At 39.3% G+C, this 144,179-nt stretch overlaps 2 protein-coding genes across 4 annotated transcripts; one reads left to right on the top strand and one right to left on the bottom strand.

Moving 5' to 3' along the window:
* Positions 1–31,600: 31,600 nt before the first annotated feature.
* Positions 31,601–34,444, top strand: LOC109040544 (trypsin). The gene has a single exon (XM_019056525.2). The coding sequence runs from the start codon at positions 32,207–32,209 to the stop codon at positions 33,092–33,094; it is 888 nt and encodes a 295-aa protein (XP_018912070.2). The 5' UTR covers positions 31,601–32,206; the 3' UTR covers positions 33,095–34,444.
* A 1,352-nt stretch (positions 34,445–35,796) lies between these two features.
* Positions 35,797–124,099, bottom strand: LOC109042504 (uncharacterized). 3 transcript variants are annotated; one of them, XM_072301899.1, is made up of 5 exons: positions 123,342–124,099; positions 84,425–84,503; positions 47,163–47,300; positions 39,729–41,647; positions 35,797–39,555 (listed from the first exon to the last, which is right to left on the bottom strand). In XM_072301899.1, exons 3-4 carry the CDS (start codon positions 47,285–47,287, stop codon positions 39,964–39,966), a joined length of 1,809 nt encoding a protein of 602 aa, XP_072158000.1. In that variant the 5' UTR covers positions 47,288–47,300; positions 84,425–84,503; positions 123,342–124,099; the 3' UTR covers positions 35,797–39,555; positions 39,729–39,963. The 3 variants fall into 3 exon arrangements, with proteins under 3 accessions (XP_072158000.1, XP_072157999.1, XP_072157998.1); XM_072301898.1 differs by lacking the exons at positions 84,425–84,503; positions 123,342–124,099 and adding an exon at positions 54,235–54,628; XM_072301897.1 differs by lacking the exons at positions 84,425–84,503; positions 123,342–124,099 and adding an exon at positions 48,395–48,607.
* Positions 124,100–144,179: the final 20,080 nt, after the last annotated feature.

Genomic DNA, 144,179 nt, shown 5'->3' with positions numbered 1-144,179 from the left:
CGAGCGTTTCATACACATAATTTACTGGGATTTCTTGTAATTAATTCTTGATTTATTTTCCTTTTATTTAGTTGTATTTTTCACGGCCTATTTATTGTTAGTTCTTCAGTAAAACTTATTTAAAACAATCCTAGCTTAGGCACACTTAAACCATGCGTTCAAAACTGAAAAAGCGACAAAGGAAAACCGACAGGTAGAGGCGAGCGTGGAGGCTACTTCAAAATTAATCTTCGATCGCATTGCTGAGGCGCAGTGATACAACTCTACGTGCTCTCCGGAATGTGTAAGGTATCACGGCACAATTGAAGGCGGTTTTGGAAACGGCAAACTTTCCATACGGGGATTCTCGCGTCGCATAAAATTCGGAGCATGAGATAAATGGAATGACTGATCATACGAGCTAGTGCGACGGTTACTCAGTGCGCACACCTCCTCGTTTTAATTTATTATTTATGAGGATCTTTCTGTCTTATTAATGATCAGTGTGTAATTTTCTCGGATGTGTTTCCTTTCAATTCGAGCGTTTCATACACATAATTTACTGGGATTTCTTGTAATTAATTCTTGATTTATTTTCCTTTTATTTAGTTGTATTTTTCACGGCCTATTTATTGTTAGTTCTTCAGTAAAACTTATTTAAAACAATCCTAGCTTAGGCACACTTAAACCATGCGTTCAAAACTGAAAAAGCGACAAAGGAAAACCGACAGGTAGAGGCGAGCGTGGAGGCTACTTCAAAATTAATCTTCGATCGCATTGCTCAGGCGCAGTGATACAACTCTACGTGCTCTCCGGAATGCGTAAGGTATCACGGCACAATTGAAGGCGGTTTTGGAAACGGCAAACTTTCCATACGGGGATTCTCGCGTCGCATAAAATTCGGAGCATGAGATAAATGGAATGACTGATCATACGAGCTAGTGCGACGGTTACTCAGTGCGCACACCTCCTCGTTTTAATTTATTATTTATGAGGATCTTTCTGTCTTATTAATGATCAGTGTGTAATTTTCTCGGATGTGTTTCCTTTCAATTCGAGCGTTTCATACACATAATTTACTGGGATTTCTTGTAATTAATTCTTGATTTATTTTCCTTTTATTTAGTTGTATTTTTCACGGCCTATTTATTGTTAGTTCTTCAGTAAAACTTATTTAAAACAATCCTAGCTTAGGCACACTTAAACCATGCGTTCAAAACTGAAAAAGCGACAAAGGAAAACCGACAGGTAGAGGCGAGCGTGGAGGCTACTTCAATATTAATCTTCGATCGCATTGCTCAGGCGCAGTGATACAACTCTACGTGCTCTCCGGAATGCGTAAGGTATCACGGCACAATTGAAGGCGTTTTTGGAAACGGCAAACTTTCCATATACGGGGATTCTCGCGTCGCATAAAATTCGGAGCATGAGATAAATGGAATGACTGATCATACGAGCTAGTGCGACGGTTACTCAGTGCGCACACCTCCTCGTTTTAATTTATTATTTATGAGGATCTTTCTGTCTTATTAATGATCAGTGTGTAATTTTCTCGGATGTGTTTCCTTTCAATTCGAGCGTTTCATACACATAATTTACTGGGATTTCTTGTAATTAATTCTTGATTTATTTTCCTTTTATTTAGTTGTATTTTTCACGGCCTATTTATTGTTAGTTCTTCAGTAAAACTTATTTAAAACAATCCTAGCTTAGGCACACTTAAACCATGCGTTCAAAACTGAAAAAGCGACAAAGGAAAACCGACAGGTAGAGGCGAGCGTGGAGGCTACTTCAAAATTAATCTTCGATCGCATTGCTCAGGCGCAGTGATACAACTCTACGTGCTCTCCGGAATGCGTAAGGTATCACGGCACAATTGAAGGCGTTTTTGGAAACGGCAAACTTTCCATACGGGGATTCTCGCGTCGCATAAAATTCGGAGCATGAGATAAATGGAATGACTGATCATACGAGCTAGTGCGACGGTTACTCAGTGCGCACACCTCCTCGTTTTAATTTATTATTAATGAGGATCTTTCTGTCTTATTAATGATCAGTGTGTAATTTTCTCGGATGTGTTCCTTTCAATTCGAGCGTTTCATACACATAATTTACTGGGATTTCTTGTAATTAATTCTTGATTTATGTTTCCTTTCATTTAGTTGTATTTTTCACAGCTTATTTATTGTTAGTTCTTCAGTAAAACTTATTTAAAACAATCCTAGCTTAGGCACACTTAAACCATGCGTTGAAAACTGCAATAGCGGCAAAGGAAAAACGACAGGTAGAGGCCAGCGTGGAGGCTACTTCAAAATTAATCTTCGATCGCATTGCTCAGGCGCAGTGATACAACTCTACGTGCTCTCCGGAATGCGTAAGGTATCACGGCACAATTGAAGGCGTTTTTGGAAACGGCAAACTTTCCATACGGGGATTCTCGCGTCGCATATAAACTTTGCCGTCGAAACTGGCAATACTTGTGAAGGAGAACCGACAATGCCTGCGTGAAGGCTACGTCAATGTGAATCCTCGATCGCATTACTTAGGCGCAACGATACAACTATTCGTACTCTCTTGATTGCGTATGGTATCATGAGGAAATTGAAGGCGCTTCTGGAAACTGCAAAGTTTCAATATGGGGATTCGATATAAATGGAATGACAGATTTTACAAGCTGGTGCAACAGTAACGCGCACATATCCTTTGTTTAATTATTTGTTTATAACTTTTGCTCTGGTTGATGATAAGTGTGTAATTTTTTCGGGTGTGGTTTCGTTCCATTCAAGTTTTTCATGGTCTTTTTTAACGATGCTTTCTTGTACTATATTGTTGATTCGAGTTCCTTTGATTTGGTCATATTTCTTACCACTTGTTTATTTTTAATTCTTCTATAAAAAATTATCTTTTCACTTGATTCAATCCTACCTTGAAAGAACTTAAACTTTGCGGTCAAAACTGTAATAGCGGCAAAAGAAAACCGACGGTGCCAGCGTGGAGGCTACTTCAATATTAATCTTCGATCTCATTGTTCAGGTGCAATGATACAACTATTCGTACTCTCCGGAATGCGTGAGGTATCACGCCACAATTGAAGGCGTTTTTGAAACTGCTAACTTTCCATATCGGGAATCTTGCGTCGCATAAATTGTCTATTAAAACTGGCTGGCAAATATTCAGTACCCTTTACAGTACTTATTCAGTACCCTTCCAAAAAATTCAGTACATCATCAACAGAGAAATTCAGTGCTTTTTGATACGTTTAAGAGACGAAATTCGAAAATTGTCGAAATTCACGCGCAAATTGCAAGAAAAATGACGTGGCCAGGAAATTCGAAGCTCATTGGCGGCCTGAGAAACAGCTGGCTTTACACGGTGGGTAATTACCAAAAAAGGGCAAATAGTGGCAAATCGTGATACAGTTTAGCGGCTTTCAGGGATCAAACTAGATGACATTTGAAGAGTTTTGAGTCGAAGAGGCATTTTCAAAATGGTGGCAGATCCAAGATGGCGGCCATTCAAAATGGCGGCCGGCGCGTACTTTGAGCCGCTATAGATCGAGATCCACTGAACCGATTTTATTTCTCTTTTTTTTGTTTGATAGATAATTGAAAGGTAAATAGAACAAAATCACAAACTTTTTGATTTTGACAATATACAGGGTGTTTTTTCCACAAAACCCGGTTTTTGTGCATTGATAAAAAAGCTTTTAGCCCATATATCTTTTAAAATCGCATTATTAAGGCCCCTTTAAATACTCGCCATGTAAAAGAGCGTCTTTTGAGCTTTCCAACGATATATTATATGATGGGTCTATAATTTAAGGTTTTTGCACCACTGCGATCCGCGCGACGGCGGCACAGCGCGGGCCTGCATAAATTAATCCAGGGGCATATGTTGAAAAGAAGCCTCCCGTGGAATAGTGAATGGAGCAAGTGTGAAAAGTGGCCTCATCTCTTCTTTTCGACGTGCAGAAAAATAATTTAGATGTTGTCTAGCTCAATTTTGCGTCCAACCCCTCCAATTCAAGATGGCGGCCAAAATGGGGGCTCGGGGGTTGAAGATGTTGGAATTTGTTTTTGATGCCGTGTAAGGGGTCTATCATTATGTAACTTTGGTCGTAGAGTCCGAATTTGAGGTCCAAAATTGTCTCCGGCTCAAAGGGATGCCCAAAATCCAATATGGCCGCCAAAATTTCCACGATAGGGTCAAATCTCCGAAAGTTGCGTAAAACTGCCAAGTAGTATATCTTTCATAGGGTTTTCTGGGTCGTAAATTTCACCGATGAGGTCAGAATTTCACTACAGGTTTATTGAAGCCCAGAAATTTCAAAATGGTGGCCAACATGGCTGCCGCTCAGATAGTGAGAACGGTAGAGAAGTTACCATGCATACAATGATGAATTTTCGTGCATGTTATGTACCCCGCTGATTCTGTATGTAGTCATCAAGTACATCGGAGTGGTAGTGATAGTTGTCTGTAGTACATCTAGGACATGTTCAAGAACGTATTTCCTGATTTTTCCTAAGAAGATACTTTTCTCGCTTGAAGGACAAAATACACAATTCTGAATACAAAGGTCACCCTTGGGAGTTCAGCGGACAAAGGGGGATTCCAACTTTGGAGAGCGGGATTCTCACCACGATTTTAATTTTTTTTTTTTTTTTTTTTTTTTTTTTTAAATAAAATCAGATAGTAAGCTGAGATTTAAGATAAATCGATACCAAAAATTCCACCATCAGCCAATCCCGCAATGACAGAAAGGTAACTTCTCTACCGTTCTCATTATCTGAGCGGCAGCCATGTTGGCCACCATCTTGGTTCTTAGAGAACATTTATCGGCCTGTTTCGGTATTTGGACCTCATTTGTGGAATTTGCGACCCAAAAATCCAATGCAGGGGCACCTCACTCGAGGATACGAGCCTCAACAAAATATTTCACTCCGCAACGGCAGCCATATTGGCCGCCATTTTGAAATTTCTGGGCTTCAATAAACCTGTAGTGAAATTCTGACCTCATCGGTGAAATTTACGACCCAGAAAACCCTATGAAAGATATACTACTTGGCAGTTTTACGCAACTTTCGGAGATTTGACCCTATCGTGGAAATTTTGGCGGCCATATTGGATTTTGGGCATCCCTTTGAGCCGGAGACAATTTTGGACCTCAAATTCGGACTCTACGACCAAAGTTACATAGTTATAGACCCCTTACACGGCATCAAAAACAAATTCCAACATCTTCAACCCCCGAGCCCCCATTTTGGCCGCCATCTTGAATTGGAGGGGTTGGACGCAAAATTGAGCTAGACAACATCTAAATTATTTTTCTGCACATCGAAAAGAAGAGATTAGGCCACTTTTCACACTTGCTCCATTCACTATTCCACGGGAGGCTTCTTTTCAACATATGCCCCTGGATTAATTTATGCAGGCCCGCGCTGTGCCGCCGTCGCGCGGATCGCAGTGGTGCGAAAACCTTAAATTATAGACCCATCATGTAATATATCGTTGGAAAGCTCAAAAGACGCTCTTTTACATGGCGAGTATTTAAAGGGGCCTTAATAATGCGATTTTAAAAGATATATGGGTTAAAAGCTTTTTTATCAATGCACAAAAACCGGGTTTTGTGGAAAAAACACCCTGTATATTGTCAAAATCAAAAAGTTTGTGATTTTGTTGTATTTACCTTTCAATTATCTATCAAACAAAAAAAAGAGAAATAAAATCGGTTCAGTGGATCTCGATCTATAGCGGCTCAAAGTACGCGCCGGCCGCCATTTTGAATGGCCGCCATCTTGGATCTGCCACCATTTTGAAAATGCCTCTTCGACTCAAAACTCTTCAAATGTCATCTTGTTTGACCTCCTAAAGTGGTATAACACGATTTGCAGCATTTTGCCCTTTTTTTGGCACTAAGCCAACGTACTAGAAGGAAAAAACACTGAATAGCACAAAAATAGACATTTTCTATATTGAATAAAAAAGGAGTCGGGGGCTCAGACCCTCCTTAGCTATCTTCAAATTTCTCCGTTGATACTCCTTCCGAACAAAACAAAAAAATCTGAAATCAGTTCAGTAGAAGCGGAACTAGAGCGATATGGCGTATGCGCTACACTGCTATTTCGGAGGTCCATCGCGTGCCGCCGCCGCGCGGATTAAGATATTACGCAAACTGTTAATTACAGACCCATAGTGTAATATACCGTTGGAAAGCTAAAAACAAGCACTTTCAGAATAAACACATCTTAAATTGCTGGTACGCCCATCCTGAAAAGTTATTTAAATGTAAACGATTTTTGGGTTTCTGAAAAACCGGTTTTTGTGGAAAAAACACCCTGTATATAGTCAAAATCAAAAATTTTGTAATTTTTTTATATTTACCTTTAAATTATCTTTTAAACAAAAAAAAGAAAAATTAAATCGGTTCAGTGGATCTCGATCTATAGCGGCTCAAAGTACGCGCCCGGGCGCCATTTTGAATGGCCGCCATCTTGGATCTGCCACCAAATTCGAAATGCCTCTTCGACTCAAAACTCTTCAAATGTCATCTACTTTGACCCCTGAAAACCGCTAAACTGTATCACGATTTGCCACTAAGTTGCAACTACCCACCGTACATCTCGACCTAACGGGAAAATACTGCACTGAGAATCATTGCGCAACGGATTGCATGTTTTCCAGGCTGTTTCAAAAACACCCGTTGCATGAAACAAGAAATTCCCGACTTTCAAAGGGAATTTCTATACTCTTTCAGTATTTCTACACCGCCCTTAATAAATCAGTACTATTTCCGGATTTTACGGACAAGTAGACACCTTGTGACGCGTCATCATTGGACGAATTTATGCCAAAAGGAACTATGTCTCACAAAATCCCTATGCACAATCCCGCCCTTGACAATCTTTGGGATTTCGCGCGTACGAATATATTTTTAATCATTAATAAGTTAAGGAGACCAATGATGGAATGAAATAAATTTTTCCCAAGGAGGTTTAAAATGGATATTGTTCTCTGTTTTTGGCAGACTTTTTTGAAAACCCCTTTTCTTAACCCTAAAAAATCTTATAAGGTAGGTACGTACGCTCAGAATCCATGCGATATCGCACTGAGCATTGATTCTAGCTTCATGCTTTCAACAATGACCATCGAGGAGTTTCACGTGGAGACCATCATGTGGTTGTCAGTGGGTTCATTTGAATCTACAATGAGAGTGCAATTAAGTTTTTGCAAAATGACATAACGATGAAATATTTGACCAAAATGTAAAGATATTTCACTGAAATTGCGCTAAAATAGAAATAGTTCCTCGAATTTTCACATTTTTTAAAAGTACTGGAAAAAATAACAAAATCTTTTTTGCAAGAAATTCAGATTCTCCCTCAGTGATTGAGACTGACATACTTTTTTCATGCATGACGTGAAAGTTAGAGAAAGGACATTTAAAAACCCAATACCATACATTCATTTTTAATTTTCTCTTATTTTGTACCAATATCGACTTTTTTTGAATTTACAGAACTAATGCGTGTGAAAATTTACCTCATTAGCACGTGGAAAAACAAAAATCTGATAGGTACCCTTTCATTTGTAAGCTCCTTTAGTTGCATGTTGCAACAAGCAGTCGTTATGAACAAAATTGAAATTAACTGAACGTTGTGAAAATTCAAAAATTGCGAGTAAATCTAATCAATGAATGAAATTAACTTTTTCACCTTTCTTGTCCGTGTATAGGAGTAGCACATACGAGAAGGTTCAATAACTAGCAAATTCTGTCCGTCAGAGGAAGGTCCATAGGAGTTTTGAAGCTGGAGGTTTGAGGAGTGACCATGGATTACTCAAGATGCGGATTGCCTATGTGAGCGAGTGCAGGCGCTCCGCCTGGCCTGCAAATACGAAACTGTGATTGACAATCGCAAGCTCCTCTTGCATTTTCATCTCAGTCCATTGTGAATAACAGTAGGAGAAGACAACTGCCGTGCTAAGGAAAAAAGCCGTTTGAACATTCGAGAATTGCCAAATTTTCCCGGACACGACAGACAAAACACGTATTTTTTTAGGATAGTTACGCATATTTGTCCTTGAAATTTTCAGATATTTTAGATTAAATCTCAAGCCGAATCACCTAAAAAATTTGAAGAGAAACACTCACAATTTTCCCAATGAATTCGTTTTTAGTTGAAGAATGTAAGCATTTTCATTTTTATTTGTAAGGAGCTTACAAATGAGAGGGTACCTAAGATTTTTGTTTTTCCTCGTACTAATGAGGTTTTTCACACGCATGGCAACTTTTAGTTCTGTAAATTCAAAAAAAGTTGATATTGGTACAAAATAAAGAGAAAATTAAAAATGAACGTATGGTATTTGGTTTTTATATGTTCTTTCTCTAACTTTCACTTCATGTTATGAAAAAAGTATGTCAGTCTTGATCACTGAGGGAGAATCTGAATTTCTTGCAAAAAAGATTTTATTTTTTCCAGTACTTTTAAAAAAATTGAAAATTCGAGGAATTATTTCTATTTCAGCGCAATTTCAGTGAAATATCCTTACATTTTGGAGAAATATTTCATCGTTATGTCATGAAATATGGCAACGCCTGAAGGCTCATTCGGCTTTCTTCCTCAGCACGGCAGAAAACCTCTATACTCGTTTGCCAGGAATCTTCACCATATTCTCTCGCGAGATTTTTCTATAAATAAACGACATTGATTTTGATTTCGATCGCCAACGAGTAGGTATTATAGTTATCGACCGAAGCGACCCAAATGGTAACTGACCGCCCGGGGGGGGGGGGGGGGAGTGGTTGGCTGGAGACCGATCCTCTGCCCACACATTTCTCCCGCAGCCGTTTTACCTTCTGATGGTTCAAGGCTTCGCCCGCGCATTTTGAGGCCTTTTGTGCTTTTTTTTCTCGGTTTCGTTTGGACGCCGATCGCGGAAGAGCCCCAGATCTGATTGCTACGGGAGACAGCAGTAAGTACGCGTTTCAGCGTGAGCCGCGGCAAGCACGCGTCTTTACGAGTTTGAGGGTTCTCAGCGAGGTGTACTTACTGTCGACTCCCGTAGGATGGCGGTCTGGGCTCACTGTGCGGGCGGCGCGGCGGCGTGTCAACGAGTCGATAAAAATTCAATCGATTTGAACGAAGAACGAGGAGCGTGTTGGCCGCACTACCGTACTAAGGAGGAACGCAGTATGAACATTCCAGAGTTGCCAGATTTCCTCGAATAAAATGCTTACTTTCAAGGAAAGTTCGAATATATTTCTTTGAAATTTTCAGGAACTTTGGGTGAAAATGCCAACAAAATTAGCTGAAAAATCAGGAGAAAAATATTCATAAGTTTGGCGGGAAATATAGAATTTGCAGGTGTCTAAAATTTGACGAGTTTCTTGTTTAAGTGGAAACTACTCATTGAACTGAGCTCGAGGATACCCTTGGTTCATGAATTGAACAATTATTGGAGAAGATATGACAAAATGATCTAATCTGCTAAAATACTCGTGTTTAAATGGGGAATGCCGCCAGATGACGTCACTAGGCGGTGCATTTTCTCACTTTTAAACCTATTTCTATACTATTTCCCATATCAGAAAAAAATTATAAAAAATAATGTGAAATCAGCTCTTTAGGCACTTTCAGATGAAGTAATACAAAAATTGTATGCAAATTCTCCATTCTTGGTTTACCAAAGGAAATTTGGCAACGCCAGAGGGTTCATACGGCGTTTTTCCTTGTCACGGCAGCGCACTGGTGCATGGCTCAGAGACAATGCGTTGTTTTACTGTTGGGCGCTTGGCTGATGAATGGACCGCGAATCAGGAAGTTGGAGACAGACTTCTGTCGCCTAATTAAAGCTCGATGAAAGGTTAACATCGATCGGGTCACGCCTCTGTTCAGGGTAATTAAAGTTCCACTGACCATATGGACATCGTAAGATAGCTAGCTCAAACACAATGGGGCACCAGGCAAGAAGTCAAATTTGGTATTTAGTAGGTGGGTAAAATGATATGCTATCAATTTTATTAAATTTGGATTATTAAGATTTTTATTTCTATCATCTTATCTTATTCTATTTATTTTTTATTAAAATTTTAAGTTAAATTAAAACTAATAATTTTCAAAATTATAATTAAATTTGCTAATTTAAATTTTAATAAAGAAGAATAAACTTATAATTAAATTTACAATTTAACCCTTTTATCAGGCACTTTATTTATTTATTAAGATATGGGGAGGGATAAATCAATTCTAAAATTGCAGTTTAGCGTTATATCTCTTTAACTATTAATAATTATGAAAGTTTGAGCTTTTTCGACTAACCACTCTGTAATGTGTTTTCTCCTCAAAATTTTACGGGAAAATCAATTTACGCGACTGAAAGCCCGAAATTCAATTTTTGAGGTGGATTGAGAATGTTTAATTGGACCGCGTTAAGCAGAATAAAGGAACCAAACCACATCAGCTATTGTCAAATTTAATTGGGCAATTTATTGTCTTGCAAGAGAACGTTCAAGCGGATTCGTTTGAAAATTCTCTGGAATTTGTTTCGTACTTTGCAGAAAATTCACACAAATTTGCACCAAAATCCACACAACCGTTTTTATGTAAAAAATTGAATTGCCCAATTAAATTTGGAAATAGCTAATGTGGCTTGGTTCCTTTCTGCTAAACGCGGTCCGATTGACGTCGGTTAAAGGGCAAAAGTACTAAAGACGGCATTTTTATGATTTGTGTTTTTGATCGGTGGTAAGAAGTGTGCGTGACAATTTTTCTCTTGCGAGAGTTGATTTTCAAACTTTCAGTTGCAAGATGTTACTGTCTAATCAGTGCGGATGATATAAGTATTCATAATTGAAATTACTTAAATGACAAAAACATGAATGAGGTCATGTGTATGATTCGTGATCAATTTGATTGATGTTATACGTATTATGAATTCATACTGCGGTTAGCATTTAATTTCCAAATTTGATGTTGTGTGAATAGCGCAAGCACCTCGTGAAATTTTAATGAGGTATAACACGTGGTTTGTTTGGTATCTTATTCCTCATATGGGCCATTAGATACAAGCTATTCTAGTGTGTCATCAGTTGATTTTGACGTGTTTTTATGAAATAAGCACTTCCGTGTTCATTATTTTTCTACCAAAGTTGAGGAGCACCGTGTACAAGATTGTAATTTTGTGAGGATCCATCTTCTAGTTACTTTCGAACATTCGGAGTTTTCAGAGGTTGATATTTTGATATGAGTTGGATTTGGTTGATTCGTTTGAAATATTCTAATCCTTTTGTAAAATAATAGTGCTAATTCTCCAGTTATGACTGTTGAACATTTCGAGGGTGAAACTCCCAAACTACGTATCTCGTTTACGATATTTACAAATCTCTGCTCCTAATTTATTTTTACACCGGAGAGCAAATCAACAGCATTCCTTGAAGTTTTCTCAGAAGGTGCTTAGGACAGCGAGAAGAAAAATCTTGGAAGTTTTTAAAAATTGACGTTGAGTAGTTCTCCATCTCAATGATAAAGTATGACAGGAAGTCTACAACGTCGCAAACCGAGATACGTGGTTTAGGAGTTTCACCATCGATTTTCAATATTTTCAACGTGTTCTTTGAGGCAGTTTTATGAGGCTACATGTGCTGCGATGCTTTATTTTTACCTTGCTCACTGACCCATTCTAAAGTTTGGCTATGCTTGGTGATCACGATTGTAGGTGGTAGGTAGCGAGGAAAGGTAAAACCGCGAATGAACCCAAACCGGGTTGGAAAACTCAACTAGAATCATAGGTGTAGAACTCCAACATACCAGAAACATAGGTGTAGGAAAAAAGATACTGCAAGGCCTGCCACTCTCAAGGATGAAAAAAAAATTAAGCCACACCAATATATTTGACCATACTCTCCAAATATTCATATTCTCGTGAAAAAGTGAAAAATACACGGCTCCACGCCTCTGCCCACGCTTGAAAAGATTAGGAAGGCTGTAATCCTATAAGAGGAAAAAAGAAAAATCGGCAAAATTATGAACGACACTTGTGTTAGGCAATTTTTTTTCAGAAGCTGAAGTGATTTAACGGGCAGTTTCAATTTACTGTTTTGCAAAGAGCATTAAGAAAGTAATTTCAATGAAAATTGGCATATCAATTCTCCAGACCTCAGATTTGAAAAAAATATATTGTTGTCAATGATATGTTTCAAAATGTGCGGAAAGTTCTAGAACCCATTTTCAGAAAATTATTTTCCGAGCAGTTGAGGAAAGACATTAAACCGACGAGGCGCAACAGCTGATGAGTCTGATCACGCCTCCCAGACAGAAACATTTATTTTGAAACTTTTCATTAAAAAAATCCCATCTCTCACGTCTTTTTTGCAGGAGTCACATCAGTGGCGTGGCGTGAATAATCGATTATCGATATCTCGCCATTTGAAACTATGGTAAAGAATCGATTGCTAAGGTGTTCGCTGCGAACACCCCGATAATCGATCTTTTATCATAGGTTTAAATGGCGTAACAATCGATATATCGCAATTCACGCCACGCCACTGAGTCACATATGAAACTTCACTAATAAATATTGGTCTTTGTGCTCCTCAGCAAGTATAAAGGATGAACAGAGAAAATTACTATTTTGATGGCGTTTCATTAATGTTGTGGGCAAATGCTCTAACTGGGTGTTTGAAAAGTGCCTAGGCAAATCAGGTAGTTCAATATTTACAATTTTACCGAATGACTTGCTATTTTGGCGCTTTTGCAAAGAAAATGGTCCTAAATATAGAAATAGACAACTTCGGTAAATTATGAGCCGAGATAAGATTGTTCAAAGCAAACTTTTACAAGCTTACGATGAGGTATCCTTAATTTTTCAGACTCGTTAAAATGTAATGTAACTCATTTTTTGATGCTTAAAAATTAGATTTTGGTATTAAGTCTTCCACAGATATCTCAATTTTTTCAAAAACTGCACTTATGCGCTTCGTTCTCCAAGTCTCTCACGTCTCGAACATTTTCCTGATTTGGACTGCATTTTGCAATTTGGAACTATAAATTCTGGCTCATATGAAAAAACACGTATGTGCATAGGGAAACTAATGGCACATACGTTGTTTTTAAACCGGGCCAGAATTTATAGTTCCAAATTGCAAAATGCAATCCATTTTTCTTCTCTATGTGAACAATATTCTGTAAAAATCTCAAGTACTGGTGACGGTTTTTTCTAGCTCCAGTGATAAAATGAAATGGGGGCTGATATTTTGAAATACCACTTAGATGTGTCAATGCAGTTTCCCCGTCGATTTATCTAATGCGGTCATAGTAGTGCAATGTGAGTGAATGCTTTCCCAATTACAAGTATTTGGAAAATATTTGAAAGCAGGTCAAGAGCATGGCAAAAAAGAAGAAGAACAGAGAAAACTGAATTAGAATCTAATTTTTTATTTAAACTTAATGGAGCTAATCCATAAACATATTCTATAATATTCGTCAAACGGATGCAAAACTTAAATGTCAGTGTTTGTTGTCCGAGAATGCCTGAGCATTTATTTTGGTCACTCTTGAAATCGCGCGTCCACGTCCGGGGTCTATTTATAAGCAGAATTTGGACGTATTTCTGCCAAACAGAACTATGTGCAATAAGATATGAGCCCTGAGACCCATAAGAATATATGCATAACAGGGCTCACGTCATAATGCACACAGTTCCGTTCGGCAGAAATACGTCCATTTCACCTTTCTTTTCCTAGTAAATCTTGTCCCAATGGATGGACGAATAATTACTCTACGTGCCTACTCGAGAACACAAAGTAATGACAGTGAGTACATAAATAGTTCAAGGGGAGGAATTAACTTTTCATGACGGAAACCTCTTGATATGTCGGCAACCGCTGAAACAAGACATTGAAGTTTTAATTTCTCGCCTACGTTGGATACATTATATTGCTCTCAGAGTTATATGCTTGTTTGAAAATTTGCAGAAATTATGAGCTCGACAATGGACACGCTTTAATACAATATTATTTTGGGACATTCTGTCACTGAGTATACTCCCGCATGTGTGACTTAAAATACTTGTTGCAGGGAAAAAGAGGGGGAAGATTCCGCAGTAAAATTATCGAGCTTTTTTACAAGTAGAATATTCTAGCAGAGTCATTGTTGACTTACGCTGTGTACCGTTTTTTAAAACGATTAATCGATGACCAAGCACATTTTAATTAAAGTAAATAACAGGGGCTTGCAAAGCGGGCCTAACATGGCACGAAGCGCTCTTTGGGTGTTACCGGGCCCCGTGGTGGCCAGGAGGCACAGCCCTCTACATAAAACCTATAACCCAAGCATTCATTAACAAAAAATGCGTGATTTTCTTTCAGTTTCATACGAAAAGTCTAAAATATACCTGATAAAATATATCAGATAATATCTCCCCCAAATATTCAGAATTAAATATGATCTGGAAAGCGAACTTGGCTCATGCCATGGTATAATTTACGTTGTGTAAGTCAAATAAAAAAAAAAAAAAAAAAAAAAAAAACCAAGATCTTCCAGTTTAGCAGGTGTTTGTTTTGGTGAGTTGCAATGAAAAATTGATTCCGTTTCCGAACTGATTGGTCATTGTCAATCATTCATTAAACATCTTTTAAACTAACGAACCAAGGTGATTTAATTCGGTTACATTCAGAATTTTTTCCACAGTGGGCGGCTATTCTTACTTTTTAATTAGCAGCTGCTATTGGTTTTTGGTCGTCGAACATGAATCTTGTCAAAGTTTAAATCGGAAGTATTGTAAAAATTGGTCAGGGCTCAAGCAGTCTCTCAAAATGTACTCTGGCTTGTGGGTAGAACTCGAATCTATACCTCTCACTTTTTTCCCATTTTGAATGGAGTTTTGTCACGATACACCCGATCTTAAAATAGAGTGCAGAGGTGTTATACAAATGGACTGAATGTTTGATCTGACAATTACTAGTATCTTCAATTTACGCTTATGTTTATACATAAACTATGAATGCGCGTAAAGGACAGCCATAAAGTTTTATGTAGTTTTACCAGGGCAAAGGCCTCAAAGAAAAACGAGTCCCTCAATTTATAACGATCAAATATGTCTAGTGCAATTCCAACGTTTCAATGTTCTTTATATACTCTGAGTTTGAAAATGCAACTTAATGCACAAATACGTGTTTATATTTTCTCCAACTTACCTGCTCTAATTAAAAATTACTAAACGATGTGTAGAGGGTCTCATAAAAATTCAGATTCCAGGAATAGCGTTCTGTTTGAAATTTTAAAAATTATTTTATCTATCATTGAAATGACCGTTCAATAATGACAATGTGAGCTGCCGGTGCCGAAGCACAGACTAAATTTTAGACATTTTTAGAAGATATGCGAGGGTTTCTCATTAAAAATAGTTCTTTCCTTTTTTCAGAAATGTTTCAAGCAGTTTATCAGTGCAATTATTATCAGTACCCTACGCCGGCCGATACGCGTAGAAGCTGGATTGTCAGTTTTTAACAGTGCACTTAGAAATTATGTTTATGCTTTGGTAGTTTCGCTGAAAAAAGTAGGGAAACTTATTTTCTGAAGGATATATCCTTACATCGTAATGTAAAAAACAAAATCAAGATATTTTTGAGAATAAAGTTAGTAAGGTCCAATGCCAAAACGCGGCACTATGGTCTGGGGGCGCCGAATTGTGGCCATAAATCAGGAAATGATCAGAATATCATGAAATTTGGTGTACTTATGTTTTTTGGGTCGCTGAATTCAAATTTGACCTTAGTTTTACAAAATTCTTAAATCCAAGATGGCGGCAGGCCCTTGAAACCAAAAAATTAGAAGAAAAGCCAAAATATGATTAGAATACCAAATTGAATGTCAGTTTAATGTTTTGAAGGTTGTCTCACTATAATATGAAATCTATTTTTCAATGATCAAGAGGTTATCAAGGCAGAAGCCCCAAAAATACGTATTTAATCCAGAAAAATAAGAGGAGAAGAAATGATTGAAATTGAATCAAGTCAGTACTATGTTTTTCGGTCTATTGATCCTGACTGGAGCGTAAGTTAAAAAAATTGCACATTCAATATGGTGATATTCGTGTTAGCAAGACATATGGCATTAGCCCTTTAGGGCGCCCCCTCCCCGAACCAAAAATTGTCCCTAAAAATTTTCATTTCAAGCGATTTTTTAAAAATAATTTACTCTTTGATCATCAAACCCTGCTAGCAAAATTTTCTAGATATACTCAATACTACTTAGACCTAAATAGCTTTGACATTCTTATACTCAATGGAGGCTGTCAACCATTCTGCGCTGATTTTCATGGTTAGAATTATTATAAAGATTCTAGGCCTAATGAATCGTGGCCAAAAATCCGATTTTTGAAAGTACGAAAATCTGGCAATCGAGCATATAATCCTTACCTACATCCTTTAGTAGGTGTGAAATGACCTATCAAATCTTATGTAATTGTTTTTATGATCAGATATATGGTGGCGAACTTCACATCCTCCGAGGTAAGTAAAGAAACGTGAGAATTTAAAGTGCACGTTATCGTGTATTGCCTTGTGTCGTTTTGTTGGCGTAGATCCCCGATCAAATATGGAAAAGAAAGGTGAAAGTAAGTACTTTTTGATGGTTTAATCGTTTTTAGTATTAAGATTAATTTTATGACCACCATGAGACTCCAAAGTTTTGTCCTAATTTAGGCAAAAAATTGCCTTCACCTTAAGTTTTAGTTATCACTAACACGAGCTAACACGTTCTTATCAGTGCAAGAATGTAGCTCATATGTTCCTCTAACAGGATATCATAGGTTTTTTTGCATCTTTTTGCCTCTGGGGCCTTCAGACCCAGACCCAGATCAGACCCTAAAACCTTGCGGATTACCATTCTCGGGTTGCCTAGCCATGGAATTGAACTCGGAACCTCTTGATCTTATAGCCAGCACTCCAACCACTACGCACCACAGCGGGCCGAGTTAATAAATTTGTATTATGTATACAGGCTGAAGAATAAAAAAAAATACCCAAGTTTTATCCACCATTTGTCGTTTTTCCGGAGAAAATATTATTTTGCTTAAAAATGAGGTTTTTTGCAAAAAAACTTTATTTTCCGGAAATCTGGCAAGTGCTGGAAAAAAACTGATATCATTTTCGGATTCAGCAGCCAAAAATACATATGAATCACCCTATATCAAACGTTGACCTTGTCTCATCTCTCTTATCTCCTTCTGCAATGAAATCAGATTGCGCAGAAAATCGTATAAGTCCCTCACTAAAATGACCAAAAAAGGCCCCAGAGGCAAAAAGCGGCAAAAAGCGGCAAAAAAACCGATGATATCCTGTTAGAGGAACATATGAGCTACATTCTTGCACTGATAAGAACGTGTTAGCTCGTGTTAGTGATAACTAAAACTTAAGATGAAGGCAATTTTTTGCCTAAATCAGGACAAAACTTTGGAGTCTCATGGTGGTCATAAAATTAATCTTAATACTAAAAACGATTAAACCATCAGAAAGTACTTACTTTCACCTTTCTTTTCCATATTTGATCGGGGATCTACGCCAACTTATCACAAAGCGACACAAGGCAATACACGATGACGTGCACTTTAAATTCTCACGTTTGTTTACTTACCTCGGAGGATGTGAAGTTCGCCACCATGTATCTGATCGTAAAAACAATTACAGAAGATTTGATGGGTCATTTCACACCTACTAAAGGATGTAGATAAGGATTATATGCTCGATTGCCAGATTTTCGTACTTTCAAAAATCGGATTTTTGGCCACAATTCGGCGCCCCCAGACCATAGTGCGCGGAGGGCTCCACAAAACGCGTAAAATTGGCAGATTTCCGGACTAATCTGCGGATCTTTCAAAATGTGAAGCTTCTGCGGAGATTGTAGGAGATAGAGTCCCTTTATACTGTGAGAGTCAAGACAATTCGGCTCATGGATGTCACAAACGGGAATAAAGATTACAGAAATTGAACGTTTTTCGTAATCTTTGATCGGCCCATTCTCAAATGCCTTTCTCCGTTCCTCCTCTCATTCCGTTTGTTCCTTGCCGAACCCGTAATTCCCTGGTCCATTCCAGATTATAATCTTTGCAATCGGTGAAACTGTAATCTTTATTCCCGTTTGTGACACTGTGGAGGCCTAAAATACGGGAACCAATCAGAAATGGATTCAAATTGTCTTGACTCTCAGTATAAAGGGACTCTAGTAGGAGAATGCAGCTGTCTCCTGCGGAGAAACTCCTGCGCAGTTTTTAGGAAATTGCAGACCTTTACACACGTTATCCTCACTTTGAGAACTCATGTACTCAATTTTACGGATAATCATCATACACAACTGGACTGTGTTTGAAATTGAGTACTATATCGAGTATCACCTCGAAATGAAGACTCACTGCGGATATTCCTGAAAACCACGGATCTTTAGTGCATTTTGTGGTATTGATAGTGCGGATGGTTTTGCAGACTTTCCGATTTTTCGGACTATTTGCTCGGATCTTCGGGTGTTCTTTTTGCGCATCTTTTGGAAATTTCAAACGGCAGCGCCGCGCCGGCTAGATTGCCTATGCGAGCTAGGAAATAATCCAAAGCTCATCGAAATGTCCTTTCTCTCCTCTTTAGGTACGCAAATTGCTCTCCCTCTCCCCTCCCCCATCTCCAGCAACCAACGCGCATCTCGAGCTCATACTGTAAACCATGTATTAGTAACCATGAATATCCGGTGAAAGTAATCAGAACCAGGCTCCCAGCTGATTTGTTCCTTTTAAGTTTTGTATTCAGATTTTCTACGCTACGCAATAACATCGTATGTACTTTTAGACGTTGCCAAAATCCTTATATTAGAATACGATGTTTTTAAAAACAAAAACAAATCTGTGAATTTCATTCTCTGGATTTTGGGGAGCATTCTTTTCACAACAAAATCCATCGAATCTGAAAATTTCAAGGAGATATACGAAATTAAGGTTTTTGTTAAAAATTATTTTCTTTTTTTGGGGGAAGTTTTGCAGCATTTGAATAACCATACAACATTTTTCCTCAGTACGTATAAATATTATTACTGAAGAAAGGTGGTAGCACGATTTGACACGGCTGCCACAAGTGCCACAGGATCAGCTCTGGAGGCTGGCACTAAACAGCGGATGGCTGAGTGGCTAACTGCCTTAAGTCCCACGCTCATTGCGTATGTTGCGAAACACGAATCTGGTAACGTAAAATTGGTCATCTCTGGCTATGGTTCACTCTCTGCATTGTTAGATTGAACGAAAAATACAGATTTAAGGCACGATATGTGCTATTTAAAAAAGAAAAAACAAAAGTTCAGTATCTTCAAATCGAATTCCTCAATTTGAAGACGTGCTTACAGGCAATTCTAAAAACATTCCCACTCTTTTTTCCTCTCCTCTTTCTTTAGAGAAAATAAATACTTTTCATTAAAACTCTCTGGGATTTTTTTGTGTTGGATTTTCCTTTCTTTTTTGATATTATCAACTGAGTTCAGTTGGAAAAAATCGAGCAAATTGTAAAAGGGTATGAACATCCAACTCATGCCTCATTCTGCAAAAAAATTGAAACTTCACGGGAAAATTTTATACACAAAATAGTATTCTTCATTCTTTAGCTTTTCCCCTGCTTTCATTATGTCATTATTTTTATTACAAACTTCAAGGTTTCACTTTCTTTAGTGATAGATAAGATCGCACAGTTCTCGCAGCATTGCGATTTAGTCGGCTTTTCCCACGACAGACTTAGATCAAATTAACCATTTCGATACACCTTAATCGAAACATAATTTTTTCAGATATTCTCGATGAGCTCCTACCCTAAATTAAGTGATTTTTTTCCCTAGTAAAATTTGGAAGCGAAAACTTGCCGCCCAGTGCTTTAATTCATACCTTGTCTAGAGGCCCACTATGTTTATTTATTTTTTTTTTTTAAAAAAAAAAATCTTCGACTTAAATTGCATTCTAACTTCTAAGAAAGTGAAAATTTTAATGATATATGGCGGGTCTTTTGTAATTGTACCATTCTGAATGTACTTCTCAATTAAAATTTGGGGCATCACAAATTTATGAAAGTTAGAGCCGCCTAATCTTTGCGCCCTTAGCTTTACTCGCTATTAGGTGCAATGTCTATTATTTGTAGCAAATAGTCTGTAGAAAAGAAATTTCGATCGTCTAAAATAATGGATTTTGTCAAGAAATCCGGCACCACGTCGGAGCATGCGGTGATCAGTAAGCCCACATGGACAGTGTCCCGTCATCTGCGTAGGGGGGCCAACGGACCTGGCAGTCTCAGACCCACGTCTCCAATTTTATCCAAACTATAGATAGACATCTCCCCAGCCTCCCGTGCAGCATGTCTATCAGAAAGGAAGCGGATAATCACCCGGCGATCGGCGGGGGAGGTGCGTGCAAGCTTCCGAGCGTCTCATCTCCAGATTCGGCGGGTGACTGATCTTGACCCAACTCCGGTGAACTTTCACCGGTGTACTTTGGCGCGCGACAGAGCCGTCACGGTCAGGGCTCGCTGCCTTGGCTTATTTGGTCGATTATCGGAAACTCCTCGTCAGCAGGGGCGGCGTTACATGGAAGATTCGTCCGCGTAAATCAATTAAATCGACCGGACAAATGGGGCAGGACGGGGGACACCTTGGTCGAATTTGGACTCGAGCGCACGCAACACCGATGGTCATAGGTTTTGAGAAAATTGATGCGTGTTGTATAAAATAAAAAAAAAAATATCAAAATTTAATGACATCTCCACAGAGAGTTTGCATACACAGAGCCCAGGCTGTTTATAAGTTAAAAACAAGCAGGAAGCTCCAACGCATTGGCGTCGGAGAGCGGCTCTGGGGGCAGTAGTTGTAGTCAAGAATGAGGGCCTAGACACATTTTGTCATTGATGTACAATCCGACAACTGTCGATTCATGTTTTGTAACTTAGCAGATTTACGTAGCCGGTGAATAAATGTGTATTGGGCTTTGATATGGCGAATACATGGCATTATCACTTGTTGTATACTTTTAATTTTGAAAGCTCTTTGGAGGTCCGCTTCCTAAAAAATCTCTGGTTGATAAGTCGTTTAGCGAGGCTGCAAAAAATTTGCATTTTTATATCTGAAAGTGTAGGTATTGGTTTTTTGTATAATTGTTTTTTTGGATTGCTGGAAAAGTAACGCATACTTCTATAATTTAGGACTGAGTCAGGGAAATATAAGGTTCGTTAAATAGTAAATATTCCTAGTACCGTGTGACACTATTGTTAACGAAAAGTTTTTGCAACTTGTCAAAGAGGTTGTTGAATGATCTTCGAATAACTTTTGATGAGCTAGAGGTAATGGTTCTATCTGCAGCTCGTGGACTTCTGTACGATATTGTCCAGAATCATCTAAATTTTCAAAAAGTGTCCGCTTGTTCGATACCCAATTTGCTCATTCATGCATACAAGGAGAAGCGCATGAAAGCTTTAGCAGACATTTTGGAGATGAATCAAGAATTAGATGAAGAATTTATGACTTAAATCACGGCACCTTAATCACGGGATGACCTTAATTACGGCAACTATTTATTGTCCATGAGATGCAGATGGTTCCATTTCCCTAGCTCATCAAAAGGTATTCGAAGATCAATTTCATCAGCCACCCGTACGAACCACGTTTCTAGTGACCCGTACTTGCTTCGCACGTATGAAACATACAATCAGAGAAAACAGAATTCATCTTACAATAATCAATAATCAGTAGGACATGAATCGTTGCGATGTATAATACGACATTATAATGCGGCATTACTATTGTAATTCATTTTAATGGATTAGGGGCATTATAAATCATTATTGCCACGTCGGAATGAAATGTTGTAGACTGAATTGAAAAGCATGTTGGCAAAATTTATTATAAAAATAGTATAACATGTAGGTACATAATTTGATAGTTGATAGTTGATAGTTTGAGAGTTGAAAATTTGGTTATTTTATTTAGTTAAGGTGATTCGATAGACGCCATATTTTGTGTCAGAATGGCATGCGACATATCCCATCAATTGGTTCCATTTTTTCATTTACTCATCATTTTTCTCCAATTTTAAGTTTCGCAATTCTGTTTTCAGGAGACTAAAGCACTCACTTATCAATTTGTATATTTATATTGAGTTAAGGGTAGAGACGTATTCCTCACCGGAATTGAGGAATGGAGGTGTTACAGTAAGTCCGGCATTAGGTTCCATTTCGACATCAGCGACGATCAACGCTACGATACTGGAAGCCAGTCTTCCGATATTAAATCCCTAGCGGGGAAGAAAAAAAATGCCTAGATTTCGCTAAAAATCCCTAAATCCCCAGATTTGCTCAAAATATACTTAAAAAATCCCTAGATTTTGCAAAAAGCGCCATTTTTAACGAAGAATCATGATGTCATTCGATGTAGCGATTTGCAATATTTAAATCTGATTGGCTCGTTTGAATTTTGGCGCTCTCTGAAAGCAGTGCTAATCCAGACCAATAAAATGAAAGAATATTAGTTGATTTCTTATTATTAACAGGTTGAATGCAGTTGAATGTCAAGTACATCGAAGGACGCAATCGTTTTAATTTCCGGCTTATTTGCGGGGAAAATAGTGTTGCCAAAAAGGCCTACAAAATATAGATGAAAAAATGTTTTCGATTGTCGAAGCTAGAATTGAGGTTAAAAAGTTGATTTTTGGTAACTTTACCTCATCAAAAAAAAATCCCTAGATTTCCTGAAAAATCCCTAAATCCCTGGAAATTCCGGAAAATCCCTAAATCTAGGGATAAACCCTTAGACATCGGATGGCTGTTGGAAGCATTAGAGTCAACATTTGAAACGCTGCTGCAGAATTTGCCGGGAGTATAATCGAGTGTTGAAAGTCAGTAGAATTGAACAATGTAATAATTGCTTTCCGAAATAAGCGTTATAATAAAAAAACCACGAATCTGAACTGTTAATACTGGAACACACCTTCTGTAAATGTACCTTGCGAGAGATAAGTAAAAAAATAGATGTACTGGAGGAGAAGTGCTTCTCCACAGAGTTTGAAGAAGGAAAAAAAATGCCCAAATTTACTTACTTCAGCATTTTCGGCAAAATCACTGCAATTTCCGAACCTTTTTCTGGCCAGGGGCCAAAATTAAATGATTATGAAGGGTCACTTAGAGGGGGTTAAAAAATTCCCATGAGCCGAGTGCCGTAGGTTAAGCAAAAACTAATCGGAACTGTATGAATGAATTGCTCCTTTTAAAAATCAAAACAATATCGAATTGCGATATATTACACAGTTAAGATAGGGCTATGTCCTGTCGTAAGCGGCGACATACAGTCGATATCATTTCAATAATCGCCCCAATGGCCACGATAGTTGTTAGACGTTTACGGTTTCCCTGGTAACCTTTGTTTGCTATCAGCTGATATCAAGTAATATGACTAGGAAGCTCCAACCCAGTGGTTAAAGCTTCCTTAACCGCGAAAACTTTAAAATTCAAATTTTCAAATTTTGAACGTAAAGTACATTTTTTCCATCACGAGATAAAAGCACAAACAAGTTTTGAATTGTTGACTGTATCACCATGATTCCAAAAATACAATACACAACATAGCATTGACTAACAATAAAACAGTATGCAATAAAATAAAGTCATGACAAGGAACATAGCCGAAAATGGCGCCGATTCCCATCAACCAACGCGCGGTCTCTACAATGTAACATGCTGCATTGATACTCCCCAGCTGGGACCGTCCGGAATAGCAGCTCTAGTGCAAGCACCAGAGCCGCTAAAATTATTCTAGATACTGGCTTCCGAGCTGTTTTACTCCTCTTGGGAAACAGTGTCTTCTTCTCAAGATAGGGGAGCTCGAGCGAGAGAGCATCTCTAAATTTGAATACTTTTTTATTGAAAATCTCCAGAGAGATTTAATTTCCCTGGACATCGTACTTTTACAGTTAAAAAAAAAAAAAAAAAAAAAAAAAAAAAAAAAAAAAAAAAAAAAAAAAAAAAAAAAAAATTAAGGAGGCACTAAGGTGATTTACAAAGTCATCTACTTATATGACTTTCGTCAGTGAAAGAGGAGGGAGTAAGCTCAAGTTTATGTGAGCTTTATACAGTATCTGTTTTGTTCAAAATCCTGTGAAATATTTCGGCAGGTTACCGTTCACTCTAACAATGCCCTCTGCTAATTTTAATCCTAATTGGTATTCATTTGATATTTAGTAAATATTTTACTTTCACTTATTCCTTTACGTTTAATGAAAAAATAACCAAAAAAATGTTTGTTTTCATCGTCGGAATTTCACCTTAACGCCTTAACCGCGACTTACCAGATAAATCCCCGCAGGAAAAAAAGATGGAAATTTTTAAAAAGTAATAATGTATCAAATTTTAACGCGGAATCAATTTATTCCATTATTTTCAACAGGTCTTTTCGTATCTTTCAAACGTTTATCGGAAAGTTTTTATCCTAATCAAAGCGACACAGTTCCAGGAAGATACTCACCTTAGGCCCTCCAAACTGTTCGTATTCCTGGAAATTCGCTTGACCCTCCTGTGATTACTTGTGATTGATGAGGGGCAAACTGTATATAAATGGGAGCAACGAGCGAGAGATAGAGGAAATTATACGCAGTGCGAAACAGGTGGACAAAATTACGTGTAGGTAAGTGACAGACCAAATGTCAATTTTTTTCGACGCAAAATCTTGGAAAACGCCCTTTGAAAATTGACACTCACTCTGTTTTTACCGTCTGAGTCATACTCACAAGTTTCAGAATACATATACCTTCGCTAATGCTTTTCGAGCAGTCATCTCGTCTGCCCGGCGAAAAACCAGAAGGAAAACCACTTGGGAAAAGAAAGAAAAAAAAATCGCAAATGGCGTGGTTCCAGATTGTCTGCGACATTAATGCGATGTCTGGAGTGAGTTAGGATGACAGGTCGCGTGACAGACATGCAGACCAAGATCGGAAACAGTGGCGTGGTGTGCTTTGACATTAATCGATCAATCTGCCATTTAAACCTATGGAAAAGTATCGATTATCAGGGTATATCTTAATAATCGATTCTTTACTATAGCTTCAAATGAAAAAATATGGATTGTCGATTGTCGAGGATCCACGGAACGCCACTGCTCGGAAAAACGAGGTTCTCAACTTGTGCCAAGCCAGCGTCTCGGACAAAGAAACCCAACTCGGAAAAATAATCTAGGAAATCTATACAAATAAGTTTAAGAGTGATGGACTAATTATTCCGCAAAAATGAAACTCATGCTCACTGATGACTTCGACTGTTCACTCGTTTAAGTGGAGCACGAGATTTGATGCGCAGAAATATATATCACTCGATGAAGCCCCTGGAAGATTGATGGAAGTATTATTCCGTTCATTGAATACATGAGAAACCCTTAGAGCAGTCTCAAGGACAGTAGCAGCATTTTTAAATCGGGCTTACTTACGGTCTAGTGATTTCATTCGAGACAGAGCAGAATTGGAGATACAATAATGAGGGATTTCGGTTTCCGAGTTTCCTGCAAGCCTTCGAAAATACGACGATACCGTTTCAATTCGAGGTGTCCATGTTTTTTTCCTATTCTTAGAATCATAGCTGGATCTCGAAAGCTTTAGAAAAGCTACATGGTATGAGAAGTTCCAGTTCTTAGTCATTAACACAGTTTTAGAATACATTTAATGGCTGACTACACTTTGTCGCCTGCTATCCCTCTATCGATTTTAAACTTACAGATACCTAATGGTAAATTAAGGGACTTAGGGACTATTCGGCACAAAGCAACAAAATGCAGCACTTTAGAATCAAGTCCAAAAAATAAAGGCAATAATCGAAGAATATAGACACCCAAAACTTGGTAAGCGCCACGAGGTGTTTCTAAAATGTTGCATGGTGTTTCTCGCCATTTTACATGGTATATAAAATAACCTGCACTCCATACACTCTTCCTCATTAAAAAGTTCTCTCCAAATTTTGATCATATTTTCATGAGAATGTTACTCTCGCTCACTAGATCCCTGGTGAATGGAAGTACCAGTCGCTCCATCTCATGCAAGCGGTTATCAGATTTTGAATTCGGGACTACCCAAAAGCTTAAAATTTGGTAAAACTTTTAATAATTTTAACTAATAATAAAAACTGTATATTTTTCCGGACGTTCATTAATTGCGTAAAAATCTGCAATAAGATAATCGCCGGTTCCTTTTTTCGCATTCTAGGATGCTCCCACGCAGATGGGCCCCAGAGGCGGTGAAATTACAGGGCAGAAGGTTATTCACAGGATGAGTGCGTTGTTTCATAGGATCCTTGATCGGTTACTCATCGACTCAACCCTGCGATAGCGCCGCTGCGTTTGCGTTGGCGACACCGGGCACTGACTAATTAGATTCAGTTCAAAGAAGTTCCGTCAAAACGTCCCGGAGTTAAACGGCCATCCTCATCTGGGGACTGAGCCTGCCAAGTGCCTCCTCTGTTCTCAGGATGAACGCCCTTCCAGGCGGCTCGCGGGATTTTGTACCGTTGCTCATGGCCCAGCCTCCTGCCCGGCTATGAGTCACCGCTCATTTTGCCTATAATAATCACTCGAGAAAAATTAAGTGGCACCTTCCTCATGCTCGCGGCGTTAAATACAGGCTCGGAATAAAGGAAGAAAAATACGCTGTCGTGGGCAACAACCGCGACTGCGATATATCGATTGTTATGCCGTTTAAACCTATGGAAAAGAATCGATTATACAGGTGTTCGCTGCGAACACCTGTATAATCGATCCTTTTCCATAGGTTCAAATGGCGAAGAACAATCGATACATCGCAATTCACGCCACGCCACTGGTTAGTAACATTTACATCTGCCGTGGGCCCTTTTGGTGGTGCGTCATGAAACTGAACGGGAGCCGTTGATTCCTACAACGATGCCAATCAAAGTGACGTCGGAGTGACCTTGACCTCCTTTTGAAGATTATCTATCTCACTCTCACTTGCTCTCACTTGACCTCTATCTCTTTCTAAAATAACATTTTAGCCACCCATGTGTATTTTGCAAAGTATTTTCATTGTGATTGCATGCGTAAGATTGCCCGAAAAGTTCATATCTCAGGGGAAACATTGATAATAGAAGCTTTTTTACGACTTTCGGAGTTAGATTGTGATGCAGGATCAAGTGAGAGCGAGGCAGATGGTTATCTTCGATCAGAATCAAGGTTCAAAGATCAAAGTTCACTTGGTCGCAGGAAGCAAACGATGTTACAATGTAGCCATCAAAGGAGCATGCAGAGAGAAATTTTGGTGTACCTTTAGATTTCCACGTAAATTACTACACGATTATGTCTCTAGATTTTTCTTTAATGAATTCCAAAGTCCCAAAAGAGAGTCCGCCTCTACATATAATCATACTTCAGCCTAACATAGGATTAAATATATCAATAGAGTCTACATGTCCTTTTATGAAAGTAAACCATTTTTCTGTATCTTAATATCATAATGCACAACATCATAATAAGCAAAGTGGAAAAAATGAATCTACAAACAATGCATTTATTTCCAAAATCGAAAACTTAGCATACTGTAGCTGCCGGTGGTGGTCCTTGGAAGAAAATCCTTAATTTTATGCCTCTTTAATACATACGAGTCTGAGGCACCTCACTCGCAAACGTGCATGTCACTGAGAGAGCGAGGCTACGCATAGCGCCTTCATCTGTCCGCCATGCAACCCGCACATCCATCGAGTACGTATAGTTGTATTCACCGTCATGCGGCCGTGGCTGTCCACTTACCTATGCTCACCCTGCTATTTACTTTTAGCTTTCTCTTTTTCGATGGTGGAGAAAAGGAGAATGTGTCTCGATCGAGGTGTTTTTATTTTCCCTCTTTTGATTATTTTCATCAGAAGAAAAGTAATTATTATATTTGACATTCGTAACCAAAAAAAGAGAAGGATTACGGCCAAAAAACATACTAAACATTTGCATGAATGATCGAAAAGTCGTTTTCTTCTTCATTTCAATACACAAAATAAGATATGACGTGTGCAAGGCAAGCGTCTCTATCACATCGAAATACAACATTTTTCAGTTTTATATTCGCGAGCAAAAGCCAACCAAATGCGCAAATTTTTCTGAGCATTTATTGCGTTACTATATTCCTGACGATATAATGATTCCCAAGAAATCTATCAACCGGTGCTGAAGATCTGTCTTAGATCACCCGGCCAATCCAAAAATCGATTCTTTACCATAGGTTTAAATGGAGAGAATACAGTGATGACAAATTGCTCGATCCGCAAATGAAAATATTCTGAATGTAAAAATATGCGTTGAATTTCTCTAATATCTCTAAATAGCGTATAACGGAGGAATAAAATTTCAAATCTCTTTCTCAGTTCGAGTTCGATGCGTCTCGATTCCTTTCTGTTATTAAACTCAGTCCAAATTTCGCGTGTCTCTCGTCAATTTTTTTTATCGAAAATTATAACCTAGCGTCTCTTCTTTTATTTTAATTTTCACCGATAGAACCGTGGAGACAGCCTGAGATGAGCCACAACAGCTGGGAGTCAAAGCTCTCAGGGCGGGGTGGGGGCGAGAAGAGGTGGCAAGGGGCGGATGCCCTGCTAGGTCGCTCGCACGATTCAATCGCTCCCCCCGTCCTCCCTCCCTACGACTAATCGTGAATCATCGACGATCGATATTTTCCCATTTGAAGCAATAGTAAAAAATCGATTATTAAGGTATCATAGATAATCGATCCTTTTCCATGGGATTAAACGGCAGACCGATCGATTCATCGTAAGCCACAGCTCCCTCCGCGAGTCCATTCTCATCTTCATCTGGACAAAGTGCCGACTGTCGCGAATTAAGACGCCCACACACACTCACACCAGCGCCGTCTCGGACGTGGCTAATTTATACGCCGACGTTGAGAAATCGCGTGGAAATCCGCGGATCCGACGTCCCGGGCCGCAAGGACTTCCGTCGAGTTGACGTCCCTGCCTGCGCACTCGACCGCTCTCAAGAGCGGGGAGCCAATATCCGCGGCTAAGAGGGTTCGAGCCTGGATCGAGCTCTGCGAATTAATGGCCGGTGGCGTTGTCGGTTTTCGGATTTCTGTTGGGGTAACGTGTCCGGTAACGCAGCAGTGACATTCTCAAAGACTAAAGTGTCATAACTGTGGGGGATACGGGGTTTAAGTGGAGGGTGGGGTGCATTTTAGGTTATGTTTTGCCTAATTACGAATAAATTTATCAGTTAGAACTCTCTGAGAGACCTGAGAAAATTTCCCAAAATTGATGAAAAAATGCAAAAATTAGTCAAATTGTGCAAATCTGAGGGTCCGTCGGGACCTCTAAATGTTGAGCGAATGCAAAATCGTTCTACAACGTTTGTTTTTACATTATTTGGAACGTTTTGGCGGGGTCCCTTGTCTATTTTGGAATTCATCGTTATATTTTTTCGTATAAGCCGAACCGTAGTGTCATATTAATGAAAATTCTGGGTTTTTATAACATTCGAGTTCTTTTATTAAGATGAATTTGCACTGGAAGTAAGCAAATATCGATTAATCGAACAAATGTTGCTGACATACTGATTTGATTTTTAAATTTTGGCAAAACGCGTATCCCACTCCCTGGTCTTCCGAAAAGTATAAATGTACCTATTGCATTCTTGCAGCGCTTCTTCTGGATACTTCCTTGCACCCTCCTTTGTACCAGAGTTTTAAAGCTTCATTTTAAAACGCGCTTGCATACGAACTAAAAAGAAAAACGCCCCAGATCTAGGCAAAAGTTACTAGCTCTGCAGAGTAGTCACCCCTCTTTCAGATTCAGTGGTCAAAATTTCGGGTTCAGAGAAGAAATTAAGAGCTGTGACTAAAAAATCCCTTGGATATTGAAGCAATATTTAAGTGCTTAAAATATTTCAATAAATTGTGTAGAAACTGTTTGAGTGATTTTAACATGAAACTCCTCTGATGGAATAAGACAGAGTAAGCTTTTGAGATTCCGATTCCTTTTTCAGGAAAATGCTAAGGCAAATGTAAATATGAAATTCCTCTGCTCTAGTACAACGAAAAACGAATTTCCCTCTCAGTGATGGAAAGAAAAGGAGAAGCTTTCCTTTCGAGTGTTGAACTTGGCAACTCTATAGAGGGGTCATTGATGTTTTCACGCACTTCAAACGATATTTTGGCAGGTTCACTGGTCCGCTGTATTCGCACCTTGTCACTCCCTACTCTCTTCCAGTGGCGTGGCGTGCTTTGCGATATATCGATTGTTATGCCATTTAAACCTACGGAAAAGGATCGATAGACAATGTGTTCGCCGCGAACACCTGAATAATCGATTCTTTACCATAGGTTTAAATGGCATAACAATCGATACATCGCATTTCACGCCACGCCACTGTCCTCTTCGTCATCTTTAATGGCTTTCTCGTCCGGAGCTTTTTCGCTACTGCCTACAGCGGTGAACGGTTCCAGCAGGAAGGAGTGCTAATTTTCCGTTTTGCTAAGTGCGCGGTTGAAGAATAAGAAAATAAAATCCGACCGGGAAGATATCAATCAGAAATCTCACGCCAGATAAAATCTTGTTGGCTACACATTTGCAAAATGATGAGATGATAGGTGTTAGTCTGTCAGAGGCACAGTCTCGTGGATTCAGACGGCCAACTGTAGGAACATTCTATTTCGGGAACTGAGCAGGATTCTTGTTTCTTTTATCATTCAGTAGGTTAGAACTTCTTTCATTTCCTCCTTTTTCGACGTTTGCGTTCCTATAAATAATCGTTTTGACATGTTTTATAGGCCGTCTAGAACATTTAGGTCAAAACTCGTGTTTACGATACAGAGGCGTTTCCTATCAGGAATATAAAAGTAGAGGAAGGATATTTTACGTTGTGGCTGCTTGATCGGGGTACAGGGTATATGTTGAAAGTCACCTTTTTTCAATTTTTGCCTCATGAGTTTTTCTGGCGAAAAAGATCAAGCGGGCAACTACAGCAGAATTTTACGCGAAAGTGTCACGTGTCACACATCACGATCATTCCTTCCATTTTGCCTTCAATTTTAAGAGGTAGGCCGTAAAACATCCTCCTAGCAGAGCAGCAGTAGTTTCAGTAGAAATTCCCAGAAATTTTAGAACAGCAGTTCGAATATTTTTGTCTCGTGTTGTCTCCAAATTTTATAGTAATTTATTTTTATCTCACCCGGAAGGCTATTGCTAATTTTTCTATTCAAGACGTATGATTCTCTAACAGATGAATAAAGTAAAAATAATAATCACTTTCAAAATTTTTTGGAAGCTTTGCTTTCCTGGCGTGAACGAACGAGAAAAACGCCGCCGAATAGGATATGGTATCGTAAAATTTTCTCTGATTACTAGTAGTTACTTTCACGATGTAAGTTTTTGCTATTTATCGTTATATCAATATGAAAAGATTACATAAATAAATCAGCAAAAAAAAAGAAAGAAAATAAAACATGGGTTATATCCAGTTATATCATCAACATGAATTCTACAGTCATTTCAGAAAACATCGCACTTATTCCGTGGCATTGATTTATGCTGGGTTTCACCGGTCTTTCCAAGAATCTATGACAACGAGAGAGGTTGGAATGTGATAACAAGGCTGTCTCGCGTTTCCCATCCTGACTTGTTATCATCGATTTTTATAGGTTAAAAATTCTTAAAAAGCATGTTCTTTTCGGCCACATCAAAAAATTTCTGTTTACATTTTTCTTGGATGCAGGAGTAAAAGGACGACTGTGATTTTCAAAATTGTTCAATACAGAGCAAAGACGACCCGACTTTGTAAGTGAAACCAATTATCTTCTCCAATCATTCCTTAAAATTGTTGATATTAATCATCATCTTACGTACTGACTGTGCACTCATTACCTACGATTGTAGAATGTTTACGTAAAGGTACTTCCTTCTTCGAACATTACGTTCGAATACGTAACAGGGTGAATTTACATTAGAGTCCATCCGTCCAGTGTTTTCATTTCCGATCACATTTTTGTGAATATCGTTTAAAAAGCGCATTTGCAATGCGAGAGCGAAATTACCTGCCATCGACAAAATCAGCCATAGTTATCCACCTAACGAAGCTCACCGTTCAGCACACGTGACGCTATAAAACCAACACAGTCTCATTTCCGTCACGTGCACGATGCAAAGAACTTCGCGAGGGGCGAGCGTGACGGGGCGGACTCCAAGATGTACGGCGGCGTGATGGTTTCCGCGGCGGACAACGTCACGTTCATCGCGCTCATCCTGACCTACACGGCGCCGCTGTTCGACCGGAAACCGCTAAACCGGAAATCGCGGCTCTGCACCGGGTCGATCCTGTCGCCGGACTGGGTCATCACCGCGGCGCACTGCGTCATGCGGAACGACGATCCCCCCGTCCCGAAACTCTCCCAGATCACCCTGGGGTTCCACCGAAAGTACAAGACGCGGGCGAGTAAGATATACATCCACCCGAACTACACCCACAAGGGCGGCGCGGACATCGCCCTCCTCATGACCGAGGCCCGCCTCCCATTGGGCACCGAGAGCGGGTTATCTGCTCTGGGGCTCCCGGCGATGAAGTTCGCGGGCTCCAGGAAGCCGTGCACCATCTACGGCTACGGCGAGAAGAACAGCTACGATTCCTTGTCGGTTGTCACCCTCTCCAAGATCACGGTCTCGCCCATGAGCGCCAACGACTGCCCCAAGATCTTCGTCTACCAGATGGACCCGATCTGCTACATCGCCCACGGTGGGGTCGGTCCCTGTATGGGTGACTCCGGCGGCCCGCTACTCTGCTCCAATGAGATTCTGGCTGGGATTCTGTCCCGCGGGTTGTTTCATACCAAGTGCGGACGCGGGCACCCTCTGATTCTCTACGAGGACGTCTATGTTTTTAAGGCGTGGATCGTGAACACCATCCGACCGACCGAGAAGATGACGAGGTATTTTCTGGCGCCGACTGATGCGGTTGCCTCTCTACGCTCGAATCCGGGCATTGTAATTTCAGTGCTGATAATATTCTATGTCTTCCCATCGTTTTTAGTCAATAATGTATGCATTGAATCTCCTTCGTATAGGATATCAGGAGCGTAGCCAAAGTAATGTTTTGATTTATGTGAAAATCCATGGCCTGATTTTTCATACGCGGAGCACTGGAAAAAAAAACCCATTGGATCAAGAGTCCAGACTCTTGAAAACATTGACAAGAAAAATACTCTTGATTCAATCGGATTTTTGCTTGAATCAAAACGAAATCTGCTTAAATTAAGAGGCTTGGCTCTTGATTTAAGCTAGATTCTGATTGAATCAAGAGTACTTTTCCTTGTCGATGTTTTCAAGAGTCAGGACTCTAGATGCAATATGTTTTTTTTTTTTTTTTTTTTTTTTTTTTTTTTTTTTTTTTTTTCAGCGAGACTTCATTTGGACTATATTTTGCAATTAGGAACTAAACTTTTTTACTCATTCGTAAAAACAGTTATGTGCATACGGGAGTAATAATAAATACGTTGTAATTGAACTGAGCCAAAAATCTTAGTTCTTAATTTCAAAATGTGGTCAATTTAATGGTCTGAAAAATGATATTTGGGGTATCAGTCCAACAACCCTAGTAGAAATGAGTCGTATGAGCCATTAGAATTGCCATGATTTCTTTGATTAATTGCGAATTTTGAGGAGAAATTGTGAATATTTTTCCGTACATTATCTGGAGATTTTAATTCGCCAATTTAAAAAGTTCAAGGTAAAAGTTTTCCTTAACAATTAATGCATGTTTTATCAACGAAAAGTTGGCAAAGTCCAAATGCTGTTACGGCGTTCTCCCTTAGCACGGCAGAAGTAACCTCTGATAATTTTTGTCACTTTCACTGACAAAACCATCCTAGAAATTTGGACTTCAAAAGTGCTGTTTTTAATTAAATTGAGTAGAATTAATCGTATTTTTTCTGATGTAAGTACCTTCATTTAACTTTAAAAAAAAAAGAAAAAAAAAACCTGGTAAAATTGGCAATAGAATCTGTGTTCCAAAATACCATAGACCTACAACCAGCTGTAAGATTTCCAATAGCTTCTACAGCCGGCTACACAAATTCTTCTAGCCTTTTATAGCCGATGGCGATTAAGCAACAGCCAGGCGATAAAGTGTATACTAAACGTTACTAATTACGGATGCTAGGACTTAGTGAGTTTTTGGAATACTGCTCTTTTTTTGGGCCGTAGTATCTTGATTTATTTTGCGAGGAAAGCTCCGTACTATTGGTGGATGCCTGCCATTACCAATATATTAGAGCGCCTTCAGTTTCGTATGATACTGTGCAATACCTCTGGTGTGAAATAGTTGCTTCAAGCGCCGTGGCAGGCGGGCAGCCAGCGCGAGGCACGCATTGGCGCCTACAAACCTAACAGGGATACTTCACGCATTGCGCAATGCGTGAAGTATCCCTGTTAGGTTTGTAGGCGCCAGTGCGTCGCCACTCCACTTTGTGTTAGGCTCTAATATTTAATCTGGCGGAGTCAGCGTTATTCAACTCATGATTTTGAAATGTTTGCACATCCTGTATGGATTATTCTAATTTTAATTGATGAAAAAAAAAAAAAAAAAAAAAAAAAAAAAAAAAATGTACTAAAGGAAAGTATGATGTGTGTTTTGTAAATATTAAGGTGGTTCCGTATCAAACTTAATGATTTCCAAAGCACACGAATTTCTACACAATTAGTTATAGCCGTTTATAATCAATGGCGAAAAAGCAACAGCCAGGCGATAAAGTGTAAAGCCCGGCGATAGGAACTATAAGCCCGGCTGAATAATTTTTTATCGCTTCGTATAGCCCGGCCGTATGATTTTCTCCGCATTCTACAGCCAGCTATATGATTTTCTGTAGCCTTCTTTAGCCGGCTATAAGAATTCCTATGGTATTTTGAAACGCAGCTCTTATCGCCAATTTTTACCAGGGAAATTGAAATAAAAACATCCAGGTACTTTCATTACGTGGTCCTTACGATGAAGGTCTACGAAAAGGACTGTGATTCAAGTTGCCCAGCACAGCACAGCTGTAATAAGCGGTTACTTTCTAGTGTTGGCACCAGTGATTGAATTCTTGTATTGAAAACTGCCCAACTCGGAAAATTCCGTTTTATTGCGAAATAGTTGTTTTAGGGCCTTAAGTATTTTTTAACGTTGTACACGTTTTGTGTTGTTTTTTTTATTATTTCAATTTTGTCCATCATTTTAAATTGAAAATATTAGGTATGCAGTCTTGTTTTTACGAAAAATACCCAATTCCGCGGGTTTAAAACGTGCATATTGCATTTATAATTTATGAAAAAGGCCTAGGGTTGTATTAATTTTTTGTGTTTGATGGAATTTTATTTATTCATTCATTTTTACTTCTTTTCTTAAATCAATTTTGGAATTGGGCACTTTTTGCAACAAATTATTTACTGTTGGAGTAACTGCACCATTGAAATATTTTTATTTTTGTTTCCTTTTTCTTATTTTGTTGAATTTTTTTCAATAGGTAAACAACTGAAACTACCTCGTGATGTCTTTTTATCTCACTCTTAGATTTGTCATAAGTTTTTTTAGTTTTATTTTTTAAATATTTTTATAGTATAGGCTTCCGATTTCTTTATAACTTGGTTCAAATGACAAGATACACTCTCCTTTTTTTTTCATTAAACTTGAGTTTTTTTGTTAGAATTATTTTTGGATTTAATTTTTCGCTCACTAAATAAAACCAGTGAACTCAACAAAAGGTAACAGGAATATAAATTCTGTAGAGAATAAGCCAAGGCAGTGGTTAGTTTTTTAAAAAACAATTGTATTTGCACAGCAAACAACGTAATTTGTTGAAATATAAATCATGTATATAATTACACAATACAAATTTATACTACACTTTACAATCATCAACTTAGTTCACATTATATTCATAGAAAGGAAAACAATTATGAGTCTCAGTTTCATTCAGTGGCACACTACTCAATAGATTCAGAATATGATCATAATCAATCTGAACAAAAGGGGATAATACAGCAAGAATATTTCCTTGCCAACAATTTTCAAGTAACTGTTATGGTAATTTAGTCGGGCATTGAAAATTTAATTGCGAGAGCTAAACTCTTATTTCATGTTACAATTCAAATAGGACGGATATCGAGCTGAAAGAATGATCTGAGACAATCTCGTAAACGGAGAGACCGTTTTTAATTAATTATCATAGCACCAAAATGGAATATTTATCACACATTAGTTAAGATTCTGATTTACAATTTTACAAGAAATGCATTGAAACCAAGTTAAAAAATGTGCAGATACATTTTCCTTTTGACGGTTGATAACCGGCGAAGGTAATTGCGCGTTTGAAGTTTCACAAACTTGTTTATACAGAATTTGTATAAGAAGTAGTGATCTATAAATTTCACTGCACTTAATAAAAATTATGTCATCTTTGGATGATTCCTTTGAATCAAAGGGAAATTGCTGCATGCATCATTTGAAGTCAAAATGATATTTTAACAGTCACGCAAGAATTTCACTGAGATAAATCACATTCAGTGCATCAGAATTAATTCCAAATGAACGTTAACTTCATGGGGAAACTGATGATACTAATGTGGAGGAACCATCAAAAGAGAACGAACTTTTCAAATTGGTTCTTTACAAAACTTTCCATTGCATACTTTAGCGAAACATGTTGGTTTACAGATGTATGACTACTAGGGCTGAAACTTTAAAGCTCCAATGACTTGAGGTAACTTTGAAATAATCAGAAAGAAATGTGATAAGAGGAGTGCCTAACGCTATCATTTTAGATGGACAAATTATTACTCAAGGAGGCATCATAATGAGCAAGCACACATCGGAAAAAATGGAAAATAATATGCACAAAAGCTGAGAATAGTTAAAAAATTTAGTGATATTTTTTTTCTTTCCTTTTTATTTTAGAGCAAAAGTTAGATGCAGTTAAATGACTGCAATATAACATCAATTTGAACGCGTGGCATTTTTCCCCCTTAAAACATTCGCATTTTCGATTCTGCATGGAAATGGGGGATTGGGAGTGGCGAAAGAACAAAAACTTAGGATTTTTTAAAGTAATTTTTGTCTCATCTCATTTCTTTCGATTAAGTAGTTTAAAATTTAGTTTTGAGAAGTTATTCTGTGAGTTACATAATAATGCCGAACCCTTTCTCTATTCTTAGGGCGTTATACTTCTGAATTGTTTTGATAAATCGGAGCAAACACTAATCTGAAGGGTGTTCGAACCGCCAGACGTTATTTCTTACTCCTTTAAACAATGTTACCAACGTTGCTACATCATGGGGTTCACAAAGGCAAGTTAATGGCTTTACAGTATTATTTTGAGAGTTAGTTACCCACAAGGAGCTTTTGGGCAGAAACAACAACGGCAAGAGTGCGGACAAAATGTGTGCAAAAGTAAACAACGATACAGTAAGTCTTTTAAAACAATACCACACTACTTACTCTACTAAGTAAAACTGAGCATAATTTTTGCACAAAATGTTCTAAAAATTTTAAACGTTTTGTAAAAGCTGCACCTGATAGGGTGGACTAGACATCTTGTTCCTCTATCATGTTCACCTATAATGATTTACATGTGAAAAGAATTTGAAGCTTTCGAGGAATAAGACGTGAACTGCCTTTCGTTCTCAAGTTGGTAAGTTATTACGTCAGTTTAAAATTGATAGAACATCGTGTTGTGCATGACGGTTTCGCTAATTAATACGCCTTGGTCGACTGAAATGAGAGAAAACCTTGTTTTAATTTTTTGTTTTTCAACGTTTTGGAAACAGGGTGGCCGTAGGAGCCCCAGAAAATCAAGAGAAAATTATAGATAAAGCTTTGTACCACCTTACACGAATGTTCGTGACAGGTTAGAGTGAAAGTGAGTATTTTAGGCCAATCGAACAATTTCGATTTAAAAAAAAGTATCGGAAAATTGTTATAACAAAAACTCGAGAGAAATAAAAGAATCTAAAGTCTGGTCGTTGCAAAATTTTTTTGAGTATTTCGTAGAAAAATTGAGCTCCTCGACTCTAGCTGGAACATTTAAACTCCGGTGGATTAAGACTATTACTTTTGAAGAGCCATACCCTAGAAAAGAGAATTCCAGAGGATGGAAAATCAAAATGTTTGAGGTTCAATCCTAATCCACAGGGCTTAAGCTCACGCTAGATTACTCATTAACGCTAGAATGAAAAAAAAGAAGAAAAAAATATTAAAATTGGATTTTGATCTTGATAGAGGAATTTTTCCAGAAAAATTCGTGGTGTTCTTCATTTCAGGGAAGTATTAATACTCACAGTCGGCAGTACACATCTGAACTAAAATTAATTTTTCAGAATGAAGTGTAAAGTAAGTTTAACAAATAAATTAACGGGAAATAAAATTACAGAAATAAATAGATAAAAGTAAAATAATTATCAGTCAGTCATAAACAGGTCACATTGCAGAAAAATAATTTTTTCATTTCCAAATCCACACAAACTGTTGAAGTTTGGCAACAGAAAATTGCGCTTCTATCTCTCATCAGAGAGACCAAACTCTTTCGAATAAATTATTTTCAACAAAGAAATTAACACACAACATTAAATTAACTAATACTAGATTTATGTCATTTTACAAGGAACATCGATTGAATAATGACAACCAGCAGTGCTATTTTGAGAGAGAGAGAGAGGAAAAGCCTGTCATGAAATTTAATTTGAATGTTATCTGTCGAAACATGCCATTTTTGGCACTGAATATGTAAGAGTTATTGCAAGCACCAATTTCCGGGGGAACATTTCTTGCTCCTTCCTTCTTTTCGATTGAATAAGCAGATTTGCCACAGTCAAAGTACGGTTTTTGGTTAGGTGTAATAGCAAGACAAGTCTACTAGATGTCAGGGAAGGCAAGATTACTAAGAAACATTACCAACATAATGTTTTTAATTTTTTAATAATTTTTTTCAACCTATTTTATTAATTTTTTTTCGGGAGAGCAAGAAAAGTATAATTTTCTTGAATAACTATTTCTTAAATTTTGTCAAAATTGTGAAGAAAAATCTAAAAGAAACTAATAAAATAAATAAGAAGAAAAAAATCATAAAATCCTCCGATGCAGATTGAAAAATTGACCATAAAAAAATCGTCAAAAGAAAAAAAGAAAAAAAAAACAAATTAATAATAACTAAACTTAAAAAATTTTGGCGGCTGTTCGCCGAGTTTTACTTTCAATTGATGCTTGCAATTGTACTTCAAAACCGAATCTTTCAAGCGCAGGAATTGAATCATTGCAATATTCGCCGTTTAGTAGAGGACAAGAAAATTCTGAAGACCCTTTGGTGGGACTAGTCACCAAGTATAATGGACGGTAAACGGTGAATCATTCATGTATTCAATTACCCGCGCTTCGAATACCAGATTGTGAGTTTAGAAAACAGGGTTGCCATTTTTGAAGCCCTGGTGATTTGTCCAGCTAATCAACCTTTCTTCACCAAAATCAACAGTACTTTAATGAGTAGAAAAGGAAGACTGGAAGTCCTCTCTTAGTCCTTTTTCAACCAGTAGCGTGGCGTGCTTTGCGATATATCGATTGTTATGCCATTTAAACCTATGAAAAAGGATCGATAAACAGAGTGTTCGCAGCGAACACCTGAATAATCGATTCTTTACCATACGTTTAAATGGCATAACAATCGATATATCGCATTTCACGCCACGCCACTGTTTTCAACGCGTGGATAAAAATGGTGTGAAAAGATAAATAGAAGGACAAATGACCAAAGGAAACGGCGACTCTAGTGAGGTAAACTGCAGGTTGCCAAAAATGAAGAGAGAGAATACTAGAACGAAAACAAGTATCACGCATAGTTACCAGAGTTTAGGGGAAATCGGGGGATTTCGAGCGGAGTCCGATGCAAAATCCGGCGATTTAATGAGATGGTCTGGCAACTATGTTATTAAGGAGAGTGAGGCTCGTCCTCGACTATATCACTCATGGAAGTAGTAGACAGCGTCCTGTAGGCAGAACTTGATCCACTGCCCCCGCTGGAGAAAGAACTCCTGCTGGTGTCGATATCTAGAGCCACCTCAGGGATCTGAATGAAATGAGAATTTACATTCGAGCTGGGCAGCAACTTCTCCTCGTAAATCTTAAAGTTGTCGCTATCTAATATAATACTATCACGTTTGTGGTTGAAGTCGAACTTGTTCTTGAAGTTGTTCAAGTAGTTGGTAAGATCGAAACTCATCTTATTACTTCGATTGGAGTTCTCGTCAGGACTACAACTCTTATTACAATTACTATTACTTAATTGACTATGCTCGGAGATATTACTATTGTCTAAGTGGTTGTTGAAGATCTCTAACGCGGTCTGACTGTAGTTAGTTTTCAACTTAAAATTACTTTTGTTAATTTTTTTATGTCTGTTATTACACTTTTTGTAGAAATTATTACTACGTTTAACTAGACATATCTTAAGCAATTCGTTGTGTATCCGCCTGTTGCGGTGAGCGAACAACAGGGGCGAGATGATGGCGCTGAGAACGAGCGAGACTAAACTTAGTATAAATAAGTAATGCGGTATTTGATAGCTGAACTTGAAGAGGGACGAATTGACTAAGAGGATTAGATTAAAGGGTAACCAACAGATGAGGGACATAATGATTACTAATACTGATATTCTGGCGGCTCTCGACTCCTCGCGATACCTGAAGAGGGAGGCGTTGGATATCCTGTACTTTAGCGTGCTCACGAGCGAGCTGGAGGTGGATTTGAGGCTGGACCTCGTCGAAGAGTGAACCAACTCGGGCTTCGTCGGTGGGGCGGTGAAGTTGATGATGTTCGATTCGACGGAACTTTGCTTCTGGAGGATCGGCACCGTCACTTCGCTGAGCTCCGAGTCCTGTCCACCAGCGGCGGCGGCGTTCGCCTTGGCCAGCTGACCGGGGGCGAAGCTAGGGTTGCTGGCCGCCTTGATCAGCTGGTTGGTGTCTTTCGCGCACGTGTTCAAGCTGTTGTCGCTGGAACTCGTCGTGATCTGGTTCATGACTAGAGGCGGCGTGAAGTACCCGGAGCTGGAGCCGTTCTTCCGGGCGCGCTGACTATTGCGCAGGGCCGCCGTGTAGATGCTGATGTAGATGATGCAGATGCTCACGAAGGGGACGAGGAAGATGCAGAGGAAGTAGATGACGGAGAAGAGGGCCTTGACGGTGTCGATGTAGCCGGGGTCGGCGACGACCGGGCGGGCGGCGCAGACGTTGAAGGTGGCTTTGTTGTTCTGGATGAGGCTCCCGAGGAGCCCGAGGAGGAAGGAGACGAGCCAGACGACGGCGATCATCCAGCCGGAGCGGCTTTGGTTGATGCGGGAGTGGTATCGGAGGGGGTCGACGACGGCCAGGTACTGGTCGATCCCGATGAGGAGGATGGAGAGGATGCTGGCCGCGCAGAGCCCTGTCGAGATCCCTTGGTTCACGTAGCACATGATGCTAGCGTAGAGAGCGCCCGGGTTTGCTCCGTCCGCGCCATCTTGTAAGATAGTAGCTAACTGGTGCTGCTCCGAGCTCCAGATGTTGTCGACTAGAATTAGGGGTAGAAGGGTCCAGCATGATACCAAATTCGTTATCAGCAGATTGATTACGAATCTGTAACAGAAAAACGAAAACAAATTATTAGAATTTTTGAAATCATGTCGACAAGTCTTCAAATCTAAAAGTGATTCTTGCAAGTTCTATCCACGCACATCGATCTCCCTCGTTTTTATCCAGCATTCTTAGAAGTCTCAGAACAGAAAGAGAATTTGATGATATTGCTTTGTAAAGGTAAAGCAGCAACGTTTAAGCAATGTTTCAGCAATGTTGCCTGACATTATATTTTAGACAATATTTTCAAAACGTTTTTAGAAATGTTTCTGGAACATTATTAAAAAACGTTTCAATAAATATTTCATCTTAGATATATTGTGACAACGTTGTTAAACATTATTAGTCAGGGAGAAACACAATTTGACCCGGAACAAATTGCTGAACAAACTTTTCCTATGTAAACGTCATCAGTAGGTCCTCCTGAACAACATACCAAAAGTTTACCTCGGTCCGACCCCGGAACACCCCCCAAAATGCCTAAATTTCAAAATGGCGGCCATAATAAGGCCTCTGGGATTTCGGTTTTTTAAAATGCGCATATAGTGTCATGTGAGGTATCAATCCCTGTGTAATTTTGGTCGTAGAACTCAGATATGAGGTCAGGCAGATGCTGTGCTGCAAATCGGAGGGGACACTTTTACACTGTTTCAGGTGTTCTCCTTTCTGTTGTTTCTCAACAGATGATTTTCTCCAATCAATATAAGGGAATGCGCCCTCATACAATGTCGCAAAAATATGTATATGTATATACAAAAATAAACAAAAATTAATTGATAGATAATTAAAAAAATAAAAAAAAATACAATAAAAATATACAAATGAAGATAAAATTTAAAAAAATAAAAAAATAATTTAAAAATAAAAAATAAAATAAAAAAAATAAATATAAATAATTAGAAAATAATTTAATACAAAATAAAAATACCAAATAATTATAATAATAAAAAATAATTATAAAATAATTAAATAAATAATTAAAATAATACTAATTTTATTTATATAAAATGAATATATTTATTCAATTCTTTTTTAATTTTTTTTTCATACTCCTTTTTTTTAAAAACTTGATCTTCCTAATATTATGTTCAGTATCCTTCGTTGTAGAATTATGCACAGAAATGCAAGAATATCATTGCTTTCTATCATTGAACCAGATCTAGGGAGAGATTCCAATTTAAGCAGATTCCCTTTTTCGTTCTTTTAAATTCAGGTGTTTCAGATCCTGGATACCGTGACTCCGATCGATATTTCGTAAAATGGCACCAAAAATGCAATTTCTATGTATTAAAATACACGAGAATTGGTTTGAAGTTACAAATTCTTGTACACACACCTAGCTCAATGAAATTTTTAAAAATTAGAACAAGTAAAATTGAATTTTGAGCTTGAGTTAAGCTCCCTGTAAGCACGGAGATTTCTGCAATGAAATTATATCCGCGCTGACAAAGACTTGCGTTGGCCAACGTAATGATGGAAACTACTCTCATTCAATAGATGTTTTCATATTATTCGGAAGATGGAAATTAAATGATAATTTCAAACTAAGAAATATTTTCAAAGGAAATTCACCGGAAAAGCGGGGAAATTAAGTTGTTGTTGGAATCACTAGCAAGGACGAAATGTTTTTTCCGGTTGAACATTGAAAAATAAAAATGACGAATTAAAAAATGGGAATGCTCCAATTGAGCTCAATTACTGGACTTTTAAGTTGAGGGTATCACGTAAGATCGGCGATCGAAGTAGACTGAAAGTCGGCGGGTCGGGTGATATCATGTTTGTGGAATTTCCGAGGGGAGATGAGAAAAATAAGCTGTGCCGATAGAAATTACTAAAGAATTTAAAAGGTCAGATCGAAAGCCCTAACAGGAGCGCGGACTTACGAACGGTGCTGTCTCTTATCTAGGCAGTAGTGTAATATCTGCGGCAGATTTCAAGAAAGAGTTGACCTTAGATGACTGGACCAACGGCCAGGAAGAGAGATTGCACAGCCGATTAATAAGCTGTTAACCTGCACCCACGAGAAATTGAGGATAAAAATCAATTTTATTTAATTCGCCACTCACGCTGTCAAATCTCTTACAAAAGATCACGAAAAGTTATATCCACTCACGAGAAAATTATGGCAAGAACCGGTAACTCCAGTCCATCGCACCAATTTTAACCAATGCGATATGTACATTTTCATGAGATTCTCCGATTTTACTTAAATTTAAATTCCACGCAACTTTCAAGCATTAATGGCCGTTCATAAAATACGTCACGTACAAACCAGGCATTTTGAATCCCTCTTTTCCCCGTATCACTCTCATAACACGGACTGGCATTAATGGCCGTTCATAAAATACGTCACGTACAAACCAGGCATTTTGAATCCCTCTTTTCCCCGTATCACTCTCATAACACGGACTGGCACCCCCCTGAAAATATGCGACGCTCTGTTTGAATCTTCCCCTTTCATCATGACGTTTTGTAATGATGAATGGTGAATTGCCACAACGCGTTAATTTTTCTTCTTAAATATTCAAAGAATCAGCACTAGTATCGCTAAACGCAACTTCAGACTCTCCCTTTCACCTGTAACGCAGTAACGCACCCGTAACGCAGGCTTGCGATTAGATCCTAGAGCGTTACAGTTTTTTTTTTTTTTTTTTAAATGAGCGGCTACTAAAACACTTCAAGGAGTGTCAAAAAGTGTCAAGGGATACGGCTAAGCCAGAAGAGTTGATCAGAAAATCAGGTACATTTGACAACGTTGGCTCGGTTGGGTGGAGGAGATAGGTAAGTACATCGGGAGACATCATGGCTTGCATGCTTCGAAAGCATGTTGTTACGAGACCGCGCGATCGCGAGGGAATTTTCGGGGGAGGGAACTCCCGTCGCGGGGGGAAGTGGCACGCATGTAGTTGAGGATGAGACTAATTAATTGCAGATAAATACAAATTTCAAGTACATTAAAGTGTCGGAGGCTGATAAAGCAAAAGCTGGTCGGATCGTAACGGTTTCCGAGCTGTCATCCAGACAGACAGAAGTGCCGCCGTTTTATACGGTTGCCAAAATTTCCACTGCTGAGACTTGGAGTTTTCCGGGTGTCATTTTCAAAAATAAGATATACATAATTGGACTACATTTTGAAACTAGGATCTACGATTTCTGGCTTATTTGCAAAAACACCTATATGCGTAGGGAAACTAATGGTACATACGTTGTCTCTAAACTGATTGTGAGCCAGAAATTGTAGTTCCTAATTGCAAAATATAGTTAACTTTGAGCTGAAATGGGGTTTGCCGAATTTTTTCCTCTCCTACTTTTGAATTAATTTATTTGCGTTTAATAAGTCACAAATGCGTATAGGCTGTCAAAAACCAGATGAAAAAAGTAACATATTTTGATGACAGATAATCTGCGAAAAACACACCCCTGCCCTGACTTTAAGAGACGATGAAAATTATGGAAAATTATTCTTGAAACAAGGGGCAAGATAGTGACAGCCCGCTGCCGTTGCAAATCGCAGACCCTGTCCTTTAAATTCTCTCTTTTTTCTGAATGTAGAAACTCAAAATATTTGGGTGAGAAATAAGATGACTGTTAACTGAATAAGATCGTGAATCGCGGTAAAATGTGCGTTAATTTTGCAACAGTGAACCACTCTTGATACAACTTGTCTCTCTAGTGGAGGCGAGCTTATCACACGCTTGAAAAAGTGTCAAAAATATCCAAAACGGCTGTCTTTGGAAACGACCCATCACCAATCATGCGTAAGTGTCATTGATAAAATCTGAAACGCGATGCCCATCTTGAGTCTGAGCTATAGAACTTTAGCTATCTATTTCACCGGTCAATGACTTTAGCCCAAACGCGCGATGAAATAACTTTAGAATACCAGAAAACTTAAGTGCCCATTTGAATAAAATAAAAACCGGCCTGTGGTGTGGCGACTTACAATCTGAGTAATAAAATTTACGGGTGCAAATTTTCGATCGACACGTTGGAAAAATACGATCTCAGCTAAAAATCCGCGAAATCGGGAGCTGCGAGGTCGCTCGTTGCAAAAACACACGTCCGATGGACACCGGCGATGAGGAAAGGCGGAATCGATGGAGATATAGAGCAGAGTAGATAGTGTCCGATAGCATCCGATTCGAGCCATATATGGTCATTAATTCCCGGTCATTGCCGCGAGGCGTGATCATTAGTCATTCATGGCAGCTTCCAGTTCAGAGGTTGGAATTTCGGTCACCTGTTACAGTGTAACGCCGCGGACGGATCGTCCGACCAAAGATCCCTGTAACGCCTCGCTATCGGAATTTCCGTAAAAAAAGCCACGAGTGGCGAATGATATACCGCGAAAAACGACTTCCCGATTCAAAGGAATACGGTGAGCGTTAAACTAGTGGCGTTTAATTCTGAAAATTTAGAGGGAGCAGAACTGGCATGAGGGAGGCGTAGAGGCTACGCTTACTGCTGTTTCGCCTTCAATTTTGAGGTAGGCTAAAAGGCATCCTCCATGCGGCAATAGTTGGAGGGTTTACACGGTTTTCCACATTGTGGTGAGCTACACTGGGAAAAAAAAGTCGCTTGGATCTCCAGACTCTTGAAAACAACGACAAGAAAAAATACTCTTGATTCAATTCGATTTTTGCTTGAATCAAAATGAAATCCGCTTAAATTAAGAGGCCTGGTTCTTGATTTCAGCAAGAGTCCAATTGAATCAAGAGTATTTTTTCTTGTCAATGTTTTTAAGAGTCTGGAATCTAGATCCAAGCTACTTTTTTTTCCAGTGTAGCAACACTTTTTACCCGCAGTAAATAGGTACTGGTAAACTCTCCCACCCCCTTTTTAGTTAATTTTGATGGCATCTGTTCTTTTCCTTCCTCTTTTTCTCTTTTTTTTGTAAAAATAAGTTTCTGTAGATTTAATTTTTTTCAATTTTTGAAAATTGGATCTCTCTTGGTATCTTCCCTTTTCTGATCTGCTACACCTCAAGAAACTCGAACTAACCTCTTATACTAACAGCGATAAAATAGGGTGAGCATTTTCGTAAAATCTTAAATTAAATCTTTAGGAAAACCGATCGAAACAATCGTGTATTGGGTTTGGTATCGACAGACTTTGGAGGTGCAAATACGTGATGTGGAAAACTTTTAGAATGACCGAGGCGCACTAAAAAAAACACATTGGATCTAGAGTCTATACTCTTAAAAACATCGACAAGAAAAAGTACTTTTGATTCAATCAGAATCTAGCTTAAATCAAGAACCAAGCCTCTTAATTTAAGCGGATTTCGTTTTGATTCAAGCAAAAATCCGATTGAATCAAGAGTATTTTTCTTGTCAATGTTTTCTAGAGTCTGGACTCTAGATCTAATGTGTTTTTTTCCCAGTGGCAGTCAAAACCCTCGTGTGCTGAGTTTGGTATCGATGGAGTTCGAAGGTGCAAATACATGATGTGTAAAACTTTTAGAATGACCAAGGCGGCTTCAAAATATTTTTACGGAATGTCATTGCTTGTTATTTACCTATTTGATAGTGTCCGTAAGGATGGTCTGCGATAGAAAACTAGGAGGAGGAGTGAGTTGCTGGTTGTGGCGACGATGAAAATGATGATGAGTAAAATGTTGAGATGATCCTCGCCGGAAGCCATCCGCAGTTTGAACCTGAAAATAAAAATCCGGAAATTAGGGGGGAGCCATAACGAGCGGGGACATAATTGCATGTACATGAGCCAGCGATGTCGCTGAGATTAGGCTGGATTCAGAGGAATAAAATTCACACGAGCGTGACTATCGTAAAAAAGAACAAGAGTCGGACGGAACCTGTAGAATTGGCGAGGAAACACAACGACAAACATTTCCTTGTGTAATTGTCTAAACTAGCCACATCCCACATTAATTTGGTCATTCTTGAGAGAACGCCAAAGTTCATACATTCACATCAGAAACGCATGGGGTCTTCTAAAATTGGACGTGCCTATTTATGCTAAAGCGAGCTTTGTGTAGATGAATGAAGTTTGGAAAGAACTATGTATTGCACACAAACTCTATTCAGATACTTCCTTTCAATTTTATGCATTTTCACATAGTTTTTTTTAGCATAAATACTTCCAATTTCAGATGGATAGACCGTTAAAAATTGAAGACAGAAAAGCTCTGGTGTAAAAGCTCCAGAGCCTCGAATTTTAATCATTTCCTCGTCGCAAAAAGCTCAATAGGGGACGCTTAAAATAAATTACAACTCCACGCGATTCACCAAAAATGTTAAAAAAAAAACATGTTCCAAAAATGTTCAAAATGTCCAAAAAAATTTCACCCAAAATGTTCGAAATCAACTTTTCAAAACCAAACATTGACATTCTTAGCCGTGAAATTTGAGCGGATCGACGGTCCCTCTTCAATTTAGAATAAAATTATGACTTTTATTATCTAATTTGGATTTGGCACTCAAAATTTTGGCAAGCAAGGCGTTAAAGGACGCATTAATGATTAAGACAACTCCTGGCTCATCCAAAAGGTCCATTCGATGCAATGCATCCTCGAAGACACAACAAAACCAGTCGGTGGATTTGAGCTTACTAAGACCAGACGATACGTAAGCTGCTTTTGAGCGTTGAATTTCCGGTACCGTTTGAAATCGAATACAGCGAGGCAGAGAAAGCTGATTCGGTGTCTGGAGAACTTTAGACTTTCAGGTACCTGCAATCCGGTATCGATCCCAACACAAATCACAAGTCCAACGAGCATATCAAAATTACCTGGATATGGCAAGCCATCCAACGGATTTGGTTTTATTCATCGATAGACTCATTATTGTTCAGAGCTTTTGAGTGACCAAGTTCAAACACCTCGACCTCGGTTGAGACGACACTAACGGTTTGTAATTTCAGAGGCTTCACAGAGAGCGTGCGATCGGTCGTGCGGTCCGAAAACTTATGAAATACACGACTCATGCGAGGTTACTGAAAAGAAGTAGCCTGAACTGCGCAGAAACCCGGGCAATTCTCGAAGGAGCTCAAAACTCCATTGAAACCCATTGAGACGGCCAGCCACACCCTGAAGCTCGATACCTTATCGGAACACTTGTAGTATTTACTAACTCAATTCACATTATCTCAAGTTTCCGTTATTTCGTTCGGTTGCACTCTCGGTTCTCACCTGACCCCCCTTGCCCTTAACCAATCAACATCATCGCATTGTTTTCGATTAAATTATATATCCCGTTGGATGTCGCTATAGCTCTACCACCCACTGCACAATCCGGCAAAGCTGTGTTGCTGACACCCATTGACTCCCCGCGGCGATGTTACTAACTCATGCGGAAAAGTCAGCGCTTTCTCAATGGAAATTCGCGCATTAAATGAGACGGTTTGGCAGCCTTGCAGCGGAGTCAAGCATTGCAGACTCCATAATCGTATTACTGACATAACGCAGCGACGAAGTGGCCCAAAATGGATACACCTGCGATCTGCGGTGGCCACGCCACGCGGCTCCATCAGCGCGATAATAAGTCGTATAGCGTTAATTAGAATTAAAGCATTTTAGGCGTCAAATGGCAACGCCGCTTAGAGTACCGCCCGATCGACGTTGCTATCATAATCGCGTACCTATTTGACGTCACGCCTGTGTACGCCATGACGCATGGGATAGTCTCCGAAATAGTCGCACCCATGCAGGCATGGTCGCGAAGTGCATGAGGGTGAGGGGAGAGGTAGGATGATGACTCTTCAGTGAAATACCTCGTCAATTTAGGTGACTAATTTTAAGTCAATATCATCAGTGAAAGGTGAAGGGTAAGACGACATGTTTGAGGGACTTATTGTAAAAGTGATTTTCGGGAATTATAACATTTATCATTCATCCAACTGTGACTGGAATAACCCGTTATGCAGTCCTACACTTACTGGAAGAATGGATTTCACATAGTTTGTCATAAATCATGTGAAAGGTGGTTTCAGAACCCCTCTCCGAGGTCAGTAAAAAACGAGGACGAAAATGCGATCGATTATTTTCTATGATAATTCGAGATGAGGGGACATACGAGACGTGGCATGCGCAGGTCAAGAAATAGGTTGAAGTGGATCAAATGATACTTGCACAATTGCCACTAAGTGCATTATGTCAGAATTGATATCATAATAATCGAAGAAAATTTTTCTATATTATGCGAGTTTGCATTTCCGGGAGGAAAATTTGATGAAAACAGTAGATGAGCAATAAATAATTTGATCATCGCTGAAGTTACTTCCTGAAAGATAGGTAGGAAAATAAAGTCTAGTCGTCCATTGCAATAACAAGTGACGAGAGTAGGTGAAAACAAAGATGGAAATTTTACGAGAGAGAGAGAGAGAAGATGCGCCATAAGGGATAGAAAATGCAAGAGCCTTAACTTTCATCCTGAAGTTCGACGGAGAAATAAAAATCATGAGTTACATAATCCACGATCCACGTCTTTGTTTGGATTGGAATACACACGATTGTAAATCAAATGAAGAGGGCGACAGGATTTATTTGCTCAGACGCACTTCGTGTAGGCCGAGGAGAGATACCTTCGTTTTATGGTCTAAACATGTGTATCGAGAGCTGAGGAATGCGCTGGAAATTGATAAAATCGGGGAGGTGTAATCCTTAATCGTGGCTCCAAAACAAATTGACCTCGTTGACACCTAAGCGTCCACTGGAAAGTTTGTTTTTGTAAGCAGGTAGATTCTTCCAACGCGATATCACTCGCAATTAATTGGGTCACCGTTGCAAGTCACGTTTTGGAGCCAACGGTTGGCAAACTGATCGATTTTAAAAGTCTTCGAAAAGAGAGATGCAACGACTGCTCTGCGGACAAGAACCTACGCAAATTCGAACGAGAAAGCAGATACTTTATTTCTGTTGTGTTGTTTCTGTTGTAAGAGCGTAACTGACTGGAAGTACCTAAATACTGTTTCCAGTCCCTGCACGATTTAATAAAGGCGATCGTTCTTGGAGAAAATCCACCGTCTTTAGTTAAACATGCCTTGCATAAACGCCATAATTGCCTAAAAATTTTACATCTTTTCGTCACGAGTCAAACCGATTTTTAAAATGACGTTTTCGGGAACCAATTTCCAACGATAAAAATCCAATGAAAACAGTTAAAATTTAGCAGCGATGAAATAACAATTTTCCTTTTTTCTTGCAAGCGAGTCTCATGTCTTGAATCCATAGAACAAAATGTATTACACCAACGAGCTACTCCGAAATCGCGAGTTAAAGTTACGGTTCTCGCGTCCAGTTCGGTCCGTGGGATAATTACAACACCTTAAAATTTAGATACAAGTTGAGTATCGAGCTAAATGGAGGCGGAAGATATCTGTTTGCAGAGCACATACGTATATCCGCCCAAGATTTATTGTGTAGATTAAGCGTTGTTTAATTGTCCTTCCCACCAATCAGAATGCTGCATCTGACAAATAGAGCTGCAAGGAGAAGTGAGCCTACTATTTTTGACCTTTGGTCGATGTCATCCCTTTGTTCGTGTAGAGATTTCGCCAGTTCTCTATTAATGGATCAAAATTACTAATACTGCTCGCTTTGCTCGCTTGCGCCGCTAAAATTTAAGTTTAGCACTGACTTTAGAAATTGATGCACATTACACTTAAACGGAGCATGGCATTATTATTTTTTTATGAGGTCAATTGAGTTCAGTTAGGTACTGACTTTATAATGTTATAAATCTCGTTCAATTCAATAATAGTGAAAAATGACTCATCAAATGCGCGGGAAACCATCACAAAAGGTTAGATCTCTATAATGCAGGAATTCTTGTTTCGAAAGAGGTTGAACCGTTACACACAAGTTTTTCTGCTCTCAATTTTCTTCGAATCTAAATCATACTGTGCATGTTGCAGATAATTCTAAAAACCGCACATAATTGGCTGCAGATAGTCAAGAATTTTTCCTCGAAGATGGGTAAATACGACAATATTGTCATAGTTCAAAGGCCACACGCGTATCCAAAAGGATTATGTTGCAACGCGAGTGACTATAATCGTAGCGGTCTCCGTCAAAGCTAATCTTTAGAGATGAAAAATGTGAGACTTATGAGAAGATTCAAACGAATATTTCCGCAAATCAGGCCGCGGGACCAGGATTTTTCAGTCGCGGTGCTACTCAAGATCAGTATCGCGCTCATTTGCGTCAGCAGCGTGCAATTGCACCGGCTCTCGGCTGAAAAATAATTCTCACATGACTCAACATGGATTAAATTTTTCACGTGTTGGAATTTATGTATAGGAAAGAACGGCTATAGAGTTATTGCATAAGCGAAAAGTGGCATCCAAATAACTGGACCGCACAATCAATTTTGAAATTGCATGCCTTTGTACACGAGGTAAAAAAGACAGGTTTCTTCGTAATTTTTCTATACTGACCGTGGGTTTTATAAAAACCCTAGTTGCAGAGAATGTTAATTTTACACTCGGAGAATATTTACGTTAAAAAAAATCATAAAAATCATGCAAGCACCATTGTTGATAGCATTACATTTTTTTCTGTGTATACAGACCTTTAATTACTGATCCCTTTTTTCTTTAACCACTCATTTGTCAACCGTGGCGTAAATTTTGTATACATACTTAATTTTTACAAATTCTTTGAGTAAAGGTATTTAGGGTGGAAAATTTACTTCCTCTGCTCTTAAGCAAAAATTGGGCAATTTTTTCATCTGTTTTCTTTGAATTTGGCAACAAAGATCAAGCCCAAACAGAGGCTTGGGCTGGACTCTATTTAAAATTGATTCCGTTAAGCAGAAAGGAACCAAGCCACATCAGCTATTGTCAAATTTGACCGGGCAATTTAATTTTTTTACGAGAGAACGTTTGCGTGGATTCCTTCAAAAATTTTTATAAGTTTGCTTCATATACTTTGCAAAAAATTCTCTGAAATTTTCTCAGAAACCCGTACGATCGTTTTCATGTGAAAAATTAAATTGCCCAGTTAAATTTGGCAAAAGCTATGATGTGGCTTTGTTCCTATCTGCTTAACGCGGTCCAAATACAAATAACGACTGATTGATCGGCCCTGGAATGCTAAGATATTTTTGCAGAGATAACCAACCCATACCACTAAAGATAAGCGCGAGTTTCGTCGATATGATTATTAAATTATAGGGACGAAACCGTTATATAACTCACAAAAATGATCCTATTTTTCAGCTACACCGCGATGATTCATAATAGTTTGCATAAAATATCAATAATTTCGGCTAAAATGAGTCACAATGAAATGGAGCCTTCAAAGAGTGGGAAGGAACCAGCTTATTGGAGCATGATACATTTTATTGAGGTTTTGAGGAAAAAAAATCTCACACTACTGAAGGAAGTTTTTTCTTTAATCCAAATACTCTTTTAGCTCTTACTCATAACTTGCTGAAGTATTTTGAACAAGCGTGTGCAAAGGTTACGCAGGATTAAAGATGAAAGGTTTCAACACCTTGGAAACGCGATAATGAACTTATGATGTTTTGAACAAGTGCCCATATCTCAAAAACACTCGAGGATGTCGTGTATAATATGTATTAATGCCACGCTTTGAAAATGTACTGGAACTGCTGCTATCGCAGTTTTTCCTCCTGTTAGACTGAAAATTCAAGTGCACGATTACAGACGAGTTAATCCCCCAGGACATCAATTCTTGCCACTTGATTTTATCGATCAAGTGTGACTCTAAGCCTGGTCGACGATCAGACAGAGGCCAGGAAAGGGATTGCTTCGAGGGGACGCTTCACAAAGGTCATGCAGTTTTGGGTTCAGGTGTAGTAACATAAGGTACTCCCCGATGAAAAGTAAACTACTTTTGAACAGGGACGATTGCAAAACAGTCAGAGGCGGATCCAGCAAATTGGCAACGCCGGATTTCCTCCATTTAAACCTATATTAAACAATCGATTCTTGTTTGAGCATCTGGCCCCTATAAGAGTCGATACATTCTCATATGTTTAAATGGAGTAAAACAACGTTGCCATTTTGCTAGATTCACCAATGATTTCAGTGTCGCAAAATTCATGATTGGGCGCAAAAACGTGACAAGTAGCGTGCAAATAAAGTTAAACCCATCTCATTCGTGCAAAACTGAGCAACATGGTATTTAAAATCAGTAACATGAAACATGTTGGTTTTGGCGGTCGAATTTTAGCTAATTTGCACAAAAAAGAGGACTTAACCTTACACACTGCACAAAATCAGGTACTGAAATTCTAACAACTCCTCAATATCGCACCGAGGAATGCTAGAAAATCACTATTGCGAGGGACACTTGTGCTGCAGTGCCAAAATCAGTCTGCAAATACAGTTCATGAAAGGGTTTTGACCAGGGTTCTAAAGAAGGGGAGTGATTTAAACTGGCGTCCATGACAGGCTATCACGTAATACGCAGCAAATTCGCATGAAAATATCAAACGATTAAGGGAGGTTTTTGGAAAACAAGCATACCGCTAAAATATCAACGAGAAGCACTAAAAGTGGTGCCCATGAGGCCATGTTATAAAGCAGAAATTAAGAAAATAGCGTGTGCTTGTATACGGAGATATGTTCGGTAAAGCTGTTTTTACAAAGAAATCAAGGCTTACCCGCTCATGTTGTCAAACGTGAAAAATTAATCCAATTCGAGTGATCACAACACAGAACCAACAAAACTCTATCGGTCAAGACGAAACTCGGTTTCAACTTCAAAATATCGAGACGAAAATATGTTCTAAGTGTTTTCTTCGCGAGAACTTGACCATCGTCATGAGGTTGAAAATGAAGGGGATCATGGTGCGAACCGAGGGACTAACCGTCACAAAAACCCGCGCACAATGCCACAAAAGCGATCGGGAACGCGGTTCGAATCGAAAGAGACAGCTTTGACGGAAAACTCGAAGAAAGCAGTCGCGGTAACGCACAGCACGAAACTCGACGATGTCTGGCTTGAGCCGAATAACAGCGTCGATTGAGCAGGGAAGCTGGATTAACGCTCCTATGAAAACAGTTGATAATGAGCCGAGTGCTATGTCCATTGATAAGATAATGAAAACGAATGCGACCTTTTTAGGTAGGTGAGCGATCGGTCTCTCTCCCGCGTTTGATGGCTTTATGATGCATCTCTCGGTTCGGCCATTTCTTTACATCAGCCTGACTTGGAAAGTGATTCGTCCCCTAATCATCCCTGTTTGTGAGTTTCCTGTCGCCTGACTTCCGACTCACGCTCACTGGATTGTTAGCTTATCAACAGCGCTTGCCATGTTTCTCGCGAAAATGAGCTACGAGTTGATGAGCGGTATGTTGATGAAACATGCCTTCAGAGCAATCTGGCGCAGTGAATAGCGACGATATGAAAGTTTTGAGTTGTCCTCTGAAAGGGTCAAACAGACGTCCTATCGAAGGAGGAATGCGCGCCTTCAAAAGAGCGTTTATGCAAAAACACCTCTTCTGTGTGGTCATAGTTGTAGCCGAATTTCGCTGTTCCATGCGAGATTTATTAATGTGAGTGGATCTCTAAGGGTGGAAGGTTTCAGTTTGATTCTGTTTCTTCTTTCATTCATTCAGTGGCTCAAATGTTAAAAGCACCAAATAAACGTATCTACCAACCTACCATTCATTCAGTCGTTCATTCATAATAATTTCACTGATGAAAAATTAAATGATATGCAATTTTCCACCACTAGCTGCATCCATCAATATTGAAATACTATCACCGTGTTATTAAAAGTTTTTGATTCGGTGTGGGAATAATGCAAGAGAAAATAAGCCCAAAATTGTAAAAAACAATTTCATACAAAAATTGTATCCTGGGGTTGCGATGAGATGTTTAATCGTAGAGGCAAATAACACCATCAGGACACACGATGTAAAACTTGAACGATTTTCACACGCGGTGAAAAGAAAAAAACACACACTCAATAAAATAATGATACACTTTTGACATTTACCTTCCATGAGAATAAAGAAGCATTTTAATCCTTTCACATTAACTCTCAGTGGCCCAACTTGCTGGATACGGATGTTGGTGAAAGAATGAAGCTAACCTGTCAAGGGCCGGTGCATTTTATAAATTTGACAAAGAGAAACTCTCGACAAATTTGACGCGAGAAAATTTATTCTTCAGAATGAGCACTTAGAAGTCTTTTCATTCATTTTCCTCGACACATTCTGTGAATTCCACTGTGATGATTATTTAACTATTAAAGATAAGGTCAATCAAAGATACCTGCGATCAAATAGAGTTATCTTTGGGGAATATTTCTGAAAGATATAATGAACCGAAGGATACATGTCTTGAGAGAAAGTGAGGATATGACGGAAACATGTAGAGCTGGGAGCAAGCAGTCTGATCTTGTATTGTTTGCATTGATCGTGAATGTATATCTGTTATTATTATGATCAATTCATATGTATTACGTATTTCAAATTGCAATTACATACTACATCCTTTAACAAAACTCAATGAATCAAAGATAAAAAGAGATTACATTATTGGAGTAAGTGGAATGACTGATAGATTTGACACAGGAATGCGGATGATAGTGCTTGTTTTGAAATTTTTCAAATCGCCACTTGAAGGAACTACGCAAGTTCCGTGGGCACTCAGACTCACACAGGAAAAATGTTGCGTCGAATTTTTTTCCCTCTTGCTCTCTTACCATATTGTGGCAATAATGCGCAAAAAATATGACGTCATAACTAGATCTACTATAATTTCAAATCAACAACCTGGTTGGGTGGATCAAAATCAGCCGGAGTCTCAAAAATAAAGCCAAGTTTAATAGGTCATATATCCTCTTAAGAGCAGTAAATGAATTTAAGCCAAAAGAAAGAATGTGCCATTAAAATTGACAATGACTGGATAAGATCAATCCAATGTATTCATTAGCAAATCCTGCCAAAATGAAACAAATTTAAACGTTTTTTGTTCAGTGTGTCCTTTTGTCAGTGTGTCTTTAAGAGCACTTGATGGATGACAAAAGATCATAACATGAAAAGAAAGTGCTGTGTATACGATGCGGAATCGCCCCTCAAAGTCGTCTGAGAATTGACGTAAGGGGCATACGAACCTTACATGTGCATTTCTTTGACCATTTTCGGTCTTTTCGACCTTTTTACCCATATCACGAGAAGCTGACACATAAAAAGCTGATACGAGATATGAAAGAATTCGAGTAATAAGGACACACTACTTTGATTGACTAAAATGCATTATCTGTGGAATTTCTGTGGAAGCTGATCTAGCATTTGCATTAAATGCGCAAATGATATTACGTGAGTGCCTAGCAAAAATGTACTGCAATATGCTGCAATGGGTGATTTTGGAGCAGTGGAAGAGGGGGGGTGAAAGAATGAATCATGCCCGTATCCTTCATTGCTTTAAGCTAGGAGATGCATTCGATTTAGAGGTGTAACGTAAGGCAGCGAATACAACTTTTCGAGAGCCTTTTTTTCCAGATTCATCGACATATAATTGCGCACATGCATGAACAAAAGCAAACAGGCTCTAAGGGTCTGCAAAGTTTTAAAAATGTCGTCATTCTAAAAATCAGCCTTAAGCCAGTAGTTAAATTGAACGCATCATTTATGGTCATTCGAGGATTAAAAGGCAATAAAATTGGAATGTCTATAAAAGAGAGCAAGATATCACTAATGACAACACGCAAAGTTTAAGTTCATAAAAATATTGCGCACTATCTACCATCCTTCTGGACGAGAGAAATTAAACCAATTTTTATTTGATCTTCCGCCGATTATATATTTATTATTCAAGAAAACGGGGAAAAGTGGAGGCATAATATCGCGACAACAAGGCGACTGAACCTGAAAGTTGATCCTAGACGCAGGAAAAACTTACTGCCCCAGGAAAAGACCCAAGGTATTTTGGAAAATTAACGTGAGTTTTCCTTTCTTTGTTGGCGAGCGTTCAGGAGGTAGGAATTTCATAACGAAGATTTAAGCTCGTCGGTATAGCAATGACATATAATATATAATATAAAAAGTCTAGGGATTACTTTAAATTATTAGGCGAGGCCTTGTTTCATTTTTTTGCCCTCTTCCTCCTTGTGACTCACTTCTAACGCATAAACTCCATCTTCTAAAGAAGAAGAAACTCCTACAAATTTCAAATGAGAGGTGGTTAAAAGATCTTTCCTCGAAAAATTCATCACTTTTTGGGCTTTGGAACCAAACTTAAAGCTAATCTCTTGCCTCCCTCCTTCATTGTAACGTACCGTAACGTACACACAAATCCTCCTCCCATGAAAGTTTGTTTCATAATACTGAGTGTTCCCTTGCTTTTCCTCATGGCGCCACAACGTCTATCCACTGAACAAACGCCACGCCTGATACGCCGTCCAAGAAAAAAACATCGTATTTGCATTTAGATGTTGCCAAATCTCTTCAAATAAGTGAAGGTTTCACGGAAAACTTGTAAACTCTCTTTGAATTTTTCAGGTATTGAGGCAGCTGCACTGGTAACAAAATCAAGTTCTGATGTTTGATTCTTGTAGATCAGCTAAAAATAATGAGATAGTCCAAACAGCATCTTTCTACGTTCAATATTGAGCGAGATATCGCGCTTTGAAAAATTCTGCATATGACGTCATCCACCGCGGTAGTGACACCCTTGCCTTTCTTTTATCCAAGTTCCACGTTGGGTAACCAGTATAAATGTGTAGCTCGCTGATTGATGCCAAGGTGGATGAAACCAAGGGTATCAATACTCTGGTAAATGACGTCGTAAACCGAATTTTTCATTGTGCGAAATCTTGGTTAATGTTAAACGTAGAGAGCAGCTGTTCGGATGGACCGCATTATTTTTAACTTGCAAGAATCAAGCATTAAAACACCAGCGCAACTGACCCAATCCCTCCGCAATTTAAAACAACGTATTTTAAAAAAATGTTTGAAAAAAATCACGGTTTTCCTAAAAAATAAAAATAATACATTTTTCAGAAATTTGGCAACATTCGAGTGATCATACGGCGCTTTTCCACAGCACGACACGATGTGATAGATTTTTCGCCGTGGTATGTCTCTCGCGCCTCGGTGCCGGCGGTGTTTCGGTGCGATTATCCGCTCAATTAATGTGATAAATTGACAATTTTATGTAATACGAAGTGGGTTATCGACCCGATTTAAAGAGAGGGAGAGTCAGTCGGGCGTCGAGTCGTCATGTCAGCGCGGCGATAGTGGTGGACGAAGAAAAACACGGCGGGAATTACATCGCAGCGGTCAGAGCGATGGCAGTTGGTCGCCGCGACTCACAGTGGATCGAGTCAATGGGAGAGATCGGACGAAATTTGGAGACTTCAAACGCTCATAACTCCGTTTATACAAAACTTTGAGGTTCAAAAAGTGGTTCCATTGGTTTCCTCGTAAAAATTTCTCACAAAAGCATCCCTTGAAATGTAGAACGTGACGAAATAAACACCAAAATTTAGAGTTTTAGTCAAAACTTTCATGCCCGACCTCTCTGAGTGACCCGATCCACTGTGCGACCGTCCAGACTCGGGTCAAAGGCCAAAGGCTCCCACAACCACATAGGTATGCTAGGTTAGCCGCACTGACTATGATGGATATCCAATGAAGTGAAAAAGCGCAACTGGGTCCGATCAAAGGTCAAGCATCGTGACCCCAGGAAACGATGGAAGTAGAGGAGGGAGTTGGTGCACTTTCATTTTTCTTTTTTTTTGGAACGTAAATCGTTCGGCCGTTCGTGTAATACGTCCGATTAGAGGTGGGAATTTCGGATTGGGGCTTTCCCTGTTTAATAAGGAGGCAATTTCTCGGATGCTATGTTTCCCCCTTTATCTTTAACTCTATGTGGATTATCGCGGTGAAGTATTTTTCCAGCTTTTAAGAATAAAAATTGATAGAATAGGAGAAGCAGGGGAAGGAAATACTATAGAATTAACTTTTTTTTTAAAAAAAAATGTCAGCCTCTAGAATGAGGACTTTTCTAAAAATTATCTTTTAGAAGGAAGGTTGCTTTTGTTCCTAAATTATCTAGTATGATTGTCCTCCAATTGGGTAATGGCATAAAGCTCTGAAAAATGTAGATACAATTTTAACCTCGATTTTGAATTGGAGGACCAAATAGATAAAATAGCTGAGGAGCTCTCAATGTTTTCAGTTATTATTGCGAGTTTTCCCTTTTTATAAGCATTTTATTAGTCAAGATAGGGTGCCAGTTTCTCGTTATTTTGTTGCTACTAGAAAATAAATAGTTCTTCTTCTAAGTAACTTGACCAATTGGCTATCAAAGGCTCAAGATCGAGGAAAACGTGACAATACTTGGAGACGTTGAGATTCTCTTAACAACTCCATCCACTTGACCCTTCAAAACGCCTGAAAGAAGGGAAAAAAATATGTTTCTTTTACTTGACGTGTGACAATTATATTGGATTGAAATCCCGAACTAGTTTTGTGCAGTTTTTACTGAAAATGAGTTCATCGGAGGGAAAATTTATCGATTAAAATTAAGAGCTCTTCAGAATCAAATATTGGCAAAAGCGAATAAGTCCCCCGTTGTAAAGATACGGTATACCAGACAGTGTAGTTATAAATGATTTATCCTATATCTACTGTTAAAAAAAGCCTGTCTGGAGCTTTAATCCTTCGGTAAATGTGTCTCTAGTTGTCTTGAACACGTGGAGAGGGGCACTATAATTAGGGTTAATAACTTATCGTGGATTATATTGGATTCGAGCGAGATGTATAGAAGGAAGTTGTGACTATAGACCACTGTAAATTTAGTTAAAAAATTGGGTCAGTTGACGAATTTTATAGATTTGATGTAAAATTATTGCTAAAAATAGTTTCTTTAAATGCAATTTTCACAATAAAAGTCTGCCAGCAAAAGTAGATGTGCTTAGGCAATGATACAGAAAAGTTTCAGAAAGTAGTAGAACAAATACATAAATGTAATTTAAGAATGAGGAAAATTTCAAATACGTTAAAATTAAAGGGTTGACGGTAAGAAATAAATTTTAATCAAGATTTCGTTAACTACTTCTTCTCGACGAGTCCATAAAGGTTTTTTCCTACCATAAAACTCAGGTGATCAGTCTGAAATGTAATTGTTACTGTGAAATGATTGATAAATGACATGAGAAAGCTACACAGTTAACTTTATACATGATAACTGTGGTGTAATCAGCAGATGGCCAATTGATAATTTGATGAACCGCTTTGTTTATCTAAAAAAAATTGAGAGCAGCAATCGAGTGATGTAATTGAACTGTCCAAATGAGTCGCAGATCATTTGCAGACATACAATGATTACATTTAATGGCTCCGTCAAAATTTCAGCACTATTTGGTGTCACTGGCACGCTTACTTTTACGATAACCTTTGCAACCTGTTTCAGAGAAGGGACATTTTTTTCTGCGATCATTTTAATCTGACATCCAGTATTACTAGAATTAAAGGTCGGATTGAATAATCCATCTGATGAATGGGCTGTATGCAGCATTGAAGGGTTAAAAGTAAAGTTTTAGATAATTTTATTCCATATATATTTATTTATAAATACTTTTTCGAAATTGAAATCTGTGATAGTCAGTTAACAGATTAAAGGAGGCTCGATTGCAAAATCAATACTATTTTCATCTACATATCTATGAGGTTATTTTAGTGACCAGTATCACGAATCATACTATTTGTTTGTCCTCGTTGCATCACTTTAATCATCGAAAGGACTTATTTAAAAAAATAATAATAGGAAGTCCCAAAGCATGCGTTCCGTAGAAACATTACATCTGAAATCATGTGATGTTTCTTGACGGCGTGGTATAGTGGTATAGGCTGAAACCACAGCCTCGCTTATATTCCGCATACTCGAATGATTCGATCACGATCTCAACTTTCTATCCATCCTGTTTGAATTTTTCCATTACCAAGACAAGTGATTCAACAATAGTTAAGGACTCTTTGTACATATTCTTACACTTACATCGCTGGTGAATTGATGCAACGTGACTGTGACGAGAGATGAGCTAAATTTAAATTGTTTGCAATAACTAAAAGCAAAATTTGAGGCGATAAAGGTTCTTTTCGAGATATCCCTTCCACGTGGAGGAAAACACAAACAAAGGTAAATATGAAGAGGGATAAGCGGAGTGAATGAGTGGGTTATTGCGCCCGAAGATAAAATATCCGTTGCAGCTCAGAAGCAATGAGGACAGACTTTATGGAGGACTTCAATGAGAATAAATTATGCATGGAAAGGTGGGAAGAAAGCTGGAGCTCCAGGGTTTTTTTTTTAATCAGGTGGGTACGGTTACGCTATCCAAATTAAGTTCCTAGAAAAACAAACAATGATGTCAAATTGGAAAAAACTGCTCGGTTTTCATGATTGGTCTAGGTTTGGGATGAAAATATGGCCTCTTTGAATCAGTTTTCTCCTTCTTTAGTATTTGAAATGATGAAGCAGGAATTAAATTTAAATGTCACAAATAAAATCAACGTTTTGCAGAAGCAGGCTATAGAAAGGTGGTAAGTTGACAACAGATTACTGGTGGGTTTCTTCGATGTATTTTTAGCGAGAACGATTTGTTATGAAACCGTTAGTAGCAAGTTTCTCAATACAACTGGATCTCTAAAAATGTAGGAATTTACTTCTTTTCGCAGGATGAAGTTGAGCACCGATCAGCGAAATCGGTGCCTCGTGGCGAATATCGGCTCTTGAACTTTGCAATTGAACACTTACAGTCACATTTTTAATAGGCCAGATTAGGAAAACAGGTGTCTGAGGCATAATTCAACGAGCTATAAAGTTAAGCAAGTTATTTCTCCTCTTTTAACAGAGACAATATCCAGACAGCACGTGGATTGCCCCGTGTCCATATTATCGAATATACCCCTATATCACACTCCCACAAGTGTGGTCGAACTAGAAAGTTCTGTGAGATGTTTCACCTTTTCTTAAGATGAAATAGGACGTCGAACGTCTTTTTAAGTAGAAAATGTACACTAATTTGATTTGATACTTCAACTTTGAAAAATATTGATAATGTACATCTAAAATTCGTTTTACTATCATATTTTTTCAAATATCTCGTATGAAGCAGAAATCTATCAGATGGGCACTTATCCATACCATTAAATTACAATACTTATAAATTATTTCAAGAGGGGGATCTAATTGCTACAATTTTCTACAGATGTAGATGTCTGAGAGAGAGTCTTTCTGTAGAGATTGGAAAAAATTGCCGTGTGACAGACACTCGCACTTAAACCCACAAAGGAAAAAATCTTTATGACAAAAGAAAATATATTTATGACCGGGGGGGGATGTGGAAGGAGGGGGAGATATTTTTAACGCAAGATCACCGAAGGATTAGACAAGGAAACAGAAGCAAAATCTACACATAAATAGTATAAGCCAAAGTGAGCTACGACTAAAGTTGAAAGTTCGGTACAACAATACTCGTCCGCGACCGGAAAAGGGGACAGAGAACGGATCAAGGCAAGATTAGAATATCACAATAGGCGTTAAAATAGAACCAAAATGCAATCTGGAGGAAATCGGAAGTAAAAATAGGAAACTTGTGGTTGAAATGCGGTGTCGAAACGGTTATCCTTCACTTCGATGAGGTGTCGTCATCGGCGTGGGGTGACGAAAATCCTCGGTCGCCAGCCCTCCTTCCCTCTTCTTGCAGAGTCTGAATACTTCGCAGCTCTCATTTCAATGTAACAACTTGTGATGAGGGCCTAATTTGAATACAGGAAGTCACGACCGGGTCAAAGTTCCTGATTCGGCCCTCGTGGAGGCTGCCCGAATCAAAGAGGAGCTTGTAAATAGTGAATACACGAAAGCCGCGAGTGTAAACACAAACACTTGGGCCCGAAACAACGGAAGTGTGACTATCGACGCATTAAGGAAACGGTCAAGTCCAAGTTTGGATTGGGAACTGGAATCGTGAGCACTTGGAGAGATGCAGAGCGTAAAGGCAGATCGCATCACGGTGTAAAATCATGTTTTGTTCTCTGCCGTGCTAAGGAAGAACGCCTCATGAACATTCAAGACCTGCCGAATTTCCTCCGATAAAACTTTCATTTTTGAGGAGAGTTATGAATATTTCCTCTTGGAATTTTTGGATGGTTTACATCTGATCGTGATTGAAATTTTCTGAAAAATTCGAGGGAAAATAATCACAGATTTTTCTTACGATTCGTATTTTAAAAGTGGGAATTTAGCAGCGCCTGAAGAGTCATGCGACGTTTTTAATTAGCAGGGCAGTGCTGATTTTGAACTTGGTCCGATTGACATTCGCGCTTTGAAATTAAAATGATTTTCCTGATTCCGGTCAGGAATAATACTGAATTTCGGCAGAATGTTGCGCTGAGGACTTTCTATGACTTTGATTTCAAGTTAGTCAAAAAAGGGTAAAGTTTTCATACGAAATGAAGAAGAACAAAAAAAAAAAGAAAAGAGAAAAAAACAGTAGAGGATGAAGAGGAAGGGGAGGCGAAATTATGGAAATAAGAATTTGGCTAAAAGATTCAGAGTTTGGTCAAAAATAGCTCGCTTGACAGCAACGCACATCGTTTTTAAAAGCTCTATATTTCATCATGTGTTTTCTTTTCAGCGCTCCATCGTTGGTGATACGCATCATTTGATAACGCACGCCATAAATGTGCCGGTAGATTTTAAATAATGGGAATTTAGTGCCCCGTTTAATGCCTCTTCTTCAGTTAGACTGATGCAATAATTTGCTTTCTTTGAGACATTTTCTGCGATCTTATCACTGTATCCTTGATCAAGACAGTTCTGCTGCAACAGACATTATTTTAATCGTCTTGAAATCATGTTTTCATTTTATCGACTATGCTGAAAAAAAAAAGATAAAATTTCCAAGTTTAATACTTGTCAACGACTGTAAAAAGATCTTCTATTCATTTACGCAAAATAAATTAATTTGTATATATTTCTCAAGTGTATCCCTTTCCATAAAAAAATTACCAAAAAAAACCCTTGTTAATAACCCAGGCGTGATTATTAATACATTGGGACGTTCTTATCAACTGTTATTTACTTAAGATTTTTTTATTTGACTAGAAATTTAAGTTTGAATTACAATTTTTCATCCAGGAAGAACCAGGTGTTCAAGAATAAGGTTACGATTTTCCAGTCCAAAACAACCCTTGAATGAAATTGATACTTCACGAGAAGTGAGAGGAGTATACTTTTGGAAGCATTTCGTTCTTCATAAAGCTCTGCGGACTGTTACGTGCCTTCAAATTAATATGAATCACACCTAACAGTATTATATAATTGGTGGCCGGAGGTTAGATTTAGTGGTTTTAGGAGATGAATAATTTACAATGTGACTCTGCGAGAGCACGCAAATAACAGCCAGAGTTCTCCATCGTGGATATTTAATTTATGACCATACGAACCGCAAATACGCACCTGGGTCTCTTAAAAGCTTTGGAGTCGTCTCGAAGACATCAAGCTGTCTCATCATATGAATCTTGCGACTGCGCTCCTGCGGATCATCACCGTTACCTTTCTCATTGTTAGGTAAACATGGTAATGATACTTTCAAGTCCAACCTTTAACTAGCGTGGCTATTTATAGACGATTAAAAGGAGGATGGGTCATTATGCACGAGTTTAGCTCGCATGCAGGAAAATGAGCGCCGAGATAGGCAATTTTGAATTTTTTATGCACTGTTTATAGTATCGGAAATTATTAAGGATTAACCGCCCTTCGTATTCAATTGGCATTATGAGCAAAACAAAGGAAAAATAATGATGTCGTTAAAAATAAGTCAGTCGGCAAGAGCGATGGTGTAACACTCTTTTGTAACGATTCAAATTACAGATGTTTTTTTGTATTCACGGAGGGATCATCACATATTTTTTAGAGAATACTTCAATAAAAACAATCGCAATTCCGAAAATTGTCTGCAATTTTCACACGATCAAGCTAGTGCAGCGAATTCTCTAAATTGTAAATGCTGGAATTTACACCCATCCCAAATATTATTCGCAGTATATTCAAATTAACCTCGTAGCATAGAGTGAAAGACAGAAAGAGGGGGAGGGGCAGCAATCTCTCAGTTGCCCGTTGCTTAACTCCGTCACGATGATCATCTCGTGGCAAGAGCATGACCACGGCGTCTGGATACCACTATTTTAACCTATAGGAGGTGCGTATTGCATATCTGAAAATTGAAGGCGCGCGATATCTTCAAAATCCAAAAGCCATCTAGTTGATGAAGAACACTTCCGCAAACGATATCATCTGCTCTGGTGTCTACGTTGATGAAGACCCAGAAATAAATTTTGATGACGAATCATTTAAAATGCGAATTTCAATTGTCGCTTTCAAAATTTCCGCTCCTATATAATCCATGAAAAAGAGAGGGAACCTACGTTATTGCTTGAAATTTTCATGGGATATTGTTCGAGAGTAGAGTAGAAAAATCACGCAAATTTCTTAGGACTTTTTTTCGAGAAGGTTCTCATTTAAAAATGATGAAGAGAGATCCAACTTCGAAAAACTGAGATACAGTGTTTTCAAAAGTCAGCAATCTACTCCCAGAGTCTAGAGCCTGAAAAATCCCCGCAGTTCGATTTAAATTACAGGCGTATAATAGATTGGCGGAATAATGACGCAATAAAAACATAGGAGTTGGGTTTGACGCGAGTATCTACCGCAGTGGATGTAGTTGGCCTGCCCTGAGTTCGCACCGGACCGGGCAGCTGAATGCAGGCCACACGCACGAATGCATCGCAATGTCATTACATACTGCAGCACTGAAGCCCGTAAGCAGCATGCACTTTGCGTATTGTATAATATTTAATCCTTATGTAATGGTCGCTCATGGGAAAACACGGATCATCTTTAATTATATCATGATCTGGATATAGGCTGCACGTTTCTGCTCCAGAGCCTGGCTATCCCGAAGAATGTGCTCCATAATCATGGTTAACCATTGTGATCGGACTTTCAATAATTTTCGCTCGCAAACAACAACAGCGGAAAAAACATTGCGAAAACATTTAACACCTGTCGAGAGCAAACACTCAAACTTCCTTGCATTCTCATGCCACCGTTTTCATCTACTCTCGACGACATTCTTCGGTGTTTAATCTCTTATTTTTTTCTGCGTTCTTCCGAGTGATTGTTTTTTTAAGGCTCAGGAAGATGTGCATCGCGAAGCGCACCATTGCACTCGGCCCTTTGATTCCGTTTTGAAAACTTCTTAGTTCACAACTGGATACGAAAAACAGTAAATAATTTGAAGTCAGTTAAGAGTGCTTATCTCATCATGAAAAATGAGGCATCCCTGAGTTGGAAAAAAATTTGCAATGCATGACTCTACTCTATAAAATGATTGATGAGGAATCTTCTGTTGAGGAAGAATTATTAGATCAATCCTGCGGCTGTATCTCCACGACTGCTCTAATTCGCTCTTGTATAACCCTAACCTAAAAATCCAGAAATAGATCCAATACGAGCGGGATATAGACGAGGAAAACTACGATGAAATGAGTGATGAATTTTAGAGTTTATAAAAACGTGCACGTGGCGAAATGCATTGCCAAAATCAACATACATCTCAGTTCTTGATTCTGGATCCCTGGTGTTTCATTTAATCCGGTGACCTGCATTCATTTGTAACTAATGAATTGGAGCTAGAGACAAAATATTTAATAAAAACTTGCAATAATGGTTTCCTTAGATGAAAAAGTATCCTTTAAGGATGAACCTATCAATAGACATGTTAACAAGCTAGACTTAGTTTGACGAACTTCAGAGAACTGCAGTATACACACGACATTCATCATTTATGGCTAGGATGAATGCTGCAAGAGATGGGAAAATGTTCCCGCTCTAAAAACAATACCTAATTTAATTGCAATGCCGTTGCGTAAATATATACTGTGTGTGTGGTCTCTTTACAAGTTGCCTGCATACAGAATACAGTCAAGTTTGCATTCAAGATTTTATCTGGTGAAACGAACGGAGTCGCGTGTTATGAAGTGTCATTTCTAATTCAGCACAAGAAATTATGCGAGAGGCAAAAAGCAGCTGTAAAACTCGATTCCGAACTTACAGCTGCAACCCATGAAATGAAGTGTCACTCTCGCTCTACAGTGAATTGCCTCCCTAGGCGTGAATGTCCTGAGCTTTCATCGAACAATGTTGTCATGATGTGACTCGCATATTCTGCTTTCCACGATTTTAGATCAGAGTAATCGCTTGGAGAAAAGAATGTGTCAGCATAATTTGCCTAAATACGAATGTTATACAAGAGGTGGCGTAAGGTATTATTAAAATATTACTCAATCAATCAATACTAATCCGATATAAATATATACATACTTTGTCTCGAGATCTTTTTTGTTGATGTTAGAACCTAACGTAACTTGTTAAGGAAAAGCAACAGAACCTAATCTCACAAAGTTGGCAACTGTGTTTTTTCCTCCATTTAAATGTATGTGAAACAATCGATTCTAGGCGAGGCGGACTGCCTCACCTAGAATCGATATTTACATAGGACTCAAATGAAATATATACAGCGTTGCCAACTTGCAAAAAATATCACTGAAAAGTGGTGAACCTTTTATTAATGGTCGATTTCGATCATGTTTGGTTCTCAGATTATCTTTTCATAAATGCTCGACCCATCAAATTCAAGTAGAGACTGATTTTTCGTTTGGTTAGTTGCGAACGCAAAACATGCAGTACATAAAGCAAAAATTTGGGTTCATATTGAGTACAGCGAGGATTATGGTTTAAGTAACTGAAGTTTCGGGCACAGAAACTAAATTTTGAATCATCTGGCCGCAAGTCAGTTCCGATAGACCGAAGTTTTTCGGATATCTAAACCAAAAAAAGTTCGATGCTCAATATAAGCCGAATTTCAGTATACTTGTACTTGTGACCGAACTTTTTTTCTGAGAGCACGAGGAAAAACCGCGCGTTGTGTAGCACAAAAGTAGCATGAATAAGATAAAGCAGGATAAAAAAGTAGATTATGTAAAGTAATGGGGCGGGATACTCTACACCCTTTAAAAGTTGCAAAAAAAATAACGATCCCATGATTATTCGAGCTGACAACTCTTCAAAAAATTAAAATTTTAAAAAATTGCTGTTTAAATAATTATTTATCAGAATGCATATTTTTTTGAAACGAACAGGAAGAGAAAAGTCCTAGAGGGTGTCCGACGAATAGATGGATACATACCATCCAGAAAGGAATGGAGAGATATCATCGTCCGGAAAACATCTATATTGACAGATTCCAGTGGCGGTTAGGTGTCGCACAGCGCATTGGTGCGCTAAAAAGCGACTAATACATACGTGCAAAAAAATTGGAAAAATTCGATTGAATTTTCGATCAATGAAAAAAAGAGAATTGTCAATCCTAAAAGATTGATTTCCGAAGGAAACTCTTCGATTCGGAGGATACTTGCTACGGAACGAGATGTAGGATTATAGGCTGAGTGACGACACGACCCGGCGGTGGTCGTTAAAATTCACTGCCCGACTAGTGTCAGCCGAGCTCGCAAGTCGTTTACCCTCCGAGTAAAAGAGCTTTTACGTGCTTTTATTCGCCCCGGAGCTCCTTCGCGACCTTGACCCGAAGACGAGCCGCTGGCCACCAGCAAGATGAGTCTTCTATGCCCCGCTCGCTCGGCTTGACTGACAGCGATCTCGCTTAATTGAAAGAAAGAGGGAAAAATGCGGGTCATGTTCATATTCTGATTTGCTCCAGTAGGTCACATGTGTTTCCGTTGGCACGCTCACCCATCTGCACGTATTTCTACCGAACGGAACTATGTGCATTAAGACATGAGCCCTGAGACCCATAAGAATATATGCTTGACAGGGCTCACGTCATGATGTACACAGTTCCGTTTGGCAGAAATAAGTCCAACTATCGTCTCGCGAATGCGTTTTGGCCGCCGAGCTGAGTCGCGGATTGATCTGTCGTCGGCTCCTTGGCTAATTGGTCTCGAGATGAGATGATTGATCGACTACCTGCCTATGTGCGTATAGTTGAGAAATATTAAGACGTTTCGGAATTCACTTACTCCAGGAACTCTATCATTCGCCGTGACTTTCATCTGCGTTGGAAGGATATGCTGAAGACTCACTACCTTTGCGGAGCAGTTGCGGGGCGAAGAGCTAAACGACGTATCGTTATTTTCCAGACAAAATAACTTAACTTCATCAAAACGATGCAAAATTTCGAATCGCAAATTGCAATTCCACTGAGGAGCTGTTGAGCATTTTTTACATATAAGAGGCATCAAACAATTTTGAGATAAACGTTTACTCCATGCTAAAAACTCTGCGAAACCATTTTGAATTGATCAGATATTTAACCAAAAGCTTTCATATGCATATTTCAAACATTTTTCATATAAAATCATAACAAAGATAAAAAAAAGTAATGTAGGATAGAATGTTGACTATTTGCCTACACAGTTCACGAAATGCCGAATTCGACTACCTTACGAAATAATATGTATACGCATAGGAAAATGTGACTGGATTAGCATTATAACTCCCAAAAATGTAACTCTCAGTGTAGCACACCTTGCGATGAAGGGCAATATTCAGGCTAAGCTAATTTATTGACCTTGAAAGGCTTGGAATAGATTACAGACACGGGGATATCATCGATCTCATTAGAATTATTACTACACAGTGAGACACCGACTAGTTGTAGGGTCCAGAATGAAATGAGGATGTTAAGAGCGACGTGAAGTCTCTCTGATTTCGCAGAAATCAGATGTGGAGTTCACACTGTTAAGGACAGGTGTCGTGAAACTGGAAGTTCAGTTCCTGCATTCCATTTTGTACATGCTCCGCTCGGAGACCTGCTCTTTTCATTATTAATAATTCCCCGATGTCTCAAAAAATGTACCATCATGTACTGAGCCCTCTTATTGTAAGTTTAACATCGAAGGATTTTCACAATTTTTGGTTAATTTAAGCTGAACAGGCGTGAGATAAAACTAGCTTTCTATTTGAAGAGAGGTCTTCACTGGAAATAATTTCCTCAGGAAAACCAAAATAGCCGAGGTCAAGTGGAGGTGTAGGTCACATCAAAGTCCATCAAAATCCATTATGAAACGTCATAAAATGTGAGGGCATGCTTGAAGCCGATATCCAGGACGATTAATACCGGATGTATTTGTATGTGTTCAATGTGCGTACGCAAATAAGTGTATTTCACTATCAAAGGTTGCATCCAAGTAGGAAATCCCCGTGAACGTTTCTTCAAACGGAGCGTTTCTTTGCTTCTTAGCAGTGATACAACAGTTTTAACGCTTAGGTAGGTAAAATTGCATAGCCGCCCATTTGAAGGCGCACTGAAATCCACGGTCGTAGCGGTGTCAATCGATGAGGGTAGTTGCGAGACAAATGCCGAAAGGAAGAATGATTATTGATACGTTTCATTGGGAGGGTGTTTTAGGCAACTATGGCGATTTGCGAGGCATTTAAATATGAATACATCTCAGTCGTGGCTCATAGTGTAACACAGAAACGACCATGAGTGAATAATTCGTCGTTATAGAAACGATTCATTCGTCACGGTTCAGCCGCTGGTAATTTGCGAAAGAAGCACAGCTGACTTGACCTAGACACTCGATCCGATTTACAGAAATGAACGTATATCTGCCAAACAGAACTATGTGCACTAAGACATGAGCCCTGAGACTCATGAGAATATATGCATAACAGGGCTCACGTCATAATGCACATAGTTCCGTTTGGCAGAATCACGTCCAAATGATCGAAACACGGTTATGCTGCCGTGCTAAGGAAGAACGCCGTATGAACATTCGAGAGTTGCAACATTTCCTCCGATAAAATGTTAAATCTTGAGGAACTTTATGAATATTTTCCCTTGAAATCATCGGCCATTTTAGATCAAATTAAAAAAAAAATTATCTGAGAATTTGGAAGAAAAATATTCACAAATTTTCTTGAAAATTAGTGATTTTTACAAGGAAATTTGGCAACGCCTGAGGGCTCATACGGGGTTTTTCCTTAGCACGGCAGTATGTTATCACGCGCAGCACTAGAGCGAACATTCCATAAAAACCAGGATATTTCGATAGCGCTGCACCTGCATAGGCCGTGCTGTGGCGAGTGCAAGCTTTCCACTGAAGCCACGGGCGCAGTGGCAGTGGCGCGCTGAGGGCGGACCTTACAGGTTGTTGATCGCGACCCCGGCCACCTGACATCAGGTAGCGGAAAAACCTGATTTCTCAGCCGTGGCGCAACAACATCAGCTTCATTCAGAGGATTTTATACCTTGGGATTCCTCGGGGTTTCAGTGCGTTCTTCGAAGACTCCCGGGAACGAGGCCACGGAGTTGGGACGTATTTAAAAAAAAAAGGAAAATATCTTCACTGTAACATGGATCCTGAAACCTATAAGAATACATGCATGAAAGGGACCAAGTCACAAAGGAGATAGTTCCTTTCGATTGGAATTCGTTCAACTAGAGGCTCAGTCTGACACTTCATTATTTTTCTTCGAACCTCCAGGAAGTGTGGTTTTTAATCGATAATTCAGGTGTAAAAAACTTTCATCTGTCATTTTGAGCACATTAAATGTAAAAAAACGAGATACCGTCATGTGTTCTATCCGAAGGGGTGAACTTTGAAAAAATTCTTGACCGTTGAAATGGTCCACCAGATAGGGTGAAAAATTAGACATTACGATTCACATTTTCTCTTTAATATTTCTGTGGAACACAATACAGGCATTATAAATGATAAATTAACTTGTGATAGAGTAGAGTGGTTTTGTGTTCGCGTGTTCAAACTTTCCAGTCATCAAAAAGCTAAAGTAAAATGGGGCCAGATAGGATGCTAAGCAGATTTAGATGTTTTTTACTTTGAGAAAAATGTCCTCCGTTTGATGGATTTATTTTGGAAAGTTCACAAGTTCTACGTGCGCGAAGAGAGAGGAAATTTTGTCGAAGCAAAATTCAGTAATTTGCCGAGCCGATGAGACACTTTTCAACGACCGACATCACCTACATTCAATTTGGTCTTCCTGCGAGCGGGAAATTGGACGAACGGATTCTATGTTTTTGTAAAAGTTTGATGAGGATACCTGTCTTGTATAGTTTAATCCACACCCCGTCCAGTAGTCCAATGAACTGAGTTCCGCGAAATGGAAATTAGGGCACCACAAGACAAGACATGTTTCCTCGTCAAAATTTTGCGTAGAACGCACGATAGACACGCTCAACACCCCCAAAATATCGGTGGAGAACCCATGTTTTCCGGGTTTGTAGCCCCGACTCGGATCATCTTGAGCTTAACTAATTCCGGCGTGTCTTATGAGGCACGGGTCTTCTTAGTGAGATGATTTCCTCTTGACAAGTCCACGAGTTGTCGTTTCCTCATGAAAGGACGTAACTCCATTCCAATGTTGCCAAATTTCCCCCCGAAAATCGCAAATTGACCAGGAGAATCTCGGGCATTCCGAACTGAAAACACTGATTTCTCCTCAGATTTCATGCTAAAACCAGAAGAAATTTTAGATACAAATTGGACTGATACTGTTTATTAAAATAAATTAATTGAGCGAATTTGGCAACCTTGAAATTGAGTTAGGTTCCTTCGTGCAGGAGACAACGAAGTGTCGCGTATCACTCAGAGGAGGAAAATTTCATGAGATTTGACGTGGGTAATTTGCCGGTGCGTATTCATCCATCTGAACGGCCGATTTGACACACGTTCATTTTGGTTTTTTTCCGCAGGCGGGAAGTTTGAATTGACCGATTCCGATACAAGTTGAGAACTCTAATTTATCATTTCAAGTTGATTTCGGAAATTTCCAAGAAGTGTACCTTCTTCAAACCGAAATTCGGCGGAGGAAACGGGTTTTGTGATCGGCTCTTGCTCTGTTTGTATCGTCCTCAACCATTTCAGCCACCGTCAAACTAAAAAATTGACACTGCGTCTCGAACGATTGCAAATGGTCTCGAACGATTGCAAATGGTCTCAAACAATTACAAATGGTCTCAAACGATCTCAAACGATTAAAAATGGTCTCAAACGATTGAAAATTGTCTCAAATTCTAAAATTCATGAAAAAAAATGTTTTGGGCAGATATAAAATCCCATGACAGCACACTGAAAAAAGTATCGCCATCCCAACTAAACTCCCGGCTAATTTTGGCGCCTGATATGAGAGTAGTTGCACTGGTCAAAAGTATGGTTGATCAAACCACACTTTCGGCAGACTCAACCGTACCTCTGACTGGTGTAACTACTTTTATATCTGGCGCCAAAATCAGCCACAGGCGTATAGTTGGGGCTGTCATACTTTTTCCCCGTTTAAAGGATAATTCTTCTATTGTGTTTTTGCTTAGAAATTAAAATTCCTCGCACATCACAAGGCTGGTCGCACGAGTGAGTTTTTTTCTCCTTCTATTGTAGAGGTCAAGTTACATGTATCTCAATAGAATTTCGAGTATCGTGTTTTTAGAAAGTATGTAACCACGTGACAAAAGATCATCTTCGATTTTCGATTCGATCTTCAGAACAAGAGCCATGATCCGATCTGAACGAGGAAGCAACCGAGGGCGATTTCCAGCTCCGCGGAACTGGAAGAGACTTACGAGGATTACCATTACCATTGATTTTTTACATCCTTTTCTTCCGCGAGTTTCCTGCATTGTGACGCGCATGACCCTGTGAGCCTTACACCGACTTGCGCTGTTTCAGCGCGGGCCCTGTGGAGTACTCGCGAATTTGAATACGGATATGGTCGGCTGCGGTGAAGCTCCGAGTTCGGTGGAATGGGATTAATGACTCGGGTAACATTGCTGGTGTGAGACGAGCAAGGCTGTTTAATCCGCAGGTCTCATCGACCCAGCTCCTGATTTCTGACTGGCCGTCCGATCTGATGGCGCGATGGCTATCCTCGCGAATAGCCCGGCGCCGGTGGAGCGATTGACCGTTAGCTTCATTTTTATTGGTTCATTTTTATCCCGCGCCGTTTTTATTCGACGTGGCAGTAAATCACGGTTGAACCACCGTCGACTCGAGAGACAAAAGAGCAACGATCTGAATGAGGAGCGAAGTGGCGATTTTATTTTTATTGGTTGCATCTGATCGGCTGATGGGATACAATTTATGGCTTCTATGGGTGGCATAAGGATTTTTGAACGTTAAAGAACTCGCACACAGTGAAAATTGTACTGTTCAGCCCAAAATATTCTGAAAAAAAAATAACTTTAGGTTTGAAACTCATTAAAGAGTTTATTTTTGTAAGTTTAATATAAAATTTAGAACTTTCGGTTTTGATTTCCTTTCAAGGGCAAGCAACAGCGTCATTCTACCCTATTTCTATCCTGTTACTGGCAGTGCAATATTTGGGCCCTATTTTTGGCCGTGTCCTTCAAATATGAACAAAATGGCACTTATTTCAAAAAATAACAGATTCAGTGATCATATAGTACGATTTTACATCACTAAAAGTATTTCCTGCCAGATGAGTCCACATTTACAAATCCTAGTTTTTTCTTTCATCGAGACAAGCAATATTAGTCCCAGAAGATTGCCACAAATTTTAAGAATTTCATAAATCAACAAGAAATCTGTGAAAGGTCTGGATTAATACCTGAACCAGAGTTACAGAGTGGGTTATGCTGAAAGCGGCGATGCACAAAGATAATAGCTTCACAAGTTATTGATCTACCTCAATGTACAGTATCTCAACGGAGCATGATCAATAATAATTGTGACAAGTTCATGGATGGCTCCAGAGGGTGCAATATTTTCTCGACAAAGGAGCGAGCCATTGTTGTCATCGTCGGTACAGAGAAGAGGCAGACGCGTTAATTAAAAGCCATTCACCACCAACAAGGATCAAGGTCACCGAGCTCACGCATGGCTCGCAAGTTTACAACGAGAGATTCGACCGCTGTGTACAGCAAAAACCACTTATCGACACACAGTGTCCCCTGCAGTTATGCGGTTTCAAACTCGCGATCAGTTCCGCCAAATCTATTTAAGGTTATTTACACGCGTCGTCGTGGGTGGGCGGGGGTGGACACAGCAGACAGAAGACACGACATCAGTCACCGATCATGTTTCCAGCCACTCCACTCAAGTTCACTGCATTTCACGAGGGAGCCAGCCCTGCCAACTTGGGCCGACTGAAAGCTCTAAAAGTTGCGTTACTGTAGAATCTGGCTTTAAGTTGGCAACGCGGAAAGAAGTTCTGCACTAGGTGTACCTTGCAATGATGCCGTATGGTACTGATTTGCAGCCAGTTTGAAGGAATATGCCCTCATCTTTGCTATGTTACACTCGCAATGCTAGTGAAAATAAGAGAGTTATGACAAATAGACCTCAAAAAGTTCAAAGTTGTTTGTGCCTAAGTCGCTTCTTAAAGAATCTTTGTTTTCAAAAACGTGATGAAGGACAAATATGATGTTTTCTTCGAAATTCTGACATAATTTTTCTCAGAGAAGAGCATGTGTCATATGCTCTTTGCAAAGGTGGGATCGAATGAAAACAGTGTGAACCTCTCCTTCTACGATGCTGAAGATCACTATCCATCATTTCTGTCATTTCGGAATCTACTTGCATAATATAGTTTTTTTTTTTACTCCGAAAAATACGTTTTATTTCCTTTCCCTCTCTTATTTTCAAGTGCGATCTGATTTTAAATTTTATATCCCGCCCAGCATGGGATTGAAATAGTCACATCGCATGTTCAAAAGAGATCATGCAAAAATATAAGGAAAGGTTATGGCTGTTTATTTTTGGATTAAGATTAAAAATTTAATCACATACAGACGGCTGGCGGAGGTAATTTCTTGCCAAATTTTGCAAGAGTGTGCACACAGCCATCCCGGTGCTGTACAACTATTGTGCCCCGTTAGTGTATACAGCATGCAATGCGCCTTATCGGGATTATTTGCTTACGTCAACCCAATAGATATATAGAGGGAATTCCGGGTGTTCACTGTCTACCGATTTATCAATGGCTTATAATACGATGAAATCAGTATGCGATATAGTATCGTCGTTTGGAGTAGGGTAAAAATGAATAAGTTTAAAAAAATATGAAAATAAACTCATGAATATATCTCCTAACAGGCGGGCTTTGATGGATATCCCGGATCCTCTAGATCCTGATCCATTCGGAAATAGCTCAGGAACCATGATCAAAAATTCTGGGAAAAATTCCGTTGATAAGTTTATTTCCGAGCAAAAGGTCAAAGAATTAGCATAAGTACATTTAGCAGAACCGACGCGATGAAGTATTTTTAATATCAAGCCTATAGATGACAGCAGGTGTCATTACCAACGCAAGGAATGTAAGGTAAAAAAAATAATATCAAAATCACGATGCATTGCTTCTACAAATCAAACCTGAGTCTAAAATTGGAAAAATTTAACCAGAATTGGTTTGAGTACATCAGACGTTGCCAAATTTAGTCTCATATTTTCATCATTTAGAAGAGAGAGAAGCAAAAATTTTACGTAGAATTTCGAGGCGGAATATGCTCTAGTTCTCTCTTTCTGTTGAAAAAATAAAACCTGAGAGTTAATCAGGCAACATGAAATGTAGTCAGGCTGAGTCTGTTTAAACTGTAACCTGAGGCAAAAACCATCTAAATCAATTAGAATTCACCATTTCCAGAATCATACTATGTCAAATCGCGGAAATTTGCCTTTAAGTGTTGATAAACTTTCCAGATGCAAGTACCAAAAGGATACACCAAAATTGGCAACCATTAATGGCAACTATTCGTGCTCTGAAGGGAGGCAAATTGCATCAAAATTTTTGAAGGCAATTATTGGGAAACGAATAACACTTATTCCCCAAGATTGAAAACTAGTGGTGACTCTTTAAAGAGTTATCGTTCTCATTTGTTGAACACGTCACTTTATTATTTTACCCATTCTAAAGTACCTATTTAGAACGATTGATTCCAGGCGCGGCAGGCTGTCTCATCTAAAATTAATGTTTGATATAGAATTAAATGGAGGAAAAACATTGTTCTCAACTTGTAAGACTCACACCTATGTTCCTAAAAAAAGTTACAAAATAATCATGAGTGAAGATCTGACTGCATCGCATGACGTTGGGAAATATGATTAATGAGGTGTTATATTTAATTGCTCGTAAAAAAGAATCGGCTATAAATTGTTTTAAGAGACAGACATCAAGTATTTGAATGATGCGTTTACTCAATGACAATTTTTTGTTACTTTAACACCAACGGACACCATAAACATTGAAAAATTAAACCGCGCTGTCGACTGATTAGGATGAAAACCCTCCTCTTGCTCATGCCCTGCTCGAGATTCCTTCCAACCGAATAGGAAGTAACGTATCCAGTGCAATGACTCGAGGTATTGATCAAGTAAGAGATACCGCGGTAATTTTTAAAATTAATGATTGTGACGTATGATATCACATATTTTCAGCGCCACAAGGCCGCAATATGACGTGGGGATTGAAAAAAAAGGCCTATAGTAATAACACAACTCTGTAGTGCGTAAATTATTGGTTATGAGAGCGACGCTGCGGATGATTTGATGACGTATTCCGATGTTATTGAGCTAACTGCATAGGTCTGGATGTGCTGAAGCCTAATGATCCTCTGATCGGACTCAGACGATGGAATGTAAGAGATTTGCTAATTGATTTGATATTTCCACAGGTTTTTATGTTGTATTGCGTATGAAACGCACACACCCAGCATTAACGTATCAAAGTATTTTCCGCGATTCAACCAAAAACTACCAAATTAGGGGGAATACTGCTTAGATTTGACAACGGTGCTTGAAAAGCGGAAGTGAGGAAACTTCGATGCCAGATTTTACTGTTTTACTCGAGATTTATTATCATTTTTTTTATAGAGTAAATGACTCTTTGCGACAAATTTCCGCGCGCAATTTCCGACATACGACTCGGAAAGCATTTTAACGCTGTGTAAATACTCCAAAGATATGAAAGATGATAACATTCCGGAGGAGGAAGTTTGGCAAAAATTACAAAAAGGAAGCGCTGCTGAAAATTTTTTGCCCTTCAGGAAACTTGAGGTGGAAAAAAAGCCCAGGCGACCGAACGGATGAGCCCGAGGGTAGCTTGAAATGACATTCGATGAACGTTCGTAAATGAATTCTCGTGTTCACAGAATCTTGCTCGTTTTTTGCGGGAAACTGACAGCTCATCGGAACAAGAATGCCATTTGAATTGAGTCAGGTGAATTAGTCCAGTTGACATTATTATCACTGCTTCTAAATCTTTACTTTCTGTCTGATCAGACATGAGAAAGGATTTATATTTATCAAAGAGAATGAAATTATAGAACAAGGGGAATCATTATTCTTTTCAGACAGGAGGCAAGATATTTCAGGTAAATGTTTTTGGGTCACCATTTCAAAAACTTAAGTTATTACCCAACTTGGACTTACAAAAATCTGACTGATGTAAATACGATGACAGACTCCTTTTTGAAGTTTTTACGAATGCTAATTGGATTACATTTTGAATTAAGGAACCACTATTTCTGGCCCATTTTAGAAACAACATACATGCCATTGGTTTCCCTATGCAGATATGTGCTTTTGCCAGTGCCAGTGATAGTGGTTCTTTATTGTAAAATGTAATTCGATTAACAATGTAAGCTTAGATTTCATGATGGGATGAGGGTAATGGTCTTAAGCTATTCCTTGTCACCCAGACATTTTAACAATTAAATTAGATTAGCGTGAAGCAAATAAAGTATGATATAAATTCCTTTTCCCCCCATCAATTGAATCAAGTGATTACTGTAATGTTTGCAGCGAGAGGAAATGCTGAGGCTTTTTTTGCGTCAAAAAATGAATTACATCATGTGTTTTAATGAAAATTGCTTGCTTCTCCCAGAATATTTCTTATAGACGAGTTCCTGCGAAGCAGTAAGAGGAATGAAGGGACTGAAAAATGGCGATGGTTCGGAGAAAGAGAAAGAGAGAAGAGCTCTTAAAATCCAAAACATATAAGTTACAGTTGTTATATACAGAGTGATGACAGCCTGTCAGCCAAGACGCGGTCCCGAGCTAAGTCTCTCGAGAGACTTATTTTAAAATGTTCTTATGACGTTTCTCCTCCCCATTTTAGATATCGAGACAAGCTATAAATTTTCGCGGGAAAAGAACACACGATCTTGAGCATGTTCCAAATTATAGAGAGCTTTTACAAGTTGTCACGGTTTCGAGGCACATATTACGCGGCCTAGTTTTGACCCACCATCGACTCAGATACACCCGACGCAAAAAATTGCAAAAATTGGGAGGCAGGGTTTGTCTAGAGTCCCTTTATACTTAGAGTCAAGACAATTTGAATCCATTTCTGATTGGTTCCCGTATTTTAGGTCTTCACAGTGTCACAAACGGGAATAAAGATTACAGTTTCACCGATTGCAAAGATTATAATCTGGAATGGACCAGGGAATTACGGGTTCGGCAAGGAACAAACGGAATGAGGTTAAGGAACGAAGAAAGGAATTCGAGAATGGGCCGATCAAAGATTACGAAAAACGTTCAATTTCTGTAATCTTTATTCCCGTTTCTGACTCCATGAAGGGTGTTGTCTTAACTCTCAGTATAAAGGGACTCTAGGTTTGTCAACCATTAGAAATATTGTGGATAAATTAATAGACCGACTCTTTAGCGGCAAGATCGTAAAAGGATTAAGTTGAGCCCATTAAAAAAATTGAAAACTCCTTCATTGAAAGAAAAGTATGGGCTACATAAACAATGAACATACCGTTAGTTCCGGGCGCAAGTGCCGTAACTACGACTGTTTCGGCTGTTACACCCGGAACGTGGACTGCGTATCTAGCCCATAAGTACGGCTTCCACAGCCGGGTTTTTTTTCAGTGTTAACATAAAATTTCTAAATCTATGTTACAGATTTCAATTTTTCCTCATCCTTTGAAAATTTTTTTCTCGGTGTTGGGAACCACGTTTGCCCAAAAATACATAAAATAAAACCTAACCTGAGAATAGAAAGAATCTCACTCACTGTCATAAATTTTTGTTAAATTCATTGGTCGTTCCTTCATCAAGGCTTCAACTGTAAGTGTGGCAGAGTGAAATACAGGTAATGCATCTAGAGGAGGCACAATTCAACCAAAATATCTGTGTTTTAAGTATCTGTACAGTACTGATAAGCAAGGAGCTCCTTTTTTAGGACGTTGGTTTCCGACCTACATCTACACAGATGCCATTCTCCGGTCAGGATCTAATCTTCGAGATTAAATTGAAGGGCAACGATGCGGTGTCTAGGTCAAATCAATTTATGAACTAAAAATCAATTGAAGGAGTTTGAAATTGGAGGCAACTCTCCGAGGGGGATTTCTGGCCCTTGAGGCTTGCATCACCCGGTTCTGCCCTTCGTTTCCATCTCCTTATTCTCTATGCATTAAGAGAGTGTTTCATATTTTCCGCTTGTTGCAGTTGGACGTTAAAGAAAAAAACTTTGTAGACACTGGAAAAAGGGGCGCTTTGATTTAATCAGAAATATTCTCGAATTTCCTGCCGATGCAAGATTTTGATTGAATCAAAAAGAAAAGATGCTTACAACAAGAAGAAAGTCAATTATATCAAGCAGAAACTTGATTCCAGAGATGAAATTTCTGGTGCTTGAGAAAATCTTGACGGAAAATTTTAGTCACCTTTTTTCCGCGTATACGCAAAAGAGCCCTATGAAAATGTTGTCAGTTTGAGGAAGACATAAATAACTCTCGATCCAATTTAAAGGTTTAGACAGATTTAACTATATGACTTAATTTGATTTTTTTAAAATATGTATACAAAGTTTAATAATTTTCAAATCATTTTTTGTGGCTCATTCAATTTTATGACACGGCTGGGCTTACGCAGGATGTACCGTGTACATTTCCGGATCTGTCCATTGACGCATTTGATGCTCAAAGCGGTGCCAGCGCTTAGGTAATATGTAAAAATAAGCAAACGGGACGAAAAAGATTTACAGTGTATGATTTTAATTTTATTTCACAAGTGTTTGGGTTTCAGCTCGCGTTGAGGCGGTGCGCTTCAGTTCGCGGATGATTCTGTGACTTTGCCAAATCGTCACGGATCAACATGCATCAAAGACCGCGGCCCGATGGAAATGGATTTTGTCGAACATCGTCGCCACGTTAGATAGACAAATTGCCAGATGTATCGCGAAACTCGTTCCGAATGAAGAAACGGGATCTCGATGGAAGGAAGGCGAGGCCAACAACGTCCGGGGATGATGAACACTGTCAAGACGGCGCAAAATATCGGTCGATGACGGATAGACGACGTCGACTACGAGGAAAATTCACTTGAGGCAGTGGCGTGGCGTGCATTGCGATATATCGATTGTTATGCCATTTAAACCTATGGAAAAGAATCGATAAACAGGGTGTTCGCAGCGAATACCTTAATAATCGATTCTTTACCATAGGTTTAAGTGGCATAACAATCGATACATCGCAAAGCACGCCACGCCACTGACTTGAGGCCTTAATTTGCCGTCTTCGAATGTATTTATGAGGTCGATTCTTGAAAAGGCGAGTTTCTCGTGGGCATGTTTCTCCATGCGAAAATGATGTTAGTCAACTTACTCTGCGGGCGAGAAATTGAGATGAAACGTCTGAAACGCATTTTTTCTCCGAAACATGACGTATATTGCCAGGGATTGTATTTTTGGATTTTTGCTGGAATTGGTGAACGTCGTTGGTTGGAACACGGTCGTCGGTGGTCAAAACATCAAACGTCCTGGATTGGGGCTGATCGTGAGTTGAACCGATTTTACAAGGGCCCGCACGTCAGGAACTATTATTTAATTTTTTACCCCCTCCCCCTCCTCCTCATGAGTTCTCTACCATCTCAAGTCCCATCTACCTTTCACTGATTGTGTATGTGGTAGTTAAAATAAAGTGGAATCATGAGCTGGCAAGTCTCAACTGAGTGGGGGTAAAAGCTCGAAAAACTTCGAAGTCTGAGTTATAAAACCACGGAAATTCATATTTACCTTAAAGTTAAATATGTTCTCATAGGTGGGAAGGTAACCACAAATAAATTACATTGTTCTTGGAAACTCTCCAATGAGGACAAAATGTTTTTCCCCCATGATGATTGGATCCTCATAGTGAACATTGCGTTAAAATGTCTCTATTTTCCACCGAAATGGCAACACCGGCCTTGGTCGAAGAACCTGTTTACAGCTGCCGAGTATCAAAATCTCGCTAAAGATGCTTTTATCAGCAAAGTTTGGTTTCGGTCCGCGGGTCGACTTGCCGTATTTACTTTTGATTGAACTTTGACAGCCGGTTACATAAATCCGGTGAGAGGAGATAGAAAAGAAAATTCATTGTTAAAAAATAAAAAGAGAAAGGGAAAAAAGAAAAAAAAAGAGATTTGGAAGCGTTAATGACGATTTTTGGTATTAATTAGCCGAGACACCAGCGCGTTCTCCCTAAGAACGGGTATTTTTTACAGCACTCCTCAATATAGACAAATACTTTTATAATTTCCGTCATTTCTGATGAATGATAAGGATAAAATCTTTCTACTGTGAGAGCACTCCTGGCTCACACGATCAAAATGACAGTCATCACTTCACGAAATCTCTTCGATGAGCCTGAAATTTCAGCGTCTGGCGAGCGTTGACGTTTCGATGATGAATGGCCTTCAGCTTCGTGTCATTTTTAAGTTTCCGCCTTTAACATCAAGAGGTCTTTGGTCTCCGGCCCCCGCCGATAACTTTCAAACAGAGTGATGACTTGATCACGTCTGGATAAATTGAAATTGGCATCCTGTCAATTATTATTTATTCTTGAAGTTATTTAAAGCTTGGCATCGCAGGAAAACTCCCACAGGTGTCAGTGCTGAGAAACGTTTTTCACCATTTTCAGTTCATCTACATTCCAGACCAAAAACTATGGCGTATTTAATGAACATTATACATCATCCACTTTACTTTCTGCTTTTTTTTCTTTTTTCATGTAAGTTATGTATTTTAAATTGAAGTCTAGATTAGAGAACCGCGTGGTTGCAAGAAGGAGGGTTACGTAAAAAATAATAAGTCTCTTTATAAAAGGACAATACGTAGGTGAGAATCCATTACGGCTCGTGACAATAACCTTGGTGTTCAAGATTTCCTCTGATTATTCGAACTTATGCGAAAAATGTTCATTTCCACGAGTTTTTCTGCGAAAAGTGTAGAGAGAGGAGGAAAAGAGGTCTAATTCCTGGCAGAAAACTTATCAGCCTCTCGGAAACTTTTGATAATGGGTCATAGCTTTAAAACCATTGAACATGTTTTATACGATAATGTTGAAGGTTGTTAGAAAGAACCATGATTAGATAGAACCATGATAAAATGATGGATTGTTTGTCAAAAAATGGAGCATCTGAAAGCTCAAATTGAGGATTAATCCCTTAAAAATGGCGAGTGAAGGCAGCGATACGAATCTTCCATGCAAACAAGTGAAAGTTAAGGTTTGAAAGACAAAGATTTTTCATTGCATTGGCTTTCAAAATTAGGTATTATAAGCAAATGCAGAGGACATAAATCCCTTCTCTTTTCATTAACAGATACAAGTTTTCAAACTTGAACATCGGAACTATTGTTTTTTTTATTAGATTGTGTTCAAATTTGATTATGACCGGCATTTTATGTCGAAAAAAATGTTATTCCCGATTATTAGTCTTTTGAATCTTCGTGTGCATTCTGATACTTTAAGGAAAAGAAAGAAATTAATTTATACAAATATTGAATTTACTTACGGTTAAGTAGTTTGAGAAATCATGAAAGCGACTTTGATGAAGTGTTGACTAGCTTCAATGGTGAAAAAATTCCTTAAATCTGAAACATGAGCGAATAATCAACATCAGTGGGAGGCAAAGATAAGATTGTAAGAATACACAAGAATTAGACAGAAAATGACTAAAGAAAGGCACATAGGTAATGCGGAATGATGAATGGAACTTGAATTTTTTAATTGAAAGATAAAAAAGATGTGAACGAATCCCTAAACATTTTGTTCTCAGCTACGGTAGGGATATTCCTCTTAATGTTGAAGATGTTGTAGCGAATAAACCTTTCATGTGATTATTCATTTACCAACTGCAATATTCATTACTGTGACTGTAGGGAAACAGAGTAACTCTGGTGAAATTTGAAGAAACGAGAAGTGGTTTGGCAGGTTTGAATTGCAGGCACATTATCGGGTGACATTATCATGGAGGTGCTTATGTGACATAATAGCGTTTCATTGCACACTCGATTTCCACACTGAACACTCACTGCAATCTAACGGGCATTTTTGAACACTACTTCATCGTAAGGAGCGCCTAACAGTTAGATTATAGGGCACGCTTCGCTTTGCTGAAGGTATCCACATGAGCAGGAAAATTTGATTCGATTATATTGTCTCAGATATGGTATACTCTACATCCGTGATGGTTGGTAATATGATAAATACGTCTTTTTTATGTTTCCCAATTGAATCCGAGTCGAATTTTTTGTGGTGCGGAAAGAAAAACAATCACTTTCTCATTATCTTTGACAAACCGCGATAGTCTCGGCGTAACGGTTTATTTTCATCCTTTCTTTTCTATTTTCGGTAACAGAGGTCATAATTTAGAATTTTTTGGATATTTTGAATAACATTATTGCGAGAGCGAACATCCTATTGTGATTGTTCCAAAATCAAACTCCGTTAGAAAACTTTTCCTCTAAAAGTGGGTGTGGCAAAAATTGTAGCATCTGAGAAGTAATAATGAATAAATATTGAAATTCTATATGAGTTTATAATTGTTTCTTTTTTGACGCTTGTGAAGTTATTCCTCAGCGGCTTTTACCTCATTCGTAGTTTTTCCGAACTTAATTTTCTCCCGAATGAACATACCTATAAAATAAAATGAAAACAATCTTCCACTTCATACACCCTGAGGTGAGAATACCTTAGTAAACATTTTTACAAAAATAAACCTAAAGAAAATGAAGTTTATTAAAATCGATATATAACCTACTTTATAGTTTGGGGTTAAAAGTCTTTGTAAACTGCTAATAATGCAATAATTTGATCTTAAATTCCAATCTACTGAAAATTTTCTCTTGCAAGATATTCAAATTAATCCACCTATCTTGGTTCAGGTTGATGAAAAATGAATAAAGTTCAAGGTTACAATCTCGAACTTTTTTTCTTCGTCATGTTTATGAATATATTGTTTTTTTCTTTTTTCCCCTTTTTCTCTTTTTTTTTTTCTTGAGGACTTTCGTCGCTGGCGTGGTTAGCCAGTAGAAATTATTTCGGAAAGCTGATGAAAACTAGACCATACAAAGAATCAGCCTTCTTAGATTCTTCGGCCAAAAGAAGATTATCACAACCTATTAAAATTCTTAAATGAAGAATGTGCAACAAAACCGAAATAAAATATTTCTACAAAGCCGCACAGACAACTTCAGAAACAAAATAATTTTTTCTTATTTCCTTTAATGAGCGGCCATAAATTTTACTCGCATAGAATGGCGTGTATTATCTATCTCATCTTTATACTCAAGCGACTACATGGACATTTAAAAATTACGAAATATGTTTAGCAACAGTCAACAGATGGACGTATTCATGCTAAAAGGAACTATGTGCATAGGTTTTGCGTGCGACATAGTTCGTTTTAGCATAAATACGTCCAGATGGGCTGAGGGACGGAAACTGCACCCATTCCTCGATAACGGCTCGGCGGTCGTGCAAGTGTGTGTGTGCAAGTAGGAGTTAAAGTTACCTGAAGGAATTCTCTACCATTCATGCGAGTGTTACATCTCTTGAACTTTTTATGCAGTTCGATTGACATGATGGCCGTCTAACTTTCCATGTATGTGTGTTCCTAAAGTTACCTACCTCTGAACTTCTGGTTGACTCATGAAATGAGGTGGACTATGGTCTTAAAGTTTGACAGAAACGTGAAGCAAAAAAATATATTTTACAAATTATAGGTTAATGCCTTTTTTTCCTTCTAATCTTCAGTCTTAATTTGAATCCGTTCTTTGAGATTTAAGGCTTATTAAAATAGAGAAAAATTTGTTGTAACCAAGGAACATTACAGATATACAGTTTCAGTCTACATGGCGCGCTAAAGTTTTTGATAAGGGTAACTCAAGTTTCCGGTCATAGTAATTGAACTTCGGTTCAGGTGTCCAAAATATTGTTTTAACCATAAACTAGGACTGACATTTTTCACCTGAGATTTCTGTTTTCTGCAGCGCCAAAGTTTTTTTTCTCTGGCCAAATTCTGCTGTTACCTGAACCTAGAAAGATTATTGTACTGTTCGAACCGAAATTCCGTCTTTGTAACAGAAGTTTTTTTAACACTGTCATTTTTTAGAACACAGAATTCGGTTGGAAGAAGACCTGCGTCACTTTAAATTTAACCAAGTCGATTGTTACGGGACAAAAAATAGCTTTGTTCATGAATGATATCGCTATGATGTTTGGTTTGAATGCTTGCATGCATGTGAAAAAATATCGTCTCAATCGTTTTCCTCGACTTTAAGTCTATGACGCTATTAGAGCGGCGCGAAACTCTACGCGCCCCTGAACCACAATGGAATAAATTTAATATAAAACCTAGGTCACGTTTCAGAAGACAATGGTTGATATTGAAAAATCAAATTCTTAATACTAATAAGATTAAAAGTCCCATATGATATTAAGTGGGGAAACAATAACTAGTAGCAAAAACCAAATTATATTAAGTAGCTAATCACACCATGAACGAATGCAAGGCTCATGGTTTCTTTCATTCAAAATTCTGCAGACTTTTCAACCCTCAAACTTTGCTAATCCCCTCTATGATTGTTTTGTTTCGTTGTTTCCTCCGATAAATAGATTAATTTTAAGAGTCGCTCCGGTACCGCATTACACAATCATTACGGGTTGGGGATCTGAAAATGAGAGCGTATACTTCGGTATACGATGGGAGCTGAATCTTCGCGTAACGCGAAGATCTGATACTTGAAAAGTTACACTTTTTAGGGGGGAGAGACCTTTTTGGGTCAAATCTTTTTCGAGAACCCAAAAAAATTTGACCAATTTAGGTACTAAAGCATGCTTGCTGTATTCGATGTATTCATACGCAATGGTTGCAGCGTAAACCAAGAGCGTAATATAATTGTTATGTGATCAGAAAAAAAAAAATCAGTGACATTTTCAGTCAAAAGCGCCGAGTGGTCTATGAGTACAAATACAATTTGCAAGTCTAATTGTTGCAATGTTGCTGTGATAAAATTTACCAGCAGAACAGTGTCAAAATGCCGATAAACCGTTAATTTTTCTACTCGCAACTGACATCAGTTAAATCTACTAGTGACATCAGTCGACGTAACCTCTTCATTGGCATTTCAACGCTGCTCTCATTGTATTTCCTCAAATAAGCGAACTTACCTTCTTTATTTATTTTCCTATTTTTGTTACATTTTCTAAAATTAATTATTAAGAATTTTATTTTATTTTCAAGTTTATATCTTTCCCTTTCAATACTTTTTATCAGCATGAAATTTACGCAAGCATTTTCGTCTCTGAAGCGAGGATTTTGGCACGAGACCTTAGCGAGTGTTTCAGGACCCTCGAGGAAACTGAAGCGCATCTAATGCATGCGCGCACCCAAGGAGACACAACGTCGCTCCTCTGACGCATGGGCGTATCTAGATTTCAACGTGAGCCCTGTTTTCCATATAACCCCATGCTTTTTGGGTCTCAAGTGGCAATAGAGATACGCCCTTACGTCAGAAGAACGACGTCAAGAGGAGAGACGGGCACGGGAGAGGGAACAATGCGGAAAACTCAATGAGCGTTCTGCGACGCGACCGACGCACAGCGGATCGAGTCAATTAGAGAGGTCGGACATAAAATTTTTGACTAAAACTGCACATTTGTATGTTTATCTAGTCACACTTTAAACGGGTGCTCTTTATGATGTAGGGATGCTCGGGATAAATAGGCATAAAATATGATAGATAGGGATGAAACAGAATCAAAAGGGGTAAAATAGGATAGATAGGGATAAAATAGGATAGATAGGGATACATACTGCATTTATGCCACACTTCGATATATTGATCTTTGTTTATCGATCTGCGTTATATCGTTCGATTAAAAACAGGTTAGACAGGGATAAAACGGGATGTATTTTCATTAACTGGGATAAAAGGGAGGATTTCGATCTTCGTTCATCGATCTTCGATACATCGTTCGATATAAAACAGGATAGACAGGGATAGAACGGGATGTATTAATATTAACCGGGATAAAATGTAGGTATTTTAAGAGAAGGGCACAACTCCTTAGAAAATTTCACGAGAAAACCAGTAGGACCACTTTTAGAACTTTAAAGTCTTGTATAGATGGAGTTCTAAGCGTTTAAAGTTGCCAAATTTTGTCTGACTTCTTACATTGACTCGATCCATTGTGCGACGCGAAGCGCGAGGCCAGTTTGGCTCGGGCTCCCAAGCCACCGCCACCGCCAAGAAGCGATTTGAATTTTTTATGCCATCCATAGTTTGGATCTGAAGCTCGGTTCTGAGAACGGCGAGTTTAACACCCTTTTTCCTTTCCCAATGTTTTTCTCCGCGTTTCGCTTCGGAGACCGAACGACCCCTCGCGTTGCAATTCGGTGACACACCGACACCGCGCGCCGCTGGCTCGTGTTACGGCCGTGGCCGCCTGCCAAAGAAAATTTCAACAGACTCACTCCGACTGTTACCGACCCCTCATTTTCCAATTAACTTACTCTCGGCTTTCGACTTTGTATCAGCCGCTGAGAAGTAGTTCATAGATGCAGCTTAGTAAGTTGTGGAGCATTGGCGGATCCTGAAAATTGGCAACATTGTGTTTCCAGTTAAACCTATGGAAATGTATCGGTTCTTGGAGGGGCCAGGTTTGCCGACAAGAATCGATTATTTAACGTAGGTTTAAATGGAGAAAATCCGGTGTTGCCAAATTGCTGGCAGCCGCCTCTGGTGCACAGTACCAGGATAGGGAGAGAATGACATGTGGGTATTTTGGAAGCTTGATTTCATCAGGTCATGCAGGTCACGAAGCGGCCCAAAAGGGCACACAACCTAGAAACTCAAAATATCTAGACTTATTGGTTATTTGAATAATTATACAATACGTCGCGTCGTTTCAAAACTTTTTAGAGCACGCATTGCTGGACCTCGTCTTACACATGAACGTCAATCGTCAATTTTATAGAAAATCGCTCATTTACAAACAATTTCGGCAATCTTGGTTTGATATTAGAATGTAAGGTTGGCAGAGACATTTTTTGCAATATTTGTATCGTGGGTATATTGGCTACCCTTTTGAGCCCTATGTAAGAACTTAATATTTTGACTTGTCCGCAAGCACCTTATCCAGGAGCTCATAGATATAGCATAGTTGGACTGCATTTTGTAATTTGGAACTCTAGATTCTAGCGCCTCTGAAAAAACACTTATGTGCATAGGGAAACTAAAGGCACATACGTTGTTTTTAAACCGACTAGAGTTAATAGTTCCAAATTGCAAAATATAGTCCAGTTGTTGGAGGATCTCGCCGTACGAGAGGGCGGTCTAGCGAGTGCACTTCCTCAAGCCACGATCATAGATTCGAGCACCGGTGAAGAAGGATCTAGATTTCTCTTCTTAAATCGCCGAGCCGACTTGTCATTGAGAAACAAAGAGTGAAAACTCGGCTGTATCGTAATTGCTAGATTGAACCGGCGATTGTGATGCCGCGATTACCTATAATTTTGAAGAGGATCCGATCGTACAAGATCACTATGATCATAAGTGTTCATTCGCTACTGGTTTCGGCTTTTTGATCCGAAGTTGAGTTGTGTACCGAAATGACAAAATAGCACAAAGGTGATCAAATCGTCGTTTCCTAAGAAGAAACGGGACTGCATTTCTATGTTGCCTAGTATTCTCTCGCGAATCGCATCTTTACCTGGAGAATCTCAGGCATTCCAACTAAAAATGTCAATGATTTTTCCTCTGATCTCATGCAAAAATCAAAAAAAAATTGAAAAAAAATTGCACAGGTAAAGTCTTGCCAAAAATTGAATCGTTTGAGTCAAATTTGCAACCTAGGAATTGAGTTACGTTCCTTCGTCCAGAAAACGACGTAATAAGCTAAGGAGCATAACTAACTGCTCCCCTGACGTGCGTATCTAAATTTCAACGTGAACCCTGCTTTCCATATAACTCTATTCCTTCTGGGGCTCATGTGGAAATAAAGATACGTCTTCACGTCAGAGGTGCGGCAAACGCTGTCGTTTTTTTACAATTTTTTGACCATGACTTAGAGATAAAATATCTGCGGTGTTTTTTTTTTGTTTAAAAACAGTTGACATTTAGAGGCCCCTGCTCTATGATTTAACTCCTCGCAAACTTTTTTCTCCGATTAACATCTTCCTCTTGACGTTCCTAGACCATTTCTCGTGATCTACCCATGACTAATGTCATCGAGTCACGTGTCATCGGCTCCATTCACCCTAAAATCGAAACATCGAGACGAATGTCAGATCCAGAGCCTTTGGCAGGAGACCAACGGCGCAAAACTCAGAAGGAGAGCGCAACGACCGAGTTTCCAAGAATCGTTAACCTTCATCGGATAGTGTTCGAAATACGCTACTCGGGCTTATGTTAGTTTTCTCGCTGCAGTCGGAAAAAACCAGTTCCTCTTTCTATACCGGTTCCCTAAGAGATAAAATTCGTATTTGAAATGCTAAATCCATGATTTACGCGATCGTTATGGGCATTCATGAGTTTCGACTCATACGACGGCTATCATCAAAGCGAAACGTGACGAAGAAACTTACTCTCTTTTTGAAATTTTCGATCGATTTTGTCGTAAACTCGAAAGCTCTCGAGAATCTGCGAAAAATTCATGGAGCAAGTCAATTTTGGATAAAAATGCTGTTGTCATTTGAATCTCTCGGTTCGAAAACTACCCATCTTGGAAAAATGAAATTTTTCAATAGTCGATGAAAACTGTGTGATAGCCAGAAAAGGAGTTTTTCTGTGCAAAAAAAATAAACATAGTAAAAGTAAGGTAGAGTTGAGTCGTTTTCTAGCTGAGAGAATAATTTCTCACGCCTAAGTCAATTTTCAGACCGCACAGTTATACCTACCACCCACATGAAAACAACGATCAATCCGCTAAACTAGTATATTATGGGTAGCTCAAATTATAGAATTCGAATCATCACATTACAAATTTATGCAGTACCTATTGTGTCGGGAGAGTATCACCATGTCCGCTTTTCTGATTGGTTCACCAGTTTCAGAGTTTGTGGGGCTGTTAACGGGAATTTCGGTATTTTCAAGGGGAAAAATGAGTGATACTTTTCACAAAAAAATGTGATTCTCGGCAGAAGTATCCCATAGTGAGTTCGATCAAAATTTGGAAAGCAGAAAATTCTTATCACAACGTATTCTTATCTTCTATTCTATTCTTATCTTACACCATCTTGTTTGTTTACCTGCGTCCAAACTTAAAGTGGAGGAGCCACTAGAAAAGCCTAAAAAACGCAGCCAAATCAGAGAGTGGCACATTTTCTTTGTAGTTCAGATGGGGTTGAAATGTAGTGAAAAGGGATGAAATGTCAATACTCTCCCTATACGAGCACTGAATTGAATTCCACCCGATTGATGAGAAAACGCCATTTTCAGGATAGATAGTACACCAGTTAAGACTCGAAAGGAGCATTTTTGTGTGAAGCGGGCTTTACTAGCGACGAGGGGCAAAAACTTTAATTTGAGGAGTGCGCGTACAACTGTAATGACTGCGATTAAGATGGAACTGGGGTAAAGGAGCGAAACAATGGGTCAAAGCGAGCGTGCGTGCGTGGATCGAGGCGCAAAATGTTGGAGTTGACGTTTCGAAAGGAGCCGAGCCCGAAGTTGTGAATAAGCGATTAAAAGCTGCCTTTGCCGCACGCCCGGCGCGTCGATACTGAATTCCTCTGATGAAAGATTTGAAGTATCCGCGGTCCGCGCGCGGAGACAAAACGTCAACGGATTATGTAGATCCCCGAATTCATCCTCGCCAAATAAAGCGGTCCCGAAAAAACTGCTCCCGTCTAAGGACTCCTTTTAAGTCACTCGTCTTCAAATTAACAAGCGCGGCAAAGTTCAACGAGTCGGGCGCGAGGACCAATCAATTGGAGGAATTAATTACGTAAACCGCCGTGCAACAGGATCTGCTGGACTGCGGAGCTTTTCTTCCAGAAGGAAAATTCGCCGCTCGGCTGGAAAAACAGCCTAACTCCATTGTCACATGAGTGGTGGAAAGCGTTGGTTTAAATAGGCGATGAAGCTCATCTCGGAGAGAAGTTGCGTTGTTCCGTCACCGGAGACTTCAGGAGCTGCACCTAACCTCAATGGGTGGATTTTTAAATTTGAGTTCCTACATTGAATGAGTATTGCCATCCCAATTTTGGGATCCTAAAAAACTATGCTTTTCTGATTGATATACGAGTTTTAAGGTGTTGAGGAGTCCTAGGACCTAATGTAAACAAACAAGATTGCGACTGAGTTTGAATCTTCTAGTTTTGAATGTCTGAGGTGAGTCTTGAACATTTCCATCGGGAAACTATTCATTTCTTCCTAGCAAATTCAAGCTCCTCTCATTTGAGTTTATTTACATGAAGCCATAAGATCCCATTGAAAAGCCTAAAATTCCTGAACCAATCAGACACAATACAGAAAAGTCAACACGCTCTCTGTGCAGATACTCTAACCTCCATTCAAACAATTTTGCGATAAAAAACGTAGGTACTGTCTAAGATCAGTTGGATATGCTGCATTGAGAAAATGATTTCAGATACCTGCGGCTTGAGATAGCTACCTGGAATTTTTGGTAGCTCATACCAGTGATCAATACTGATCAACATGTTGGTTCCGGTACCTAAGCCGGGTTCAGTGTCAAACTCCGACAGTAACAACCAAAAGAATCGTTTCTAGTTACAATTTTTTTTGACTTACAAGAACATCTTAACTATTGTTAGTTTAACATGTAAAAAGGTTAAACTTCCTCTTACCAAAAGGACGAAAAAATATATTGTCGATCGTCGATCTACAGGAAACTGGAACACTACAATTTTTGTAGGTGTTAAATGCTCAATCGCTGAAAGCACGATCACTGGATAATGGATATCTGAACACTTGAACACCACAATACGTGAGAATATACGTGAAAACGTGAATATCGTTAAACGTCTCGCAGTCGGAAGGATGAGGGAATGACCGGACGACGATGGACTCCAGGATATTTAAACACCATAAGACATCTCATTAGAATATTGTCCTGCTGGACACTGTGGACTCGCTGAAAGTTTCCAGAGCCAACTCATACGGGAAAAATTAACGTTTCCCCACTTCATTAATTCAATTATCTTAGGTACTCGCTCGACAAAAAACCAAAGTCTTGGAGCGATGAAATATATGTGCGTGACGTGATTTACAATTGAGGGGCTTTTTTTCTGGGCTAATTTTCTTTTGGAAAATTTGCTATTATACCTTGTATTAAAAAGTGACTGCTGAACTAACAACCTCTTGATAAATTACCAGGTTGACTTACGTTGATTTTAAATTTGACGCAAGTGGAAAATTCGCGATGACTGGTATGTAGCAAAAAAGCACGTATATTCCTTGCCTAGTAGTTTATGTTGGAAATTTTCAATACGTGTACCGTATGCTATGTGCGTCAATGAGAATCTTAGCACAAGGTGTTTTTAAATTTGGATGGCTGATTTTCCATTCGTTGTCGCATTGTCTTCACTCACATTTTCCTGATTAAGGGCCGTGGGAGAAGAAGTGAATCACTTCAAGTGGCGGCCTGATCTTCGAAAGGATTAAAAAAAAAAAAAAAAATTTGAAAATTTATAGCAATTAGATTCAACTTAGGAGAGATCGGTTTGGAGATTCGCCATGAGACGATGGTAAAAAAATTTGACGAATGAATTCGTTGCGGCCGATGGCGCAGATTCATGCGGTATTCTTCAGTTGAGCGCAATCGAGCAATTAAAGGATTAATAAAGCTCAGTTTTATAGTTGAGTAGTTTATTTACTTAACTGCTAAGCTTCTCCTCGAGTTCAAGCATATACGTGCAGGCGGTTAACTTGGACGCATGAAATAGATTGAAATTTTTTCAGCGATTGAAAAATTGGATTCTTTGGCATCCACTGCAATTACATCGCGCAAATTTGGTGACTAAATTGATTTCTGCGTCTCGATGGAAACATTTGGGGCTGAACAAAATAGCAGATTTCGTCATTCGTGCTTTGCTGATTTTCCTGGAGTTCTCCTTGCAAGGTTGGATTGGGTTAAGTTTTTTTTCTCAAAGCAAAAAGTCAAGTTTATCTATTTTGGTAACAATCAAGCTAATTTATTTCATCCTTGCAATAAGGTTAAAAATATTATTGATATTTGCTACCTTCAATGAGCCAATTTTGGAGAAAGGCAAAATAATGGGGAGAGCCGATTCTATGGAAGTATTTTTTGGATGATGAGTGCTATTAGTGTGATTTACAAATATCAAAAGTAAAAATATATAAAAGGGGAGAAATTAAATTGAAGAAAAAAAAAATTAAAAAAGATTTGAATAATTCAAAATTGATGATAGTCGTATGAATTATATCAAGATACACAGACGCAGCGTTTTGGATTGGCAAAGTATTACTTAAATGATTCATTCAGTGCTTTGATAAATTTAAACTTCAATTAAATAATTGAAATTATTACCGTTTTTAACGTGATATTTTTATGAGGAAACATGTAATGTGGTGCACCATGTCTTAAACCGTCTCGTGGTCCATTTTTTCAGTTAGAAAGAGAGTTGCAAGGTTACAGATGCAATAATATGCAAGTTTTTCTACTCTAATAAATTGTAATTGTCAAACTAATCGGATTAACTGCAAGCAGGGGTCTTTCGGATGTGGGTAGCGAAGAAGTGAACGACGGAAAGCAAATAAAAACGATTGTTATCGTTGTACCAGACGAAGAGAGTAATAAGATGAAATCAGCGGAAGTTGAGGATTAATAGAGGGCGTGGGAGTGGATAAGTAAGGAAGGATTATGAACAAAAGAAACGAGACAGATCGTACAAAAGCAGAGCAGATCTTTCATTAAACTACTCAATCACTACTTCCTCCAGAGTCACACAAAAGAAAAACCTCACCATTTATCAGTTTGGTTAATCAAATATTCTTGATGAATAGGAATTTCTGAGTTATGATATAAAAAAAGAGGTGATCGCACTATAGTTTCTGCGAAAATTAACCTTCCCGATATGGAAGCTAAAAAAGGACTGAACCACCTAACAACACCAAAGCATGGAAACACCTTTTTTCTAGCCCTCGACGAGGCGTGTGTCGTGAAGATGTACACGTGTGAAATAAAATAATTTTAGATTCCAGTAAAAAAACAGTTATAGTCTGGATAACTCTACTATGATGCCGTATACTTGAGTCCAATTCTGCAGAGAAGAAACATAAATAAAAGAAAAAACAATGAATATCTACTGTAAAAACGCCATGGCCTGAGGCACCACCTTCATTTTTTTGAAGGCTCCTGTGAAATATTGCTCCAATTAGCTTTCATAACTTAGTCTGCGGTTAATGACAGGTGTCAAAATAGGTGAGGCTTTTGTGGATTTTTTTATGATCGCATCTACGAACTGTCAAGGGACCTTTGAGCCGGAGATTCGAGCATTAGGCAACACGGTATACGCGCAACCTAGACACAGTTAGATTTCGGCTTGGGCGACATGACGTCCCCGTCTTTTTCATAAGGCACTCGAGTACGCTACCGTAGCTACTGTACGAATTAAGAGTGGGCTTGTGGGCGCGTTTATTTTAGGCCATTTTATCTGCGGACAGTGACTAACTGCCCCTGACAGTCAGGCGAGTAAATACTATACGGTCTCACTTTCATTCGTCAAGCATTCGTGAATGAACCGCGGCGATGCCGATTCGCACGGGAACGATTTTTTAAAAAAAATCCACTTCACACCCAGCGAGAAGAGTCAATACTCAATAGGCAACCAGCTGTGAACTATTGTCAGCGATAAAATCTTTTGTGACTGCCAAATGGAACCGAGGGCCTGGCCCGAAATCTTGCCTCCTGCCGAAGGCCTTGGACTGTCCTGGCTTGCTCAATTCGACGGGTCTCTCGGATAAGAGTTTAATTTAATTTCCACGTGAGCCTTGGAAAGCATACGGTTATACGAACATTGAGGCTCATGTAAAAATGGCGTTGCGTCCTTACACCGAAGGAGCTGCGAATTGTCGCTGGAGTCCGGAAGAAATAGCGGTTCGCAGTCTCCGGTGCGGGGGCCACTACCGAAGAGATGAGGTTCGATTTTTATTCACTATCAGGGTTGGTCGGGAACCAATTAATGGGATTAAGTGCATCTCAAGGTGATGTGTGCCTTTTTGGAGAGTGTGTGAGTGTTGCGAAAGAATCCGCGCGTGCACTTAGCCGTTCACTGAAAAAAAATTCTCGGAGTTTTTACTGGTACCTTTACCATCTCACTTTTTTTTACCAATTATTGGTAATTTTACCAAGACAGACTGGTAAGCTTACCTAAAAACCGGTATTTTTACCGGTTTTTTTCAGGTAAGTATACCACTTTTATTGGTAATCAATTCCCGGTAACTCTGCCATTTTATCTCGGTAATTCTACCACAGTCGATCAAAAATATTGGCGTTTTTACCAAGGTCCAGTAAAATTACCGAGAAAGTTCAATAATTTTACCCAGATTTCTCGGTTAAATTACCAATTCATTAAATGGTAATTTTACCAAGAAAAACTGGGATCAAATAGAACCCTAAATTCTTGGTAATTTTACCCTTTTCTTAGTAAATACACCGAGATTTTTTTTTTCAGTGTTGGGTTGTGTGATTTTCTGGTTGTGTGAGATCCGACGAAGTGGCTACTCTGTCCGTGACGGCCGATAGTCTACTTCTAACATACCTCAACTCGGCGTCGTTTTCGCTCAAATATTTTCTGTTTACCTACCTTTCCACTCACACTTTCACTCGCCAGTTTTCTACACGCCCTCGAACCTCAAATAATGGCTCGCGATTACCTATGGTTCGTCGAATGTGTTTCCCTCAAATTTCACTATTTTTTCACACTTTTCATTCGGCAAATACGACGAAAATGCAGAATCAGGAGATAAAGAATATTAATCGAAGAATAAATAAACGAATGATAGATAAAGACTCATCATTGCGCGCGATGCTTAACATCCTAGGTTAAAATTCCTGAAGTAACTATTATTCTAGTATGGTGAGCGAATTGGTGTTATGCATATACCATGGGGACGAAGAGTTCCTGACGACTTTATATGAAATTTGACTTAATGTTTCAGCTAAGGCACGATTTTTTTATAATATAATTCACTCTTTTCATAAAAAAAGTACGTTTTAAAAAATAAAGCTCCATGTAATTTTGATTCGGTATTTTTTTAATCCTTCAAAATTGAATCGACTCTAATTCCTTATTTCACGATGTGAACCCATGTTTTACTAAGTTGCTAGTTAATCCTCTCTTTCGCCGAAGACTCGTGTAGTAATAAACGCTTCGGGGTAAAACACGTAGGGTAAAGAGAGTTCATTTCGGACTTAGCTTGAATATTTGGATGTCAATTTCATTTAGAGTGAAAAACACTACAACTTTTTTAGAATTTTTTATTCCATCCGCTCCATCCCACGTTAGACAGTTCACGATACTTGCTTTGAGAGTGGAGGGTTCAATGGTAAGTCAACGAAACATTTGAATTGACTGTTTATTTTTATTTTTAATTTTTTTATATTTGTATTTTGAGATGTAAATATAGTTTCATCATGCTACGGTTGAGTGATTCAAGAAAAAACCAAACAGAATTTTAAGTAATCTTGACCAAAAAGTGGTTGACTCCTATGAAACGAGCGAAACTTGGAACGGAAATCAATGAATGGGTGTGACTAATTTTTTCATCGGATGGCACATTTTAAATCACTTTGCAAGGCAAAAAACAGAATTCGGAACGCATTCTAGGAATCTCATTCACGGCAAAAAAACCACGCCTCTAGCCATTGTTGGTTCCAGCCGGTATTGCCACATACGTCAGTATACGCTGCCGATTCAAAAATCGAAATGAGGAAAATTTGGTTATGTTAATCATCATGCTTCAAGACAAAATATCTTGACTCGATTAAGATTTTTGAATTAGAGCAAACTTACAATTTGAGATTCGTAGGATTGAACGTTAGAGTTCTCATCCATTATCATTTGTAATAAATCATTTTATAGCAACATTTCTCTTCAATCCATAAAATGTACAGAAACGTCTATGCATGTCTTGGTTTTTTTTTTCAGACAGTCTGTTGAACAAGCATTTACAAGCAACGATAATTTCGGCAATTCAAATAGAATGTAGCGGAATGAGAAACATTATTTTTTGCCACTAAGTATCCCAGCGAGAGATTTATAGGTATGCAAAAGAAACCGAAGCTTCACCGAATCATTGGAACATTGCGTGTTATAGGTCCATTAAGACTTTGGCAAACGTCGCGATGACATGCAAGCTTAAAGAAGCTATATATCCATCAGGTCTTTTCAGTCCGTCTGAGCATTAATCAGTGGCCCAGTTAGAGCTCAGTTGAAAACTCCCGTGAAAAACCAATCATGAACTTTTTATTTCCATAATTTTTATCGACACTTTGTTTCTCTTCTGGGCCTTATGGCCTTTGCCGAGGAGAAGATTGGCAAATACATACGCCTAAACATAAATTTTGAAGGACGTCTCCCTCATTTCTTCGTCTGATCGTCTAAAAATAAAGCCTGAAAACTAAATACCAACTGGGCTGGACCGAGTTAAACGAAAGCTTAAAAATCGACCATTAAGCAGCTTGCAATACCCCACGCCTCATCCCGAGTCCCGACAGCGATGGAACTTTATGTAGAGCACAGTAATGGGTTTTCCTTCAGAGACAACCATAAAAATTTCCTGCGTGGGTAAGAAAAAGCAAAAACCGAATCGTAAAAAAAAAGATCTCTTCTGTCTGAGAATCTATCCGAGCGAACGTCCAAATCATTCGATTGTACGGATACGCTAACGTTGAATGCGTACTAAGTAAATTAAACTTGTCAGACCCCAAAAATTCCAGTAAAATTTGACCTCGTGCCTATTGCACGCCTCAGTGCTAATTTAAAATCAAGGATTCTGTCCTTCCTCTTTACACTCAATGGTGATTGAAGGAATGGCGTTTCTAAAGCTTTGGATCTTTCTTTTGAGCTTGCATAAACGTCCGCAACTTTGAGTGAGTTGATCTAAAATAAATTGAACCAATAAGAGGTCTAGCACTTAAATAAACCAGTTTCCCTTTCGAATATCCGGTGAGTACTTAGCGTTGGATCTGCGTAGCTGTGCAAAGAATCTACTACAGCAAAATGTACCTAAGCCGGAAACATTTAAAATTGTCTGAAAATCGAACGATGTAGTGCTCTTTACACCGTCGTTAATCTTGCTCCCTTTTCTTAAATGCAATAGAAGCACTCGATACTTACTGGGATCGTTAAAAAGCTAACGCGTTTGTACTTTGTAAAATATAAAACACAGGAGTGAATGTGTGATCGTCAAAAGTAATAGCAGTTACACTCCGTTGCAATGTTTTTTTCTTTTTTCATTTTTAAATTTCCGCGTATAGTATGATGATTATTTTAAAAAAAAAAGCACTTGGCTTTTTGTACCTAGCAGTTTATGTATCCGCTCTTAAAGAATATAAAAAAAAATACTATACTCCTCCAAGTGATACTTTTCCTTGCGATCAATGTACTTCTAGGCTTATCATAACTTGTCCATTTCTTCATAATATCTTTACATAATAACTCAAAAATGCTTCAATTGGATTGAAGAAAAGGGATCAAGATTTCGGATGGCGTAAATAATACTACACCGTTCGATTTTCAGACAATTTTAATAACTCAAATTTTAAATAATCTTCGGTCTTGCAGTGAATGCCCAAAAGCTGCAGAGGAAAGTTAGAACATGATGCCAATCGTCGGTACTTCCTTTAAAATGAATTGAACCCAACTCCCTTGATTAAAGAAGTGCGCCGAAATCAAAATACGTGATACAACTATTTGAACTTCGGTGTAGCCCCAAGTGTATAACCAATAGATTGAAGGGGCACTCGATCGAATGCGCCGGACTCGCATTAGAGTTTAAATTAATTCTTGTTTTCAGCGAGTTTTTTCCCAAGCTTTCATTGAGATACACTTTAAAACATTTCCATTCTAATCCTACTTCGTACTTTGAGGACAATTCTTCCGATTTTTTGCGTATCGTGGTTTAACAATGGAGTTGCTTCGGGTAAGTCCACGACTGGTCCAGACTGCGGCGGCACAGGCTCAAGGAATCCCATCTCCCCACTAAATTTATCTCTGATTCATCTTTACCCCTGGAATTTCCGGCCATTAAACAGAGTAGATTGGTGTGTTTAGACCTCTGTAGAAGCAACGCATGAGAGGCAGGATGGGGGAATATTACGAGGCTTGGATTTCGCGGGCAGTAAATGAAATCTGGCGAATTAAAACAACGCTTTCTCCCACTTAGGCTGGTTTTGTTGGACGGCCAACTGTCCGGCGATGACCTACAGCGTTACCAAAATAAGAAATCGCGCTCTCAGCGCCGTCGTGCTAAGGAAAAACGCCGTATGAACATTCGAATGTTGCCAAATTTCTTCCGATAAAAGCTTTATTTTTTAGGAAAGTTATTCATATTTTTCCTTGAAATTTTCTTGATCTTTGGGCGAAATTGCGATCAAAATTTACGATGAATTGGAAGAAGAATACTCATAAACTTATCAAGAAATTCGTGCTTTATGAAAGGAAATTTGGCAATGCCTGAAGGCTCATGCGGTGTTTTTCCTTGGCATGGCAGAGCGGATCTGTTGATCGAAACCCTACAGGACTGCAGACACCCGCGGCGCGTATAGGAAAGCCCAGGCGAGGGTTCGTCTTTTAATCACCAGGAAGAAAAACGAGTCTTGGGAGACCAACTGCTCAAGGATTGACACATACCTGGGGGGAAGGAAGAGTGCTGAGAGCTGGAAGCTGATCAAAGGCCTAAGAAGGGACATGAAACGGGACATTATATCTCCGATAACAATCTCACAGCTTGACGAACATTTTAATAAATTATTGACGGAAGGACGACCAGAGTTTCAAACGGGGAATGCTGAAAATATAGTCGGGGATCACTCAATGGAAATTCGAGTTGAGGAGGTGGTCAAAGCAATCAGGGAATTGATGAATGGAAGAGCTCCTGGGCCAGGAAACATTCCAGCCGAGTTAATTAAATGTGGGACTGGCAAGTTGGTTAACCATCTCAGGGATTTGCTGCAGAAGTGCATTGACGGTGATGACATCCCGAAAGAATGGAAAGAGGCCTGGATAACAGCGTCGCATAAAAAAGGAAGGAAGGATGACTGTGGGAACTACAGAGGGTTAGCGGTGACAGGAACGATAAGTAAAATTTATGGAAAAGTGTTGAAAGCGAAGATCGAAGAGGAGTGGACCCCGTTCGAGGCGGAGGAGCAAGCAGGTTTTAGGGCTGGTCGGTCTACCGCTGATCATCTGTTCTGTGTTACCCAGTTAACCGAAAAGAAGAGAATTGTTGGCCAGGAGCTTCATTTAGTGTTTTTGGATATTGAAAAGGCTTATGATAGTATTCCTCTTGTGAAACTCTGGGAAGTCCTAGAAGAAACTGGTTTTAGTAAAGGACTTATTGGGGCAGTCAAGCAGTTTTATCGGGGGGCTTTTGCTAGAATCAAGTGCCAAGGAAGGCTTTCAGATGGTTTTTTTGTCACCAAGGGGCTTAAGCAGGGATGTTGTCTGTCACCGACGCTGTTTAAGATATATCTAGAGCACGTTCTGAAGGAGTGGAAAAGAAAGTGTGCCGGCATGGGCGTCCCTCTAAATGACCAAGAAACGCTTTTCACGCTATGCTTTGCTGACGACCTGGTAGTCATAAGTCAAGATCACGATGACGCGGAGTATATGACCCGGAAGTTGGTGGAGGAGTACCGCAAATGGGGCCTCGAGGTTAGTGTCCGTAAGACAAAAAAGATGTCAGTCGGAGGTGCTCAGCAAAGCATAGTCCTGGAGGATGGTCAACATATAGAAAGTTGCGAACAATACAAGTACCTGGGGGTGAACCTGACTTCGGATGGGAAGCTGGATCAGGCCATTCGGGACCGTAATCTTCTAGGAAGGAAAGCCATCGCCATGCTTAATGGGATCCTTTGGGACCAAAGGATTTCCAAAGACAACAAGAAGAGGATTTATAACTCGGTTGTCAAGCCTATTATCACCTATGGCAGTGAAGTGTGGCAGTTGAAGAAGCGGACCCAAGAAATGCTCAAGGCGACCGAGATGGATTTCTGGCGAAGATCGGCTGGAATCTCGAGGAGAGAACGTGTCAGGAATGAACGTGTCCGAGAGATAATGGGCGTTGAGGGGACGATTGTGCACGATATCATGACCAAGCAATTGGTATGGTATGGGCATGTGCAGAGAATGGCTGATACCAGGTTGCCGAAGAAGGTGTTGGAGTGGGTCCCCCCAGGTAGGCGACGGAGAGGGCGTCCAGCCAAACGGTGGGTAGAGGGCATCCGTGAAGAGATGGAGAGATGCCAGCTTCCGGAGGATCTCTACCATGACAGATTCCTGTGGAGAATAGGCGTCGGTAATTTTACTAAAATTTTACTACTTTTAACTATTTTTTACTATAAAAATACTGTAAATTACTGTAAAAATACTTTTTACAATTTTTCACTACTTTCAACTAAGAGCCCATTGACCTCTTTTCACCATATTAAAAAATTTTAAAAAAATTGTATTAAAAAATAACTTTTAAACACGCCTATTAAAAATCATCACAGACACTGCTCAATTTCTTATCATGTGTTGATTTTCAGTAGACAGTCCTCAGCCTGTCCAAGTGTGAAGGAAAGTTTGGTAAACTGTGCGACCCCGCTCAATCGCGCTCCTTGGTCAAATTTCAACGGGTGGCAGTTGTCACTACCGGTGGCAGTTGTCAAATTTACACGGGGGGCAGTTGTCAAGTCGGGTGGCAGTTTTCAAATTTATACGGGGGGCAGTTGTCCATGTTTCCAGGAAATGGGTGGCAGTTTACATTGATCATATTCTCCCAGTTTTCACAGGCAATGTTCATGCATATTCACCGGTCACCAATTGGGACCAAATCTGACTGATTGTAACAGATAAGATTTTGCAAATCAGAATAACAACTGTTTGCGTTATTTCTCAAACACCTGGCATTGTTTCGCTGAGTAATCGTTCGCGCGCATATAGAAATCACTTTAATATAAGACCACTTTTTTAACATGAATTACTTTTACCTCGCACTTCTGAAAGTTCTATTCTGATGTTCACACTGAAGGAAAAAAGAGAATATGAATATTGCATGTGCGTACACGTTTTTTAGTGGGTTAGTAACAGAGACGATCGTTTTTTAACCGATGTTATGCAGAGAGATGAGATGATTCTTTGACCTCACGTTAGACTTCGTATTAGAGATTCGCACTTTGTCCACATAACGGTTGATTACAGTATCAACCAAAGGCTCATTTATACAGGCTTGAATGAAGAACACAAACTTAAATGTAGGAATGAAAACTGGAGAATGGTACTCACTTGAAGCAAAACTACGGAAATCTTCCCTTAACATCCTCACATGAAAAATACGTTGATTTGTTTATTGGAAGTAGAAGTCGCACTGTCTGTACTTCAGAGTTTCATTCATAGAGGAAGGAAAGGGTTTTATTGTTACTGTAGGCTGCATATTATTTAGAATAAGAATGCTGATTGTGTGAAAACTTTATTTCGCGCAAAAGAAGTGAACAGCGATTGAATATGATATGCATTGATTTGATGGCGAGGTTCATCTCACGAAAGCTACATTGAAGTCCGGTTAATATGGGAGGTGGAGCACGGAGTATTTCATGCCTTTGGTTGAATTGAGAGTTCCCGAGTTTTCCCATCGTTTTAATGCCGAACTTCACCGCAAACTATAACAAACTTAACCCGAAAGTTGGGTTGGTTTGTGTCTCACTTCTTCTGTTAACCGAACATAACACTGGAGCACAAATATTTTACTCAGTGTTGATTCCACCAATCGGGAGTCAACCACGACAACCATCCTTGATACACTTGCGTTTATAACATCAACAGAACTGCGGCGCGGGATGCGAACACGACCCAGACACCATCGGCGACATGACAGGACGCTGCCTCCACACAAGACAATCGGTGCATTTCCGCGTAACGCACCGTTAACGCCTAACCGCCACCAGCCATAGCGTTAGCGGGCGTCCGGCAGAAACCGCGGATCTACATGGGGTTTCCGAGTGGGGTTAGGTGGTTCTTCGGGAGCGCTCGGTCGCGGTCTGGAATCCAGGTCCAGGACGGTGCGACTGAGCCACGCACGGGTCGCGCACACGCTCGGCTCAATAATTGCCCGCGTGATTCGGTGAAGTGTGGCCGACGGAAAATTAAACGTTTTTGTGTTCGTTCACCGAGACACGCCTGTCGTTGCCGCCGATTATGCCAAACCACCTAGTTTTCGCCGCAAGGTCCGCTAAGCGCCCATCGCAAATCGACGCCGACGTCGCCAAATCGCTTGAAAAATTAAGGTATCTCGAGCGTCCACGAGCGTGTTTTTGCAGATGTGTGAGCTTGCGCCAAGCCGCTCGATGAATTTGGCTTTTCGAAAAGTTTTTGGTCCTGAGAATGACAGTTTAGATAACTGAGGTCTTCGGTAAAAAATGAGAGCTTCCTTAATTGTGGCTATCAAAAACTTCGGTTACCTAAACTACAATTTGGTTCCCATGACTGAAAACTTTGGTTACCTGACCTAGGAACTTTGGTGCTTCATAGGAACCAATATTTCTCCCTTCGAGTGGAACTTTCATGCCCGTCCTCTCGGACATTTAGGTCTATTCTACACATCTGCTTCCATTCCCTTTGATCATTGGTTAAACACGTTAAAAAAAAAAAAAAAAAAAAAAAAAAAAAAAAAAAAAAAAAAATCAAAATCTTTGTTGTTATTATCTTTTTAAAAAATAGATAAATTAAGGAGCGTCATTGATTGAATTTTCCCAGGATATTAACTTTGGAATGAAAAATTTAAAAATAAATTCTGAGGAGTGATGTCTTATTTTGGGAGTATAACAAATATCAAGAAACCAAAGAATCGCAAATTACGATTCCTGTTTTTTAAATTTAACATTAGATCAGTTTCATTTGCTCCAGAAACCGAATCGATTCAAATGAGAAGTGGCCACACAGCTGGAGGCTTAATAATGATGTTAACGAGAGGCCGGGGTGATGGTAACCTTGGGTCAGCACACTATCGATAATCTTTTGAAATCGGTGACACTGGTAGAGGGAGGTGTAATTGCACCGATTTGAATCAGTGGTGTGGCGTGAATTGCGATATATCGATTGTTATGCCATTTAAACCTATGGTAAAGAATCGATTATTAAGGTGTTCGCTGCGAACACCCTATTTATCGATCCTTTTCCATAGGTTTAAATGGCGTAACAATCAATACATCGCAATTCACGCCACGCCACTGATTTGAATCACGTTCGGGCGACGGCAACTGGACGCGGCAACCGCACAGTCGCGGCGACCGGAGGTTACCGGCCCGCAGTGGCTGACATATCGCTTTGATTGGTCAGTGTTCCAGTGCCGGACCGGACGGAGGATGAGGCAGACGTTCCACTGCATCTTCCGAGCGATGACCCTTCCGCGAGCAGCGTTGTCTTCCTGTCAGAATTTTCCCGGGAGAAACCATGTATGGTGGACTAATTGCGTGCACTAGACAAACGACCACCAAGGCGCGTTGCGGGTGGTCTAAGATCGCGGCGCATGGTCCAAAGTTGCTACTCCGGAAAGCGCTGAAGGCGAATTCCTGTGTTTACTGCACTCGGAATAATATGAGATATATTCGAAGCCTTAATTTTTAAAAGTATCTCACTGAAAAACATCATTTTTTGTTCACGATGGACTAAAAACCGTGGGGGAGCAAAGTGAGTACAGGAAGGAAGTTCTTAAAATTGAGGTATTTAGTGTCAATTGACACACTTGAGAAGAGATTATTTATTAAAAATGGAGATAAGGATTAATTAAAGGTTCCTAAAAAATGACGTCCTCAGTCATTTCAAATTTCATGCCCTTCCCAATGAGCTTCAGTAATACTTTGCATTAAATTTCCTCGAATGATTGAGCTTTTTAAGAGGAGGTTTGCGGTTTCATGAAAATCCCACTTGGTCACCTATATTTCCACGTAAATTATTTTCGTTTGCTCCTTGCGTTTGTAAACTCTATCAGGCTTTATTTCAGACAAAACTTTGTTCCTTTGGTGAAGTTTCCACCTCGCGCTTTCAATGAGACAAAGGGGGAAAAAATGAAACTTTCGATGATAATGTTCCCCTGCTTCCTGGTTTTTGCCGCCCGGACCAACCCCAGAGACAACTATGTAACTATTCATAAAAGAGGACAATGTGCGATTGCTCTCTGCGGAAAATTTTTCGCTCACAGAAGAAACACCGTTATGAATTTACAAAGGACTCCTTTTGTAATTTATTTTCGGCCCGTCTGACATGCGAGGCAAAGGCTGATTCTCAGTATAAAAGCTCTTTTTAAAATGCTTCAACCTGAATTACATAACATGATTTCCATTCTAGGACCAGGCTCCTCTCAAATATTCTACGCTCCGGGAAGACAAATGTGCGTGGATTCTTAGACAGAGAGTGCACAAGAGCAACGAGAGTGCCATTAATGGGGCATTGGACTCGCGTGTCGGACAAACCAAAACAAACGAGCTCTCTCTGACAAGAACTGTCACAACTGCGACTTCTCATTACAATAACCGTAATTTATGGATTTTTAAACGGACCTCACCGGGGAAAAGACCCGCTCCGCCGGTACACGTTTGGTCATTGCAGTAATAACTACATTTGTACTCGTGCTCCAGCCTCAAGGACTGAAACCGACTCCATTCATCAAGCTGATTTTTCACGCTGAAATAGTATCCCTAGAATCCGTGAGTGATTCAGATTCATTGTTTCATCTCCTGGAAAAAGATCGAACGACCTTGGAGAGAATTATATTTGGACGTATAAATGTTAAAAGGAACTAAGTGCATAGGGTTTGCGTGTAATATAGTCCCTTTTAGCATAAATCCATTTAAGGTATCGAAGCGAACCCATCGAGGCGGTAAAATCCACCCTTCGTTGGCAGAAAAGTACAGGTTGAATATTACCACGGCTATTCATTCGCGGAATTGCTATACTTAATTCTAATATTGACCTGGTTGAAGTTGGGATAATGGTCTTGAGACCTTAGCCGGCCGTTCCGTCTTGCTCTAAGCATCGGCGTTGATCTGACCCAATTGACAGTATCTCATTGCTGTAACGTAATTTATCATTCATGGCTAAGACTTGTTTTAAAGTATAGATTGCGGTTTTAGACGACTGCTTGAAAGTGATTTTAATTCCACAATTTTTTATCGCGGAACTAAAAGTTTCTTCTCGTACAGATTCGTAAACACAAATGGACTCACGCGCGCAGCTTCAATCGGAAGACTTCCATCTGAACACAGAAAATTTCTGTTATGACTGAAATGTTTGTTGATTTTTACATTTCTCTCGAAATAACCTGAATGCCGAGTTCTTCTGACACACATCGAAGGCCCCGACAATGGCTTTATGTCTGATCGAGAGTTTTTTTTTAGGTGATGGAAAAACTGCATGTAGAGCAATCATGTGATCGCTGTACTAACTTCACAAGTAGGATTTCCATACCTACTGTTGTATCAGTCTTTATGAGCTTTTTACATATCAGGCTATAATGAGGCTGATTGACATCTATAGCTTGATTTAATTGACCGAGAGTGTCTTTCTAAGGAATAAACGATAATGAGAAATCTGACAGTATTATCCGCGATAAAAAGGCACATACTTTGGGGAACTCGAGTTTATACGAGTCCTTTAAAGGCTTTTAATGCAAGTTCTACGTATGTAAACAATCTCATGATTCTATGAAGCTATTAATAATTAAAGTTAAGACATTTTTGAAGAGGATGGACATAATAACTGCATTTTAGACTAAGAATTTTTGCCTTAAAGCCGATTGTATGGGCTTTTTTAAGGTCATTATTTTTGTACGATGAAGGTGTATGGATTCAAATGCTGCTCTGTTAAAGCTGCAAAAATGATACTGTCAAGGGTCATTGGAAGATAAGAGATTATTTCAGTTACATAAAAAAAAACTGACAACCGCCAAGAGTCCAGTTTCAAATTTCATTAAGTATATTACATCATGAATAAAAATGTAATACTTCATTCATTCGTTAATATTCAAATGTCAAACGTTTCCATATCATTATGACCCCTGTTAGGTTACATTTTCATGCGCATGATTCCCTATCTTCCCGAAACAACAAGTACGTTGATTTTTATTTCGCTCCACCCTCTTCCACGCTTGCAAAATTCTATATTATAACTCCCATCATGATGCATGTCTCTAGAACCAGGATTCTTAAGTCTGTGGAAAAGAATGAACTCGTCAATGAAGATTATTTCGTTTAAGATTGAAGCACAATGAAGTGCCACACGCAAGATTTGCGCACCAGAGAAAAATTTGACGAATATTCACCACAAATTTTATTTGCATATTTATGAGCGACTCTGAGGTAGTAGGTGCATTAATCATCAGCAGTACTGTTTAGAATATCACAAACAATGAGTTGTATAAACGACAAACTATATACGTTTTTTGTGCATCTTCCTGGAAAAGTAGACGTGCACGGCAGATAAGGGCGGAAAAAACGTAACAAGGGTAGTTATGCAATTAATACTGCGCGCGCGGGGATCTGCGAGTTGTGTAACTAAGCTCCAAATTGGTTTTTGAAGTATCTGTGGAACTGGAAGACTTGAGTTGTTTCATGTGACTAAGATGCTCCAGGATAATCCAAGAAGGTATTCGAAAACCTTTGCTGTCAACTGTCAAGACATGTCATAGTGTTCATCATGCATAAAATTTTTGTTTTTGGAACAATCGGCTTTTTATGCTCAAAAATCTTGAAAAGTGGATCATCCGGTGACTTTATTACCATTTGAGAGTAGAAAAAAAAATTGCAATAGTCATAATGAAAAATATCCTAAGCATCTACTGAGTATGATACTACTGAACTAAATTGCAGCGATGCAAATGTTCTCACTGCACAATCGCTCATGCATGCAGTTGTGACGAAATTGTGGACAAGTCCTGAAGACTGTGGCGCCTGAAAATTATGGATTTTTATTAAATGTTTTTTTCTTCGTCGTTGATTTTAGACTTCCTAATCAGCCCTTATGTTGACCTTCCAGCAAAAATTGATCGCCTTGTAAAAATGTAACCTCATTTTTATCAGCGCATTATGTTGACCTTCCTGCAAAATTCCAGCGCTTTGCATGTCCATTGATGGGGGCCCGGAACGATTTGCACCCCTAATGAAGTGTAGCGGTTTGACCCTCAGATACAATTGAACTGAATCAATATTTTGAAGGGCGCTAATGACGAGCAAATTGTTACACTAAAAAACATCAAAGATGGCAATCCTTCAGGCCACGGGGTCGCGGACCGGATAATTTTCTGGAGCAGGCCGATCGAGAAATCCGCATGAGCATATCAATGGCTCCCATTCAAAGTCATCGAGCGGGCAAACAAAGCGCTCATTCTCTCACGGCTGATATTGTATTTCACCTCATTGTTGCAGGTTGAGAACCCTTTAATTTCCGATGAATGGGACGCTAGTGGGCCCCCCTCCCACCCTCGTACCCGCGACCCCCCGCCCCCATCCTGCTGGCATCGCCATTACCGATCCGTTGCCAAATCCAGGATCCTGGATCGTTGGAACTGGATTTTTTACCGGCGAGTTAGCATCCCTGGATACCTTTCGTCCTGGACGTTGGCTCCTCTGATATGGTTTCTTTGTGCGGCCCTCCTAAGTCAAAACCACGTAACTCTTAGGCTGGTCATGTGTGGAGCTGTCGTTTTTTCTTAAGGCAACAGCACAGGTGAGAGAAGCGCTCGGCTGTTTTGTGTCCTTTTTTTCTCTTTCTTCCGCTGAGGAGTGTCACTCTCTCGTTCTTTCACCTATTTCTCTCTTCAACGGCAACGGCCAACCGCAATGGTCTCCTTTCCGCAGCGACTCTTGAGTTCTCGCTCGTTCTGCCCAGACTCTTGGTCGTCAATCCGATACTTGAAGGCATTTTGATGTCTCGAGAGCGCTGCCAGTTTCTGGACTTGGCTCGTGAATGACATAGAATATTCCGCAGACTTAACACTGTAAAATTGAGGTTACTCTCGGAGATTACCTCTAACTTTGTCGTATGGTAATTGGTAAGTGATGATCAAAGTGTTGAGCAATCTTTTTAGCAAGTAAGACCCGATTTGGAACATTTACTCAAAAGTTACTCAACGCAACGATCAACAAATATTACTAACACGAGTTGGGTATTGTACTACCGTTGAGCAAATATTGAATGCCAAAAAGTAACCTGCGATTCACCTTTTTTGCCCATTTTGCTTAAAGCCAGCGCGGGATATTTTTCATTCAATTGCAAGAGCTTAAGAACTCATATTGCACATAAAAGGACGCAAGCCGATTACAGTATGAATTTTCATATATAGAAAGCTTTCACTCCATGGTAAAATAATGCACAAGCTGTTAGATATCAACGATGCCCCAAGCACACTTGTCCTTCCGGTTTATTTCCGGTGATAGATCATCCCTGGGTTGCTCCGTAAGTTGACCGTGAAACAAAGACCAGGGAGTATTACCTTCATTAATAATTTGATAAGAATTTTACCTGTCATCACAGTATGGTACAATGTTGAAGTATAATGACTAGGCAATTAAACAGAGTTCTTTCTTGTCTATATCCTCTTGATGACCATGCAGCTTAAGCTAAAATTAGGACAACAAATCTCAAAAATAGTCATACACTGCCTTCAAGATCAAGCCTCTACAAAAATTCTGGCCATAACTCAGGATATGCTGAGTCCTGGCACTTCGCTCTATCAGATTTTTGAGTTTTTCACAAATTCGTCCTTTTCAAAGCCTCTATTCTACTGTGAAGTAGGTATTAACATACAGTGCATAGAGAATATCAAGGTATCAGAGGGAAAATCCTCGTTCTGAATAAAGGTTATTATGTGTCCAAGTTGACTATGACATCAATGGCGTAGATTATAATGGCAACGCTTGGCGTAGTCGCGTCACGGTCTTAGAACAGGTTGGCGCTAGATCTTTTTGTTTTGAGTTACTGAGTTATCACATGCGTTGTTCACACGCTCATCCGGACGTGGCGTTTGTTGTGTCTAACCTTCAGAAGAGACCGTCCAAAAAAATTTCAGTTTCAGAGGGGAAAATATCAAAACAAAGCGGTTCGGTTTTATCGCGCTCCTCACATTTTCTGCCGTGACTCGAAAAAGATAAAGCTCGCGGATTGTTTTGTTTCCATCGATTTGCCCGGCCATTTTATCACGTACCTGGCGGCGAGCTAGGGAAATCGGCCGAAATTCGGCCACACTTTTCACCTCAAATTACGTGTCTGAAATCCGTGTAGAAAGTGAATCGCACGCTCTCCAGGATTTTACATTATTTACAGAAAAAGAAGAGAAAAAATGAAGTGATCACCTTGGGCTGGCAAAGAAAATCTGATTTGCGGGTTAATTTCCCGATTGAACGTTTTTTGCTTTAAAGGTCAACTCAAAACCGAAAAAAATGTCCTATTCCACTCAGCGACTCATGGAGCAGAATTGGTGGCACTTGGCAGGAGATGACAAGGCAGATTTTGCTTAATACAGTCATGAATTAATCTCTTTAGTTAGAAAAAGTGAAAATTTGATGAGGACCAAATGGACCGCATTTTGCAATATGGAACTACAATTCAGGCACATTTCAAAAACAAAGCATAAGCCATTAGTTTCCCAATGTAGGTAGGTGTTTTTTATTGATGAGTCTGAACTTATAGTTCCTTATTGCAAAATGTGGTCCACATGAGGACTGCACTATGCAAGAAGGAACCACTATTTCATCATCGATAACAGCATCTATTTTCACGAGGAAACTAATGACACATGGTTTGTTTATAAAATGAAGTTCCTTAAGACAAAATGAACCGTAAGTGCTTGAAAATTATTTCCACGGTATGCCTAAAAAAATGTCGCATAATTTGAAGGGCTAATGGAGGGAATGATACGTTGGGCCGAGGGGCGCCCTCTTTTGGGCGACGATGGCGAGTGGCGCCCACTATTTTTAGAACGGGAGAGGTGCATCTCAATGAGCCACGCTCCACACTCACGGCAGCGGCTCTAGTCGAGACGGAATTCCTCCCGAGCTCGTCGGGTCAATGATTCTATCAAATTTTACTGCCGGATTCGAGGTGGAATGACTTCTATCACCGAAACAACTCCCTGACTTACTTTTTCACTTGAAGCGGTAGATTTTTAAACTCCCTATGGAATCCCTCACTGGAAAAAAAACACATTGGATCTAGAGTCCAGACTCTTGAAAACATTGACAAGAAAAAGGACTCTTGATTCAATCAGATTTAAGCTTAAACCAAAAGGAAATCCGCTCAAATTAGGAGGCTTGGTTCTTGATTTAAGCTTAAATCTGATTGTATCAAGAGTATTTTATTTGTCGATGTATGGACTCTAGATCCAATGTGTTTTTTTTTTCTAGTGAGGACATGAAATATTCACAACTTCTTTTCTCTAAGAAAAAGGACTCTTGATTCAAACAGATTTAAGCTTAAACCAAAAGGAAATCCGCTCGAATTAGGAGGCTTGGTTCTTGATTTAAGCTTTAATCTGATTGAATCGAGAGTATTTTTTCTTGTGGATTTTTGTAATAGTGTGGACTCTATATACAATGTGTTTTTTTTTTTCCAGTGCTGCATATGAAACAGATAGATTAAATTAAGTAGTACAGCGGAAGGTAAACAATGCTCCATTGGAAAGGGTGAGGTAGCTTGTGAAAAAGATTGCTGCTAAAGCCTCGTATGGGTGGTGAGAGTTTTATGATAATGCCTCATTGGAAAAAAATTATCGATGAAAAAAGTTTCCTGGTAAAGACCAGTTAATGGTAAAATATTTTCTAGCCTGGCTCATCAAGTACCTGTACGTTGAAGAAGTTCCCTAGTTAAGTCCAGATAGGGGTGGGAGAATTTTCTTTTTAAAGTCAGCAAAGGTTAGAGATATATTGCTGTGAATGCCCAGTAAGCGATACAAAAACTTTCCTGGTACACACAGCCCAGTTAGCGGTAAAGAAAAACCTTTATCACATCATTTAGCAGTGAAAATAATTTTTCTGACCCAGTTTTATAAGTAAACTGCAGAAGAGGTAGATCGGCTTTTGCCTGCACATTGGGTAGGGTAAGATAAAAGTCAGATGGATAAAAAATAAATGTACCTAAATGAAGGTATCGTTTTTGCGTATAATTTTTGATATTTTGTTGTCTATCTCGGAATTAATGCGTCGAACTACCTGTCCAGTGACAATATATATGTACATTCCCTGTCGAAGTGGACTCGGTCGTCGAAAACTCTAAAATTCCAAAGTAAATGTCAGTTGTTCGCAAAGTTGCCCGCCCGGAAAAACCGTGCTAAACTCGCGAAACCTCGTTTCGTTTTGAACTTGAGCAATCGCCCAGTCGGCGTGTAATCGCTGGATGACGCTGACCATTAAAATAACAGATTTTGGGAAGAGCACCGCGAATCACGAGCTGTGACCTCTCCTGCCATTATGAAGCCGTTACTACAAGCGACATTAATTAGAGTCGCGACGTGCCCTAAATCAAGCTTGCACTTAAACCAGCAGCTGGTCGAGCTTAAATAATTCGCACAATATCTCTCGATTCGGACGCCGGGTAATAAATTCACGCGGATGGATGGATTTCCCGCGCGCGAGGAAATCTAGCTGTCGTTGCTGAAGAACGCCGTAAGTGCATTCCGATGTTGCAAATTTTTAAGAAAAGTTACAACGATGTATTAACTGACTTCCGGTGAATTTATAGCGCTGATTCCGAAAATGACCTCTGTCCTATTGAGTCAGCTGAAATTTCCCTGGCAAAATCGGACTTTTCCCTGAAAATTGAGCTTTTCCAGAGGAAAGTCAACTTTCTGGAAAATCTCTGCACGTTGGAGAAAAATTAAGGTCATTTTCGAATTCAGCAGCCAAAATTACATGGAACAGCATATGTTGCATGCCTATTCAAGATTCTTAGATTCCTAGTAGCCGGAAAATTGATTTTTCTCTGGAAAAGCTCAATTTTGTTTGGAAAAGTTCAGATTTTTCCGGGGAGATTTGAGCTGACTTTAAAAACGGAGGCTATTCTCGGAATCAGCGTCGAAAATCTAACTTGGACCGGCTGACACAATTGTGACAACTTAAAAAAAAAATTGTTGACCAGCGTTATGAACATATTTTTTTCATAGCAAAAAATATGTTATCTAAACTAAAATGTTCTAGTATGAGTACCTAGAGAAGAAAATTCACTAATTATCCAGAATTTTCGTATTTAATCGAGGAAATCAGGCATCGTCCGAATGATCACACGTCGTTTTTCGTCAGCGTGACAGATTTGCGATTGCATCATTTTGGGAGCACTCGCGGGATACGGGTCGCGGTCGGGGCACGCACGACAGTTTCAATGGTTTTAAAGTTTATCACTTATTTTTAGAGTTACGCTTCCCTCATGTGTGGGCACCGCGTGTTGAAACGAAGTGCATGTAGCTTTCTCCGAGTCGAGGCCTCGTCCCGAAACTCCGTGAGTGCATTTTTGCATGAGGAAGTCATATCGGCCGGGATGATGAGTGAACTGCCCTTTAAAATTGACGCGCGCTTAAATCATAGACACGAAAAGAAAGATTTGTGGAGCGAGTGATATACCGGCGCATCCTACTCTTAAGGTTAACGCGTGCATAAATATTAGACGGAATGACTAATTTGCGAATTGAAGCCGGCGGTGGAGACCTCGGTATCCATCGCGAAAAGTATTTATAGCCTGCATATTTGGACCCTACAAAATCTGCAACAACAGTTGAAACAATTGTTCGTGATTCCTCGTAGCACTTGCGGTGAATTATTCATAATTGCTTGCATGTACCTACTTACATAGCCTTGAAAAATGTAATCTTGTGTGGCGACATTTTAAAGAAAACTAGGGAGTACGCCCCTGCTTGACCGTTTCGAAGTCCGATCCCCTGCGGTGCGTTATGCGTTACTCTCATGATTTTATGTTATACTGTATAACATGATATAGAGAGTCTATACTCAGAGTTGAATGTACGATAAAACACACAAGCATAGCCCGAATATAAGAGTAAATAAGGATGGAGTTAAGACATGGGTAAACAAGGCTAAAACATTAAAAACACCAAAAAGCAGGACGTTTCGAGCTGTTTCCAGCTCATTTTCAGCTGCAAAATAACACAAAAAAATAAATAAAAATTGAGTGGCGACCTGACTCCAGCTGGAAATGACCTGGTAGCAGCTTGAAACGTCCTGATTTTTGGTGTTTTTGATGCTTTAAGCCATGTTTACCCATGTTTTAACTCCATCTTTATTAATTCGTTGAATGTACTAATAATAATAGTTACTCCCCAATCTTAGAGAGACTCATCTTAGAGATCATATACGTTGATGGTTGATGCGCAAACGAGAAAAGCACTGTTAATCATTTTCTTCAAGATTCTTGCTGATTTTACATTTTTATTAAGAGAATGCTAAAAATTTGCAAGAGGTTGACGCAGAACATTCAACAAGAGACAGGGAATAATCGAGGAATGTGCCGATACATGATGGCGCGTAGGATGGGAATATTATGCTGAAACTTTTTCATTGAAAATTGCAACGTCACAAAATGAGCGATAAACGTACATGTTCTTCAATTCTATCATCGACACATGCTATCTTTATACTAGGTGGGGGAGTAATTAGGTTCGTGCCCGCAGGAAAATACCACCACATCGACGTATCTGACAAAAAAATGGACGGCAAAAAATAATCGTTGCATCATCAGATGATACACTCAAATACTTGTTCCCCAGCCAGTTTGCCTCTCGCTTATTTCGTTCGCCGGGGATTTCGGTCTTAGAGGCTGTTGCTTGCCAGGATTACAGCTTTCGATACTACCTGCCAATCGCGACTTTAATCCACTGAGTGATGAGGCCGTTTCGTTAAGATACTTATTTCGAACTCCTTGGTTTCCAGGATAATTGATTTATCAGAGATCGGGATGAAAATGCCGAGCTATGGATATTCAAATTATCTTTGCCTCACTATTTTGCAGCAACGATCTGTATATAGTTTGATATGTACGTCATTCGGCGAATACAGCAATCCTTTGATTTGTCGTTCTCACTCTGACGTGTGATGAAAATCCCAGGATGGAAGGTTGTTTGAACCCCGCATAAATATATCTCGATTATGAAGAATCCTCAGAGCCTTAACCCGGAGGTTCATTTTTAACACCGGATATCGGATGGACTCTCGATTTTCCGACGCGTCATCGGATCGACGTTGAAACTCCTAAACCACGTATCTCACTTTGCGAAGTTGTAGACTTCCTTTCATTCTTTATTTTTTTAATTAACGTTGATATTTCAAAAATTCCGCGATTTTTATTCTTAGTGCAAATCAAAATCTGAAACAAATTCAAGGGATGTTGGTTTGTTCTCCTTCAAACAAATAAAACTGGAGCAGAGATTTTTAAACTTCGCGAACGAGAGATCGAAGCAGTTTTTCTAATGCCAGTTTCGTCTGCTCCTGATCCAGCAGTGGCAATGACACTACATCGTCGCTCCTCTGGCGTAAGGGCGTATCTCGGTGATCTCGTGAGCCTCGTTTTCCATATAACTGTATGATTTCTGGGGCTCATACGAAAATAGAGGTACACCCTCACGCCAAAGAAACGCCGACATAAGACCATCACACCTGAGGAAAATCATGACGCATTTCTGCTACCTCATGAAATCTAAAATCTGAGCACGAAGATATACAAACTTGGAGGTGGGCACATTTTAACAAGCAAAAAACTCACAAGAACTCCTTCCTGAAATCTAAAAAGTATAGAAGATAAATCCTAGTGCCAAGCGATCTTTCATCCAGGAGTAGGTCCTCTGGCACTCGGCAAAAGGAATTCCCCCGCCACCGACGCAAACTCTGGCCAGATTCCCGGTTACCTAATGCAGATTCCCGATCGCCTAATGAATCACCGACTGGGATATTTCTATATCAGGCTCACCTATTCCCATTTCAGCGCGGACAACCCATTACGCACCTGGAAAAATCAGTGACGCGAATCTGATAATCAGAAGCCCCGATGTAAATAACGCCGATATTCAAACTCTCCGAACCTTCCGACTGGTTAATTGCCGTAATAAACACCGTGTCCAGTGGAAGAAACGCGTAAGAGCGTCATCTCTTGGCAAGAGCCAGCACCTCATCCTCATCCGGGTGTAACCGACCCGTGGAGGGCGGGCACCTGCGTTGGTCGTTGAGTACGAACAAGCCCAGCGGAGTAGCTAGTCCGTAGCATCGAGGTTATCCGCTTTAACACCTTCGGGATGAAAATCTCGATCTCGGATCCCTCATTTGCCGACGCAATTAGCCGTTGCCCGCGTCACTTGGGAGAGTTCATTCAGCGTGCAAAACGTACGGTACGTTGAGTAGTAATCGCGGGCTTGCGAGCATGGAAACTTGCACCGACGAGCACAGTGATGTCACGCCAAACAAAAACCTAATCGAATTGCACTATGGAATAAGGAACCACTAGTTTTGGTTCATTTTAGAGACAACTTATGTGACATCAGTTTTTCTGTGTGCAATTGGACGTAATTAAGCTGGAAGGAACTATGTACACGTGACATAGTTCCTATTTGCATAAATACGTCTAATTGATAAGGTAAAACATAGCAGGCTTCTTATTGCATAATGAAGTCCGATTACAGGTGGTGTTAGGCGAAAAGGGACCAAAGACATCATGCACTGCTTCCAAACCGTCGGATAACCATATCGTCGGATAAATATATTTCAGGTTCTGTTGGAAATTTTGTGGTATTTATTTCATTCACTGCAAAAATTCTCTGATAATTTTCTGAAAAGAAACTTGTAACAACCAATTACTTACCTATAAAAATAAGCAAGCTATCCAATAAAATATGAAAGTATATGGTTCATTTGGTTCATTTTTGCTCTTCGCTGCTCAAATAATTAATTCTTCAACTTACATTTAGTGTTGTGATTCGTGGAGAGTTTGCGGTTGAAATGTGCAATTTCATTCCAATCGTAAGGAGGGCATCTGAGTTTTGGAGGATTCCCCAGTTTAAGACAGGTTGATTAAAAACCACTAGGAATCATCGATAAAAAACAGGTATTTGTTACGACCGGACACCCGAACTAGTTTTCTAGCAGTGCAATGTGTGTGGGATTCGTGGTGAGCTGAGAATAATTTGTTGGTAAAAAATACATGGGCAAAACCAGAAAAAGACTTGAAAAAGGAGAAAAAAATCAACTGAACGTGAATCAAATTCTTTGGGCTCCCAATCACCAACAATAGCTTGGTTTTATGAATGATACAGTAAAAAATACGAGTAAAACAACAAGACGGACTAATTGCAGGGGAAAACCAATGGGACAATGAATTTGACGATGCCGCAAGATTGCCGAGGCTCTGGCAAACACATCGCTTTGCCGAAAAAAGAACCTAACTCCATTTTCAAATGATTCCCCGCATTGATAGGGAATTACAAGCGAACTCGAATCAAAATGTAGTTAAGCGCTTCTATCGCCAAAACGACGGATTTAGGCGGAACTTGAATACGGTGAAAGCCACCGTGGCTTCTGCGGAGCTTTGAATCATAATTAATGAAACAACGAGGGGTAATTGAGACGCTAATTCATTCGATCGAGCGCCGTATCATACTGTGTTGATCGAAAAAAATGTCAACAGAATTTTAGTATGAGCCCTTAGTTGTATTGGAAAGCATGGTTTCCAGGTCTCATGTAGAAGAATGGATAGTCTATCGGGAGATTGAATGGTTTCGGTATGGCAAGCGCGACCGGTATCAATTCGCGAACGTTTCAGTCTCGCTGCAGCCAAGTCACGCGACCTCAGCGTTGTCAAAAACAACTGAATATAATAGCTTTTTATACAGAAATTTGTTGTTTTTCTAATAAAATCGGCAACATTCGAGAGAATTTGAGCACGCGTTTGTGATTTGTCCAGGGATCACTCTAATTTCATGACTTTTCTGAGCAAGAACGAGGCATGTAAAGTGACTTGAGACTGAGAGCTTCCCCCTCCACCACCCCTAAAAAATAACTAACTTACAGTAACTATTAGGAATTTTTTACGTTTCCACCCCCTTCAATGCCATGCCCATTCTATACCTCCAGTTTCCATTTCCATACCATTTCCGATGCATTGTAAAACTACGGCTTAGGGCTGTGAGCATGTGGATTTAAACCTGGGAAACGACGGGATATAATGCATATTTGACAAAATTATTGAATAACCTCTAGTTTTTTTAAGAGTCATAAAAAAGTCTACTCCATGTAGTCTGCGTTAATATGTATGACTTTTTCTTAATTTTAATGTGGAGACAAGAACGTAATTGTCAAAAATTTTCCACTTTGATCCCGTTATTCATTCTGTTGAAAGTGCGGGTGCTAATTTGTCTGAATAGTTGGTTTGCACCGATGAAATTTCCTCTCAAGCATTTCATTGAAAAAGGAAATAAAAAAAATGGATGTTTCCTCGGTGACATCATTTCAGTATTACCTGCATCTTGTTGTCATACTTCAGATAAGGCGTTCACCTGAGAATTACCATATATGGCCACTTTAAAAGTATTTGAAAATGCTTCAATTTGGCAATCGTGATACAATGTATGTGCGTACGCGAGGAAAACAGGTTTTCATTTGGTCGGAAAAATTTTAAAAGCTATGCTGATGGCTCAGACATGTTAATGCTCTTTTCGCCAAAGGAAATCTCTGAGTTTCTCGGTAGCGAAAGGGGGAAGGATTGAATGGAAAGTTATAGGATAAGCCAAGAATGTTTTGTATTAGAGGGATTATTTTCATTGGCATGGAATGAAATTCTCTGAAGGAGGTTGAGCGAGCAGTCGTTGAACCTTCTTGGGGTTAGGGGAAGAGGAGGGAAGAATTCCCTCAGTTAATGTCTTTCGCCAGGCCAGATCACGAAAATGAAAAAAGGCAATGTAAATAATACATGCAAGGGACTGTGATCGATTTTGAAAATTTTACAGAGTATGAGTGAAAAATACCAAAGACGATACCTAGATTTTCATTCGTCAATACCGGGGGATGACTGAGATTCGAATTGGAGCTAAATGTGCACTGAAAAAACATATGGTATATTTTACCATACTCTGACTCAGTGATCAGAGGGTGGTAATAAACACCAGACTCTATGGTAGCATATACCATACTGAAGTATGTATCACCGGAGTTCTGGTAAATACTGCAACAATTCTAGTGATTTCCACTAAATACTTTCGCTGTGTAAAAGTAGACTTAAAGTGAAGTGGATGTTACCGTACTTTTTTTCAGTGTGTGTGAATTTGGCGAACCTATTGGTTGTTTAGATACACATAAAATTTTGATATCTAGTTTTCATTTCGAGTTAGAGGATCTACGACTGGCAAAAATAGCAGTTTCTATGGAAACAATAAGCGTCAAGTTACGTTTCCAGAATGCTGATTTTCTACTTTACGCCACGGCGCGTGTCACTTATGAACGCTGCATGTAAGCAGTATCCTGATCTGCCAGGAAAGCAGTAAGTATGAACAATCCGCAAATTCTCAACTTGAATGCTTTTCCAGTTCGGTTTCTAGTCGTGCTGATGAAGTTGAAGTTCACCGGGTAAACCGAATGGAAAATCCACGATTGAGTTGGTAAAGTCAGCCAAGGTTCTGGTTTTACCAAAGTTATTAAACCTACGTCAGTCAGACGACCACAAGTTAACATTAAGAGATTTTCAAGGTGCAAATGCGGTTAGTCTTAACTACAGCCACTTGATCAGCCTACAAAAAGAGACTTCGGTATTTCAGCCAAACTTCGATTCCTACGACTCTCTGAAGTTGTCGGTTCAGTTAACCGAACTTATCAGTCACGCGGATCGAACCTCGGTTCAGGTGGTCGACGTCTGACGGTCTGAGATTAAAAAGATCGATTAATTTAGCCGAAAAGTTAACTCAATTTTCATTGCTCCGTGTACTGAAATATACATTAGAAAACGAGGAATTATCAAATATTAAGTTGTCTACAAAATTGAAGAGGAATTTGTTCTTTAAATGTATTTAGTATCTGAAATGACAATATAAGCAACTGTCCAAGTTTTTTACAATCTGGGTTACATACCTATTATGTTAAAAATACCGTCTATTTTCGCCAAAAAGTGACGTTAAAACGTAAAAAGAGGAAAGATTTTAACATTGACCATTCAGTCGTCGTTGTAACAAATTGACCATACCCTTTTTCTGAAATAAGAGAGCTATCAAGCAGGCAACTAAGCCATCATACAGCTTTTTTGGTCCGTGCAAGTTGTCAAGCTATTAGTTGTCATTCTAAGCGCTCTCAATAAGGGGAGAAGGAGTCAAATTTGGAAGAATCAAGTTTGCCGGAAGGACGTTTCTTCATCGGGCGCGAATCTGGGGTAAAAAGAGTAATTCTGCCGTGCACAGGAAAAACGCCGTATGAACATTCAAATGTTGCCACGTTCTTTAGTAAAATACGCATTTTTTTAGTAAACTTATGAAGATTTTTTTTAGAAATGTTTAGAAACTTTGGGATCAGATTGTCACTAAAAGTTCATGAAAAATTAGAAAAATATTCACGAGTTTACCGAAAAAATGATGTTTTATCGAAGGAAATTTGGTTATGTTCAAAGTCTTATACGGTACTTTGCCTTCGCATCGCAAAATTGTAAACGAACTCCAGAGAAGCAATGCATCTGTGGCCAAACCATAAGTGTATATATGCTATTGTAAAGGCCGATGTAGATAGCAAAACTATCTACCACCCCCCCCCCCCCCAAAGAAAAAACAGCAAAAGGATTGAATGACAAAAAACAAACATTACAAAAAATCAGCCCCCAAAAATGATGGGCAAAAAAGGCAAAATAAAAAGAAACTTATGAAGAGGGCTAGTATTTTGCGGGAGCTTTGAGCAAGATTAGCCCCTTTGACCACGGCGCTAATATCGATGTTTACCCACGAATTTTTACGCTACTGTCTTTTGGTAGCACTAAAATTTGTTGTTATTGGAATATCGATTGCTTGCTGTCAAATATCGGTTGCATTTAAACATTTATCCTCTACACTTCTTTGAGCTCTTGAACCAGTGACTGTCAAGCGTGGACTGGCGCTAGGTGCACAACCATCAACTGCCCGCACCTCCTAGGATTTTTGATATGGTATCATGTCAATGATACTTACGTGTAATGTGCCGATGAAAAATCTAAAATAATTTAAAGTATGAGTATGAGTGAGAAAGCTTACCTAAATTGGTGTAGCGTAATAATCCTATGAATGTATCCAGTAAGTAAAACTTTTCACTGGTTTAATAAAACCTTCGATTAAAGGTCGGTAAAACTGAACACACACGCGTGCCTAGATATTAGCAGAAGTTTAGAAAACGAACAGAAATTCGATAAACTTGTGAGAAAATGAGCACTGCAAGTCATTTTCCAGGGGCAGGAGAGCCGTAGCAATGACTTAAAAAACAAAGGAGGGCAACCACACGGATCACAACTCAGAAATTAAATTACTCGAAAGATTCGCGAGAATCATTCTGCCAACAAATCCAGATCGCAGAAATTCGCGAGGGAACGAAACTATGCAAACCTCCTCAATGAGTATTTCCCTTCCTACGAGACGGGTAGGAAAAAAGTCCGCAAAGGTGCACGGAAAAGCGACGCGAAAACCACAGGAAAATCCGCGACACTTGACACACAACTGCGGAGCAACGAACACTTGAGAATCCCGGAGAATCACGGCGAAAACCACCGGGAGTGTGTGTGTAAACAAAACAAAAACTGGAGTAAACTGTGCTTACAATCGCGTAAACACTCTCAACTAATGCCGGGCGGCACTCGGAAAGCGTTGTAAAATCGAGGGTTTTGAAACTTTTAGAATTTGTTCAAATTCTTGCGCGTGCGGGGGCGGGCACAAGAAAACCAAACAAATCGACGAGGGGAGTCGCGCCAACGCGGACAGACAGGACGCGCGTCGTTCGAGCAGTAAGGCTGGCGACCAACTGACTAAGAGCGCATCGGCGGCCGGGCTCGGTGGCTCGGAGCGGGTCAGCCAGCCCCGGTTGGGTTCTCGGTTTCTGCAGCGATCCAGTTGATGGAAGATGGATCGTCGGAGGTGGAGGTGGCGGCCGTACCCGCGGTTCCTTCGTCTTGTTCTTGTCTTGTCTTGTCTGTCTTGTGATTCTGTTAGCTAACAGCTTAACGGCCCCTCGGCCCGAGAACCCCAGTGGCCGGGGCATCGGCCTGCTTCCAGCTCGTCTGTTTCCCGCTCCTGCATCTCCTGCCCACGAAAATCCGAAACCTACTCGTCTGGCTTCTGGGATCGTCCTCGCAGACGAGGTGGATGGCACGGGAAGATGGGTCAAAAATCGCACATAACACACATGTTTGTTTATCGATGGCTGTAACAGTGTTCGAAACTCACAGGCGCCAACGCGCCAAATGCGCCTAAAAAATCGGCCATGGCACCTAAAAAATGAAGGCTCTGCGCCAACGTGGCCCCTAAAAATTGCCCCCTAAAAATCTGGATTTTCAGATGAAGTCACATAAAGAAAGAAAAACTAATCTATTTGAATTTAAAAAAGAATCAGAATTTCCAGCACTACAAGCGAAAGCTTTTTCTATTCTTCACGATTTCATTCTTATAGTACTTTTGTCTTCCTCAAGTTACAGCTACTTTCTAGTTCTGTTACGAAAACATCTTGCGTCTAACTTTTCACTAAATGCGTCGTAATATAAAGGCGAAAAGTCAATTTGGCCCCTAAAAAATCTTCAATGGCGCCTAAAAATCGGGCTTGATGCGCCACATGGCTCCTAAAACTCAAAGGTGAGTTTCGAACACTGGTTGCAAGTGTACTTGTGTTCGGGTCATAGGGGACCAGCTTAATGGTGCTTGTGTCTGAATTGAATCGGGTGTTTACTGATGGTTGGGTAGCTGGACGCTTCACCCAATTTGTTTTACCCGATACGTAATTTGGCCAACAAAAATCGAAGTTATACTTTGGCTGTGTTGCTCACGAAGCTCTCTAAGCATCGCTACAAATAAGACAAACGGAGCCAACAAAACATGGAGATAGAGTGAGAGACAAGATTTACTTTGATTACGGCGCAGAGATACAACTATTCGTGCTTGATGGATGTCCGTGTTGCATCTGCAAAATTGAAGGCGCGATGGCGCGAGGCGTTAACTCGCAATGCTCCGCTTTATTCTATTATGACGTTTCGCTCAGATTCGGGAGAAAAGTTTTAAAAAAAGGCCCGATTACCCTGGTAGCACAGCTCGGATCGGTAAGGTTTTAGAAACATTCCACTTGTGTCGAAACTGATTCATCTCGATGAAACATATTAGAAACATTTCATTGAAACATATCCAAAACATTTTGAAAATGTTTTCAAATTGGATACATTTAACACAACAGAAATGTTTTGAAAACCAATCCAAAACATTTTACAAAAGAAAAATTTGGAGGGGAAATGAAATGTTTTAAAAACATTTTGAAGACAAAGTTGCGAGTCATGTAAAATATTTCATCAGAGACAACATGTTTTGAACACAGTTTAAAAATATTTTCATTTCATCTTACAGAAACGTGAAAACAATGTTTTTAAAATGTGTTCAAAATGTTTTCAAATTGTTCTACTATCACTTTTTAAAAACGTTTTCAACACATCTCCAACATGTTCTCAGATACTTCTAATTTCGAAGTGTTTGGTGAAATGTTTTGGAAATATTCTGAAAATGTTTCAAATTAATCTACAGATTGTTTCAAGGAACTTTTCAAAGTACTGTCAGATACTTTTCCTGCACGGCTCAACGACACCTTCCTGGAACCTATCTGACACATTTTAGATATGTTTTCAATTATTAATAAATATTACTGATTGGTGTGGTATATCTCCAACTCATTTTCAAAACGTTTTAATTCTCTTTCCGATCAGCATCCTCAATTCATTTCAAAACGTTTTGAATATAAATCGAACCAGTGTCGCTGAAGTTTTAGAAAAATGTTTTCAACACATCTCCAACACGTTCTCAGAAACTTCCAATTTCGAAGTGTTTGGTGAAATGTTTTCGAAATATTTTGAAAATGTTTCGAATGCAATCTACAGCTTGTTTCAAGCAACTTCTCAAAGTGCTGTCAGATACTTTTCCTGCACGACTCAACAACACCTCCCAGCAACCTATCTGACACATTTTGGATTTGTTTTCAATTAAAAATAAATATAATGTCTTTGAAACCTTTTGAATATTTTGTTCGAATTTATACGTCACTTAAAAATGTTTTTGACACGTTTTAGAAATGTTTCATTGAATAACATAGAAACATTTCTAGGACCTTTCTAAAACTTTTCCTACCTAGTTCAAACTGAATCCACCAGAGGGCGTTGAAGTTTAATTTTTCAATTTTACCAAATTTCAGCTTAATTTTTCGTCTCAAGCTATACTTTTTGGACATTTAATTATGTGGAGGTTATTAACACGGTTAATTCCTTGTATGAATCGAGTTCATCTCCATAAAAGCTCATAAGTTATGGATTATCTAGAATATTGAAACCGTACATCGTGCTTTGCGTATACTTTTCTAAAGTGAAGGTGTTCTAATCCCTCTGATAGGTTGATAATGATGAAGTGTAACGATTCAGCCCTCATGCATGGTTGGTATCAAGGGATGCCTGCTGTGATGGTTCTAATTCCACAGCGGCATTAGTTAGAACAAATGTCTGAAAATTTTTGATACTTATAGCCTCGGTGCCGATACCTCTCTGAGATGTGTTGAAAAGGTATGAGAAACATCTATCGGACGTATCTGTGAAACGAAATTTAGGGGTGACATAGAGTTGTTTTAGAAACCTTCTCAAAACCGTCGGGACACATGATATGTTTTCAAGATGTTTCAACAAACCACTGAAAGGTTTTGAAAACATTTTTGAAACGTTTCGACGATACAAAGGAATGTCGTGCCTCTCACCGAAATGTTTCAAGAATGTGTCAGATATATCTCTGCGACGAATTTGTGGTGCCGATAGGTACCTCACTGAGATGTGTTGTAAAGGTATGAGAAACATCTATCGGACGTATCTGTGAAACAAAATTTAGGGGTGACATAGAGTTGTTTTAGAAACCTTTTCAAAACCGTCTGGACACATGATATGTTTTCAAGATGTTTTATTGAAATGTTTTAAAGAAATTTTTTCGGATCAATGACACATTTTAAAAACATCTTCAATCTGACCTGTGCTACCAGGGTACGTCACTCCTATCTTCGGCTGGGTTGCTCATGTAGCTCGTGAAGCAACACTACAAATTAAACCAACGGAAACCTACAAAATGTGAAAGTAGAGTAAATGGAAGGAAGCGCGTTAATGACGGCGCAGGGATACAACTATTCGTACTTGATGGATGTCCGTGTTGCGTCTGCAAAATTGAAGGCGCGATGACGCGAGGCGTGAATTCGCCATGTTCCGCTCTATGCTGCTAATAAGGTGTCACTTAGATTCGGGAGAAAAGTTAAAAAACGAAGCTCGATTGCGTGTCTCCTTTCTTCGGTCGTCTTTCTCACGTAACTCTTGGAACATCACTATAAACTAAACAAACAGAAACTAACACAGTATGGAGATAGAGCAAACGAAAGGCCACGCGTAAATAACGGCGCAGAGATACAACTATTCGTACTTGATGGAATGATGGATGTCCGAGTTGCGTCTGCTAAACTGCACCACTACAAATCGTCGCTCCTCTAACGTAAGGGCGTATCACAATTTCCACGTGAGCCCTGCTTTATATATTACGCCATGCTTTCCGGGGCTCATGTAAAAATAGAGATACGCCCTTACGACAGAGGAGCGACGAAATAAGATAGACGGAACCAACAAACGTGGAAATAGAGCAAGGGAAAGGTTGCGCGTTGATGACGGCGCAGGGATACAACTATTCGTGCTTGACGGATGTCCGTGTTGCATCTGCACAATTGGAGGCGCTATGGCGTGAGGCGTGAGATCGCGATGCTCCGCTCTAGGAAGTTAATGAACTGGATTGCATTTTGCAAACAGGAACCACTAGCATTGCAATGATGCTAAGATTGTGCAACTTCATCCTTTGCAATAAAATTGCGGAAATTGTGAAAAACTATGAAATTTAGATGGTAATTTTTGTCTTAAATTTACAGTTTTTAGCGAGTAAAATAGAAACTATTAAGGGATAATCGGGTTTTTCCTCCAAGACAAAAGAAGTTGCACAATCTTAGCAACATTGCAATGCTAGTGGTTCCTTTTTGCAAAATGCAATCCAACTGTCGTTCTGGCTCTAGGAAAAGGTAACAAAGACAGACCCAAAAGATCTCTCCTACCTTCGGCTGTGCTGATATTTGATTTTTTTCATTTTTTCTTAAATTTGATATATTATTCATTTTTGCTGCTTTGATCATTTTAAAAAGTAAAAGTATTAGAATTTGTAAAATGTAGTTACATGATATGGGAACATATTTTAACCGACCAAGGAGGGGATTAAATGAGTAAGAAGCGGAAAATATCCTTTGTTCTAAGACTGACACATGCATCCTGCCTTACCAATAGAAAACATCTCATCCGTTCGAAAGTTCGCACAAAGCACTGTTTTTTTTTGCTCTGCGAATGACCTCTTCTAAGGCAAACACCTTGCCATCATTTAAAATTCCTTACTAAAATTGGTCAATCGTCTATGATTTTCCTCCTCCTCCCGAGAAAAGAATTTCTCCAACAGACAGCTCGTATGATTTATGATGGAAATATAGATATAACAATTTATGCAAATAAAATTATTAATATGCGGTATAATCTTTTGAACTATATCCGATTTTTCAATGAGAAAGATCCGTGATGGTGGTGATTGTTTATTTACACGTCGTGTTGTCGTTTCCCCCACGAAAGAACGTAACTACATTTCAGCGTTGCCAAATTTTCCTCTGCAAAGGGCACTTTAACCGGGAGAATTTTTGGAGTTTCTAAATTAAAATCTCACTGATTTTTCTACTGATCTCATGCAAAAATCAGACAAATTTTCGACGAAATCGCGCAAGGACATTCTTGTAAAAAAAATTGAATTATTAGAGTCAATTTTGCAACCTTGGAATTGAGTTACGCTTTTTCGTCTGGGAAACGATGATATCCACAGAATTTTTTCATGAAAGGTAGGCAATATTTTGTAGACGATATATAAATGTTCACTCGTCAAAATCGGCGAAAAACCACCTGTGTGTCTCTGAATAAAAAACCACGCATTTTTCTTCTCTTAATGGAGTGACTGAATAAATTATTTCGTGTATTTGTCTATAGTAGCAGAGCGTCCATAGAGATGAACAGTTGGACGTATTCAAAGCTACGCAGAAAAGAACTATGTCTTCATATATTTCGTTTTCACATAGGTCCTTTCAGCATTACACATTCAGCTTCACGAAAAGCTACGCAGAAAAAAACTATGTCTTCATATATTTCGTTTTCACATAGGTCCTTTCAGCATTACACATTCAGCTTCACGAAAAGCTACGCAGAAAAAAACTATGTCTTCATATATTTCATTTTCACATAGGTCCTTTCAGCATAAACGTCCAGCTTCACGACAAAGGCAAAGCGCGTGCGACGGCCGGTTTGGATTGATCGGTGGCACGATCCAAGCTCAATCCGGAGTGGGTTCGACAGCGGTAATCGTGAATTCATAATTAATACGAAACAGTTCTAGTTCGGATCTACCTGTTGCTAGACCAAAAAGAGGCGAATAGTCTTTGACAGTTTATGTAACTTCCAGTACCAGTTTCTGCTTGATTGATACCCGCGCTGTGATCATAGCCCCAAGACGGCATTATTAATCATTGCCACTCATTCCTCTCGTATCCGATTTCAGACCGATGTGAAAATCGGATGTTATCAAGGAGGGATCTCTCGTCGGATATAATATTTTTTAAAAAAGAAAAAGAAAAAGAAGAGGATAAGTGTGTGACCATCCGACAGAGTAAGGACCTTAGTTCACGACGGCCAATTTTTCAGTAGAAAGATTTTGGCAGAGTTGGATCGAAAAATTGGAATTTGAATTTTCAACGAAATCACTCTTTGAGAGCACAAACACCAATTAATTTGACTACATTTTGCAATGAGAAGCCACTATTTTGGAATTACTGTGGACATAACATATTACCTGCCATTCGTTTAAAATAAATAAAAAAGAAAAAGAAGAAGATAAGTGCGTGGCCATCCGACAGAGTAAGGACCTTAGTTCGCGACGGCCAAATTTTTCAGTTAGAAATATTTTGACAGAGTTGGAGCGAAAACTTGGAATCGGAGTTTTCAACGGAAATCACTCTTTGAGAGCACAAACACCAATTAATTTGACTACATTTTGCAATGAGAAGCCACTATTTTGGAATTACTGTGGACATAACATATTGCCTGCTATTAGTTTTCCTTCCAGAAAGGTTCTTTTATGATGAGGTTGAAGTTGTGGCTCATTACTGCAAAATGAAGTTAAATTGAAATCGCCGAGTTCATTATTTTCAAACCGTTTAAACTCGGGTTTAGCTCGGCATGTTTGAGGAGTTTTTGCTCAAAATACACTACAACAAATATCTGAGAGTGTGAAACTGAGTGCACTTTACTTTCAAGTCTATTTACCATCTCAAACCCAAGTAATATGAATAAGATGCAAAATCTGCTCTACAGGAGTGGAGTTCATGTCGCGTAAAGAGTCGATTCCGCTTCGTAAGCGCAAAGTTTAATCCATGAAAACAGTAAATTTCGCTCTGCACTCATTGGGGTGTTTTGAGAGCGCAGTCGGCTCTAGAGTGAAGGTCTCCTCCGAGATTTTTAACAAATGTATCCGTGAAGCAGTTGGAGCACTCTCCTAATTAGAGATACCTGCAGCATTTCGATTATTTCGAGTTTTTATACAGCAAGGTCTCAGTGACGTGGCGTGCTTTGCGATAAATCGATTGATCTGCCATTTAACCTATGAAAAAGAATCGATAAACAGGGTGTTCGCAACGAATCCTTAAATATCGATTCTTTACCATAGCTTCAAATGTGGAAATATCGATAATCGATCATTCACGCTTCGCCACTGTAAGGTCTCTCTCCTCGAGGACGGTCACAAGCAGTCCTACACAGCGCTTCAATACATACGCGTTTTTTCGAACCGTTTTTTTAAACATATAGAACCCCTTTTCTTATTGATGTCAAATTGACATTGATTGCGTTTCAGAAATAAAAATATTCAAAAAAGGCACTCATCCAAGGCTCGGGCTCCTGTTGGTGTAGGTGCAGGTCAAGATTTCAACCGAGGAGCGAGTTGACCTTGTAAGCTTTTGTGAGCACTCACACCAGTTTACTTCACATCCAAGATTCTGAACCTCGGCGAGACTTTTCGGTTTTATTCCACTTGACCAGAGCCTTGACCCCGCCTCTTTTATGTCTTTTTCAACCGAGTGGCGGGAAGATCGATGGGTTTTTCGTTTGAAACCGCGCAGCATCTGTAATTATAAAAGGATCATCATCCTGATTTCCGCGTTAGAGACCAACTATTCTTAATAGTTTGTGCTAGAAAATAACGCATTTTCAAACGGTAGCGTAGAGTCGTAGAAACAGGAGGAAAAAAACGCTATCATTATCACCGGTAAAATTGCGTAATATAGACATCTCGTCCTCGTCTAAATGTTTTGGCGGCTTTTTCATAGTTTTAAGATCAATTTGTATTTTGTAATATTTCCCCGAAAGCATTCCTCTGTAATAAATTGTTAACAATTTTTAGTTGATTTTCATGTGTCGCGAACTTCCAGGCACGATGTATCAGTTTTAATTATGTTTTTTACATCATAGATAGCTCCTGATTCCGGAGTCTAATCTGGCGATACATTCATGGGTCCTTCATTTCGGTGCTTATGCAATTTCAACTACCCAGGAGTTGATAGTATTGTATCGCGCATTTCACTCCCAGAACCGCCACAAGCGAGGAACGGATCAGTGGGATTACGTAAGATTAGACCTAGTCCTTTTAGCTTCAAAACTTCAACCTAAAATTTAGACAAAGCAAATGCTACAAATTTTCCTATATTTTTCTGGAAAGGCAACATTAGTGGCTTTTTTGTGACAGAGGATACTTCCAATCATAACAATAGCGGGGATAAAGAGTGAGGAAGTACAAATTGGGATGAATGGGACTTTCAAGTGAAGTTTTTTCCGATTTTTGACTCCACTTTCAAGCCCTTCCTCCCAGTCGTGCCAGATTCCGCTCCCTCGGCCCCTGGCGAAATTTCTTTTAAATTGGTTTGTCAGGCGATCCTAGATCTCCGTTAGTACCTGATGTCATTTCGAAGGTCCGATTTTGCGCCGAAACGCAGTTTTGTAATTCATCAGACTTGACTTTATCCTTAACTGTGGAATCAAATTCAAGTAGCACGGCTCCTTCAGAAGCGGATCCAGCAATTTGTTAACACCGGGTTTCCTCCATTTAAACCTACACTGGAAAAAAAAAACACATTGGATCTAGAGTCTAGACTCTTGGAAACATTGACAAGAAAAAATACTCTTGAACAATCGGATTTTTGCTTGAATCAAAACGAAATCCGCTTTAATTAAGAGGCTTGGTTCCTGATTTAAGCTAGATTCTGATTGAATCAAGAGTACTTTTTCTTGTCGATGTTTTTAAGAGTCTGGACTCTAGATCCAATGTGTTTTTTTTCCAGTTTATGCTAAATAATCGATTCTTGTCGGAGCAACTGACCCTTCCAAGAATCGATACATTTCCATAGGTTTGTATGGAGAAAAGACAATATTTCCAATTTTCTGGATCCCCCACTAATCTTCTTATTGTAAAATTCTCCCTTCGTGAAAATTGAAAACTGTCACAGCACCGACCAATTTCCCAGCAAAGTTTGCTACTGGTACGATCGGCTGAACTAGAGCACACTAGAGTGCCGGCACGTGTTCCGCGCCTCACACGAGACGAGAGCACATCGGGGACACGTGTTCAGTTCACTTGAGCGTCCCCCCCCCCCCCCGCCCCCGACCCGATATCAATCAGCGAATTTTCGCGATCAAACGAGCGCGGCGCCGGCGAGGATCTTCCATTGGAGCAGACGATATCAATCAAGTCTGCAATTGCAGATTGACCGCCGCCGCCGCTCCCAGATTGGTCTGAAAAATCAGCACTTTTCCCATTTAAACCCATGTAAAGTATCTATATTTTCGCACGAGCTGACAACGGCGATGCCCCCGGTCGAGGTCCCGGCACGCGACACTCTGACAGCGACATAACCATCGAATATGTAAAGCTTGCATTGTGTTGTAATCGAGTCCCTGGGAAAAATGCGCGGCCTCGATTATCGTGAATAGCTGAATTTTCATACATTAAAAACTACGCAGTTGGAAATAGTTCCACGCGTGAAGTTTCTAGTTCTGAGGACTAAAATTTAAATGCGTTTATGTAAGGTCAGGCTGATATCATGCTCCTGATAAAATTGATGATAATAGACTAATTTTTGCAACACTAACAGAGGGATATGAGTGAGGGTCGTTTTTGGGGCTACCCTGAATCCCTGCAACTTTCATACGATTGGAGACTACGCAGTTGGGAATAGTTCCACGCGTGAAGTTTCTAGTTCTGAGGACTAAAATTTAAATGCGTTTATATAATGTCAGGCTGATATCATGCTCCTGATAAAATTGATGATAATAGACTAAATTTTGCAACACTGACAGAGGGATATGAGTGAGGGTCGGTTTTGGGGCTACCCTGAATCCCTGCAACTTTCATACGATTGGAGACTACGCAGTTGGGAATAGTTCCACGCGTGAAGTTTCTAGTTCTGAGGACTAAAATTTAAATGTGTTTATATAAGGTCAGGCTGATATCATGCTCCTGATAAAATTGATGATAATAGACTAATTTTTGCAACACTAACAGAGGGATGAGTGAGGGCCGTTTTTGGGGCTACCTTGGATCTCTGCAACTTTCATACGAATTTTCATACGATTGGAAACTACGCAGTTGGGAGTAGTTCCACGCGTGAGGTTTCTAGTTCTGAGGACTAGACTTTAAATGTGTTTATGGTCAGGCTGATATCATGCTCCTGATAAAATTGATTAAAATAGACTAATTTTTGTAGTACTAATAGAGGGATATGAGTGAGGGCCGTTTTTCGGGCTACCCTGCCTCTCTGCAACTCTACAGGCCTCAATTTATTATCGTGCTTAGTTGATTTTCATACGATTGGAAACTACGTGGTTGGGAATAGTTCCATGCGTGAAGTTTCTAGTTCTGAGGACTAGAATTTAAATGTGTTTACGATCAGTTTAATATCATGCTCCTGATAAATTTGATGAAAATGGAATAACTTTTGCGATACTAACAGAGGGATATGAACTAGGGCCGTTTTTGGGCCTACCCTGAACCTAAATTTTCGCAACTCTATACGGGTTTACGCTCTCATGGAAGTCTATATTTTACGAAATGCATCCTATTATGGTCAATTTCGGTCTCTTTTCGAGTCTAATACTGACCTAAACATGGGTCTGAGGCCGATTTTGGCCACGGGGCCGTTTTGCGGGTTTTGTGTCGAGTGTCAAAAAATCCGAATGTTTCGCCAACATCGGCCACAAGACCCTTGCACTGAAAAAAAGTGGAAGTGGGATTGACCATAATGGTATAGTAAAAAAAAATATGGTGATAAAAAGCCAAATAATGGTCGATTTAAGCATCTAGATGAAAGTGAGAATCATACTCGATATAAAAATTACCATACCCGGATTGTAAATATCAGTTAGGTGTGTCTGTCCATCGTTTAGGTATTTCTCACCATCAGCTGGGTATTTTTTACCATACGATGAGTTAAAAGTATGGAATAACATGGTAACACTTGCGTTTGATATCTGTAGGCATCTGTATGCGACTGGTCATGGTGTTGGTAGGTTAAATTTACCATACTGGTATAGTCAGCGTGGTGAGAGCTCCCGCTTGACTGCGCTGCGGTCTGTGGTCCGCCATTTTTCGTTTGTCTGTTTGTCAGTTATAAATTTATCACGTTGAGGGTCGGAGTCCGTGGCTGTGTTTTATTGATCCATATTAATCCATGTGAATCCACGCGTAATTTGCCCAAATTTGTGTTCGAATTGTCCCTAAAGCTACCGTCTTCTCTTCGAATCTATCTATATTGATCTGCCACATACATTTTCTGAGATTTTTTCGTTATTCGTATCGACCAATTTCTGGAGGTTAGGAGTTGCTACAATGAATCTGGCTTGCAAAGTGAAGGAATCCTGAAAATTTGAAAACCTTCGCAAAGTTGTTCTGCAATCCAGTGAATATCGGTTCTGTGTAAAGTCATTTCGAAAACATAAAAGTGCGGAAGTAATTTGAAAATAATCGACTAGAAGTGATTTTTGAATACTTCGTTCGTAGGTATATCTATATTCTTGTTAAAATTTTCGAAGCTCAACATACTCAGATGAAGAGACAAATGTGCGTGGGATTGATGTTTAACTGTAACTTTAAGCAAAATTTGGCAGCTTCTGCCCCACCGTGAACCGTGCGATTGGATTTTCATGTAGTGTCTTTTTGTGGGTATATTTTGAACTATCTATTTATTATATGCAATTAAATTTTCCGTGGATCTGATTTAGTCTGTAAATGATACCTTAACGCGAATAACAAGTATGGTTTTGGTATCATTTACTTGAAATCAGTGAAGCAATTATCTGCTATTTCTCGTTGAAACTGTCTTTAACTGCCATTGATTGTGTATGTAACGGAATTTCTAAAAGTAAGATGTAAGTAAAATATCCACGACTTTCATCAAAAGCATTTAATAATATAAGATGAGTGGATTTTAGAATCTACAAGGTTTGTCGCAGCATCTGGATGCTTGAAATTACCATACTAGTCAGTCGGGAACGCCACACTGGCACTGTGTCGCATAGTGTCAGCCGTATCGTGTTATTTACCATACCGGTATATTGGTAACTATGCTGCAGCTTCACTGTGTAAAAAATCAAGTAGACAGTATGGTAAATAACACCCAAACTCTGGTAAATCCCACCGATTATTTTTTTCAGTGTGTTAAACCCATTCATAACCCCGAAAAAATACCGAATATGACCAAATCATGATGCATTCTGTAAAATATAGACCATCAATGTGCAAGAAATTGTTGAGTTAAGGAAATTCAGCGAGGGTATGCCCCAAACGGTCCTTATTAATACCCTTTCTTTGCATCTGATTAAAATTGTTATTTAATGAAGTAGTGGAAACCCCTGATGCTGATGAAGTTATTGCACTTAATATAGAGGGGCATCTATAAAATGTATAATTCCATAAGGTAGTCGAATTATTAGTTTCGATACCATATCAGGTCTCAGTCTATCATGAAAATATACTCAAAAGAACAAAAGTTTCTATGTGGTGGAGAGAAATCCGGTAAAATTGAAAATCAATATGGTTGACCTCAAATCGGTTTTCCATCGTACTCAAAACTCAGTAATTACTTAAGTTTTCGTCTTACGGCACATCTGCTCTACTGCGTCACATTTGAAGCAAGGAGGAGTAAGTTAGGTAGAATTAGAGTTACCGCCTCATTGTGAGTCTTATATCTGTGATTAAGGCGGGCTAAAATGTACTTGTTCAGTGCATCTAAAAAAAACTGATTCGGGGTAAAAATATTGATTTTCAGATCCTGATGTTAAACGCATCACTAATATTTTAACAAACATAGAGTCAAAATTTCAAGCCGTAATTTGCAGTGTTACCGATATTTTAAGTAGTTGGCTTAATAAGTCAGATCAACCATAAAATCAAGAGCAGTGGACTGATTTTATCAAGATATAACCACACAGATATAATAATAAAGTCACAAAGATGACAGAGGGAGGATAACAGTTCTAAGAACATACCCAAGAGTGAAATTTTTTTAAAAAAAGTCGATAAGTAAGTGTCTATACAGAAACCCTATATATTTACTCCCTACTAAAGTAATCATTTCAAGTCAATATTACATGAAATTGAAATTTAAGTTATAACAACAAGTTAGAAGTTAGGTAAGATGAAAAAAATAAGAACACTTATCAAATACCTAGAACGGAATAATTATATTTACGGAAATACTTATCGGGACACCAGAAATGGACGAGGACTGAAGAATCGAACTTACGAGACAAACATCAAATCACTCAAGTGATAAACGAGTTAGCTTCCTTAATCACACTGCACGTGAGTTGTTTTTTAAAGATCTAAATTAAGAGAGCTGCGGGTACCAAAATTACATTCGTTTTGCTTGCGGCTTAAAATATCTGCTGCTATTTCTCTCCCTTGCGATCGCAGCTAAATGATTGCAGCCGGTAGCCGCTACCCCTCTTCCATTTATTATACCTTAATCCTTTTTTGTGAGAGGAACGAGAGCTAAACTCATTTATGTGTTATTAAATTGGTCTGAGGAAAGACATAAAAAATATTCAAATACAGCAGCATCTTCTGAAGATCTTAGAATTCGTAGATGACTGTCGATCAACGTTTAGGAGCCGCTCCATGATGCAATAAAATCATCAAAGTGAGTTATGAAATTCAATATGATATTTTATTATAACCATTCAGAACTAATTTGTCCGACAAGTCAAATAGATCATAATCAAATTAATGACCCATGCGAAAACTAGAATCACGTTCTCTGAGCCAAACAGTTTTGAAACTATTTGGTCCACGCTGAAAGGGATTAAGCGAACCTACACACTTCTGCGCACTGTTTTAAATCGGGAACAGAACACCACATTCATGTATGCATGTGTGGAATTGCCTTATTTATTTGACAAGGTAGGCAAATCGGGCTATACAAATAATGATTATTCACCGTTTTGCATGGTGAGTTCATATCACTATTCAGACGTACAAAAGCACGTTTAGCCTAAACTTTTGGATTTGACCGAATTAAATTACCTCAGAAATGTGTAAAATTACCGTATAAAACTGCGCATCCCTGGTAAAAATTGGAGATAGGAGCTGCGTTTCAAAATACCGTAGGAGTTCTTATAGCCGACTGAAGAAGGCGATAGAAAATCATATAGCTGGCTGTAGAAAGTGGAAAAAATCATACGATCGGGCTACACGAAGCGATAAAAAATTATACAGCCGGGCTATAGTTCCTATCGCCGGGCTTTACACTTTATCGCCTAGCTGTTGCTTTTTCGCCATCGGCTATGAAAGGCTATAAGAAATTGTGTAGAAATTCGTGTGCTTTGTAAATCCTTAAGTTTGTACGGAATTACCTTAATATTTACAAAACGCACATTATATTTTCCTTTACTACATATTTTTTTCATAAATTAAAATAAGAATAATCCAAACAGACTGTGCAAACATTTCAAAGTCATGAGTTGAAAAACGCTGACTCCACGAGCTTAAATATTAGAGCCTAACACAAAGCGGAGCAGCGGCGCACTGGCGCCTACAAACCTAACAGGGATACTTCACGCATTGCGCAATGCGTGAAGTATCCCTGTTAGGTTTGTAGGCGCCAATGCGCGTTTCGCGCTGACTGGCCGCCCGCCGCGCCGCGCCGCAACGTACCACGGCGCTCGAAGCAACTATTTCACACCAGAGGTATTACACAGTATCATACGAAATTGAAGGCGCTCCAAAATATTAGGAATGGCAGGCATCCTTCAAAAGTACGGAGCTTCCCTCGCAAAATAAATCAAGATACTACGGCCAAAAAAGAGAGTGGTAGTCCAAAAACTCACTAAGTCCTAGCATCCGTAATTAGTAACGTTTAGCATACACTTTATCGCCAGGCTGTTGCTTGATCGCTATCGGCTATAAGAAATTGTGTAGCCGGCTATAGAAGCTATTGAAAATCTTACAGCCGGCTGTAGGTCTATGGTATTTTGGAACACAGATTCTACTGCCAATTTTTACCAGGGATTGCTGAAAATGCTCCCCCCTCTCAAAACAAAATAACTGGAATCTTTTTTTAGGAGTCTGCATGCCAAAAATTCATCTAGACAAAAGAGTTTTTTTAAGAAAACAAAATTTATTACGCACCATGTTGATTCTTTAATTTTCCAAAATTAAGGAAAACACCTGTATAATACGATTTAAAATACCAAACCTATCCAATTGTAGAAATGTGAGACATACTTAAATCAAACAGAACTATCTCCATATTGAGGCATGGACCCTGAATTCCATAAGAATACATGCATGCTAGGGATCATGTCACAAAATTCCTTTCACCCCGTTTAATGGTCCACTCTAAAAGGGGTAGCAAGTCACCCCATGCCAGTGGGTCCGCAGGTAGAAAAGAATCAGGAGGTGCACCGACTAAAACGATTTATTTTAATGTCCCGAGACAAGACCTCGAGGCATGCATATACTCGTCCTAACCCATTGTTATTTAAAAGCCAGTATTAAAACGATGCTTGATGATTTCTTCTCCGATCTTGTTTATGAGCATCTTTCACCTCGAATGTTACCCCATCTAAAAGTAAAAGCCGTTTCATGTCATAAATCATACTTTTTTAAATATAATAATGAGTATCTAAGGAGTTATAATCATAATGATCCAATGGCATCACATCACTCAAAAGTTGCGGTTTTTTTAAAAATAAGGAAAAATTGATTTCGCTCTTTACACAGCAAAACTTCGCGACCGACTCTCACTACCACGCAAAAAGAAAAGTACTGGAAAAACACAAGTGGTCATTCAATCTCTAAAAATTTCCACGAATCAAATCTATTTTTACCAATTCTGAAACGGCTCAAAACAATCATTATATCTCAAGTGCTCAACGGCAAAAACTCAAGGCAAGACCGATGTGCACGTCTCGACCAGAGGCTCAATTTTTTCTGCTTGAAATTGAGACTATTTTCAAGATGTCGTTCTAATAATAGGTCCCCAGTCACTGGAGGGTGAGGATTCTTCGGTAGGTGAATCGGAAACCACCGTATACACGTCTCTTTTAATGAGTTTGATGGCTGAGCATCCAAATGGAGCTCCTAGCTCACGAGAAATCTGAAATACCGGGTTATTTGACAGATGGATAGGCTCGCAGTGCACCCGCGGGCAATTTTCTATTAAGAGAACTTATCGGTCTCTCCCTAGCGCCACGCCTCAAGGCGATTCGTGATACCTGCATGTTATCAACGGATCGACTGGAATCAGCAACAGCACCTCGTGCTAAAGTATTTTGAAATCTAACGAATTTATCATGTATGAATTTATATGCCAAATATCAAAGCTCAAACTTTAAAAATGACATATACCTCATTCAAAGTTACCGACAATGGAATTTTAGATCTACAAAAAGTTATCCATGTATTGGAAAATAGTGTCGTATCGGTTTGTTTAATTTTAGCGATGCCCACTTTTAAACCTTAAACCTGCTGCTTTAAAAGAGTATGCCCTTGTGTAAAAAGTTTCTCTGTAGCTCAAACTTTGAAGGGGGTTGCGAGCAACGTTAATGAGAGATTTTAATTGCACTGGAAAACAAACACATTGGATCCAGAGTCCAGACTCTTAAAAACATCGACAAGAAAAAATACTCTTCATTCGATCAGATTTAAGCTTAAATCAAGAACCAAGCCTCTTAATTTGAGCGGATTCTCTTTTGATTTACGCTTACATCTGATTGAATCAAGAGTATTTTTTCTTGTCAATGTTTTCAAGAGTCTGGACTCTAGATCCAATGTGGTTTTTTTTCCAGTGTTATTTGAAGTTGTTCCGAAATTGTCTTTCCTTACCTTCTTCGCAAGACCAAGTCTGTTTGAGTGCGCGCGTTCGAAAAATTTCTTCTGGAGTAACTGTCGCATTTATTGTTGTTAGTAATGATCAATGCTTGAATCAAGTTGAGTTGCACGCAAAACAAAGGAAATTCCTTTAGTTACCTTCGCATGCAACGAAGTCTATACGATTCTCATTACAACGCTTTGATGCAACTATTCGAGCTTTACGGATGTCCGTGTTGCACATACACGAAAGTGAAGGAGTATTAACTCGTAGGCAGTCGCGGCTTCACCCGCGACGCAGCGCGGTAGCGAACGGTGTTTTTGGGAGGATCTAAAAAAACGAGCGCCTTCAATTTTTCGTACCTACTACACAGACTGCTTTTAGACACAAATAGTTGCTCAGAGGTGTAGGATGTTAGTATTATACCACTAAATTCAGAGCCAAGGAATCCATAGGAATCGTCTTAGGTATCGGTCCCGCAAAACGCTAATATCATGAGTTCACCAGGGCCGGATTTACTTGCTTGCCGCCCATGGGCCGCCTGTATTTTGCCGCCCCCTTCTCATTCGTTTCGAAACATCTATAAAAACCATCAAGTGAACGTGCCGGAGAGGGAGGGGTACATAAGACGCATTTACTCGTGTTGGACACATTTTTTTGCGAAAGCCCTGTCAACACTACTAGCAAAAGTTCACGGAACTCGGCGCGAAAGCTAAGTTCCGTACACCTATCTCTGTGTGGACAAGGCCTTCCATTTATATGAAATGAACGAAAAAATTATGAAAGAGCAAACATAAATGTGGTTTAATAAGTTTAACTTCCGCCACCGCGCTGACCGCACTGTGTTTGGCGCAATGCGTGAAGTATTCCTACAGTCTTGTATGCGGTATTGCGGTATGCGTTTCGAGCCGACGACCGCTGCTGCCTGCTGCACGCACTATGTTTGACGCAATGCGTGAAGTATTCATGAAGTCTTGTAGGCGCTATGCGTTTCACGGCGCCCGCTGCTGACCGCAGCGACCGCATTGTCTCTGACGCAATGCGTGAAGTATTCATGCAGTCTTGAAGGCGCTAATATGTGTTACATGCCGACCGCCGCGCCGCGCCGAGGGTTTCTCCTTTTCATCTTAAGATTTTGTCATCATCGGCATGTATCTACGCCGCGCCGTTCCAGGCCAAATTCCGTGTTCGGTTTCTCTCTTAGTCTTAACTCGACTAATTAAAGGTGCTGTCTATTGTATCGCAGAAAGACGACAAAATTAGAGATATACTCTCGGGAAATGAGAGATTTTGATCTTTTCTCGTTTGTTTGTTTTTTGTTTTTTGAATCCGGTTTTTCTTTATAGGTACATTTAAAAAAATTACAAAATTTGCCGACCCCTAAATTTGCCGCCATGGGCACGCTGGACCGGATCGCTGCGGCCCATGTAGCCACCCCCTAAATCCGGCCCTGGAGTTCACCGAAATTTCACTATCAGGATCAGGCCTGCAGTGCTACAGCACCCTCCACCCCGATACCCCGGCTAATCCAGTCCTCAGTACAACTAAGATGGAGGAACGTGTTTTTTAAGGGAAGAATCATCCTTTTAATTATTTAAAGTGATCTAATTCATGAAAATTCGTGCACGCAATCGACCGATCGTTATTCTATGGATTATCCAAATCAGGTTGTGTCCAATTGAAGTGCTGGGTGCAGAAAGGACATTTCTTGGTTGATTGCGGTGTCTCAAATCTCCACCAACGTGTCAAACATCCATTATAATTACAGCAAAAATATACCTAGAATTCGTTGAAACTTTTACTAAATTTGCTTCATGATCCTACAATGCTGAACACGAAAAATTTCAGAAAATTCACGGAAAATTATTTCTCCTCTTAAATATAAATCAGCAGAGAAATTTTTGAGACACCACAACCAAAAATGCCCTCCCTACAGCCAACGCCTCAATTATTGCGGATAATTGAACTGATTATTTTACAAAAAAGCGCCGGTCTCTATTTTGGTGGTAGAGGGGTTGTTTTTTCATGATTTTCTCCGGTATAATCAATCACGTCTAATTCCAAAATAGCCTCCTAAACGAACGTACATCATTTGGAATTCGAAGCGATTGTCAACAGAGCTAATAAAACGGGTTTTCTCGCATTCACAATTTTGCCGCTTACGTGATTTTGAAAATAATCGGCTCAATTGGAAGTCTGGTGTACTCGTTCTTTTTACTTTAGCCATCCTTCACTGGAAAAAAACACATTGGATCTAGAGTCCAGACTCTTGAAAACATTGACAAGAAAAAATACTCTTGATTCAATCGGATTTTTGCTTGAATCAAAATGAAATCCGCTTAAATTAAGAGGCTTGGTTTTGATTTTAGCTAGATTCTGATTGAATCAAGAGTACTTTTTCTTGCGTCTATGTTTTTAAGTGTCTGGACTCTAGATCCGATGTGTTTTTTTTTCCCCAGTGTTATGGCCTCTCGTGCCAGCTGAAGAGGAACGTGCTCACCCAGTATATTCTACCACCAGTTTCGGTCGAAGGCAGGAAGCTCAATGAATTGAATATTGTGAATCGTAAGAAATAGATGAATTGCAAGATATTTGCGAGAAAATTCTCGGACGCTCGAGAGGTAAGAAGCCTGGATAGCATGAACTGAATCCTTGTTTCTCAATCGATCCGCAGATTCCGGAGCACTTGATAATGTATTTCTAAAGTTGGAGCGAGGACCGGCACGTAAGAAAGTGGCTATTTTTGCTCCACCACATGACTTTATCAGGAACTCCGGTAGCGTTGGACGCGGATAACAATGACTGATCTTGCCACACTCTGTGTTCATTTCAACACCTTGAGGAATTTTTTAAAGGAACTCCTCGAGTTGCACGGATTCTGGAGTGCATTTGCGGCCATTGTGCCCGCTGATAAAACCCTCAGATTAAGTGTGGCACAACGATTCGCTGGGAAAATCTAAAAATAGCTGCAAAGTAAGCTCATTTCGTAGGTGTTCTGATAGGTATGAATTATCTTCACTCCAGGCTGGTAATTCAAAACCAGCAGGAGACGAATTTCGTCTGGGAAATGCAGTCTGAACACAGGGACGGCGACCGCGACCTCGAGGTTATATGCTGTCGTCCAGTCGTGACTCTCAAATATTTTTCCTCGCAGAAATTGAGGGAATATAACTTACTTTTATATTTGTATTAATAATATTATGGCATTCACGTGCGAAGATGAATTATGCACAAGAAATGGGCGATTAAGGCTAAATAATTAAGAAATGAATAAGGCCGGGACTTTTTGGGGTCCTTATACTAACCCTATTTATAAATGGATAAAAGCAGGAATACACTGGGAAGAAAAACAC

Source organism: Bemisia tabaci, chromosome 6 (assembly GCF_918797505.1).
Source record: "Bemisia tabaci chromosome 6, PGI_BMITA_v3".
Lineage (NCBI taxonomy): Eukaryota > Metazoa > Arthropoda > Insecta > Hemiptera > Aleyrodidae > Bemisia > Bemisia tabaci.
The sequence above is the reverse complement of the archived record's forward strand: the minus strand, read 5'-3'. Positions and strand labels throughout refer to the sequence as shown.

Coding starts and splice junctions, on each gene's coding strand:
- LOC109040544 (XM_019056525.2), top strand. CDS start 32,207: ATGTACGGCGGCGTGATGGTTTCCGCGGCGGACAACGTCACGTTCATC.
- LOC109042504 (XM_072301897.1), bottom strand. CDS start 48,447: ATGAGTCTATCGATGAATAAAACCAAATCCGTTGGATGGCTTGCCATA. Junction 47,301..48,394: donor GGATGGCTTGCCATATCCAG/GTAATTTTGATA, acceptor TTTTATTTTCAG/GTTCAAACTGCGGATGGCTT. Junction 41,648..47,162: donor TTACGGACACTATCAAATAG/GTAAATAACAAG, acceptor TTTCTGTTACAG/ATTCGTAATCAATCTGCTGA.